Source organism: Lichenostomus cassidix, chromosome 3, assembly GCF_008360975.1.
Source record: "Lichenostomus cassidix isolate B80296 chromosome 3, HeHo_3.0, whole genome shotgun sequence".
NCBI lineage: Eukaryota > Metazoa > Chordata > Aves > Passeriformes > Meliphagidae > Lichenostomus > Lichenostomus cassidix.
Genome location: NC_139483.1, coordinates 98,067,574 through 98,211,752, shown reverse-complemented (window position 1 = coordinate 98,211,752; position 144,179 = coordinate 98,067,574). Strand labels below are relative to the sequence as shown.

General features: G+C 44.7%; 2 protein-coding genes and 1 long non-coding RNA gene across 6 annotated transcripts; 2 read left to right on the top strand and 1 right to left on the bottom strand.

Moving 5' to 3' along the window:
• Window positions 1-38,975: 38,975 nt before the first annotated feature.
• Window positions 38,976-49,523, top strand: ODC1 (ornithine decarboxylase 1). 2 transcript variants are annotated; one of them, XM_085056851.1, is made up of 11 exons: window positions 38,976-39,253; window positions 42,218-42,363; window positions 42,531-42,704; window positions 42,870-43,042; window positions 43,339-43,473; window positions 43,627-43,708; window positions 44,040-44,123; window positions 45,379-45,541; window positions 45,625-45,737; window positions 46,016-46,230; window positions 49,046-49,523. In XM_085056851.1, the coding sequence occupies exons 2-11, from the start codon at window positions 42,262-42,264 to the stop codon at window positions 49,185-49,187; spliced, it is 1,383 nt and encodes a 460-aa protein (XP_084912977.1). In that variant the 5' UTR covers window positions 38,976-39,253; window positions 42,218-42,261; the 3' UTR covers window positions 49,188-49,523. The 2 variants fall into 2 exon arrangements, with proteins under 2 accessions (XP_084912977.1, XP_084912976.1); XM_085056850.1 differs by having other exon boundaries at window positions 42,215-42,363.
• An 18,376-nt stretch (window positions 49,524-67,899) lies between these two features.
• On the bottom strand, window positions 67,900-131,312 carry HPCAL1 (hippocalcin like 1). 3 transcript variants are annotated; one of them, XM_085056847.1, is made up of 5 exons: window positions 131,158-131,184; window positions 115,981-116,028; window positions 73,499-73,901; window positions 72,240-72,345; window positions 67,900-69,108 (listed from the first exon to the last, which is right to left on the bottom strand). In XM_085056847.1, the coding sequence occupies exons 3-5, from the start codon at window positions 73,874-73,876 to the stop codon at window positions 69,011-69,013; spliced, it is 582 nt and encodes a 193-aa protein (XP_084912973.1). In that variant the 5' UTR covers window positions 73,877-73,901; window positions 115,981-116,028; window positions 131,158-131,184; the 3' UTR covers window positions 67,900-69,010. The 3 variants fall into 3 exon arrangements, with proteins under 3 accessions (XP_084912973.1, XP_084912974.1, XP_084912975.1); XM_085056848.1 differs by lacking the exon at window positions 131,158-131,184 and adding an exon at window positions 129,579-129,598 and having other exon boundaries at window positions 115,981-116,027; XM_085056849.1 differs by lacking the exon at window positions 115,981-116,028 and having other exon boundaries at window positions 131,156-131,312.
• A 242-nt stretch (window positions 131,313-131,554) lies between these two features.
• On the top strand, window positions 131,555-136,740 carry LOC146440279 (uncharacterized). The gene is made up of 3 exons (XR_014851107.1): window positions 131,555-133,030; window positions 134,704-134,846; window positions 134,989-136,740. It is a non-coding gene; the product is annotated as an uncharacterized LOC146440279 (long non-coding RNA).
• The last annotated feature ends 7,439 nt before the right edge of the window (window positions 136,741-144,179 follow it).

The following is a 144,179-nucleotide window of genomic DNA, read 5'->3' as shown; positions in this document are numbered from 1 at the left end:
TGAATGTCTGAATGCTTCTAGAAATGCCTTCCCCTCAGCCTTGTGAAGTGGGGCAATACCTGCAGAGGTGAGGTGAGGACAGATTCATGGAAGACTGTGAGACACCAAGGGTCTGTGGCTGCAGCTGCTGGGGGCCAGGGCCCCTGGGGTGCTCCAGGACACCTCCCTGTCCTCCCATCCAGGCATGTGGACTATGGGGCAGGTGGTGAAACTTGGCATAGACAGTTGTGATGGTGCACAGGGAATTTCCATGGTGAGTGCTTTTATGCTGTCTAGTCCAGATGCTAGATGAAAATATCGTCAGAACAGTAGAGGATCAGGACTTTGCTAGGATGTGGTCTGAACTGACATTGCCCTATTCAGTGAATTTTCCTCACATTTGTGCAGCTTTTGTTTCTCATCCTGTGCACTAATCCACTGAAGGTGATTAGGATTTTATTTTGCTTTTTGGGCTGCCTAATTAATGAGTTATCCTCTCAAAGTCTGCCAAAAAGAGCTATAACTTTTCCTTTAAAAAAAGCTACAGCAGCTGAGCCCTGATGTGCTCTTAGTTATGTTATCTGAATGCAATGTGAAACCTGCAGCAGAAATATGGGACAGCACAAGGCACTGGGGCCTCACTGACAGCTCTGCATCAGTCTGAGAAAACAAATTGGTCCTTTTCTCAGCCTGTAGAAAAAAAACCCAAAAAATAAACAACAACACAAAAACCAAACCAAAACAGAAAAAACCCAAACCAAACCAAAACAAAAACCAAAAACCCACCGAAAAATCCCAAACAAAAGAACCCACGGAGCTAATTTTGGTGGGTTGATCCTGTCAGATGCTGCACACACATTTTAATGCATGGTGCACCTCTACTGACAGAAATATGAAACTGATATTGATGAGAATGTTGGTTTGTTGGTAAATCTCTGAGCAGCACCTGGCTCTGTGCTGTGGCCAGCACCCTCTCCACTTGCATGCACATACAGAACTTGCATAACTCCACAGTGAAAGCAAATGCTATTATTAGTTTATAAAGCAAGTTTTGTTGAATTTGGCAGACAACATTCATGGGTAAATTCCCCCAAATTAATTAAAACGTTTAGAGAGATGGTGGAGATAGCAGCACTGCTCATCTAATAGATAGTTTTAACAGGTTCACAAATGCTTTTATGTAATTAATTAATGCTTGGCTACCTCAGGTGAAATGATCTGGGCATGCATGTTTCCTTAAATCAGAGCAAAGGTAGAGGGGAAAATTCATGCTCTGTTTAAGCAGCTTTCATCAAATTTGGTCTGAAGCCCATTGTGGGCTTTAATTTTTCTCTGGAAGACAAAAGTGATCTGAACAGATTGTATGAGCAGAAGATAGAAAATGCATGAAATAATAAATAATGCTGAGGTACTTGCCGGCATTGAGTGCCAGAATTTTCTTCTTGCCCAGTTTAGCTCTTCTTTTATAGATGCAGAGTAAAACCAGGCTCAAACTCAGCCAGCTGGTCTGGTGCTGACCCTGTCACTGGGATGGTGGCATTGTGGTGGCATTGTGGTGGCATTGTGGTGGCATTGTGGTGGCATTGTGAGACTTGAGCTGCTTAGCATTGGCCACTTCCTGCAAGAGAAAGCATGGCATGTTTTGGTGCATGGGCCACCACCATCAGTTTGGTGAGCGAGCTGCCCAGATTTAATAGGATATATCAAAAATGCTCCTGCCAAACAAGGACAGCTAATGGCGTTAACATGACTGTGCTCAGAAACACTGCAAAAAAATAACATGGCTATGTGTATTTGCTGTGGCTCAAATATAGCTTCTTTGCCACCTACCCAAATTCCTGGGCTTGGGACTTCTGGACTCAGATCTGGACTTAGCCCTACATCTGTTTTGTGCATGGGGACACAGGACACAGGCACATGCAAAGTGTGAAACACTGGAAGGAGACAAAGACCTCTTAGAAAAGAAAACCCACAGCTTAATCTGAAGATTTTATGAAATTACTGTATAATTCCAGTATGACTGGGCATATGGCTGAGGAAAATAACCTTTTTTTGTCAGATCCCATATGTGTTGAGAGTGCTAACTGCTGATCACTGTACCATATCAGTATATACTTTCTTTTTATTAATGCTCACCATGGTGTATTGCCCCTGCTCTAACAGGAAGAAAGCTGAATTTTAGTTCTTGACTGCATTATCAGAATAATGCTTTGATGAATGGCTGTTTGTATTCCCTGGGCAAAATCAGGCAGAATTAATGACCACAGTATAAAACAACCAATATGACCTCAGATGAAGGTGAGTGGAGAACCTTCCCTTCATTTTTCTCTGCAATGAGGGCATATCTGGTCTGAGTCATCAAGAGAATCAACCTGGAGACCTACCATCCCATTTTCCTCTCCTTGCTTTGCAAAACAGCATCACTCTTTAAAAATCTTCCTTATATAAAGCATACCTGTGTAAGCTATGCTGCTTTCAGGGAGATACTCAGCTGGCTCAGACTCACCTCTATCCCTTCATGGGGAGACCAGCTGGGCACAGCTCAGAAACAGACCCAGCTTACTGGGTCTGTGTTTTCCAATTCAGTGTAATCAGTCTCTGTGTATAGCCCAGTGTATTTCAGTCCTTTGATGATGAGGCTGTTTCTCATTTGTTCATCTTCTAACCTTATGAGACTTGCAGCCCAGGCTGCATGTGGCCCAGCTTAAATATATAAATATACATATACATATACATATACATATACATATACATATACATATACCTCTTTCCTGCTCCCTGAATGCCAGGGACATGATATAGCCTTATGGCCAGGATATTCTTCTATTCTCTGAGTGCAAGAAAAGAGCTCATACTCACACAGCCTGGTGACACTGGAAGCCAGGTCTCACTGGAAGTAGGTAGTGTGCTAGCATAGGGATATTTCCCAGAAGTGGATAAAGCAGGTTAAGATGCACTCTGGACTGATTTTAATGCTCTTGTATGGGTAGGCTTCCCCTGAACACACCTGCCAAATCAGACCCATTAAAAGTTTCAGATTTCTAGTGCCTAATCTTGTCTGTACCCAACAATTTTTCACCTCTGTCCAGATCAGGATATTTTTGAGGATCATCTTCAGGTGATCTGCATTTTATCCTGAGCAGCTCATTACAAAAGTTAAAGGGACCACTGCCAGGAGGCTGATGGCACTTGCCCTGGGTTGAAGTAGCTGAAACACATCTCATTCTCGTATCCCTAGTCACCTAGGGATATCTCATCCAGTTCTGCTATTGAATGGATGCTAAATGAGAAAGCCAGCAATGTTGCTTCCTGCATCACATTTGGTATTTTCTTTTCCATGACTCTGATGCCTAACGGACGAACTCCCACCCTGGAAAAACGGCTTGTGAACTAGATATCCTGCACAGCTGTATGTGAGAGTACTTCCTATTTATTGTTTAAAGAAAATCTCTGGAGTAAATTGTGGAAGAAAAACATGGGTAGAAATGTGGATTAGGTTACTCCCTTTTAAAAGACACAACACTTCAAAGACTGTGAAGCAAAATGCTCACATTCTTCCTTTATTTTTGCTTTGCTTCCTTTGACCAAATCCTTTTCTAGGATTACTTAAATCCTCAGAAGATTTTATCTCTGCTTGCACTGGTACAGTTCTGAAGTAACTTCACTGGCCCCAACAGAGTTGTTCCAGATCTAGGGCTGTGCAGGAGAGAGAAGTCCAGTACCTGTTCTCAGTAACTGAATTTGAGCTCTGCTATAAGACCTTGCAGATCTGTGTCTGAATCAGGGCCCTGAAGCATTCAACACTGTTTCCCCTGTTCCCTTCTCTGATGGAAAGAGCATCCTGGCCAAATGGGATGTATGATGTGAGTCACATTTATGACTTCAGTTACTCCATGGATTTCTTGCCTGTCTCTTACCATTCTTTGCTTTGCCTCTTTCTTAATTTTCCTTACATTCTTTTCGATCTTTTATTCTCTCTCTATTTATTTATCCAGGTTAGTGTATTTGTACATTCATAAATATGTGCACAGATGTAGGTACACTTTTTCTGGCCTCTCATGTCTTACAAGTTAATCTCATTCTAGCCAAATATGTATGCATGTATTTGAATACATAATCATATAACCATATAAATAAATACTTTCCTGACACCATTCTTGCAATGGGAACTGGATTTCTGAAATGTTCTGGCCTCGCCTGATTTGCATGTTAAAGCTTCAGTCAAGAAAGAAGCAAACACCATCTCATTGTGAATAAACTGAATCCAGCCTTTTATTTGTCTGAATATGCTTCTCTCATCCATCCGTGCTCACTGTAAACAGGCATCATCAACAGGCACAAAATCTGCTGCTGACCTTCTCTTCTGTGGGGTCTAGCACTCCATTCAGCCAGGTTTGGTTTCCTTCCCAAGGAGAATGGATCTCTGTAGCAGAGCTGAGAAGTTCACATGATGGAGAAATTTGGAGAAACAGAGGTCTGACTATCAGGCTCAGGGATAGTATACAGTCATAATGGCAAAAATCAATAGGATTATTGATTTTTGATGGTTGGGAATCTCTTGCACCATAGTTACAGTTTACATGGTAATGACCAGGCCTGATGTGCCTTCTACTCGAACCCCACCAGTGTGGCCATATGGGGAGGGATGCAAATCACATCATCTTTTTATAGAAGGACATTAACATTAAGGACACTTTGAAAAAATATATATATTCCTCAACCATGGTTTTAATCTTAAAGTTTGACAGTGAAAAACTCAGCCTCAGAACAGCCTGTGCTTCCTGAATGGGTTAAGAGAAGAGTCTGTGCTACTTCTGGATGCTCTTCTCTGTGGCATCAATTGAATTTGGCCCAAAATTATGGTAGTCTGCAATTAGTGGAGGAAGCACATCTTTAGATTTTTTTCTCTAGAGAAATCTATGGGCCTGTCGTTCAGATAGCAAAATCATCCATGGGCAAGGGGGGGTCTGTACAAAAGGCTGTATGGAAACCTCATGTGGAAAACCAAGGCCATCCTGAACACGGGGAGGCAACCATTTCACTCTCTTCACTGAAATCCTTCCAGAAGAGAGACAAACTGTGGCCGTGTCCTGGAGGAAGACCTTACTTTTGTTCTTTCTTGTTGTGTTTCTTCATATAAACATATCCAAGACTGAAAGTATTTGGCTGTTCTTCCTGTCTGGAAACATAACAGGAGTCATGATGATTAGGTAAGTTAGCTGTGGGGTGATGCATCTCACTGTCTTAACCACCTGGAAATTAGGTGTCTTAGCTCCATGAATTCTTCTGGCTGTATGAGCCAAGGAGGAAAAAAATTGCATCTTTGCTGGGCAGTTCAGCCCCTGCCTTAAGCACCTGTCTTAGGACAGAATGACTTACCCTCTGGAGGTGTTTGTCTCTCTGCCTTACCTGCAGAGGGAATGTATACAACCAGCTCAGACTGAATGTATGGTTTTTAGAAGGGTGAAGTGAGCTGTCCCTGTGTGTCTAATCTCCTAGTCTGTGCTCCCACAGTTCTATTGCTGTGAATGCTGCTGCTTCACAACTTCAGCTGCCACAGTCATCCTTTCTGTGTCCAAAAGACTGCTGAAGTGAAATGTCCCATCTAACAAGGACACACTTTGCAGGCAGATTTTCCATACCTGTTATTTTGCGCAGACTAGTACACCTCTCTCATTTTTAGCATGAGTACTTTATGCAAGGAGTCTGAAAGCCTACCAGACAAGGGTAAAGGCTCACCCTGAGTTGTGTCCTAGCAGCTCTCTGTCAAAACATCCCCATATGTAGTTTTATCAGCTGTTTCAGGGCTGCTGGTTTATATCTAACATTGTTATGTTTTGGGACGAAGATACAGTGGCGCCTCCCAGACAAGTATTTTTATGCTGCTGAAAACAGAACTCCTTCTTTCCTTCCCTAAAAAACAGCTCCAGTAGAAGTCTCTTTAAAAAGTAGAGAATTTGCTCTCTACTTCTGGTTAATGCTTGATTTACATTGTTGTTACTGGGCCTTGTAAAATAGAGCTGCTCCTATCACAACATTTCTAGATACAAAAACAGTCAAAACCAGCCATTTGAAAGCCCTCTGCTCTGTAACCCAATATTATTTAGCTATGGCTTTGATCTCACGCCTGGAAAAAATCTTTTCCTTGAAACACTGAAAGTTTTCACAATTCTAATAATGCATCAAAGCTGATACAGTGTGTAGTTCAGCCCATCTCCAGTGTTAGTTCACTTCATCAGCCCAAATAAATATCTTTTCCCCCTTCTTTCAGCTTTAATTTTGTGTTTTCTTTGCAGCAGTTCTGGGGAGCAGAGTTGCTGATGGTCGGGGAAGCAGGAGGGTGAGAGTGCTGGGTAACTCCAGGCACAGCACAGCCAGATGCTTCCTCCCACAGGACTGCCAATGCCCTGAGCACCTCGAGACGTCTCGTGAGCACAGACTGCTGCTCCTGCCAAATTGCATGATGGTTTTGGGGATGGAGGCGAATATCCATTGAGTATTTACTTGATGCTATCAAACTCATTTGTCTCCTAACCAAAGTCAGAGTCCCTAGAGGTGAAATTCAGTGCATCAATCCACTGCTCCATCTTTTGAAACGAACATCATTAACATGCCTTACACATGAACAAATGTGGCTTTGTTCCATTACTTCATTAATGCATTATTTAGGGTGATAGATTTGAAAGCCAGAAGGCACCTTCATGATGACCTAGTCTGATCTCATGAGTACCACAAACTAGTAATCCAGGCAGTAACCTGTGGTTGATCTGTATCATGTATTTTAGAAAAATAGCCAGTTTCCCATGGCAGTTTGGACTGATCTCCCTAGATGTGCTGATTTCCAGCAAGTGGTTTGCCAAAGGGAGAGCAGAGAACACAATAGCAAAGCTGATGTTTGTTGTGCAAATCTGGAAGAGGAGTTTCACCCTAGGAAGCCAGACAACCCCGAATACAAACAAAGATGGAAACAGCACCATTCTGTAGATCTGAATTTAGATCTAACCTTTGGCTGAGGGCCTATTTCCCCTTTTAAATTGAAGTGGAAAGCAGTCTGCTAAAGGAAAAGAATTTGCTAGTTGGATACTGTGGGTGAATTCTTAAAAAATACAGCATTTTGGACTTCCTATGGAGAGAAAGATTTGTTATTCTGGAGGAAAATAAATATCCTGAGGAATATTTGTAATTTTATGTTTTCCTTTTCAATTGAGAAATCTGTTCTTGGGTTTGAGTGTACAGTCAAAAAAAAGGCTGAACTCTGAAAATGCATTTATTTCCGTGAGCTGAAGTCCATGAACCTATCTATGCTTCTTTGCTAGCTGGCTTTGTGAGCTGCTGGAAATACAGAAATTTTTTGAAGAAGACTAGGTAAGACTGAAGGAGTCAGTGCCCATACCTGGAAACAGGAGGTGGCTGCTCCTGCAAGGCTCTGCTGTCCCCACGAGATATAACAGAAGATCAGACAACCAGCATGTTACCCTTGGAGCTGGACAGAAGAGCACACAGTCCACCTGGTCCCTGATCTGACTTTGCAAGCCTGCCTGGGGGAGGAAAGAGATGAGCTGACTGCAACACAAGTGGGTTTTGCCAAGTTAAACAGCTGGGTTAGGGACAGAGCAGAAGCATCCCATGAAAGGATGCTTTGTTTAATAATTATTTGAGAGCAATGCAGTGATCATTTACTTCAGCAGAATTCCAGGCAAGATGTTGCTAAAGTGCTGCGGAAAAGTAAGTGCTGGAGCAAAAGGCAGGGGCAGGCAGGGGAGGCTGTGATGAAGTTCTGGGAAGATTATTGATTTATTGAATGAAGGTCAAAACTACTCAGCAAAAAGGCAGGAAATCTTAGCACAAATAGGCTCAATGTGGAAACAAGGAACTTTAACATTGAGCAGGAAGAAACAGTGCACACAAGTGTAAATGAAGCATTCAGAAAAGCTAAATAAGGAAGGTCAAGGCTTTCCATGACACACATCAATTGGTACAGTGCAGCAATAAGCAAACACTTCTCAACAGGCATGACTGGTGCTTTTGGCCCTTGCATGATGGAGGAGAGGCACAAATGGAATGACGCATGATGAATTAGTTCAAGTGCCAAAGGAGTTCCTGGGCTAAATCTACTCAAAGAACAATTTCTTTGGGCAAAGTCTGACCTCTACCCTTGGAGCTGGCTGGTGTCACCATAGCATGGCTTCCCTCTCTTAGCTTCCAAACCACAGTGGCCACATTCTAACTACCTGTGGCAAATGATCTCTCCCCTATGCAAACTCTCAGCCTGTGCCTAAGAAGCTCTTGGGCAAGCACTAGCTAGCCTGGGTCAAAATCCGGCTAGGGATCGTGTTAATGATTTTGTCCAGTTATTAGTGTGGGCCTAAGGGACAAAGAAATCCAGTATAAGCCCTCTGCCTGCAGCATGCTCATTTGAGGTATCACCAAAGTCGCTTCCCTTCTATGCAATTGATGTTTTCTCATTTCCCAGTGTGACTGTGTCACTTGGAAACCAGGATGAATCCACGCATCCACTCAAAATCCAGCCAGAAGAACACAAGTGCATTCCCTCAGTGCTTGAAAATATCAGAAGTTGCAAGTGCCAAAATCCTCTCATAGTGTCCTTTCTACCACTTGGTGGCTCTCAGTTTTCCAAGCTGTGACTTTCCCAAAGTGAAGGTGAATGGCTCAAGAGGGTGGTGTGCAAGGGCAGCACCATTGGGCTGGGGTTATGCTGGAGCGAACAGACTGTTGCAGTGTTTTGGCACATGGCTCCTCACTCACATCTTCCCTGTTCTCCAAAACAGAGACAGACAGTGTTAAAACCTCTGTGGCTGCTCCCCGCAGCAAGTTCTTGAGACAGGAGCTCAAAGCTCCTGCTGTCTCCCTGGAGTGTTCAGACTTCTGCTCCACCCTACCCTGCCTTCCTCTCGGCTGTCTGGTTATGAGTGCAGCTTTCCTGGCCACAGACCTGTCTGTGTATATGCAATCATTCATTTGTTTGTGTGCATTCATGAAAAGGCAACACAGAAACCAGTACTGGCACATGCAGCTCATGCTGGCTTTGGAGAAAAGCTGTGTGCATTTGTTTGCTTGTGTTTTTCATTATGCAGCTGAAGTTGTACTGGTGAGGCTGAGATGAGTATGGAGCAGTTTGCCTGGAGATCCTTGGTGCAAGACAAGAAGGAACAAAGCTCTAGAGAAAAATGTCTTTGCAATGCTTTTTACTAGAGTTAGTAAAGCATTTGTTAAAATGCTGCTTTGTTGATCACCAAGTGACTCATAGCAGTGTAACAACTACCTCTGGCCACCAAAGCTGAGAGCTGCCTAATCACGAGTGAATGCTCAGGTGAAGAGTTGACATGCTCACATGCATGGGACATCTCCTTACAAGCACTCAGTGCTTTCCAAGATTCACTCTTGTGGAGCTTGAGACAATTGACCCATTGGGATGGGTGTCTCCATCCCCCATAAACTTGTCTCTCAGTCACTTAGGAACTGCAAATTTTAAAACCCTGCATTGGACCCCACTCTGGGCTCTACAGAGGCCTGTGGTAATGGATTCCACCATGCAATTAGTCAATGGCTAATAACATGCTTTTGTTTCGTCCAAACCTGCTGCACAATGATTTCTCCAGCTGGCCCTTTGTTCTCACCTTTTGATAATACTTGCTCAATATTTTCTTTAAATACATCTCCTTCACAGGATCATCCTTTTAGAAATTTCACTGTTTGCCAATACCATTTACCCTTTCCTCATGGCAAAGCTGTTCCATACTTGTGTTCATGCTTGTTATCTTCCTGGAAAAGCTTCATGGACCTGCCCAATCTCTTCATGACTGGTGACCAGAACTGCATGCAGATCACACACCAAGGTCACATTTCAGAGAGCCATGACTCCAAGTTATGTTTTCTCCATGGTAAAGCAGAGCCTCTTGCTGCTTGCATAAACTTAGACCTGATTTTCCTATGTGTGCCACTTTCCATGAGTTGACACTGAATTTTGCTGGCCAGCCTATTGTTCAACCTCTTGACACTGCAAAGTTCTTTGGTTTTTCTTTGTCAGGAGCTTTATGTTGACTGGCCTCAGTTCCTCTCTCTGAAAATGTTATCACTGCACTGTCCAAAATATTGCATTAAAATTATCATGTGTTTGATGATTTTTCATAAATCTCAGCCCAGTGCCTGAGGAGAAACTGCCTGGGACCTCTTGGTGTTGGTCCAGGGCTTGGGGCAGGTGGGAGTACCAGGGTTCCTGGTGCCAGTGGGAGTCTGTTCACCAGCCAGAGATGCTGCAGCATCCCCAGGGAAGTTGTCCTTATTCGTACCAGTCCAGACAGAATGAGTTCCACATTGTGGAGGTGCTCCTCCTTGTGAAGCTGTTTGGAGAACAGTTGGTGGGGCAACCCCTGCATCTGTGGTTCTGAGCATCATCAGTGGTCTTCCCACAGTGGCCACGTGCCTGACATGGCTGCACAGCAGGACACAGACCAAGGCAGTGACATGCATCTCATGGGTGAGAACACAAAGGGAAAGGTGCCATGGCAGTGCTCTGCCAAAGAGTGAAGTAAGAGTCTGGGTAAGCAGGGAACAGAGCCAGGAGTCAGCTGTGGGATTGTCCCTCAGTATGAGGAGTGTGACCATTCTGTTTGCTCCTCTAGCACTGAGTGATTGTCCATAGCTGGGCATGCCTTCTAATTTGTATGGTTTTTCTAATGTTCCTGTGTGGATAGCAGTGCTGGAAAAGTACAGAAAAGACCACAGGGCTGATCAAAGGTAAGGAATGGCTCCTGTCCAGGGAGTGGAATAGACTGGGAAGAGAGATGGCTGGAGGAGGATGCGATACAAATTCACAAAGTCATGACTATTAGGAAATATAGGGAATCACTGCATCTTCCAGTAACAGAATCAGGGGATGCCAAATGAAACTCCCTGATGGCAAGGTCAGTGCAAAAGAAAGGAGGCAGTTGTGCTCCCAGGGAGGAGGTGAAGGTGTGGGACCCAGTGCTGCCAGGGGTGGTAGGTGCTCAATGTTTACACGAGCTTGAATTCATGGAAGAATTATCCATTGATAGTTATTAAATATGAAACCGCAACCTCTGCTCCAGGATATCCATGAAGGGTGGAAGAACATCCTGGAGCAGCAATATTATAAGCTTGTCCTTTTATACTCTTTGCTGGCATCTCTTTTTTGCCAGGAAGGGAAAAGATCCTGAGATAGGTGGATCCTTGATCTGGCACACATGGGCATTCATAGGAATGCAGGTGTGTTCTTCAGATGAACACAAAAGAGGGGGTTCTCGGCAAAATTTGGACAATTTTGATCCCACTAATTGTACAAACTCAGTGAAACAAGGTTATGATTAAGGCAACTCCACAAGACTTCAGTGCCCAAGTCCTTTCGCTGTCCTTGGCCCAAAATGGCTGCTAACTTGCCCATGTGTAAGTCAGATCCAGAAAAGAGGAGCAACATTTCTGTGTGAAAGAAAGGCAGTGCAGACAGAAAAGCTAGTTGAGTCTGTCTAATATAGCCAGATGTGTTGGGTGGCTTGGCTGTTGGTGTCCCCTGTTCAGTGTTCAAGCTGATCCAGCTGTATGAAGTCATTCAACTTGGCAAATTTTGAAGTGCTGAGCTGTGTCAGTAGTCAAATCATAGCCTTGTACTCCAAAAATGTGTATATGAGGGCTGCTGCAACAGAGCTGGGTGCTCAATGCCAGGTGGAGCAGCATTTTTTTCACAGTGGAGTTTTGTTTGGAAAGAAATGCTGGATGAGATGACAGTTTTTGGGACTGCTGAGGTACTTCATGTGCTTGAAACCAAGTGGATGCAGCTATATGAAAGAATCAAGGTCATCCTTGAGATGTGGGCCACCCAGCCTCAGAGCTTGGCTCAGCCACACAAGAATCATTTCCTCAGCCTGCCAAAGCATGAAGCAGGGTTTAGCCTATGCTCGTGTATGTCATGGTGTTCATCTGATAACACTGCCTGATGATTAATCTTTACTATTAATTGCACATTAATATAGTTCACTGCAGCATATTGAAAGCCTCAGTGAAACAAAGGAGTTTTATGGCTCGTAATAGAACAGGTAGAAGAAAGAAACTTATTTTAAACTTGTGTGATGAAACGTGTTGAAGCCATATGTCACTTGAAGTGTGCTATCCAGCCATCCCTCTCTCCCTTCCCTTTTGACACCCCACGTGCAGCATTTCTTGTTACTACGCTGGCAACCGTGGATGTGGAGAGATTGGGGTTATCTTGGGTAGTCTTCTGCTGTAAGAAGGAGACTGAATATCTGCAACTAGCCTCCTCTGCAACCTTGGGCTGTATTTCTGTTGGGAGCGCAATATTGTGGAGCTGCCGTGGGTGGGATGCTGTCCTGGTTGTAGGCAGATAAGGGAGCATGCTGAGCTCCCCAAAGGGCTGTGAGGCTGCTCTGAGGGTGTGTGTCTCAACCCTCTCATGGCTCTTTAGGAGCTTCTCCAGCAGACTAAGACATGATTCAGTCATTTCCTCTTGAGCTATCCCAGTGGCAGGCACTTCTTCACTTTGGGTGTGAAGATAGGATGGCCTCTGCTCTTCCGAGGTTGCACCTATTTCACTTACAAATGAAACAGTGAAACAATGAATGGGACAAAGTGCAGTTCCTTCCTGCAGGTAACCAGCCTGTGCCAAGGGTGCATCTTCCAGAACTCTTGAACCAACATGTCATTGATAAAAAGGGATGGACCCAGGGTGGACAAGGTCTGTGAAGAAATCAGCCATGGCACTCTGGTGCTCAAAGTGGAGAATCACAGCAAGCTAACACAAGAATGACAAGAGCATGTGAATGTCAACAAATATGAATCACCTGGGGAGCAGGGGGTTGGGGGGGGGAAGGGTAAGAATGCCCAAAGGTAACCTCTGACTAATTAGCATGGTAAAAACCACATTCTTGGGAGGGGGCCTTATGTCAGACTGCCCTAGTCACTAATCAGAGCATGTGCAGAAATTCAGAGGTTAAGTTGACCAATGAACAAGTTTTGTGCAACTTTGTTGTAAGTTCTATAAAAGCCCATAAGCTCTCAAAAAAAGCAGCTTTGCAAACTATCACCTAGCACTCTTTTCTGCTCAGTATGGCATCAAAGGCTAGAAGGTGGATCTTGGCTCCATGAGATCATTGGGTCTGGCTCTCTGGGCAAGGACATGAACCCCAGCTGAGGGACAACAGTGCAATGGCTGGATGGCAATCATTCCAGCTGGTGGATAAAAATACAGTAAGGCAAACTTAAAGTTTGTCAGGACAGCCCAGTGGAACTGAGCAGGTTCTGCTCTGCTTCTTAGCTTTCTTAACCCATTTGGCCCCAAATGTTGTAAATCCTGCACACTCCTTGGCTCTGAGTTATTTGTGGAAAGAAGAAAGGAAATCAGATGGAAAAATAGGAAATCTAAAGCACAGCTCTAGAAGCAGAGAGAAGTTAACCCATACTTGTTTGCATATAGTCAAGTGATGGGTGCCAGGAGGGATGCAGGCAAAATCCACTCACATTTCTGGCAGTAACTGTGTCTGTAGCACTGCACGGGGGCTTTTATTCTATCAGGTGGGGGATGCTCTCAAGGGTTCTCATCTGACAGAGCACTAATCTGGGAGATGCTGACTGCCACAGGAAAATAGAGTTCATGAGCAACAGGGTGCTAAACAGGGCAAGAAGAGGACACCTGAGAATTTGAAGTTGACCTGAGGCCATGGCTTCTTACGTGGCTGGCCACCACCACACTGTCCTTGTCCCTATGGAGTTGCCTAGTGCATGGGGCTGGGGCTGACCCTGTACCTTGCTCCTGGCTGGGGGACAGACCTCCTGACAGACTTCCATAGGGATTCCCCACAGTCCCTGCACTACAGAGCCAACAGCCCATGTGCTGCTCTGACACTGGAATGGGGCAGAGGAGCTGAATCTCCCCTAAAACTAATGTGACAGGAGTGAGAAGGGCAAGGTCTCCTTCTGGGATTCCCCACATTATCCTCTAATGAAATAACTGAATTTTACTTAGCAGAAGCCACCACAACATCCAGATGAGAATGTGGACAGTCTTCTGAAAGGTGGGACTGCAGATGCTGCAAGGCAATGCAATTCATTCTGGTAACTCTGCAGATCCACTATGAATTTAAGGAGAGGTTCTCAAGGCTAAGTGACATTTTATTGAGATGGACATTTCTTAAGTTGCTGTGAAACACTTATAAGAAACATGTATGAAAGTCATGTGAGAACAGGAAAGGCCTTAGGTGGGTTTGTCCTAACCTTAAAAGAAGAGCAAATGGAAGTGTTGAGAGAAGTTCCTGTTGTGAAAAGTATAGATCTGTTGAATGATAGGGCTCATGTTAGAAGATGGAGTCTCTGGAACAGGGCATTATTAGAAACTTTGGTCCTGCTGTTAAAGAAGTCATTCACTTAGCCAGGGGATCCTGCATATCAAATATATTTTTGCTGTGGTATCTGCTGTTTAAGCACATTGCTGTCAAATACAGGCTTTGGCATGAAACCATGCAATACAATTATCCCCATTCCAACAAAGTGGTGGAAAACTTATGAAACTCAGAGGAAACAGCTGTGGAAAGACAAGGAGAAGAGATCAGAAGGCAGGCAAATGGAGAATAAACATGGGAATGTTCAAGAGTCAGGAAATGGAAGTTGTCCTTTTGGAAGGAAACACAAGTATGTAATATATTACCTAAACTGTCTGTAATAACCTTCATCACATGGTGAAAGAGCTGGAGAACTGATGGGAATATAGAAATTCAGTTGTGTGGAAATACAGGGTATGTTTCAGAGAGATGTATCTTGAGGAGTGCAACGTAGGTCTGGGAATTCAGGTCAGGGTTACCTTCATCACAGAGGGACAAAGTGTAGGAAGCTGCTCTCTTAACACTTATTTCTCATTTGTGAGCACTTGCTATGAGTAGTAATGAGTGTTTTACCTTCATGGTAAAAAGCCCCAAGCTGTCCCAGTGAAGGACCTTCTTTCAGTTCTTATCTACTGATGTTTTTCACAACTAAAGCTGGGAACAACGGTGAGTGGCCTGCCAGAAGCCAAGAGTAAGCTCACTGTGCAGAGAGCCAAGACAAAAGAAGCTCCAGGAGAGCTGGGATCTGTGGGATTGCCACTTCTCTGTGGGGAGAAAGCTGTCTTTTTCGGTGGTACAGAACAATTGCCACAAGCAGCTGTGGGAAGCCTTGGCTGGGTGAGGTTATCCCAGAGGACACATGGGAAATAGCTAGCATCTCCCCTAAAGCCAGAACAGAGAGCCCTGAGCTGGCTGCTCTGCCCAAAAAGGTTCAGCCACAGTGGACTGTGACAGCTGAGCCCCAGGGCATGGCACAGCCAGAACGAGAGGCCTTCTGGTACTTTGTAACAGTGTGCTCATGTCTCGCTGGAGTCACTCTCTAGTAGAGCTCAGCAAAGGCACAAACAGCACACACTCTATGGTCTCTCCTGTCTGGAGGAGATGTGTGAGGTACATCAACCTCTAACAGAGGTCACTCCATATGTAAACTGCTGGGGAATAAACTCAAGAAAAAATGCTTGAAAGGATAATATTTTTCATAGAAGAGGCTGGGGATTTCTTTCAGAATTCAGTCTCCAAAAGAAAGGAAGAGGCTTTCAGCTCTTCTGGTTTAGATGCCGAGTCTCTCTAGAGTATGGCATAATTAATTTAACTGTTCTGCCCCTTCTTCCCTGCTGTGAAAAATAGACAGTGAATTCTTAATGCCAGGCAACTTTATTTAGAGTGTAGATTATTTACACAGGTCATAAATGCAATGTCAGGACTAACCATGACTGTGGAATGACCTTTCTCCCAGTGTGAGCACCAGCTCTAAATAATTAATACTTCTGAGACTTCTCTAAGCCCCCAAATTCACGTGGGTCCAGGGAAATAGGAATGCTAATTGTAGAATCATCAGCAGCTTTGCTGGACAAAGCACTGAACCCCTCTTCTTCAGCTCCTCCATCTCTAAAACTGGGATGTCTGTCGGTTTTACAGTCACGTAGTGAAGACTGATTTATTGTTTAATTTGTGTAAAGAATTAAGTAAGTGCTAAGTATTATTATTATCAAGCCAGAAGGGTGAGTCAATGACCCGTTTCCTATCTAAGCTTGCCTTCAAGGTTTGATGTTTCTGGCAGATTACAGGAACTGAATATCTGCCATAGGTTGTATTCATATAGGGATGCAAATAAAGCACTTTTTGTGAGCATTGTGTTGCTTCTTGCCTTGTGATTACAGAATAAAGGTGCATAGACTAAAACTGCTTTGGGATGCACAGCATCTCCACAGGCTTTGCCATGCTGGGAATCACAGCAGTAGGTTCCTACAGACACATGAAGAGATGGGTGCATGGGGCATAGAGAGGAGAGGATGTTTGGTTCTGCTCTCCTGCAGACTTCCTGGATGTCTTTTGCAGGTCAGCTGGGAAAATCCTCACAGACCACTCTGGAGAAGCTCAAATGTCACCCATCTGCTTTGGCTGTTTGGGTAAGACCATGTGTCATTTAGGCCATGCAGAACTGTTGACACCTTATTCCTTTCCCATGACATCAAACAGGGAGCTCACCTAGCTTTGCTGTGTAGTCACTGTGTACAATGATAGTGTCAAGACCATTTTTGCTAAATATTCACTGAGAAGCATCATTGTTCTGATATCAGTCATTAATTTTGCTGAAACTTATGGGATGTATGCCAACTCCCATTCTCTCCTGAATTGATCCCAAAGAGCAAAGTCAAAGTTTGCACTAATTACTCAACAATTCCCTGGCCTTTCCCTGTTTTCCTTTGTCCCCTACATCCATGTTCATTCCAGTGGAAGTACTTCTGATGGCATAACATTGTCCCCATTAAAAACAATGGGATCTCTGCCACTGCCTTAGGAATTAATATCCTAAAAGTAATACTGAAGAAGGAGTTTATCTAGATTAAGGTAGATTGTGACATTCAAAGCAAAATAGCATCTTTCCAGAAGGAAAATGTGCTGTTGGAGCCCTTTTATCCAGAGGCAACTGGAAAAGAATGTTTAATTCAGTTTTACTGTTTGGGAGTAGGACCTCACAGAAGCTTCTTCTCAGATACTGTTGGGATATTATTTCACAACTAAAAAATACTTCGCATTTGTTAGTGAAATAAATCTTAAGGAATTTTTTCAATTTTTTTTCAGTTGTGAGTGTCTAAAATGAAGTCCTGAAGCCATTTCCTAGTTATTTAGATTAGCTAAAAAATATATTTCTGAATACTGACCTTTTGTAACATTCTGCTGAGGTTGGGTTGCTGGTTTTGAAACTATCATTAATTATCCATTGCACCTTTTGGCTCTACCAAAAGTAGTACCTGTGCAAATCTGGCCCGCAATTCCCAAGGACAAGAGGTAAGTGGAAACTGAGAGAACACCTGCAGCTTCTGTAAGAACTCTTCCTGCATCCTTGGTGCTGTGAGCTCTTCATTCCATCAATATAACCACATTCTTTTTGGAAAAATATGAAATCAGGTGTTTCAGAACTGATTTTTTGCTCCATTTCTTTTCAAGTCTAATTGTAAGCAGTCAATCAAGTACTAAATTCTGAGTCAACTATCAGTCCTTGTCAAGGGGATCAGCACTGGCACATGATCTTGCCTGATCCTGTTTCCTCACACTCACCTGTTCCTCGTGCTTGCTTTAGCCACTCCCTTGGCTTTGTGTCTCACTGCTGACTTGGCACCACGCTTCATCTCGCCTTGTTTCCTAGAACAGCCTCCCACTCTTGCCTGTCAAGTGCCCACCATCCCCCATCAGAAATACCTTTATTGCAAAGGAAGCTCCTTTGCGATATTCCCTCAGTGTCTCGGGGTGTGATCCTTGCCTTGGTGAGATGGTATCTGCCTCAGTGAACTGCTGTATGTCTGTGCACCGAAGTCAGCAGAAGGTCAGCAGGGCTGATGCCTGCTAACTTTTGTTGTCAGTGGGTCTGTAATGGGTTTGCACTCCCGTAGGCCTGGTGCTGACAGTCTAATTAAAAGCGGCAATTTGCCATAGTGTTCTGGGATTTCCACTGATGTTGTTGCTCTGTTATTCCTGTTTGAAAATCTGTTGAATTCTGGTGTTGTCTCTTTCCTGCTAGGATAACCCTAAATTAGGATGTTCCCACCATTACATAGAAGACACATTTATGTCCCAAAAATGCTTTTTGCATAGTATAATGGAGCTTTACATACCATTTTCTTGTATTAAATATGTTATCATAACCATTAGGATGAGTAATAAAAAAATAAAGGGGACAACCATTTAATTTGGTAAAAATTGATGGCAATTACTGAGGCACTTTTAGAAGCAACCCTAAAAAAACAGAAAACAATGAAGTTGGCTAGATACAGAACTTGCTATCTGCGTATTATGCTTAAACAAGTAAAACTGTCTAGATGCTGCTTGATAAAGTCAGTGGAAAAGAAGATCTTTTGGATCCATGGACACTTGCAGACAAGGACAGAATTGGGACAATAATCTGAAGATGTGATTTTCATCTTCATCACCTTGCTTCTATGGTCCATTTCTAAATGTACCTCAAATGTTGTCTGAAGAGATCTTTGACACAAGATAGATTTTTCTGTATGTGGTGGTGTTGCATATATGCTCCTTGTCCAGATCCATCTCTTTGTCAAGAACATGTGAATAATAAAGGTAAGAAAGAGAAAGATACCAGGCAGTAAAGGAGGAAAGGAGTTGAAAAAAACATAGCTAACACCAGCATAACAGAGAAAGAAATGGTGGAGACAGACAGTGATCTGCAGATAGAAGGAAGAACAAAAGATTTCAAAAACCTAAGACTTATGTGTGCAGGCAAAAGAAAGGTCTCTACAAATGGGCACTGCTGACCAAGGAGAATTTATATTCTGATTGTCCTGCGGTTTGTAGAAAGCAGCAGAGTATCCTGGCTTGCCACATAAATTGTTCTGGGACTCAATTTCACCTGTTTTAACAGGTGGTCAGAGTAAATCACAGACCTGTCAAGCGTATTGCCAGAGTAGATGAGATACATGGTGTTAGGATTTAGCAGTAAGCCTGCAAAGCATGGAAGAAAGCATGGATCAGCAAGGAAAATGGTGTTTGGACAACTGCCAGAACCCGGCCAACTTCAGCCTTGTAAAATTGATTGCAACAAATGGCAGACTTCTTTGGTCTATAAATAAAAGGAGAAAGAGGAAGAGGAAGTGGTTTCTACTTTGCAGTGAAAAGCAACAGAGATGAAAGATAATATAGGTTTGGCTCCAAAACAAAATGAGTACTTCACTTGAGCTTGTCATTGGGACACCAGGATAAAACCTGTGGGCAAAGACACCTTGTCCAATGAGACAATTTCTATGTAAGTGAAAACTACAGCAGTTGTGGTGGAAGCAAAAGCCAAAGGATTCACTGTGTACACACCAAAGGGAGCTGATTGTGTTTTCTGGCAATATTAAAGGGCTTCTAGGTAGGTGAAATTGCAGTTACAGTGAGGAGTCAGTCTACCAAATCCAGCTTGGTATGTTCTGGCTGGAGGGTTGCAGTCATAGTGCTTATTTTGAAGGATGGATGAAAAGCCATCTGGGCACCTTGTGTCATTAGTCTGACACAGAAGTACATTTTTGAAAAAGTGTTACTGAAAAGCTAATTAAAGTCATGTAGGTATATGGAAATGAAGAAATGCTGTAAAGATTTAGCTAAATATAAAGACCGTAGAATTAACACATTTCTAAACAAATGATACCTTAGCAAACTGCTACAGTTCTAGTCTACTTCGACTTCAATGAGGTCTTTGTTACTGTTCCAAATAAGATAACTACACTAGGGTGAAAAAGAACTGGTTAAAAGAGGATGGCAGCTAGGTATGTCCAATGGGGAGCTGATGGACTGGAGGGAGAAGTCCCTCTACAAAGGATGAGAATTCAGATGCGAAAAACTTAATATCCTTATCAATGACTGCAGCAGGAATGGCAAAAATCCAGAGTGTATTAGTAAAACACAATCATGGCCATCATAGATGCAGAAAAGGGCATGCCTAAGACCAAGTTTAGTTTGCAAATTTGCAAATGCAATAAAAAAGCACTTTAGCCATTAGCCCTCTAGCCATTTCTGCAAGCTGGTTAGATACCTCTCCCATTTCTAAAGGGTCTCTGTCTCGAGTGACAAAGGAACAAGTGATTCTTCAGGAGGTAAATCCACTTACTCTGTCTTGGCTGTGTTGGCTTTTCCACATTACTCAGACAAAAAGCAATGTAAACATTTATTTTGGCCTGAGTATGGCACTTGTAGAGCAGATCTGATGAACAGCATGATGTCAGTTTTAATTTTCTGATCTCAGCCTGGGTGTAAAGATAAGAGTTGGATAAACAGCTCTTGAGCAGCTCTGTCACTCTTTGCAGCGAGATGATGAAAATCAAGGAAAGTGGAAAGAAATGGAGATGAAAATTGCAGTCTGACCACCCCTGAGATGACTTGACCATGGGAATGGTCACTGTGGGGTGGGTAGAAGAGGAGTTTAAGGCAAGGCTGCAGCAGGCTTAGCTTGGGAGGTAGCAGCAGAAGGGGAGTAGACTTCAGAGAAGTTGCACACAAATGGCTGTGGTCCTCCTGAGTTTGTATCAAGGTACTCATGAACTGAGCCAGCAGCAAGGGACAGGTGAGCCCTGTGGCTCTCTTGGCTGGGACCATCACTGTGCCTTCCTGTGCCAGGGCCAGAGCAGCCAAACCCTGAGACTTCATCCACAGGGATAGAGTTCAGTTTTACCTTGACTGATGGAAAGCCTCAGATTAGCTCCAGTCCAGAGAAATCTCTGCTGATTGTGTCATTATCATGATTAATGTTGCAATCAGGGACATTTTCAAACTCAGACCTGTTTAACACCACTGCCAATGCCAAGCAGACTTGTTTAAGGATGGGTCAGAGGAGCACAGCACAGAACACCCTGTATCAGTAAAAGGCACAGCCTGAAGCACAGCAGTGCCTGGGCAGAGCTCAGCCAGAAACCAGGGAGGGTGGCAAAACACAGCTGGTTCGAAGTGCCCAGAGCTCAGAGGTGGACAGAAAGGCCTTGCAGAGAGGGAGGCAGAGCCTCTTGGGCCACAGAGCTTGGGGGAATCAGCACTCATAATCTTCCTCTCTGCTGTGCTCAAGGAGAAGACGCTTTATGAACATTTTAGAAATCCATTAGAATTGCACCAAGTACTTTTCAAGTCCTTGTCCCACCATGCTCCCTACTCCTGTATACAGGAGCAATTTGCTCTGTTTCTTGACGTCATCCTGCAACAATGAAGTGTTACATTTTTTAACCTCTGCAGGCACTGTGCAGCAGATAAACTGAGCAGCACCAGCGAAGCTGGCAAGCTGTGCACTTAGCAGCCTTATAAAGGCATGTCAAAGAATGAGTCATTGCCGAGCCTGCAAGAGACAAAAAGATTGATTACAGAAGAGCTGAGAAATAGATTTGATGATGACTCACAATATTCCACCCTTTTTGCATTCACAGACCTGCCAGCTGATTCATACCTGCATTCTGCCTTGCTTCTCCTCCCTGTCAAGGTGATCCATCAAACAAGGGTCCATCAATTAAAATTTCCATTTGAAAGAGGGAGGTGTGTGAGGGAGCACCCATCTCTTTCTTCATTCATACCTGGTAAGCCCCTTTTTCTATCTGTTAGCCTGCTGCAATGCTCATAATTGTTGGGAAAGGAGGTAATGTAGAGCCCATACATAGGACACCATGAAACCGAATGATGGAGGTAGTAATGATTCCTTGTTGAATGTTGAGTTTTTATAAAGTGAGATTTACTATGTTCCCTAACTTCACCATTATTCTGATGTCTGGAGATTTCTGGAGGAGTTTATCGATGGTGGGTCACTGCTTCTGAAATCAGGTGGGACATAAGGAATCACCAGCAGAAAGCAAAAAAAGCTCAAGCAGATGTCATTGCTTGCAACTTGACAAACAGTTCAAAACACTACTGAAAATCCCACTCTGTGCTTTTAATACTTTCCAGGGCACCTAGAACTCAGGATAGATATATTCTAAGGGGGGAAAAAAACAAATCGAATTTCTTTTCTGTTGCAAGGTGTAGCCATTTTGGTCTTTTGCCTACTTGCCTGAAGAGTGCCAGAAAAATGGGTGAAATAGAATTATCTTAGAGAAGGGTAAATACATGTCTAGAGCAAGAACCAGTCAAACACATGCAGCTCTTGTCTAGGGTGAAGCTCTAAAAAGCTGGAGGACTTCAGGAGTGTTCATTCAAGAGGTCTCACTGACTTCACCGGTTTGCTTGGGTTTACATTTACAGGTAGTGTCATCTGCTAGAATCTTTCCAGCACACCTGACTTAGCTTCCCATAGCTCAGCTGGGTGCTCACTGCCAAATACATCACCAGTAACACAACTGGGGTGTCTGTCTAGGAGACAAGTGCTTTTCTTGGACACTACAAGTGTGCAATCACCTTTCCTGCCCCATGATTCTCTGAAGAGGCACCATGGAGTGGACCCTGGCAGAAAATGCTGCTCTGGCCTCTTATCCACCACAGACCTGCTCATGTTGTTGCAAACAGCATTTTTAGCAGAGTTAGTGCTGTGTCAAAACTCAGTAACAAGAGAATGCCCATCTCTTGGGGACATCTCAATGGATGACAAGAGAATGGTCATCTCAAGGGACACTTGGTGTGCGAAGTCCTTTGACCAGGTCAAAACCTCCTCCTGGTCCATTTGCCAGTCCCAGTGTGGGGCAAAGGGCCACTCACTGACCCTGCACACAGGAAGAAATTTCATCCTGTATTTCAACCTTTATTACTTAATACCTCAATTGTACTTAACGATGTGTTTTATTTTATAAGCCATTTTAGTTTATGACTGTTCTCTTGGCTGGATTAATCTCTTATTAGTGCATCATGTTTGAAAGGCTTTTGTTTTCCCCCGTTAACCAGTTTAATGGGCTCGGCGAGACACTGCTGGGTGTGTGCTGTGCAGTCTGCCTGCGCGGCGCGGGTGCAGCCAGCAGCCTGCACGCACCCCTGGGTGCCTCGGGGGCCAGCTGGGGCTCATTTCCTGCCAGCAAATGGACCCTGTGCCACTGCACAGCCTGCACTCTGTAGGACCCAGCAGCAAGGCTACAGGCGTGCAGGAGGGGCTGCGGGAGCTGGCATCATTTAGTTTGGAGGAAAGAAGGCTCAGAGGGGACCTTATTCTCTCTAGAATTACCTGAAAGGAGGTTGTAGCCAGGTGAGGGTCGGTCTTCTTTTACAGGTAATAAGTGATAAGGCAAAAGGAAATGGCCTGAAGTTGTGCAAGGGGAGATTTAGATTGGATATTACGAAAAATTTCTCCATGGAAAGGGTGGCCAAGCTTTAGAACTGGCTACCCAGGGAAGTGGTGGAATCACCATCCCTGCAGGTATTATTTAAAAGTTGCACAGATGTGGTGCCCAGGGACATGGTTTAGTGGAGAACCTGGCAGGGCTGGGTTAATGGTTGGACTTGGTGATCTGAGAGGTCTTTTCCAACCTTAATGATTCCATCATTCTATGCACTTGTTCCTAATACTTGTCACAGCCAGAGTGTCCTGTCCCTGTGCATCCTGTCCGTTCACTGGCAGGGATGCCAGCCTAGGGTGGGATAGTGTGTTCTGCATGTAGGGAAAAAGCTTAGTTCCCCCACAGCCCTGAGCAGAGTTAGGCACAAGGGGGAAGCAAGGATCCTGTGCATGCTCAGGTAGCATTTAGTCAGGCTACAGCCAAAGTGGGAGGCAAATCCAGACTCCAGATGTGATCCTGCCTTATACATGCAAATAAATACATAAACAAATATTAAAAATATATTTATAGCCTGTGGTGAGTTAAACCTTACCACATTACCCCTGCTGAAATCATACAAGAAGCAGAATTAAGAAGTGGTAGGATTTCAACTTATTGTGTTTGCCTTTACCTACAGACATCTGTGTATGAAGATAGATCATACTGTGGTTTTTTTAATATGGAATATGAAAAATAAGTATGAAGAAATGTCTAATTTACACAATAAGGGCTCAAAATAATAGAAACAGTGTGATTACTTAACTTGCCATGAGATCAGCTTTGCCGTTAGTCTTTTCAGAGAATTATAAGGCTGGAGGAACCCCAGAAGATCACCTAGTCCCTTTCCATTGCTCCTGCCCAGCAGAATGATTTGTTGGGGCTGACAACATACATACACAGAAACTTCTTTTCTTTTCCACCTAAATAATAAGACTATGAATGAAAAGCTTATAATGAATACACTTTTATATTCACTTTAAGCACATGTGTGAATAGAGGAGGGTGAAACCAGACATCTGCCAAGGGATAATTCATATATCTGCAAACATGGGAGTCCACAAAAGTGCTGACAGGCACAGAACACAGTGCAGCAGCATGAGCTCATTTCAAGACAGGCATTTCCCCTTGCTGAGTGCATAGCTCCCAACGGTAGGTGCAATTTGAATTGGGCACAGCCCTCCAAGCAATACCACACAGAACCAGATCCTAATCTCCCCTGCACTTTAAGGGTCCTGATCCTGCAGATGTCTGAGTGAGAAACAGAATTCCCCAATGGCAAGGTCCCCCTACCTTTGTTCTTGACTGTCTGGTTCCATGAGTGGAGAAGGTGAGAGTGGATGTTTTAGTATGGTTTTCAGAATGTCTGGTGGTGAAGTGCTTGATTGCCAAATCTTTGGAATATTTCATTCCATAGAGCAGTGGGCTGCCTCTTTCCAAGTCCTGCTATGGCTGGAGGTGGGCCAGATACATAAATTCAAACATAGATTAGGTTAAGGCAAACAAGCACTTCACCACCAGACATTCTGACTCAGTGATTAAGCCAGGGGATAAATCAAAGGTTTTGTCTTAGATTTGAGGACAATGATTTTCATGAGAGCTTTTCTTGCAAAATTTAACCTCAAAACTCTTTCTGATACATTCAGACAGTGAGTACCAAAGATCAGTGAGTATTACTGAGCCTTTTATATGAATATTAAATTTCATATTTAGTTCATCCAGTGGTCTCCCTCTGCCTTCTATTTCCTGGAAGTTTCTGCCAAATAGTCTTTGGGAAAGAAGATTTTTATTCCATTTTATTATTAAATGGGGATATGTCATATCCACATTTTGTAGTGCTTTCTCTCCAGCCACAGAAGGGGTGGCCATGTACAACATTCAGCCTCATTAGTGGATCCAGTTGCAATGGATCTCAAGGTTACATCATGGTTCACTTTACCACTTAAATCAGCCTGGCTAAGCTTGCTCTGAAAAATGAGGGAGTGAAGATAGCCAATAAAAACTCTTAGAAAAGGAATGAAAAGTGAAACCATATTATTAGTAGCCATGGACCAATAACAGAATCACAGAATGGTTTGGGTTGGAAGAAAACTTTAAAGGTCATCGAATCCAATCCCTTTGCAATGAGGAGGAGATTAACTAGATCAGGTTGCTCAGAGCCCCATCCAACTTGACCTTGAATGTTTCCAGGGATCAGACACCAACCACCTCTCTGGGAAACCTGTGCCAGGGTTTTACCACATTTAATACACAGACTGACTTTTTTTGCTCTCACAGGGATCTGCAGAGGTACTGGGCACAGAGTCAAAAAGGGGTTTGATGAACTCACGGTGAGAGGTCCATAGATGGATACTAAAATGGCTGGATGGGGTTACAGGCCTGAATGTGGCAGTTGACCAGGAAGGTGACCATGCTCATATGCTCTCCTTAAGTAGCATCTCCTACTGCTGTCCTCAGACCCTGGCTACTGCCTGTGTGAATCACTGCTCTGACGTTTCAGGTCCTTTCTTATGTCCTTTCACACCATCTGTCAGTGTCTGCTTGGTGTGCACTTAGGAAGTGTACACTTGGGAAGGAGACACAAGGCAAAGCACACCCCAGGCTAACTGCTCCTGAGAAACCTCTGCAATGCCCAGCAAAGGCAGATGGCAAAATATCACACCTGGAGTAGAGAATGAGCATCCCTTACAGATGAGCTCAGCTCTCATGGCCAGCTCCTGCAGGAGGGTCAACTTCAGGAAAGTCAGCGGTCTTACCAGTGTAATACTGGTGCCATCCACAGAGATCACAGAGATCAACAACTCCATATTCCATATTCAAAAATACCTGTTTCTAGAATAGCTTAACTTGTGTATTTTCTCTAAAGCCTGAAAAAGTTCTGCATACATTCAATTCAGCAGAGTTTTGATTTTAGCAAGATTTGCAAGAGATGCCTGCTAATGTTTTTTCTTTCTTCTTTTTTTTTTCTGTATAAAATGCATAGGAAAAGAAATAAGCCAAATGATCACTGCCAAATACCACAACTAAGCATACTTTGACAATCACTCATGTCATTATCTTTATTATGGCAACATTTCATGGGGATTATAAAATGTCATAGAAACGTCATTGCTCCCTCTGTCCAAAGATATATAACAATAATAATAATCTTGTACAAGTTTAATTTTTTCATCTGTGGATGTCAGAAGATCTTTAAAAAGGTCATCATCATTATCTTCCCTTTATGGCAGGGAAAAAAAGACAAAGGCCAAGCTGTTCCTTCTAGCTTTAGGCGTCTAGGATCCTTCTGTCGTCAGTGAAGGAAGAGAGAAAGATAGGCATATGCAAGCAGATTTGAGCTGCTTTTTTGAAGGAACAAGTCCTCTCTGTGACTCCCTCCTACCCAGGAGTCACCTGGTGCCTTGCTGTCAGAAAACTGAAGTCTGGGGGTGAATTAGAGCTTGATCATTTGTGCCAGGAGTCTACTTGTTCAACAATAGAGAATGAAACAGAGCCCAGCTCCTGATTCCCACCTTCATTCTGTGTGTCTTCTCCTTCTTTCTGAAATAATAATGGCAGTGTCCTTCCAGCATTACCCTTGCTACAACGTGCTGGCTTTGGCTGGGGTAGAGTTAATTTCCTTTGCAGTGGCTGGTATGGGGCTGTGTTTTGGATTTGTGCTGAAGACAGGGTTGATAATACAGAGATGTTTTTGTTTTTGCTGAGCAGGGCTCACACAGAGCCAAGGCCTTTTCTGCTTTTCGTACTGCTAGGCTGGTGAGGGGCCTGGGGGTGCATGGGAGGTTGGGAGGAGACACAGCCAAGACAGGTGACCCAAACTGACCAAAGCCATATTCCATACCATGTGACATCATGTATATGTATATATAGAAAAGGAATGAAGGCTCAGTATATAAAGTGAGGAGAAGAAGGAGGAAAGGGGAGATCTTTGAAGTATTGGTGTTTGTCTTCCCAAGTCACTGTTATGTGTGATGTGGCCCTGCTCTACTGGAGATAGCTGAACACCTGCCTGACCTTGGGAAGTGGTGATTTAATTCTTGGTTGTTTTGCTTGTGTGAATAGCTTTTGGTTTCCCTACTAAATTGCCTTTATCTCAACCCATGAGTTTTCCAGCTTTTTCCTTTCTGATTCCCTCCCCAGTCCTGACGCTGGGGGAGTAAGCAAGGGGCTGCGTGGGGCTTGGCTGCTGTTGGGGGTTAAACCACAACACACAGGTCCTTGTGTAGACAAGATTTAATGCTGGGTTTGTGGCAGAGCAATTTTTGTCTGCCCATACCTGATGGTATAGTAGATAAATCACTGAAAGAAATGTGCACTCAACATACTCTGCAGCCCTGCTTTCCTAAACATGCAATCTGTGTGAAATACTTAATCTGAGAAACCTGATCTTCCTGCTGCTGTTACATCTGGCTATGGCTCTGTGGGGGATCCAAGGTGGAAGCAGAGCTAACCAGCGTGCTCCTGTTGCAGGTCCTCAGCAGCCAGAGTCATGACAAGAAATTCACCCAGCTGATAGCCTGCTCTGCTTCTACCAAGGACACAGCAAATCAGCTGCTGGTTGTGAATCATCATGAAATGTGACTGCTTTTGGCCATGGAAATGTCCTTGCATTAATGTCTTCCCTTGTGAAAGTAATCCTAACATCACCACTGTTTCCATAACTGCCTTTTATTTCTTTCACAGTGGAGGGTGTCAGCATTATTGCCATTGATTTCATCCACAGCACAGGCTGATCTGTTGGTTTACCCTGTGTGTTTCTGGTATGGTTTTCCTTCCTGCACCTTCATTACACTGTAATTCTCCTGGGAAGATTTGTCACAGGTATCTTTTAAATACTGTATCTTCCACACAGGAAATGTTTAAGAAACATGATACTTACAATAGAGAAAATAGTGGAGTAATTCATGTAAATCCACACACACATACTAGTATTAGTGTCTGTGTTAATACAAATGTTAATGTCAGCAGGTGTAAAATGCACAAAGGATTCTTCACAACCCAGCTGCAGAGAGGTGCTGTGTATTGAAGCTGCTGTGCATTTATGTATCCTGAAGGGCATCTAACCTAATGAGGTGCCCCCAAAGTTGGGATTTGGGTTGTGAAACCCACTTGCCTTGCAGTCAGCAGTCCTGTCTGCCTGGTTTCTGCACTGGGTAACCCTACAGACAGGTAAATTTACTGAGCACATCCGTGATTGTTCTGGCAGCTGTCTGGATGTCCATAACCAGTTTGGGGAGCTCTCACTTTTCGATGGTGCTGAGTCCATCTGTGCAGGGGACCCGAACCCAAGATGAATTAATTTTGGAGACTCCTCAGAAGGCAAATCATTAGTGACAGCGCAGTGTTCTCCTGCACACCAGCCAAGTGGAGCAGAAGTTGTGAAGGAGGACTTTGATGCTGTGCTGGGAGGGATTATTGCTATTGCTATCTCACCTGGAAACACCCAGGTGCTGAATGAGGTGAGTCCTTGTACAACCAAACGTGAGAGCAGGGAAAGCAGGAAGGAGGAAAGCAGGAAGGAGAAAACCTGACTCTGGCCTGGTGGTCACGGCATCCATCTGATCGTCTGGGGACAGGGAAAACTAAACCTCCAACAAAATACTCTAACACCATAGCTCGGCCCACTTTGAGCAGGAGGTTGGATTGGGAAGAAAACTCTCAAAATGCTCTCAGGTTAAAGAAAACACTAACAGTAAATCCAAGGCTTTACTATACCACAGTAATCAGCTTTATTTGTTGTCACCCATGGAAAGACTCAAGAAAATAACAGCAGCTAGATAACTGCAGTATGGTTTACTTGTACAGAGCAAGCTGCTTATACTGATCAATCCTCTCATACTTTATGCTTCAGTAGGTTAATACTCATGAATTTAAACTCAAGGCATTTCTCCTCCATGCCACTCTGTGTCTGAGACTCTATTCAGAGGGCTTATTAACAACAGCATGCAGTGAAGGCCACTGCCCAGGGCCAGATGTGTGCAGCTTTGCAGAGGACTGCAATACTGACCAGAAGGACCACTAGAGAATAACCTACATGTTTCATTTTTGTCCTGGTTTTCATCTGCTCCATGCCCTTTTGTATGAAGTAGCACATGCATATGAAAAATTAAACAACTGTTGAAGGATATTTGAAATTCATTAAGATTCAATGTTTGGTTTATGTTCTCATCCTGTTGAAACTCAGAAGGTTGTCTGAAAAGCAAGATACAATTTGACATGGGTAAGAGCAGAGGAATCAATGTCTTAATTCCTCAGAATACGAAATACTTTGGTTTTTTAGTGGAGTGCAGTTCTGTTCTCTCTTGATAACAGCACTGTAACAAGGCTGATAACAACAGGCCACATTCTGTACCTGTTGCACATCTATGAATGCAATGAAAACAAAGGCCAAATGTTACCTATCTATGCAAGGACAAGGTCATTTGATCACAGAAGAAAACTTGCCAAGAATTTGGCCAAATGTGTGGCCTGATAACAGCCAAGTCCTGGCATTGGACTACGAACTGCTGCAAAGCAAACGCCACTGGTCTATTGTGTTTAGTCATAAATAGTTTTTATCTCTGCACCTCCGGAGCTCTTTTTAATATCAATTGGTTGATCTGTACAATCTTCCAGTGGTGAAAGGGAGGCAGTGCTGGTCCAGGGTGACCCAGGCTGACCCTGGCCTGGTGCCCGGGCTCTGCTCTGGCAGCAGAGACTGCTGCTGGCTTTGCTGAGGGCTGCCTGCATGGCCTCTGTGGTGTTCCAGGTCTGCTTGGGCCATGGGTCCCACCTGTCTGCAAAAGGCAGACTGCACTTTCATTTCCATCTCTCTTCTCCGTTCTTGGATGGCTTTTGCAAAGAGGGTTCTTCCTCTTGTCTATATCTAAAGGATTATACTAGGAGGACAGTTTGCCTGGCTTCCCATTTTGAGTAAAATCCCATTTTTGAATAACAAATTACCACTGGATCTCCCTGATGGCTCTACATCAGATGTTCTGAACATTACAGGTACTATCTGCTGTACATTCCAACCACATACCCTTGAAAAATGTTCTAACAACCAGCTCATCACAGATTTTACAAAACCTTTCTGAATTATTTTCAAACTTTGCTTTATTTTACTTAAGTGCAGCTTGAGAAGAGTCGCCAAAACTCAGGACCTGTGGAGCCAGGCAGTTGTGCACGGCAGGACAACACATGGGATCCCAGCCGAGGGCTGCAGCACAGCGTGGGTACGAGTGAGTGACAGGGAACGTCTGAGTCACTCCTGCACGCCTGGAGGCGAGGGGAAAGGTGCTGCCCCCATCGCCTCCGTGGGGACTGGGTGCTGAGTGGAGCCCCAGAGCAAGCGTGGAGCACCCCGGCTGCGGAAGCATCCCTGGAGGCTGTACCACCCTACAAACCCCTGAGTCATAATCCCCTGTCCTCCTCCTTCCCCCGGGGAGTGGCAGCAATTTGCTATCCGTGTAAGCCTGCCAGAGCAAACCCTAATCAGAAGCCAAGGGACAAGCCTCCACCCTACTGTCCACCTACACCTCACCCTCCTGTTTTGGAAGGAAGGGAACAGGAAAGACTTTGGCTCTCTCCTCCACACCTGGGCCCCAGGTCTGAGTTGTCAGAGGTGGTTTTTCCCAGGATGGTTTTCTTCCTTCTGTTTTGGTTGTTTGGGGGTTTTTTTGCGTGCAGAGGAAGAATTTGTTCTTGTTCTCCATCCGCGTGTATGGTATACTGCCAGACACTGCATCTCACACTTGTTTTGGCACCTTCTCCTTAAAAGTAATATTCCATCTACAACACCAGACCATCACTGGGTCTGCTCATCCAGTCTTTTCCCAAAGGTTTTACAGAATAGATCTCCAAAGGAGGTGATACATGGCTCCCAGTGATTTCCTCTTAATAGCTGAGGCTGAGTCCAGCTCCTGGAAAAGGATTCTTCCATTTAAAGAGTCAGGTCACTTACTGAACTCGTCTAGTTCACCACTTTCATAAATAATAGAGTAGATAATGAATAATTATTTATCACCTTGGAATGTCGATTCCGGCAAGTTATGGAGAAGCATGTGCCTGTCCCAAATTCTGCATTTGCCTCCCCTCTGGACTAATGGAGTATGTGCATTAGTTCATTCAGAGATGTATTTCTGGTCTCTCCATTTAACCTACTTATCTTAAACTATCTTATCCTATTTGCCCCATAATTTCTAAAAAGATCCTACCCCAGGACAAGATCATTCTTGTGAAATTTTTGTGTGTATTGGTTTAGTTTTGGCAAAGTTAGGAGGTAGTTAAAATAAGGCTTATAATGGAAAGCTAGCTGCTAGCGACTCTCCATAATACATGTCTACCTTGCAGGAGAGTTGTGAGGATTAATTAATTTGTGTTTGTTAAGCACTTTGAGATCCTAAGATTAAAGGTTCTATAGAAATGCAAATTGTTATTATAATGATAAATTCTTTATATGAGCTCATATGTTTTGCCTTAGAGGCACAGTCTCACCCTGAGTTGCGTAGTTATACACGTAAATCTTCAAACATTATGATGAAAATGTACCTCTGAAGGCCTGATCCTTCCTTCTGCTCTACCACTTCATGCACAGAGCTGCCCTTGACTTCAGGCAGGTCACATCCATGGGACAATTGTAGGATTCAATTTGTTTAGGAAAAGAAAAGACCATTGTGTGCCTCCGGGCTTCACATTGAGAAACATAACTTTGTGTCTAGCTCCATAAAACCTCTACTGCTGTCAGCAGTTATTCCATTTTATTAATGAAAGGATTGAAGAGATGACAAAATTTGGATCTGAATTTTGACCCTCCCAAAACTCAGGTTTTCACAGGTTTGTTTAACCTGCTAGAGAACAAGGGAGGTAAAAGCCCACTGCTTTTTATCCAGTGGATATAGGATCCCATCAGCATGGCCAAATGTCATTCCTGACGCATAAGATGTGCCTGTTTGGCCCTTCCCCTGTCTGCTTTGGCAAGCAAATGTTTTCAGGCACAAGTTACCCAAGGACAACCGTTTGCAGGGAGCAAGGCCACAGCTGCACAAGTTTGGCAGACCCAAGCTTGGCAGACCCATGTCCCCCTCCCAAAGACAGCTCTCTGCTTTTCTTTGCCCCTTGTACAGGCTTGGAGCAGCGCGCTGCCCATCCCCTGCCTGCAAGGGTGTTTGACCATCCTGGTCAATGTCCTTGTCTGAAGCACTGATCCAACACAGGAGCTGTGCAGCAGACAGGAAGCAGGTTCTTGGGAGAAGTGGTCACATGTCTTCCATCACAACATGCCTCTGTGCCTCCTTGCTACATCTCTGGCACACAGATACCTCTACTCCCACCTTGAAAGGACTGGGTCAGAAAAATGTTATGAGGTTTGTTTGCATCACCAATGGGGTTATCTGAATGCAGAACACAGTGCCAGAAACACCAGATGGAAAGGAAGTCTCCTGCCCAACCTTACACCCAAAGTAGGACTATCAGCTGGCACCAGACCAGGTCACCCATGGCTTTTTCTTGCTTAAGACTGAAAACCTCCAAGGATGGCCACCACACCTCTGTCTCAGGGTTGCACTACTCTCCTGGAGAAGAAGTTTCTCCTGACACCCAACTAGAACTGCCAATGGCACAACTTATGGCCATTGCACCTCTCTATAATGTCTGACAATACTGAGAATTTTGCACCATCTTTGTAGCTACCCTTCATATAATCACCTCTTAAACTGCTCTTCACCAGATTAAACTAATCCCAAATTCAACTCCAGTCAAAATCCAAAATGTGAGGCTTTCAACATGAGCTGTTACTTCATGGCTGCTTGATATGGGTAGCGTGTAGGTAAGATTACAACTTATACTTTCCCTGAATATGAACTAAAAGTAAGGAACTCTACTGCTTCAAAATCTTGTATCACTTGTGGTGTAGTCTCAAAAATTTCTGTTGAAAGCCTTTCCAGGAGTGGAAGATATGATATAGATATGTATCTATACATACCTATATCATTCCCCTGACAAGGAAACCTTCAAAAGTTCTTAGTCTGGGAAGCTGTCTGCTACATGACCTATACCTAGAATTAGCACAGAAGAGAATGAATACTTGTCATGTTTCACATATCCAGAATTCATAACCTTCTAAATTTTACACTTGTCTCTTTTTTCCCCCGAATGTTCTGATCCCTGCCATAGGCTTGATGCGCTATTCAATATATTCATTTCTACCATTTGCATCATCAATTCCTCCTACCAAAGGTGATAACCAAAGACTAATATTGCCACAAACCTCAGGAAACCATGCTGACTTCTGATGGGCTTCTTAAATGTTCCACTCCCTAAGAGAAAAAGATGTCCTACATGTTATTGACACTCATCTATCTGAAGACAGCAAAAGTCAGAGGAAGGCTGTGAGGAAAACTAAGGCACTAAACTTTCCAGCTGTCCTTACTTTTACTGCACATCCTTAGTGTGCACACACGGCTCTGCACTGGGACATACATTATCCAGAAGACAAACCTCTGTGAACAAATGTCAGTATGAGCAGCATGCACACATGAAGTCCAGCAGGGCTGGGGTCTGCTCACCAGTAATTCCACGGGCCACCATTTTTCCCTGTCTCTTCACACCATGCAGAGAATTTCCCACCAGCAACTGTGAGTTTGTGGGAGCAGTCCGTAATCTCACTGTGTTTGCACATCTGAAGATTTGATCCATGGGAGAGATCTTAGGATTTAAATCTGCAAAGTGTTAATTTCTGCAAATTGTGGCATATTTGAGGTCCTGCTGCTGCTCTCATGACATAGCATTCTCCTTTCTGAGTGGCCATTGCAGTATGTGCCAGCAAAGACCCATGCAGGTGTTGGATCTAGCACTGACACTGTCAGTGGTCATCATTTGATTGTGATACTTGATGGGCATACAAGCACCAAATGCTTCCTCACTCAAAACTGCTCAAACTTTCAGGCTGCTTCTGGAGTAAATCAAGGTCTTGACCAGGGTAGGCTCAGAAGCTGGCTGTGAATTATGTGTGATAGCAACGCCCCATGGCTCCAGCAATGTCTTCACTGTGCATAAGACAGTCCTTTACACGAGAGAGAGAGATGTAGTGTACGGGCTGAGCACTACAGTGCTGTGCCAACAGGACTGGACATTGCCTCGCCACTTGCTGGCTGCACACAGGATCTGTGTGTCACTTCCATGGCTCGCTTTCCGCTGATCCCAGAGATCAGCAGGCTGACCTCTGCTTTTCAAACTAATGTTCAACAGCTTGCAAGAACTCTTCACTTTCTTCCTGAGTCTCACAGAATTTTGAAATTGTCTTTGTTGAGAGCAAGAGGAGAAGTCTATTAAAATACAAAGTGTTTAAACTCTGCTATACCATCATATATTGCCTACAGAATTCATGTATTAACTATAACAATGCTAGAGTAAAATCTCATTATTTGGCTCACTTCTGGTGGGTGCTGAGCTCGTCCAGAGGATGATGATACTCAAATGTCTTGATGAATCAAGTATATTTAACATGCTTACGAGAGCACCGACTTTTAATTTTTATTTTCTATCTATCTATCTATATCTATCTATCCATCTCAAATTTTTAACTGTGAAGGATTAGACAAGGCTCAGACACAAAACTGGTGCTGTAATGTCAGAGTTATGTGCTTCACCTCATGGCATGTGAGGTTTTGAACTCATTTTTAACCATACTGGGCTATTAAACCCAAAAAAGGCAAGTCAGAAAACAGATCCATAAGCATTTCTGCAGTTGAGCTGCAAAGCAAAGCTTTCCAGTCACTTCACAAGAATTTTGGTCACTCTATCTCCTTAGGGTTAGCCACTGCAAGGAGTTAGTCTAGTTTGTTGCTCTGACTCAAGGATGCAACATCATATTTGTAGCACTGAGTGGCAAGAAACTGTATTCAAATGCCTAGAAAATGTGTCATAAAAGACGACAAAAACATATCCTAGAAACATTGTTTTATCTTATGGTCTTTGTTGGATGACAGGGACAATTTGAAGGTTTTCTTTTCTCTGAGCAATGGTCAATGAACTGAAAGGCAATAAAGAGCTGCTGCCCCAGGAGAGCTGGAGATGCCCTATGAGACTCCCCTATGCACATATTCTGCATCCTACAGCCCACAGAGGACCCCCAGCTCACATGGACCCACAGCTCAGCACACCCCTATCTGGAATTTATCCTCTGCAATCCTTGGTAAGTCACTGAATTACTCTGAGTCACTTCATCCATTTACCAGCCTCTGTGAGCTGTCACAAGGCTTAATTTCTTAAGAAGCAGAAAGTCCCTGGATAGACTCAGAGGGAAGGAAAGCAGTTGAGAAATGCCAGGCATTACCTTGTGGTTTCTTCCAGCTACTGTGGTGGTCCTGGCCAGCTCAGCTCTCTCCCATTGGACATCTCTCCCTACCTGGCCAAAGCTGAAGTATGGGGCTTGGCTCCAACTCCTCCCAAATTCAGGGGTTCATAAAAATGAAGCCAGGAGACCCATCATTCAGTAGGGCGAGGGACCACAAGGCTGCTGCTGCTGTACTGCAAGATGTAGGAGACACTGACAGCTATGGGGAAGTCAGACTGTCCTCCCCATCCCCTGTCCCTCCACAGCAGCAAGGGCCCTGCTTGGAGAGAAAGTGAGGAGCGAAAACATCAGGAAGATATGGCCACAGTCTCCTACCAACAAATGCTTTTCCAGTGCCCTCTTCTGGAAAACATTTTTGGCCCAAGTAACTGCTTCATATAAGGTAGTTTGAGACTGGTGGTGACTTGCCAAGAGCTTCAGGAGCATCCCCCAGCTCTTCACATTCAGGATCTGCTCTGCCCCATGACTGGTGGACCTGTGCAGCTGCTCATGCCCTACAGATCAGCTTGGCCAGACCCTCAGGGCACTAGCCAGGAAACAAGAAGCAAAGGACATGCCTCCTTTTTTGTATCCAATATGCCTGAAATCTGTCCCTGACTGTCTTCTGGTATGGGGACCCAGGGGTCCTGAACTGGAGCACCTCCTGCAAACATTGTGCTCCTCAAAAGCAGCTTTTGTCACCACCAGCTCTCAAGGATCCTCCAGAGACAAGAATTGAGAGGAGGGTGAAATATTTTGGTAATCCCATCCTTTTGAAGTGCTGATACAACATTGCTATTAAGCATCTGCAAACAGCTAACAAATGCATCAGTTCCCCAGGTAATTGTATCCTGTGGTTGTTCTTGTCACCTTTTTCCCTTGGAGCAGTCCAGCCTTTGCTCTCCAGCCTTGAGTACAGTTCCATGTTGTCTCACAGTAGAGCAGTGCCTACCCCACTGGCCCCTGCCCTCCTGCCCCAGCCAAGGGCAGTCAACCTGGACACTGCTGGGGATAGAGCTGCAGGCTCTTCTCCAGCCCCAGCCAGAGGGGAGAAAGTGAAGAGTGAACAACAGCTTTTACCAGGGATGTTTTGGAGTGCTAAGGCCAGGTGATGGCCATCGCCTCTATCCGGACCACAACCCTTGCTTTTGAGCCAGCTCAGTGGGCAGCTGGCTCCTGCAGTGGTGGCACAGCCCTTTCCTCTCTGTCTGCTTTTCCAATGCCTAATTCCAGCACAGACTATTCTGTGATTCTGTGATCCCTGTTTGTTCAGAGTCAGCAGAAGAAAAATTAAATTAAATTACATCTGCTGCCCATGGAGCCAAATCTAGAGGCTTGTGAGGCCCATTATTTGCCCTGTTAACTGGCAGGGGAGGTGATGTGAAATTCCTCAGGGATTTGAATGAGTTATCTCAGCAAGACAATGCTTGTGCAGTGACAGGGAGTGCAGGTAGTGTCCTGAGGACCGCCTGATGTGGATGCTACACATTGGGATGGTTTTCCCCACTGCCTATTTGCTGTTATTTGGAAAACCTGTAATTCAAGCCTGGATGTATGATGACATACACATACACCCTACATATATATATATATATTTAGAATATTTTAGGATATTTTGTTCCTTCTTTCAATTAATTATTTTAACCAAAACCAGCAGCTCTGTCCCCTGACATTTCTTTTGGCTGTGTTCTGTGGCTAGCACAGGTTTTTCCCACGAGAATTCTTCTTGTGTTTTATAAATAAAGATAAAGTTTGGATGTTATTGGAACAGTGTCCCAGAACTTGGATAGTGCAGGCCTGGCCAATCAGGCCTGGGGGAAGGCTTCTGACTGACCAGTCTGGGTGACTTTTGAAAACTCTATACATATGATGAAATCAAAACAATAAAGGTCATTCCTTCTTGCCACTGAGAACTGGTGCCTTCATTACTCTGCTAGCTGCTCAACAGCGACATCATTCCAATTCACCTTTTATTTATTATCTGCTTGATCTCAGTGTTTTCCTTTATTTCAATCCTTCAAGGGATCCTTTTGCAGCTGCAGCCTGGCCCCCTCCACCCCCAAACCAGCTCCAGAATCTGAGGGCTGTGGGGTGGACCATTCCACTGATTCCATTGATCTGCTTCTGCCTGAAATACAGTGGGTTTTCCAGCTGAGCTTGGTGGGAGAGGTGGGAGGATGGCACCTCTGAGGCCAGCGAGCACAGCCTTTTGCTTTGGGTACCTCCACGAGAGCATCCCACACCCCACAGCAGCCAGCATTTCGCATCACTGTTCCTCATGCAGGGCTGAGGCGTTTCTCCATGTTGCAGTGAGTGCTCACTGACTAGCTCAGCAGGAGGGCAGGGGCTGCCCACATAGGTACCTTCAGCCATTAAAATAGCCTTTGCGGACTTGGAGATTGGGAGCAGGAGCACCCTGAGGTATGTCCTGCAGCATGGACTGCAGAAAAGTTCCTTGTCTCTCTTGTAAATGCTCCAGAAGCGGCAGGGTGTAAAAATCCTCTTTCAGCATGGCAAGGGCAGCTCCATCCTCCCACAGACACTGACAGGGCAGGGACTCAGTCTGTAGAGGATTGTGTCTACCATGGGGTGAGGCTCGAACTTTTTAAAGAGAGGGGGAGAGGGGTGGAAAGTGTCTGTCCTGGCAAGGGCAGAAAGCACAGTCTTCCCAGGGCTAAACAAAAAATGGGTTGGAAGGATCAATTGATACCTTCTTACACCTTCCACCAAAGCCCATTTTTAAATCAAGCCAGCAATACAAAATAACCTTACAGTGGAAACATCTACCAGTGTCAGAGCAAGAGCGGGTGGAAAAAGAGTGGTCAGTGTTACGGGAGGTGTTTTGGATAACACCCTCGGAGGTCAGGGATGGAGGCAGCGGCAGCACCGCTGCGGACAGCAGCCAGCGTGACACGCCGAGCGAAGGCACTGCGAGAGCGGCGCGAACTGGATGGCTGCCAGCGGGACAATCGCTTCCAGAGGGTCACCCCACCGACACTCCGGCTGCCCTGGCTCAGAGGTGCCTTCCTCCAGCATCTGCCAAAGGCATCGCTCGCAGCCGCAGCCCTCCGGTCTCCCGCGGCCGCCTTTTCACGCTAAGGCGGCGGTACCGAACCGGGGCTACCGAATCGGCGGCGGAGGCGGCGCGGGCCGTGCACCTGCTGGCAGCGGGCAGGGCTGGGGTCGCGCACATCACCCCGCAGGCGGGTCCCGTCCTGGGCGGCTCCACGGGGGAAGGGCCCGGGGGGCACAGCCCGCGCAGACGCTCGGCACGGCTCGGCACGGCCGGGGCCCGGCAGGGGCAGGGGCAGGGCACGGCAGGCCGGGCCGGGCGGGGAGGGCGGGGGGCGCGCGGCGCGCTGCGCATGTCCGGCCGTACGTCACAATAGCGGCGGTGGGAGCGCGCCCGGTCCCAGCCGATCGCGGCTGGTTTGAGCTGGTGCGTTGCCACAGCGACGCCGCGGCGCTATAAATAGGAGCGCGGCGGCCGTGGCGAAGCTTTGTCAGCCGCGGCGCCCCGCTCGCCCCGCTCCTCCTCAGCCGGCCCGGCGCTCTCGCCCGGCTCCGCGCACCGCGCCCGGCTCGCAGGAGGAGGGGGAGGCGGCTCGGAGCGAGGGGATCGGCCGCCGCCGAGGCTTGACAGCAGCTCCGCCACCGCTGCCCGAGGCGAGGTGAGGCGGGCGGCGGGCTGTGCCGGGGAGCGGAGCGGGCGGGCAGCGGGGCCGCAGCGGAAGCGGCCGGTGCGGAGCCACGTGTCTGCGGGGCCGCTGCCAAGCGGCGCGGGCCGGGCTGGGCGCCGGTGCTGCCGCTGGGCACGGGGAATCCCCGGCCCCGGCGGGGAGGCGGGAGGCTCCGGGCGGCTGCGAACGGGCCAGACCGGCTCGCCTGGGGAATGTTGGCGGCGCGTTCCGTCAGCGGGGGAAGGCATGGCCCCGCCGTGGCCGCCGGGCTGTTTCCGGGGTGGGGAGAGGCAGGTGCGTGGCAGGAACACGGCAGGAACAGGGCTCGGGGCGCCCGGGCTCGCCCTTGTGCCGAGCGGCGCGGGGCGCTGCCCCCCTGCGCGTCCGGTGGGCACCAGCCTGGGCCGGGAGCGAATCCGAGAATCACAGAGTAGTTTAGGCTGGAAGGGACCTTAAAGACCATCTACTTCCAACTCTGTCTGCGGCAGGGACACCTTCCACTGGCTCGGGCTCCTCAGAGCCCCATCCAGCCTGGCCTTGAACACCCCGAGGGCTGGGAGGGAGCCCTTCTCCCGCGGAGCGCTGCTCCCCGGGCTCTCGGGGTGCGGGCCCAGCCGCAGAGTGGTGTGAGCTGTAAGAAAGGTGCACCCCGGGGCTGACAGCCGCCTCCTCGGGAAGCCGCAGTGTCAGGCTGGGCGTGCAGAGCCCCGCTGCCGAGCCGGGCAGCACAGCCCCAGCCCGGCCGGTGCTGGCTCCGCTGCGGGACCGTGTGGCTTGGCGGGAGCAGCGCCGTCGGTGGGCGCAGGGCAGCTGGCCCCGTCCCGCTGCGTGCCCGCCGCAGCGCTCCGCACACTCCGGAGGCAGGGGCGCCTCGGGCACCTTTTCTAGACGCAGCTTGGCTGTTTGAGTACAGAGCCTGCAGGCATGACTCAGCTTTGTCTAAATACTGCTGCTGAATAAGGGAATATTCTGGAGAACAAATTCTAAATGAGCATAAATTGCCTTTCTTCTGGGGAGCTGCAGACGCTTTGCACACAGTCCAAATGGAAACATACTTTGGGAGGCTACAGTTTGAACCTACATGATCGTGTTCTGTCTATATTCTGTGTAATTACACTGTAGGTAAAATTGTGCAATGAGGTGGAGAGGGAAAGCTTGCAAGAACTTCTTAACAGAATCTGTTGTGGCCAATAAAAGTAATTTCCCTTTTATATGTTAATAGGACAAGTGCTTTTCATGCAGTGCTCTGCAGAGGGGAGGTTAAACTGAATTCTTCCTGATGGTATTTACTTCTCTTAACCACAGCTGAAGTCTCTGAACTGCTTTCTGCAAAGTTGCAAGTCTATGATGAGATGCAACTTCTCCTTAGTATCAAGCACCATCCTGAGAAGCATTTAATTTGCTGTTTCTTGTGGTCCTTTCAAAGAGGCTTTTAAGAGAAGACTTTAATCCAGCTTGTGGGAGAATTACCACTGCACGTGAATGAGAGCAGGGGGAGAATGAGGTTCAGTGGATTGTTGGGTTTATTGGAATCCAAGATTAATCTAGTTTGAATCTCAAATTTGATTTGTCTCTCATAAGTGAGAAATGATCAAAAAAATGCAAAGTAGCTCTTGTTGCCCTATGTTTCTGAAGGTTGAAATGAAGTATAATTGCTGATGTTTCAAAGTTACTCACTAAATAAAATTCAGTGAATTTTGTTATACACATATGTGGAATGAATGATTCAGTTGGTCTTACAACCTTGTTAATCTGTAACAGCTATAAAACATCCTTTTTCAGTTGTTTTATAGTCAGATTTTTGAAAATAGATGAAACAGGAAAATAACTTAAAATTAATAAATAATTCAGAGTTTGCATTATTTTCAGTCCTAGTCTGCATGAGTAGTTTGAGCGTAAAAAATGGGGAGAGAAGGAAGAGGGCTGGACCCTGTTACATGAAACTGTATCTTCCCTAAGAGTCACTTGCAGTGCTGAGGTCTTTAAAAGGTAGCACACACTCTGCTTAACAGCTTGATGGAGAATGCTGTCAGTCTGTATTTGGGCCACCCAGTAAAAGGATGGCCCATGGATTTCTGCCTGGATGGCAGAGGAGTGTGCTTTTGCTCTTTCGTTCTTGTTCCCAAGGGTCTTTCTACTTGGCAGGTAGATTTCTGTTAGCAATGAAGATTTGTAATGGACTGCTGTAAAATCCTGTTCTAAAGTGCTAATTGGGATCATTGTTTAGACTTTGTCTGCAGGTCAGAGTTACAAACCAGTCTCTAAGTGTGTATCTGCTGCTCATGACAGCTGAGGTTTTCATGTAGCTTGACGGTCATGAGTAGAACAAGGAAGCTCTAACTACCAACAGAGCAACTTCAAGGAAAGCCCTGTTCTCATGTCTGCTTTATGCATAGTCTGAACTGTAGTGAGAATCCAGATATTTACCTGGCTTGGACCTAATGAGAGTTGTTAATACTCAGAAGTCAGTAACATTCTTGGATTCTGTTGGTAATAACAAGTAAACTTTCTTCTGAAACTGGTGGGCTAAAATGGTGCTTAAGAGTTGTTAAAAAAAAAAGGTGGTAAGTAGACGCTAGCCATAATATTAATAGCTCTGATGTGGAGGTAAAGACAGCAGAAACTTCCAGAGTGCCAGATTAATAATATCTGACAGTATTTATTTGATTGGTCTTTTCTTTAAATAGATTCAGAACATCATACAGTTGCTGAATAGAGAACTTGCCTTCCAGCTAGCAAGATTATTTTGGCCTGCCTTCTTGGTTCTGATTACATCTGTTCTGTCATCATGCAAGTGTCTAATTTATGCAGCTATAAGTGGTCACTGTAGGAGTTGTATAATTCTAAATGGTATGAGCACAATGTAGTGGCCATCTATGTGAATCCAAGTGAAGCACTGAATGTAAACTATATGAATTCAAATGAAGTAATTAACTTTTTTTTTTTTTTCAGTGGTTCATACCCAAGTCCTCTCACGTAAACCTGAAATCTTGGAAGTCATGAGTAACTTCACCAAAGAAGAATTTGAGTTGACCTTCCTTGATGAAGGCTTTACTGCCAAGGATATCCTTGACCAAAAAATAAATGAAGTGTCATCTTCTGTAAGTATGATGGGAAAACCACTACATTTTATGATGCTACAAACTTATAAACTAATAGAACGAGTTGTCCTTGCAAATGATCTGCAGGGTAGCCTCCCTCAAACGCTGACCTCTAGGTTTATCCTGTTATCTGTTGTTTGTAATGTTAAGATGTGTGTTTGCTCTAGGATGATAAAGATGCCTTCTATGTTGCTGACCTCGGGGACATTGTGAAGAAGCATGTGCGGTGGCATAAGGCCCTTCCTCGGGTGACCCCCTTCTATGCCGTAAAATGTAACGACAGCAAAGCTGTTGTGAAGACACTTGCTGTTCTTGGGGCAGGATTTGATTGTGCCAGTAAGGTGAGATCTTGACTGTCCTTTCATCTGTTACATTAGTATCTGTTCAGCCTTACAAGACATGTTTATATAAAATGAAGTATAACCGAGTGGTGTTGCTTTTGTTCTGATTGCATTAATCATCCATCTAGAAATATCTTTTACTAGTGTAATCTGTTCTTTCTTTAGACGGAAATACAGCTGGTACAAAGCATTGGTGTACCTCCTGAGCGAATAATATATGCAAATCCCTGCAAACAAGTATCTCAAATCAAACATGCTGCCAGCAGTGGTGTACAGATGATGACATTTGATAGTGAAGTAGAACTAATGAAAGTTGCAAGAGCCCATCCAAAAGCCAAGTAAGTAATGCTAATTGTTTTATAATTCTTCTTTGAGTTCCCAAGATACAGAAATATCTGCTTTATCTGAAACTTGTTCTTCATTAGTTTAAGATAATCTGCAAAATTGCGAGATAATAAACATACTTTAAACCATAAACCAGTGAAATCTAATCTTTTAGAGTTTACTGGTGGTTTAGGAAGAGATACACAGAGCAGCTCGTATCTTTAAGCTCAGTCTTATTCTGAGGTCATACCTGCCTGATGATGATGTCCATTGTACTGAAACTTAATTCCTCATTTTTTGCTATTTCTAGGTTAGTCTTGCGCATTACCACTGACGACTCCAAAGCAGTCTGTCGTCTGAGTGTTAAATTTGGAGCTACACTTAAGACTAGCAGGCTTCTTCTGGAGCGTGCAAAAGAACTTGACCTTGCCATTGTTGGAGTTAGGTGAGCTGACAGTATCAAAACACAGTCATATTAAATAAGTTTTCTTTAAATGGTGTCCCTGACAGTAGAAATACCTTTGCATGTGGTGACATGAGTACATACAAAACTTGACTTATTTGCCAAATAGTAACTGATAATTTGTTCTTTTTGTAGTTTCCATGTTGGAAGTGGATGTACAGACCCAGAGACCTTTGTTCAAGCCATTTCTGATGCCCGCTGTGTGTTTGATATGGGAGTAAGTCTAGTTCTACTTTCTCTGTAACTGCTCCTCAACTGTTGTGGCAAAACTGAATGAAGCATACAACTTTGATGGGGTTGAAAGCTAGCTAAGTCACTGACTTCATGTTGTTGGAATTTTTGAGGTCCTGGTAGCTTACTTTGAACAGTCTGGCAAAACTCTTCTACACATGCACTAAAATTGGCAGCTCAAACTCAAATGACTTACTTGAACACAATGAGTTAGCTCTGTTCCAAGTGTTAATGAAATGACTTCACGTTACTTTTTAAGATAAAATGATAAATTATAAACTGCTTTCTTGACAGTGTTGCTCTTAATCTCATTTTAGGCTGAACTTGGCTTCAATATGTATTTGCTTGATATTGGTGGTGGCTTCCCTGGCTCTGAAGATGTCAAGCTTAAATTTGAAGAGGTATAGTTTTGCTAAGAACTTCTCATGTTGTGGAGTCTGAGTGTTGATCTGGATTAAATAAAATCTTTTTTCTGTTTGTATGTGGACACCTTTGCAAAAATGTGTCTGGTCAGAAATGTAATTAAGAGAAAAATAGGAGTTAATCGGAAAACTAGAAATTAGATTAACTCATTAGGTACATAGCTAAATGACTGCATAAACATGCAGAAGTCTCAAATAAGTAAAGCATGTTTTAATTACAGGCTTGATTCTTACTGGCATAAGACTTCCTCCAGTTGATGCTGTATTTCAGACTAAATAGATTGGCACTGCTCCCAAATAGGGTGAAAAGGTAGTCCTGAACCCATAGTGTCCTTATGGGTGGCAGCAAATTAGGTCAGTGTCCAGTTTGATTTAGAATTAGTTTTTGGATAATTTTTAAATTGTTCAGTGTTCTAGTCTGCTTTCACTCAGAAATAGCTCTGTTTTTAGAAGAGACAAGGGATATTAATAGGACTTCCACTTAAAACAGGGCTGTCAGAGCACCTTGCCTTCTAACCAGGTGGTGTTAAATGTTGTTACATATTAACACAAGGGGACAGTAAGTTACATAAAAAGTTTTCTCATAATAATGTGAGCTAACACTGTAGCACTTCTGGTACTTCCTAATGAAGTGTGGTTTCTCATAGTGCAGTATGGGCATAGGTGAGGCATCAGGAGCAGTTGATATCATTGGGCTCCATGGCATGAAACAGTCGTGCTGTGGTTGGAGGCAGCTTGACGATAACTTCAGAACTCGGAAAAAAGTGTTTGTGAAGGCAACTGAATTTCAAGTGTGATAGTAAAGCCCTCTGTATTCTTAGGATCCCATGAGATTGCATGTTTAGGATTCATTAAGCTGGGGAATAGTGCATGAGTAGCAGCACTACAAGTGGAGTACAAATCAAATGTGAAGTGTGGGGAGTTGGAGGGCATTAATGTTGGTTTAATGAGTCTGGGAGGAATGATTTCCTTCTGGCTCAACTATGACCTTCTTTTGTCACTTAAACTTTAAGCTGCAAGTGATGTCTGCTTTTGTTTCTTTGTGTAAATTTAATTGCAAACAAGACTTAGACAATAAAGCAAAAGCAGTTGATAGAAATTACAAGAGATATTAGTAGATGTTACATTTCCCCAGTATATAATTTTGAACTTGAGGGTTTTGCTTCTTCCCAGACTTTTAAAATAGCACCTGAGTAGCTGCTGAAATTAATACTGGCATCTGATTTTTCCCTAGATCACAAGTGTAATCAACCCAGCACTGGATAAATACTTTCCTTCAGATTCTGGAATAAAAATTATTGCAGAGCCGGGAAGATACTATGTTGCATCAGCATTCACACTGGCAGTCAACATCATTGCAAAGAAAATTGTATTAAAGGAGCAAACAGGTTCAGATGGTATGTAAATCTAGACCTAGTCTTAGCTCTAACTGTGTGTTTCTTTCCAAGCATTTTCTCACTGGTGTCTCAACTTCTTCCAGATGAAGATGACGCAAATGACAAAACTCTTATGTATTATGTGAATGATGGAGTCTATGGATCATTCAACTGCATCTTGTATGACCATGCACATGTTAAACCAGTCCTGCAAAAGGTATGCCCATTCAGAAGTCCCTTATACTAGTCATGTATGATGGATGTAGGAGAATCCTTGTCGCAGCAGTCATGCCTCAATTCACTGCACCCTTCATGTTGCCAGTGTTTGGCATTGAACTTACAAGGCATGCAGTGGAATTAACTCAAAGCCAGAGATGGAGAAGCTGCAAGCAGCTCTTCTTCCTCTTCAGAGGCAGAAAGTTACACTAACTACGGTATTACTTCTGGAAGCTCTGTTATGATAGTTCAATAATTATACTCCACTCTCTTATTTAGCGGCCTAAGCCAGATGACAGCTGCTACTCCTGCAGCATTTGGGGACCAACCTGTGATGGCTTAGACCGGATTGTTGAGCGTTTCAATATGCCAGAGCTGCAAGTTGGTGACTGGATCCTGTTTGAAAACATGGGTGCCTATACTGTTGCAGCAGCTTCTACTTTCAATGGATTCCAGAGGCCAGCAATACACTATGTGATGTCAAGACCAGCATGGTTAGTAATCAGTATTTTGATCAATCAGTACTTTTGAGATCACTAATGAACAGCTCATATCTGTTGGCTATCCCTTAACAAGCAGGGCCGTAGTTTTGGTGCCACAGCTCTTGTAAAACCTCCTGGTGTGGAAGAAGGCAATGCTTCTGCAGGTTTTTGCTGTGTGCTTAGAGCAATGCTGATGCTACTAATTACTCTTCTCTGTTTTACACACTTACAGGAGAGGTGCTTTTAAAGGGGTAATGTTAGGAGTCTTCATTAATCTGTGCTTCTAGCTAGTGTTTTCACTTTTGCACAACATACAGAATCATTATGAATTCTTTACTTTTAGCTTCTTTGACTAGTAATCAGAGACCTGTCAATCACAGTTCTAATATGTTGTCTTCTAAATTAGTAGCTTACTAAATCCTGACTGCAGGATGCAGGGGCATTCAAGAGTGTTGCTTCACAGTATGATCTGTATGTTTGTTTGAGAGCTATTCCTTGGTTTAGGTTGCGCTCTGGCTCAGTGCTCAGTGCAGAGTGCTAGATCTCCATGGGAAGTTATTAAACAGGTAAGCAAAGAAAGCAGGACTACCTTTTAAGTGCAAGGATGCTCTGAAATTGCAACTCTAAACAGCAGTTTAAAGTAACCTGGGTGCTATTCAGTGCAACACAGGTTAATGGATTGTACCTTCTATAAAAGTGAGGTTTCCTGTAAGAGGAAGCCCTTTCCTCTGTGCTGGCATCTGCCTACTGAGCTGGCAGAGGGCTTTGGGGCAGAAGTATTACCCTAAAGCATGATTAGCTCTGCTATTGGGTTGTTTTCAAATTCATTGAAAATCTTTAAGTTCAGGGATGGAATGGAATTTCTGCCATAAGAGGAAGCTTCCTCCATTCTTTCACTAACCCTGTTGGTATAAGCAAGGCTTGTGTTTCTCCCCCTTAGTGAAACCTCCTGTCGATTGAAACATTTCTCAAACCACATGAAGTTCTTAGACTTCCCTTAAGACTCCAAAACTGTGTCTAATTGAACTAAAAATGCCTCCGACTGAGAATAATTAGCTTTTTCACTGTAGCACTGGGTTTCTGTTAAATTTTAAGATTTGGTCTGAGGCATGCTGAGCTTAATTATGCAGACATAACTGTCATCCAAGGCCACAGCACAGCCCTTTTTCAGCCCTATGTGTGTTTCCTGTTTTGGCAAGAGAATTGTGATATAAGCTGGCCCTTAACTGAGAGGGATGCATCGATGAGATTATGGTGCAGATCTTTCTAGGACAGGCAAAAGTCTTGGAATGTCATCTACATACTATAAAGGTGTACAACTAAATTTGTGACTAGAAACTGTGAAAGAAAAAGGACAAGATGATTACACGTGTCTAAGTAAAAGCTAGCAATACATGAGAATCCATTTAGTGGCACAACTGTTTGCCTTGCATGCCTAATGTAGAAGGTAACACCAAGCTGAGTGTTGCTGTTGACACACCGGAGGGATGGGGTGCCATCCACAGGGATGAGGTGCTATCCAGAGGGACAGGATGCCATCCAGAGGGACCTGGACAGGCTTGAAGTGGAGCCATGGGAATCTCATGAGGTTTAACGTGACCAAGTGCAAGGTGCTGCACCTGAGTAAGGGCAAACCCCGTATCAATCTAGGCTGGGGGTGAATATATCCAGAACAGCTTGGGGGTGCTGAAGGATGAGAGGCTGGATGTGACCCAGCCATGTGCCCTTGCAGCCCAGAAAGCCAAATGTGTCCTGGGCTGCATCCAAAGCAGCGTGGGCAGCAGGGGAGGGAGGGGATTCTGCCCCTCTGCTCTGCTCTGGTCAGACCCCACCTGTAGTGCTGCATCAGCTCTGGGGTCCCAGCACAGGAAGGACATGGACCTGTTGGAGCTGGTCCAGAGGAGGCCACTTAGTTGATCAGAGGGATGGAGCACCTCTGCTATGAGGAAAGGCTGAGAGAACTGGGATTGTTCAGCCTGGAGAAGAGAAGGCTTTGGGGTAACCTAATTCTGGCCTTCCAGTACCTGAGGGGGACTCGCAGGAAAGATGGGGCAAGACTTTTTACAAAAGCATGTAGTGACAGGATAAGGAGTAATGGCTTCAGACTGAAAGAGATGTCCCATCCCTGGAAGTGTTCAAGACCTGGTTGGATGTGTCTCTGAGCAACCTGGTCTAGTTGAAGGTGTCCCTGCCCATGTCGGGGAGGGTTGGAACTAAAGCTTCAAGGTCCCTTTCCAACCCAAACCATTATATGAATCTATGAATTAAGTCCAAAAACGTAGTCAACTGAAGTTCTTCTGAGGTTGTGTTTTAGTACAACTCCTGTCTGAGTATAGAATGAGTTGCATGGTTCTCATTGGTCAGTTACTTTATATTCCTGGTCTGTCATTTATACTTTTTCTTGACTGAAGCTACCCAGGAATGTGAGGGTGTGGGATAAGTGATAGTCATTAGGAATTTTCACATCTGAAGTACTGAACTATTGAGCACTAAGACAGTAAATCTGTATAACATGAGGTATACAGATGAAGCTACAAGTATATAGGTGCATCTTTACAGACCTTAATCCTACACAGAAATGGTAAAACCAGCTTGGTGTTGGCACTTACCCTAAAGCCTAGCCAACCACAAGTGACCTGCATGGATTCTGCTTTTATTATTTTTATTTTTTTCCCCCATGATAATGTCTGGATTGCAGATGATGCATAAAGAGTTCATTTCACACGCAATGATAGTAAAAAAAAATGTACCTTGCTTACATTATTAGGTAGATTGCAGTGCAACAGTTTTTTTACTTACCTTTTTTTTCTTTTTGTTTTCCTTCTAGGCAACTAATGCAGCAGATCAAGGAGCAAGGGTTCCTAGCTGAAGTGGAGGAGCAGGATGTTACTAGTCTGCCACTCTCTTGTGCCTGGGAAAGCGGAATTGAATATCCAGCAACTTGTGCTTCAGCTAGTATTAATGTATAGGTAGTATTTAGTAACTAAGTGCGAGGTTAGTCACTGAATTTAGGGCATTTGGGGGACCGTTAACTTAATTCTTGGTAGAATTTTTAAGTGTTTTTTTTAAAGTTTAGGTTTGGCATAAATGCAAGAAAAACGACTAGGAGATGGGTCACAATTATCTGTGTTCCTATGGAAACTATTTGAATATTGTTTTATATGGATTTTTATTCACTTTTCATGTATGCTACTAAAGACTGACCCTCAACTGTCAAACAAGTATTTGTAGCTTGTGTATGGCAGAACGGGCTAAGCTTAGTGCTTTGTGACCTACCTGTTTTAAAATAAAGTATATTGAAATAACTGGTCCTGTGTTTGCTTAATCTGTAGAAAATTAATGTGTCATGGATGGCTCTTAGAGCATATATGAGACCAGATGCTGCAAGCCCAGAACTTACTAATAAATGCTATTTCTCCTACTCTTGCCTCCCAGCTGAAGTGAAGGAAACGCTCAATGGGCAGGGAAATGGAATTGTCTTTTTTCATACGTGATTAGAAAAAGGCTGTCAAGAAAGCTAATGCTGTGTAAATTTACATTTGTTTTTCATTACTGAATGTGGGCTTAACAAGTTGTATTATTGCAAGTCCAGTGCAGTGCTGGTTTGCTGCAAGTTAGACTATAAGTGCTGTGTCCGGGACTGATGGCTGTCATTAATGAGAGAATACAGCCCAGGCTCCATGACCGCCACTGACACACTGCTTGTTATGTGTGTGACAATTAAAATATGTTATGGAAAAACCCAGGAAGCTGAAACTAGGTGGCTGACAGGCTCTCTGACCTGTGTTGCCCAGGGCTTTAGTATAAATAGATAAGAAATGGGACTTGACATCATTTGATGTGCAATACAATTAGAAGCTTTTATTTAGTGTTATGAAAAGACATGCTATCATTCTGACTTTGGATTAAATGTGATAGATGTTACTGACTCATAAATACTAGGAGCTAATACAGGGGGTGTTGGCAATAAAAAAGTCTGCTTGTTTAAGCAGAGCCTTCTGACTTATGTTTAACCTGACAACAGTTTGCTGCCACTTGTTGCACTAAAATTGGAAAATGTTTCTGACAAACTAATTGGTCCTAGAGCTGGATTTGATCTGTTTGCCAGAAGGTCCTGGACTGCAGGCAGGCCATAGAAAATGCCTGATGTGTACAGAGAAAAATCTTAATGTATCAAGTAAATATGTAAAGCTTAAGCTAAAATTTAAAGGTTTGCCCAAAGGTTGGCATTGGTGATAGAAGCAGTGGCTCTAGTGAGATGAGAAATAAAGGTGTTTTCTTACAAGCAGCTCTGAAAGGCAATGTTTAACCTCCATTCTGTGCTTTCAGCAGAAACTCTCCATTAGCTGAGCTAGTAGGGTAAACAAGAGTGATGGTACCTCATTCCTGAGTCTCTTGAAGCATCCCAAGTGACCTTTCTTATTTGCTTTATTCCCAGCTTCAAGCTTGTGACTGAAATAGCCCTTGCCTTTATTGTTATGCGTACAGCAAACCTCAGTATGTTCACATAGTGGAACCATAGCCTTACTCTCGTAGAAACTCCCTGCATTCAAACCAGCATTTCCTTTAGATTCTCCAAATACATCTGGATACTTTGTGATTCTTAAATGAAAGCAGAACTAGTGAATGGTAACCAAATGTTTATATTGTAACAATTCCACATGTAAATCTTGCTCTGTCAGAGCTAAGTGCATTTGAACAGGTATGCAGAATAAATACTCTCAGAAAACTGCAGTTTTCTAAAGGAGATGTAGCTACTTTTTCAAAGTGCTTGTTTTGAAGGCTGGCTGTTTGAGTGAGAAGAGAATTCAGCTGGAGACCTTATGTGATACCTGCACTAGCACCTAGTGTCCTGCTGAGGAAATGGCACAGTCTGGCTTCCTTTACTCACAGCCAGTGGACACCATCTCCAGCAGGTAGTTTGAAGGCAATCACTTACGGAAACTAATTAATGAGCTTTACTGAGAGGAAGGTGGCAGGCTGCCAATTAATTTCTTCATCTGCATTGAACTTGATTGGTTGTTTTAGCTAATTCACTGGGGTTTGTCTCAAAAATCCAAAATTTACATCTCTACTGGAGGCCACGACTGTAGAAACATGCTAACCAGCATTTTGATCAACACGATGCTCCCAAAAGAGATGTAGCTGACTGTAATTCTTTACCTTTCGTATGTCATAGTCTTGGCTGATGCTCTGTAAGCAATGTCTAACGACTGTGTCAGGTGTTTAAAAACTGCTAATCTGAAGGGTCTTCTGTGTAAAAAAACCCCAATGGATTTTGCCAAGGGACTTTCTGGGAGTAATGAATGTTTACAGTAGTGCTGATGTGTCTTTAAACAAAACACATCTGCATTGATTATGCTGAACAGATGCTCTGGGCTTTGGGATGTTTCATCTCAGAGCTGCCCAGCTTCTGCCTTCCAGTCTTAATTGTCCATTTCCACTTTATTAATTGATTTTATAATACCCCAAGTGCCAGGATTTTATTGTAGGGTGACTGTGGGGATTCCCTACAATCCTCACGAGGAAAATATGTTTACTACTGGAAGCTGGAGTGAGGACCATGTAGGATGGCAAAGATGTAATAAAGTAAGGAGTGAGCTCATATGGTTTAGTTTGACCTCCCCTTGATAGCCTTTTGGGACATTAAAGCCTTTGCTCTATTTTGCTGTGTTTATTGATCAAATCCAGTTGTTCTAACTGCACATCTTAATTATTCCTCCCTGGGGCAAGCTTGTCTGATACAGGAAGAAGGGAGGAGCTGCATGCCAGAAAAATTGAGATCAGCTGCATCTGTCTGATGTAATTAGCTCAACAAATAGCAAAGTTGGAGCCAAGAATAGCCTATGTCTTTCAGTTTGCTCCTTGCTAGCCTTGCTCTGTGTGGTGCTCTGTGTGGTCTGTCTCACTGTGGGCTTTGCTGGCACATTAGCAGGGGCTGTGGCATCCCTGCTCCAAATGTCCCTGGTGCTCACTTCACTCACTGGCACTGGTGGTGATGGTGATATTGATTCTCTTGGGATCACACTTGTAAAAACAAAGTAATATCTGAGGCAAATACCAAGACATCTGTCTGAGATGGCTTTTCATCACCCCATTTCTCTTTTCTGAACAGTGAAGCCACTTGAGATCTAAAACAGGTCTAGCTGAGACCTTATGTTTAGTCCCCATGTGGCCATGCACAGCCTGTCCTGGAGTTTGGCTGACGTTATTTGGTGCAAAGGTAGTTTCTTATACCAAAAAAGCTGAGAAGCACTGGTCCTCTGAACGTACATCAGATGGAAAATCAAAGGTGGGAATGTTATAAGGAGAGATTGGAGAATACTGAAGCAGAGTGAGAGGAAGTAAGGGGCAAGGGGGGAAGTTGCTGATGGCAGTGTACCATGGGGCAGATATCCCTTGTCTTACTGCATGACCATTTAACTCATGTTTTAATTTTTAAGCTGCTGACTTCTAGACTACCACATAGGTCTTGTGGACAAAGTGTCAGTGCACAATTGCCCATGGAAGGGTCAATTCTGCCACCTCACTTTCACCATCAGAGAAACCCAGAGCTGGGGGCAGTGCTGAACAGGGACCCATGACTCCACCTGTAGGAGCAGGAACAAGCCTGGAGCTAGAGGGGGCTTTTCTGCCACAGACCTCCTCCCCAGAAACTACTATCCTTTAAATAGGTGTTTTATAGCTAAACACAGCATCAATTTGCAGTAAGATTGGACAGCTTGCTTTCCAGATCAAAACCAACCCTCCTCCACAAAAACAAAAAAAAAAAAGTAAAATCATTATCCACAAGTATTGCAAGAGGAACTTAGATGAATATTATTTGACAAAAAGTAAAATATCTTCAATAATTGCAATAATTATTATTAGTAGTTTTCATTTTCTCTTGAAAGAAGCACTGACCAGTACCAAGAGAAGTGAGAGTAACTTGCTTTGGAGAAGTGTCCCTGGTTTTGATATGCATCACCTGATTTTCTTTACAGTTTGAAGGTAATTGGTATTCTCCATGGCCATGGCCTGGTTTCAGTACTCATGTCACAAACGCCTCCAATTCAAATTTGTCTTTAGGTCACTAAAACACTGTTATTTGAGCACCCCGAAAATACACTGAGAGTAGGGAGCATATATGGGGCTGGGACTCAAGTTTTGAGAAGCTTTGCTCTTGCTCTTCAGTTAGTTTTGTAGTTCTCAGTACAGGAGGTGTTTAGAGCAACCAAACCACTTTTGGAAAGCTGATGATGAGCACCCAGAGGGGCACAGCCACCAAGATGATGTTGACCTTTGCACGGTGACTCAGGGCGAAGGTGAGTGTTTTGGGCATGAACTACCCTGGCTCCTTGATTCCCCCTTGATTTCGGCATTGAGAAGCCACAAGCATTACAGGGAAATCACTGGCAAATGAAGGAACACACTGCAGTCTTGTGTGTCCATGCAGTCCTGCAAGTATTGCTACAGTCCAATAAATATTAGACCTTTATTTGCATGTGTTTTTTGATGCTTACACTGCAGCAAAAATTCTCCTCCATCTGTTAAGTCTTTGCCTGAAGACAAAAGAATTAGCAGGCTGAATCCAACCCTTCTTTTTCTCACTCATTTTAGGAATCTGGTCCCAGTCTTACCCACAGTGTTCCCACAAAAAAGAAATGCCTTCCAGTTATTGTCTCTTCAGTTCTTGCTCTCCGAGTGCTTTGCAAAGGACTAATTGGTTCACCCTGCTTTTGTGGTACAGAGCCAACTGCCCTGTTCCAGTCCAGAAAGCAGCCAGAAAACAGCAAGGCTGTGCAGGAATCCAGGGAGGGGGAGAAAGGTAGACACACTTTCAGACCAGAGATGTGTAAACCAGTGCTCCCAGCTGGGTCACTACCAATACTTTATCACTGCTACGGATGTGGAGGGTCAGAGTACCTTGAGAACTCAGCAAGCACTGCACAGGAGCTGAGAAAAGGCAACTGTAGCATCTCAGTACAAAGAATTCCCAAAGTACTTCACAGGTATTATTTAATCTACCCTTAGACGTCAGTTCCCTACTCTGTGAGAACAGGATTTGGACATTCAGTCAGCTTAAGTATCACCCTTTTATATTTGTCTACTAAGCTCACTAGCTGGAAAGAGCAAGATATTGGCAATCGTGCAAAGCACAGGGTTGCAATGCTTGAACAGGAAAAACATGGATGCAGTTTTCAGTAAGAACAGAAGTGCTGCTGCCCTTACTGTGAGGATAAGAAGAAAATCATCTATTGCATTGTTAGATCAAAAAAAATCCTGCTTAAGAAGTCTGTTTACTTACTGTTAACTACAGTTCATCAGTAGCAACAGCATTTCACTGTAACAGTTCAATAAGTATTTCTCAGCAATGATTGTCCCACTTTTCTGCAGTCAAAACATACATTAAACAATTAAAGCATCTGGCTGAAGTGAAAAGGAAAAGAAAATTCAACTCACCAGAGACTGCTGATTTGGGAATGGGGAGATGATGGGGGAGAGAATTTCCTCCTGCACCCCACCAGGATGATGGGGGAGAGAATTTCCTCCTGCACCCCACCAGGATGATGGGGGAGAGAATTTCCTCCTGCACCCCACCAGGATGATGGGAGAGAGAATTTCCGCCTGCACCCCACCAGAATGGCTCCCTAACTCCGCAGGAGTCAGGTGCTATGGCACTCACCTGCTTCTGCCATCTGGATTTCACTCTCCAGTGAGTTATTTGGGCAGCCTGGTCTAGTGGAACACGTCCCTTCCAGGGGCAGGGTGTTGGAACTAGTTGGTCTTTGGGGGTCCCTTCCAACCCAAGCCATTTTGTGATTCTATGATTGATTCTTTCCTCTGACCTGGGCCAAGGGAGATCCTCCCAGAGATAAGGATGTGGTGACTAATTAGCGTCGCAAGAGCCCACAAGATGGAGCTCAGCTCAAAAAAAATGCATCCAAGAAACCGTGTTGGTCAGAGCCAGGGAAGGAGGAAAGGAGTGAAACGGAACGATTTCAAATGAATCCCACACTCCTGTTGTTAGATCACAGCATGTGCAAGAGGTTATTAGAGTGAATAAATGCAAATAAGAAAATACAAGGAAAAAGAATGTACAAAGTAATAATTGAGCTATTGCACAGCTCAAAAACCCCCAAACAAACAAAGCTCTCAGCCCATCCGTTCACAGAGATGGGAAACACAGGATTTGAGGGTTTTAATAGATGGAAAACTTCAAAAAGAACTGGGGTTTTAAAAATTATTTATTAAGGCTGTTACCTCAAATGTCCCGTCAGCTTCCAGTTTCCTGCTTGGAGCCCAGTCTGAGGCTTGGCTGTTTCAGTAGCTATTTCTGTGATGTTTTTTATTCTCTCTTGCTCCCGGGGTTAATTTAGGTTTGCTGTTGTCAGGGTTTTGTTTGGGGGGTTTTTTAGAGTAAGTGCATGGAACTGATTTATGCCATCTTTTGCAGAGCAGCTTTGCAGGATTGCTGATGTCAAGTGCCAGTGGACACAAGCTGAAATCAGGGAGTCAGCCTGGATGCAAGGAGAAACTTGCTTCATGGGGACAGCCAGGTGGGGTTGGCCAGGCTCCATCTCCAGAGGCTTTTGAGACCAGACAGGTCAAGGTCTTGAGCAGCTGTGAGTTCATCTTGCAACTGATCCTGCTTGTGGCAGGACCCTGAGCTAGAGACCTCCTGAAGTCCCTCCCAGTCCTGGTGTGTTTGTCCTCACCCTGCTCTCTAGTGGGTCTGGCAGTGCCGTGGGGCTGAGCCCTGCAGCACAGTCCCCCTAATTCAGCAATGGGATTTGCCAACACTACCAGCTCCTTGGCTGCCTTCCCATCTATGGGGCTTTGCTTGGTGAGCAGTGCTTGTGCCCCAGTGCCAAAATGGATCTAAACTGGGCAGCAGCATCTGAGGAGCTGCTGAAGGGAGAGAAATCACTCCTGCCTCAAAAATTGAAAAAGTAGTGGGGAAAAACTGGTAAGGGATGCTAAACCAAAGCCACAGTGTGGCTGTTGGAACAAAGGGAAGAGGCTCATCTTGCTCCATGGGGTGAAGAAGATTCCACACCCAGGAGCCCTGCACCTCATAAGGTGGCCTCTCACCTTCCTGAAGCAGTTTTCCTGTGTCCCCAGCTGAACGTGCTGATCGCTGTTTGCTTCTCCTCCGGGGAGAGCTACAGACATTGTAGAAAATGGCTTCAAAAGCAGAGCCCCATTTGCAGCCTCAGGTTTAGGACACTGGTGGTGTCCTTAGGATGGGGTGGGGGGAGAGTGGCTGGATCCAATAACCATGCCAGCACCAGGGCACGAGGGGTGTCCTCCCCCAGGAGAGGTGAATCTCAGGAGGAAGGATGAATCAGGAGGAGGAAGAATGTGGTGCAGCAAGTGTGGCCCCACAGAGCCTGTGGGGAGCAGGGAGAGTGACTGCCATACCTGTGACCACCGAACTGCCACATGCCCCAGCCCTGCAGCAGCTGTGGCAGCAGGCTTGGAAAGGGTGGGCTAAACGAAGAGACCTTAAGAGATACCTTCTTGGTGGCTCAGAAGAAGGAGCTGCAGAAAAGCAGTAATTTATACAGAACACAGCCAAAGGAGGTGTCGTGGGTGAGGGCTGAGCAGCAGCAGGCATGGCTAGATGGCAGCAGCAGCCTGTGCTAGGACCTTGCTTCCCCTGCACCCTGCTGCATCCATCCCCAAATTGGGAGTCTGTCCACTGCCACCTGCTCCTCAGCAGCCCAAGGCCCTCAGCTCCAGCACCTTCCTGAGGCTGTGGTTACTGCCCACACTACATTTTCAGGAGGAGAGAGGAAATTTCTTTACTGCCAGTGAATAAATTGACTGGCACTCAGGCAAGCTAAGAGGGAAGCAGAGCTTGCCGGCAAAACATAATTTTTTCAATCTTTGGCTTTAGAGCTTGAGGAAAGAGGTCAGAGCAGAGAGGCCCAGTATACCCTGCCCAGGGTGCATTCCCTCCAGGTGGGCTGCCAGCAGCTCCCAGCACCCTCCTGCCCAGTGCTATCAAGTCCAGCGGTTTGTGGGACACAAGAGAGACTCCCTGAAGTGTCTGCAGCTGATGAGAGATAAGGACAGGCTGGTAGAGTGAGGATTCCATAAAAATACCTGCAAGAGCTGAGCCCAGCTGTGTCCAACTCCTTGCACTCCTGCCCATGCCCTCTTTCCAAGACCCAACAAGCATCCCATGGCTCAAGTCTTATGGTGCCTATTGCATGTGGGAAGTGGACATCACCCTAGGACTAGACAGCTTAATCTGGGTGTTCCCTTGGATGCATCCCAGAATATGTCCTGGGAGAGGCCCTCAGTTTCTCCCACAGCTGTTGTCTCCTGGAGAAAACCACACTGCTTGAGCAGAGGATTCCTGTGGGACTGCAGCAAGGCAAAGCACAGCTCTGTCCCCAGTAATGCCCAGGGACACTCTGGGCAGCCATCCTCTGCCATCCTGTCAGACCTTCTGTGCTTCCTGAGAGGCTGTGCACAGGCAGAAAGGGGAAAAGACAAAGTGAAAAGGGGAAAAGCTACCACCCTGGTCAAGTTATTTATTGCTGTGAGTGTTAAGTGCTGAATTGCTGGTGCCTAATGAGAGGTTTTTCCTGTCCGGAGCAATACCATGCAATAAAGTACAATTTATCTTTGGGAGAGATGGATGCAGCCAAGCCAGCACCAGACTTAGGACAAAAGAGCATTGATGTCACTTTCAGGAGTCCAGCAGCAGATGTTTAACATCGTCTCCAGCCTCAGGCCAAAGGTACAAGCCTGGTGCACAAATTACCAAGGCAGATTCGCTGGCCTGCATTAGCTGCAGGGTCAAGAGTGGCTGATCAAAATGTTCCCTGCCCGCATTAGGCAGCTGGGAAGCCACTTGCCACTGCTCTGCACGGGTATGGCAGACACTGTACGTGATTTAGCCAGGTACCAGCTGCCATGTAGAGAGTTTAAAGTTTAAATTGTCAAGCAAGGAGCTAAGGGCACAGAAACATAGGCACTCAGGCTGCACAGGGGGAACATGCTGTGCCAGAGCAGAGGTGGCAGGTTCTGGAGGCCAGTGTAACCCCACGTGATGTGTGTGATGCCCAGGCAATCCTTTTACCCAGGTCAGTAAAATCCTAAACTGTAACAGTCCCCAAAAGCTTCTTTGTCTTGTAAGGTGAGCACTCAGACCTTTACCAAAAGTGATCCTAATGCCTTTTAAATTTGGACCTCAAAGTGTATGAATGGTTAGAACTACTATTTTTTTAGACTCTTTTTTTACTTTTAGTTAATATTAGGTAACTTAACTAAGCTTTAGTTAATGGGTAGCTTTGCTTCCTCAAAATCAATATGGAGAAAAACTTCTGCAATATTTTGCCTAATCTCTGATGATGCTAAACAATCCTGTATCACCAATAAACATCTATCTTTAAATTTATTGATCTACTCATCCATTCCTTTTCAGACCATTTAAGAATGTGTTGCATCTTCATTCCTGTAGAGATCACAGATTTATCAGGCACAATTTCCATTTGTAAAAGCTCATTTTATCTCTTCCCTTTATACATCACATTTATCTTAGCATCTGCAATGTCTGTACTTTGCTATAGTTTCTACCAATTTTTTTCTGGTTCAGACATGAGGCTTTACTGATTTGGAGTTCCTTAGACCATGCCCTGGAGTCATTAAAAATGACCCAGCTAAATAATTCAGTATTGTGTTTGCTGGAGGCTGATTTAAGGATCTCATCCTTTTGTTCTTTGGGTGCACTCAGGTGGCTACCACCTGATCCTAGCAATTTCTTTCTGTTCATTTTAGCAGGCAGTTGGAAAGCCTTTCCTGTGGTATTTCAGGTGGCAGCAGCTCCTCAGCCTGGGTCGCTGTCACCTGTAGTGGTGGTTGCAAATTCTGATTAAGGAAAAGAAATTAAATAGCTTGGCTTCTCACTCCCATGCTGGTGGCATAACCAGTAAAATGTTACTATTCTGGGATGAGAAAAAAAAAGCTTGCTGCTTTAAGATACATGGATAAAGGTAAAAACATGCCTAGGTCAAATAAAATCACTTCAGCTCTTCTCATCTGTATGAAAGCTCAACTTACTCAGGTACTCATTGCTCCATCCTCTCTTCCAGAACACAAGAGGGGATGTCTCTGGGCTCCAGCTCGTTGGAAATCATTAATTGGTCATCCAAAATGGTCAGTCAGCCTGGTAAGGCTCTGGTCAAGTCTCTGAAGTACCAACAGTCCTCTCAACCCCATCAGCAGAGCAAGTGAATTTTGAGTTTTGTTTCCAGAGGCAAGCCCACCACTTAACACCTCCAAACATCACTCTTTTCCACATTTAAAATAATTTCCCTCTATTTTTAAGGAAAAGGCATGAGGTGGAGGCAAGCTGGAGGGTAAATCTCACTGCTGTTCAATGATGCAGGTAGCTACATACCAGCAGTGGGATAGACTCTCTCACCCTTCAGGGCCTGTTTCCAACTACCTTTTGATTAAGCATTGAAATCACTGAGTTTCAGAGGGTGCTGGGCCATCCAGAAAAATCTACCCACTGTGGCCATGAGCTTCTGGTGCAGGTGAAGAGAGGATGAAGGCAGGGATGACTACAGTGTTCTGGTAGCCCCCTCCCTTCCCTTCCCCCAGCACTCAGAAATTCCTCTTCTGTATCATTGTCATGCACAACATGGAAATGTGCCATTTTTCCTATTTGTGCCCTTCTCCTTAATACACCCACAGCAGAGAAGCCAACAGATCCAAGCTTGGCAGCCGCTTCTCAAAAACCCACTAGAAATTAAACCCATTTCCCAGAAGCGTTTCTCTTATTTAAGGTGCTAATTTGTCCTTATTGCCACAAGGTGTGGAAATTACTAGTGATTGAACAGTGATTTAAATCACATTACTGAGGAGGGAACCAACTTTAGCAGTCTAGGCTTCAGAAAAAGCCTTTAAGACAGAGCTGTGCTGATGGAGGTGAAAATTTTGAAGTGACTCAGGCTTCAGGACAGAGGTGGGAATTGCTCATTCCAGGGAAGAATAAGGCAAACCCAGAGGCAGGAGACTTAGCTTTATCCTTAGGAAAGTGCTTGTGAGTATAAAGCAGTGCAGTAAGAAACCACACTACCAGTGCCATCACACTACCAGTGCCATCAGCTTCGTGCACTGCTGGTGGCACTAGCCAAGAGGTGGACATTGGCAAGAAAGTCCCCTTGCCACCAGTGCCTGCTTCCTGCCCACAAGTTCAGCTGCAAGGAGGCTTGCTGAGATTTGTGGGACACCCAAACCAAGCAAGCATGGGCTGCTGGAGGAGTTACCGTCAATTGGTGCTGGCTCAAGCGTGAAAGGGAAGTTTAAAAATGCATGGCACATAAGAGCACTGAAACTTGTAGCTGGGTGGATGAAGCCTAACAAAGGCAGCTGGCACGGAAGAAACTAAAACTAAAAAAATGATGGTGTAAATGATAAAAACAGCACAAACCTTGCTGGTAGAATCACAGAGTATCCTGAGTTGGAAGGGACCAGAAAGGATCCTTGAGTCCAACTCCCAGTCTAGAACAGGGCCATCCCCAAGAGTCACACCATGTGCTCAAGAGCACTGTTCAAATGCTTCTTGAACTCTGTCAGGCTTGGTGCTGTGAGCTTTGTTTTGAGAATCAGCTACCAGAGTATGGAAATTCATTATAATTATTCTTCACAGACCCCTTTGTCCCTTTCTCCATATCCTAGGTGATGCCAAATTCCACTGAAATATACAGGGGAGTGCAAATCAGAAGTGCCTTGAGAGTAACTTTGCCACACAATTGCTAGAACGGAGCAGAGAAAGAGAGGACTTGGGTCCCTTCCTGCATCCTTGCCATCCATCCCATGCATGTTTGCACTCATGCTGCTGGGCAGGGATGTTTTGTTCTTTTCAAGCATCCTGTCCAGTGTGGATGCTGTGAACTGTGCAGAGAAGGTGAACATGGGGGGCTGCAAAGTCACCCAAAATGGAAAATGAGGGTTTTTTTCAAGCAAGTTGCTTTGCTTTGAAGGAAAAAAAAATAAACTCCTGGCTCCTTTTTTGTGTTGCCATAGCAACTGATGAGGCCCTGGTCTCTAGTGTGCAGAGAGCATAACCTGGGTACCATGTGGCGGGCACAGGAGGGGTCACATGGAGGTGCAGCCAGGGTGGTCAGCATCTCCCTCACAGGCATCCCAGGAAAGCATCACACTTGTAGAAAAAAAGGGAAAGACCTTTTTTTGTTGGTTTTTTTGGGTTTTTTTCCCCCATAGTTTCTAGCAGCAGCATTGGCAGCTATTAAAGGTCTGAGCAGACTTGGTGAGTTTCATCAGCTGAGCAGTCCTGCAGGTTTCACCAATGTGGCCCATGATGCCTTGGTCCCAAAAGATGTTGGGATCCTCATGGGAGAGCTGGAGCCCCACAGAGGTCTGCTTGAGGCACCCTGCTTTATGCTACAGCTGTCAGCAGGTGCCACAGTGGACTGGTGGTGACATGGCAGAAGTGTGGCTGATAGCACCAGCAGCTCAATGAGAAGTGGATGTGGACTTCCCTGCCAAGTAGCTCAGAAGGGTTCAAGAGCTGCTTTTAAGTTGACTTAAGCCATTCCTGCTTAGAAGTGAAGTTTTTTCCTACACATGATTATCTTTAGCCCCCAGCTCTCCCCAGGTGGGGCACAGCAGGGCTACAAAAGCCACTTTCCCCAAATACCACATTTCTCCAGTATGGTCAGGGTATCTGGCAGCAGCATCTCCCTTGGGCATCACTGCACATGATGCTGGTGAGACAGAGGATGGCACAGTGTGGGGTAAACCCTGGCACCTGAAACCCATTTCAAGCAGCAGCAGCATCCCTAGTGTGCAGGCAGCCCTGCTCCTCAGTGTCACCACACACATGCAATGGCAATACCTGTGTCCTTTAGCAGGCAGCAAACCTGCTTGTCGTGAGCCTCACATGTGTTACTAATTCATAAGGAAAGCAGCCAAGGAATAACCACGGCTGTGCAACACTAACATCTAAATTAGCGGAGTTTATTTTATTTTCTCCAAGGAAAACATCTGAAATGTTTGTGTTTCGTTCCTGATCATTAATGGCATATTAAGGCACAGTCGGTGCACTCACCTTTTCCCTGAGGAACCAGCTGCCAGCATTGCGCCTGCTGCCCGTGGCATCCGCTCAGCAGTGGAATTTGCCCTGAAAAGGGTCCAGGAAAATATTAAGAACAAGAATAAAGAGGAAAATCACATTATTCAGTCATTGCTGCAGCCCCAGGAGCAGGGTGTTTGCTCTCACCAGCTGGGTCTGGTGGGAGGAGGAAAAGTTTCCTCTGCCACCCCCATTTTACCACTGCACCTTTGCACTAGAGGGGGATGGCAATGGTCCCACACAGGAACCCAGAGAGAGCTGGAGATGGGAAGCTTGCTGCTCCTGTCAGCTGCAGCAAATGAGGGCTCGGTGTCCCCAAGAGGATGACGCTCCCCAGCTCCACGCTGTGATGCTCAGCACATAGCATTTCCCCTGGCTCCTCCCAGAACACTTAAAAAAACACAAAAACATTTTGCTCTCAAACAACCCAAACTTCAGGCAGAGGATTATCTGTACCAGTTCCTTTTCTCCCTAACCCAGCTCTGTTTCTCCATAGGAGGGGATGAGCCAATATCCTGACTTAGCTGGCACTCTCCACTGAGCCTGGGCATCTCAGTGTTTCTTCAAACAAGCCTGATTTCTCTTATTGCCCATTATTCATGTTTGGTTTAAGACCTGGGTGAGGAATGCCCCAGCCCTGCTCCACAGATGTTCAGCACAGAGTCTCATGGCCACGTGCAGGAAGTGTGGGATGGGCTGTCCCTGCAGCCACTGCCATGGCAAAGATGCAGTAGAAAATTTCAAAGATGTGATACAACAGTTCTCAGAAGCCACAAAGGGTCCTACAGAGATGAAAAGGAGATTCTGCCTGCCAGATACCTCCTTTGGAGTTCATGACCTCTGGTGCAGCCTCAGCACAGTCCTGATTACAACCCAAACCCCATGTGGGAGGAACAAGGTGTTTCTTCTTGCACATACCCACAATGGAGACACCAGTGAGACATGGCAGTTTGCATCTTCTTCTCGTGGAAGTCATGGAAAGATTAGAGGTGCTTTAGTACATAGAAGAAATACATAGCTGCTCTTGTCAGTGAGGACATGTGGGAGCAGAACCATGCACACCCACAGCATAGTCACAGAATTATGCAATCATTTAGGTTGGAAAAGACCTATAAGACCATAGAGTCCATTCAACCATGGCCACATCTACATGTCTTTAAAATACCTCCAGGAATGATGACTTGATCACTTCCCTGGACAGCCTGTTCCAATGCTTGGTTACCTTTTCAGTGAAGAAATTTCTCCTAATACTCAATCTAAGCTTCCCCTGGGTCAACTTGAGGCCATTTCCTCTCACACTGTCACTTGTTACTCATCCCCACCCAATAAGCAACAAGGTCTCATTTCAGGCTATATTTCTCCAGATGTTGCTGAAGAAAATCTGGATTCAATCCTGTCTCAATGTATATATAGCCACATTAGGCTTCAAGGATGATACTTATTTCACTTGGAAACTAAAAAGCAACATGCAAACAGTGACTGAAAAAATGTCTATGTCCTGACCAGGGGAAAACAATGAAAGTTTGCATTGTGGGTGACTTTGACATGATTGGATCCTTAGGCAGGAGCTGTCCCTGCTCCTGCTCTCCACTGCAGTACAACCCCATTCCCAGTGCTGGGAAAGAGCAGGCATGGCCAAGTGACAGGGAAAAACAGCCTCGCTTGCTTACACCTCATTTCCTGCAGAACAGCCTGGGTGACATTGCAGAGGCAAATTTCAACCAGGATATAATTTGTCATATTTGTTGTTAAGTATCTGTGACCAACTTGGATTTAAGAGTGTGACCTGCCTTCTGCACTAAACTCCCATACTGCTGCATGGCACAGTTTATGCAATGGAAAAAGAAAGCTAAGGCAAAGGAAGCTGCCAAGGGCAAAAGAGTTGCACTGTTTTGGAAAGGTAAAAAAATGCTGGGTTGGGAGCCCTGGGAGCACAGCTTTGAGCTGGCAGTGCCCAGAGGTTTAGTGATGCAGCTCCCAGAGCCAGGTACAAGGTAGAGAAGACACCAAAGATGTGCTCAAATCTACAGTCCCACAGGCAGGGAGGGTTTGAGGGAGCTGAGTGTGACCCATGGTGTCAGTCCTGACCCACCCAAGCCACAGCAGCAACAAACACCAAGGTGTGCAAATGTGCGCGGAGAGGAGCAAGGAGGGGATCCTGCTTCTCACCTTCATGTGAGAGACACCTCCAGTGACAGCCCAATCAATATGGTTTTCTTCGTGATAAATTGTTCCTATATAAGGAAGAGCCAGCTTGCTCTTAAAATAACCCACCCAACTGGTGGTTGTGACCTTGCCTGTCTGTCCCACACGACACCAGGCAGCTGCCTTGAGAGCTCCTTGCCTCCTTCTGGCAGTGGTTTCTGACTCGTGTGACATGGCTGAAAGCCTGGGATTAACCCAACCCTCTGGTGATGCACTGGTTGCCCTTCAGCCACAGTGAACATAGAGTTCAGAAGTGTGTCTGCATCCAAACCATGACACTGGATACAGGTGAGCATCAGGCAAGGTCTGCTTGCAGGCACTGTGCTCCCAGCGACGCAGACACGTCTCCAAAGCTTCTGCACAGAGAGATGCTCTGCTCTCCCCTCCCACCCTTTTCCTTCTTTTCAATAAAGCATCTCTCCTCCCGAAAGAGATAACAGCAATTATCAGGTTCATCAGCACTGTATGTGCCACGGTGCAGCCCAGGGAGCTCAAAACGCCAGTCTGCCCACTGGACCATTAAAGTCAATGGCTGTTCCTAACCTTTAAATATGAATAGAGGGTGTCCTGCATAATGGATCGAGGACTATCCATGGAGACCATCTGCCCCATGCTTGCTGAAATGCTCACGTTGTTCTTCACAGGAGTTTATTACTCAGAGACTAATGCTAAAAATACATTGCAAAGGGCCTGATTTAAAAACAAAGGGCCAATACAAACTTGGCAAGGGAGACACACTAAACCCAACACAAGCACCTCTGTCACCCTGGTTGGAGTTAGGCTGCAACCAGACAGACTTAAACTTAATTTGAAAGGCAATGACATAATTTTGAATTAGCTTAACAAGACCTGCAATTCATACAGAAAAGCCTGAATTTATGTAGTAATTAGCCAGAGCTTTCAGAGTGCTAGATATCTCCATGGCGAGAAAATAATCACATAGGTTATTAAAGTGAAGTAAAAATTGACACAGTGGTGAGATTTTTTTGTGCTAAACTACTTTTGCTAAGTTAGACTCCATTTTTTATTAAAAATACAATTCACCAAAACACTGAAGTCACTTTGAAGTCTTCTATTAATCACTTGGACTGCATTTCCCCAGTGATTACCCCTCTATACAACAGTACCTCTACCCAACAAGCAGTAAAAGTCTCTTAGCTTTTCTGATTTCTCCATCAGTTTTGAACTCTGCCTGTATCAACACTCAAATGACACCCTGGAGAAGGAGCCTGGAAATTGCTCTCCCCTCCGAGTCCTCATAACCAGTCAGGAAAGCAGAGACATCCGAGGAGGAGCTGTTCAAGCACAGCCAAGATGATCAAAGTTACCCAGTGATTGTGGATGCACAACCTCAGCCTCTGAAGCAGGCCTGATTTTAGGAGAGCTGCTTGACAGCAGCAGATAAAACCCTTTCCAGTATTTAGCTGGCCTTTTAATTAAAAGGTTCTCCATATCAGAAGCCACCTTTGAAAAGCTCAGCCTGGTTGGGCTTCAGAGCATTTCTCATTTTCCCCAGGATGCCAAGCATGACCACCTTTCCTGGGCATCTTCCTTCACTTCTTCCTGAAAGACAAGCTGGGACCATCTTACATAATTTGTGCCAGTCCCAGTCTGAAATGAAATCATCCTACCCTGAAAAGAAGAAACTCTTTTAAAGCTATGAAAACAGTGAGGGATAACCTAAAAAACCCCAAATCTGGGATTGGAAAGTTTAAAGAGGCACAGGGAAAGACAGAAGAAATTGGGTCTGATGAAGCAGGACACAATCCCAGCATCTGCACAGGACTGTGCAGGGGCTTGTCAGACTGTGGCAGGCAACAAGCTCCATCATAGATGCCTTGGCCCATTTCAGTGAAAAAATTGCAACATCAATGAAATGGGAACTTTCTGACCTCTAAAATTCAGATTCTTTCACTTTCTTTCTGCAAAAATAAGGTCAAAATAAGCTTCCATAAGATTTCTTTTTTCCCACATGAGAAGAGTTTGAGCTTTGTTAAACAGCTACTTAAACTTGCTATTCACTACAGACAGCAGTGGAAACCAGAAGAAGTGAGATGCCAGGAAAAGGCAGTAATAGTTCCACTTAGAGGAGCAAGTGAATGACAACAGAAGAATGACTGCATTTGTGAATGCTACAGCAAAACAGTTTTTACATCTTTGGTACCCAAGATATCAAGACACGCTTGACTGAAAATATGCCTGACTCATTTTAAGATTGCACAAACAAGATTCAAATGTTGTGGTCCACCTCAGATTTACCATCCCGGAACAAGGTCAGAGACATTTTTCCACACTCTCCTCAACACAGAAATGATAAAACCCACGGTGGCCAATTCACATCTTAACAACGGTTTTTGGTCCCAGCCCATGCAAGAAGAGTCATTAGCATAGAAACATCTGCAGCATCTTTAACACCACAGCATCTTCTGGCAGACACACTGACAGCAGGAACACAAACAGACTGGAGGGAGACAGGCTATCAGCAACCATGGAATTACATTCTTTTCAATAGGGTTTTTAAAATTTTTAGGTTTTTTTTTTTTTTTTTTTTTTTTTTTTTTTTTTTTTTTTTTTTTGCTGGGCTCACCCTGGGGAAGCAGGCAGGCTTCTGATTAACATCCCTTTCAGGGCTGCCTCATCAGCAGGGTGTTGTGGTTGAAAGGACTGTTGGTTTAATTGCTCAAATTTGAATTTCCAGGGGTAAAAACACAAACACACTCTTTTGCTTGGCAGCACTGACACAAGTTTGTATTGTAGACCAAGTCTGACTAAATGTATTTCCATTTCAATATTGCAATCATTTCTCTCTCTTTCTTTCAGTATTAAAGTATTATCACATAACCACTACTGGAACATTCTACACAGCAAAAATCCCTTCATTACATGCCCAACATTTACTTCAGGCCATATAATTTGTTGATACTTTATTTTGCAGAGAGGGCAGGCTGATGAAGCTACTTGCAGATCTGACGAATGTGGAGAAAACTGCTTTACCAATGTCACACATTAGTCCAACAGCAAGTACCTGGTACCTGACGGGAGTTTGATTTTGTGAAGCTGTGGTCACGGTAGCCCAGCCAGCAGGGCCAGCAGCTTTTCCTTCTTTGCCTGGAGCTGCTCTGCATCCAGCAGAAATAGAACTGTCACCTTCCTGCCGTTTCCACCCCAGACTCAGCTGGGATGGAGCTGAATCCCACAGGCACCCACAAACACTAACACCACTGTGTTAACGCAGCCACAGCAGCAGGCTCCCAAAATCCATGTGTACTTACAAGGCTCAAACAAGACTGGGAGATGTTGGGCAGGGAGCCATTCTTGCCCTTCCCCAAGTACCTGATGCTAGGAACTTGGTGCATGGCTTAGACCAAGACAGGCAGTGACAAGAAAAGTAGTCTTTTATTTCAATTAATATTTCTTGGCATTAGGCAGATATTAAATAACACTGGAATGCACAAGACTATTAACATATCGACAGCAAAAGGGAGGAGGTGTAGCCAAGTCGAGAACAGCAGTGCCAGTCACGTCACCTCGGGGCACTCAAAAGCCATTTAATGCAGCAACCACCAGAAAGTAGGACTCCACTGAGTAATACAAAATGAGGATGAACTCCTTTCAGGTCTTTTGTTAATACAGTAATGCTGGAATGACTGACAGTAAAAATGAACAAATATTTGCATTCAGGAATTAAACAGAGTGAAATATCCACAAACTGCTAGTCATGCATTTCTTTTGGAACAGCAATTTGCTAATGCATAAATACCACAAAAAAACAATCTCCAAGATTTGAATAAATCACAGACAACTAGAAGAAACAAAGCTTGAATTCTATTTTATGCCTTAAATAGATGACCTAAATATTTAAAATTTTACTTCACCATATATATATAATTTATATATATATTAAAAGAAAGTAAAGACCATTAGATAAGTGCAAGCAATTTTCCTCAAAAAGAAAATTGGAACCATGCCCAGGAAAGCTGCTTTTTTTTTTTTCCTTTTATCTTTTTCTTTTTTTTTTTTTTTTAACTTTCTACTCCATTCAGTCCACTTTTTTTTTAATTTATTTTCCCCAACATAGTAATTTCTGAAGCAAAATAAATTATCTACCATCTGCTATTTTGGGTAAAAGTCCTACCTAGCATCTTCTCGGGAACTACGGGAACATCACCTTTCTTACGGACTAAGTGAAGTGGTATCTCACCAGCCATGGAACTCTCTCGTAGCTGCATGTAAACATACCTTTCGATTAATGTTTAAAATGTGCAGAGTGAATCGTAACATTACGGGGAACAGAAACGGAGCTGCCGCAGGAGAACTGCACTGGTGTTAGTGGGGGGAGCGAGGGCTGGTTCGCTCGGACACACACACACACAATCTGGCAACGGGATCTTATCCGCGAAGTGTGAGGGATGGTTGAGAAGGCATCCGTTTGCGAGCAAAGCTTGAAGGACACAAGCCGAGATTCTCTGAGCACACTGTCCGCTTTCATCAGAATTGACTTGCGCTACTGGGGTCGCACTGTAACAACCGCACGATGGAGGGATCGCTCTTGGCACCTTTGATGAACTCTTCCAGCGACAGTTTACCTGACAGGGAGGAAAACCAACATGGAAATCATTTTTTAAAAGTCAGTTGTTGCTGCCACCATAGTTGTAGCAAAGAACCCCTCCTCACCGAGGCAGCATAACATCTATTTAATCTATCGCAAAGGCATTGAGGGGAATTTAGTGCAATGCACAGCAGCTAAATCCTACTCAAGCCTTTAAGCCCAAAAGCATTTTTCTTCTGCAAAACAATCCAGCATAATAATTGCTATTTTTTAATTTAAAAAGACAGTCCCAAAACTAAAAACAACTGTTTTAATATGTTTTGGCATCTTTTTGCTCAGAACCAGACCATACAAATAACATGACACATGACAGACAAGTTATGGTACCTGATCCCATGTATACTTTGGAATGACGCTTGTATTACTACATTTTAAACCTAAATATTATAAATATCTCCACTTTGGCCTGTTGTTTCTTGTGACACATAGGGCTGAGCAGTGATGGCTTCTCTTGCACCTACAGGATTGGTCGGGGGTCTGAGCAACCTGATCTAGCTCAAGATGTCCCTGCTCACTGCGGGGGTTGGGCTAGATGACCTTTGAAGGCCCCTTCCAACCCAATCTGTTCCATGATTCCATGATTCTGCAAGCCACTTGCTGGGTGTACAGGAACAGGACGGGTTTTGTTTTTTCTTTCTTCTCAAGGAAACCCAGCCCTGGGGGAACCACCTCCTGCTATGTGTTGCTCCTGGGCACTTCTGATTTATACATCTTCAGTTTAGGCTGGAGCTACTGACTTGGATGGAGCCTGTAACAGTCTGAGGGTCTGAAAAGTGATCTCTGGAGGAGCAACTACCCCAGCATCCCCTGGCTCCAACAGTCCCGTGGAACGGCATGGCACAGCATGGTACAGCAAGGAGGAAATATTCCATCTGGTCTTTCAGACCACATCCTGGGGTGACCCAACCCCGTGGCAGGCTTTTCCCAAGCTCAGGACCACTCCCCTGCACAAATATCATCAGGAGCCCATGAGCAGCCTCTGCCTTGCCTGCTAGCACCAATACACTGCTGCTCCAGCGCTCTCAACCATGGCAGAAATAGGATGTGGCAATGAAAAATGTAACATTTTCCCTGTGAAATGGAGGAGACAAGTATTTGCTTTATCCCTGACATCATGTCTAGTGATCTCCCATTAAGCTCGTGCATTCAGCACAACCTACCCTACCCTACCCTACTCTCACACAACATCTCAGGGCCACTCTTACCCACCCCAAACTGCTATGCTCGAGACAGAACCCTTGCACTTGGGAGGTGCTTGCTGCCACTTTTGGCCACATGCACCCAAAGGGAGAGAGGCACCAGCTCACTGAGCCAGTTTTCACCAACCCCAGGATGCTACCAGCCTGCTGTGGTCAGCACCCAAAACAGGCTGAACAGGGAGGAACACCTCTCTTAAGTAAAAAGCAATAGGGCGAGAGGAAATGGCCTCAAGTTACAGCAAGAAAAGTTTAGACTGGATACCAGGAAAAATTTCTTCACCAAAACAATTGTCAAGCATTGGAACAGACTGCCCAGGGCATTTAAGAGACATGCAGATGTGGCACTTAGGGACATGGTTGAGTGGTGGCTTTGGCCATTTTGGGTTAACAGTTGGACTCAATGATCTTAGAGTTTTTTTCCAACCTAAATGATTCTATGATTACATGAATGAGCAAGCCTTCCTCTTGAAGAAATTACTGAAGCTCAAAAACCTCTGGCACACTAATTTCTGGCTTTCAAGCTAATGTTCCCAAACCAAGTGTTTTTAATTACAAAGAGGTCTCCTAACTGTCAGGATATTTAATAGTTTGCCTCCCTCCTTGTATTACTTAACAGCAAAGACCAAATCAAAACCTATTTGCAATGCCCAACAGTCAGATGGAGAAGAAGAAACATTTCCAGCCACTACACACATGCATGCAGATGTTATTCCTTGCCACTGCAGAGCTTGCAGGGCTGGTATTTTACTGGGAATGGGATGATTTTATTTCAGCAACAAAGTGCAACAGATGGAGGATGTATATATATAGCAGATTTTGTGACCACTACTCTGTTACACATCTGCACGCACTGCTACTTTCCACAGACCAAAAACATTTTAATCATGTTATTTTAGGGCCTTCCACATGTCAATCGAGGGGATGAAGTGCTAGTTTTGATGAAGTCAAAGGTAAAATACTTGAGGACTTCAGCAAGGCCAGGAATTTGTCCTAGAGGGCTGCAACAGCAGGCACCAAAACACAGCCATAAAATTCGCTTCAATGAAAACCTTTCTGTACATAACCTGGTATTTTTTCAGCTCTCCATATCTCAGTGCTAGAATTAAATCTTTGCTACCACCAAGCACATCAATAGGACACAGCTCCTGATTTTGATGTGGGCAGACTCTGACAGGGTAATTCCCAGGGAAATACTCCGCCTCAGCTGGGAATAGAGGAAACCTCATCAGGCTGATGAGCAGAGGAAATTGATCATTTTTTGCCTGTATTTTTTAAGCCCAAGGAAATGAGCCAGCTGAGGTGGAGGGGTTGTGATGGGTATACTGTCAAACAATTTATCAGGGAGATCCACAGCTGGCTTGGGAGCTGCTACATCCCCCTCATGCTCATAGTGCAACAGAGGTGTGTGACCATAAATGTATGTATACATGCTATAAACATGAACAGAAAATAAGTATTATGGACCCAGGGGAATTTTTGCTTTCAGGTGCCCAACCAATTCCTGACCTTTGTTACTGGTGACAAGCCCAGGAGTGCAACCCTAGCAAGGGCAACGGGACCAAAACCTTGTGCCAAGTTTGTGCTATGGCCAGAGAAAATAACCCAAAGACAATGGACTTGAGAGTTTCAGAGGAGCCTTTGCAGAAGGGGATTCACTCATGAAATGTTAGGGAAGGACTGCTCCCTTCCTAGCCCCCAAGCAGGAAAAGTCACCCTCTGTTCACTGCCCACTTATTTATTCAATTTGGCATGGACCAGAGATGCTCAACGAGGCCAGGGAGAGACCAGAGGCACCACTGGAGACATCCCTGCCCTCTCTCCCCTCTCCCCCAATTCTGCCATCTACTAAGGCTGGGCTGGAAAACCTCTATTTCTAGAGCCTAGAAAGGGGTGCCAGTGGCAATCCTACCATCATTGTTTGTGTCCATCTGTCTGAAGATCTTGTCTGTTCGCTTCTCAGGAGTGGATTCATCCTCTGGCATTTTCATTACAGATGAAACCATTTTGTAAATTGCCTGAGTATTAAAAAAAAAAAAAAAAAAAAAAAAAAAAAAAAAAAAGACATAAGAATAACACAACCCAAATGATAAAGCATGGGACAGAGAAAAAGAATTTAAGCCTGTAGCAATAAAAAAAGGCAGCTGACCCTGGCAGGCAGCTGCAGGACTTAATAAACCAAAACGAATGGGAATTTCTGACTGCAGCTTTTTTATTTTTCTTTCCTGTATTTATTCGCACTTCAAAAGAAGTGCTGGGTAAGTTTAACTGAAAGTCAGGATCTAGATTAATGTATGAGCAGGAGTGAGCTAAAATACAGGAGGCAGTGGTGTGCAATTCTCTCTTCTGCAGCTGGGCTAAGGCACTGCCTCTGGCTGCCTCTCACCATCCATCCAGTAACATGTATGCATGTGGGGTGTTACATGGATTATGGTGAATATCAATATATAGCAATAGGGATTGGGTTTTTTTGTGAATGGGTAAGAAAACACATTTTTAGACTTACAAGAACATGAATAATGATCAGACTTCTTTAGTGTGCCTGCAGTCCTAGTTTGCCACCAAAATTATCCCACCTCAACCAAAAACTGTGTTGGGGCACTGGCTGGTGCATGACTCCCTGGCACTGCACAGGACACACATCTCAGCTGCACAGTGGGTGACAAGCAGCCACTGACGAGGCCAAACCCCCACCAGCACGTGGGTAGGGGCACAAGGGACTCTGCCCTGCACGCCCCCACTGCAGCCTGTCCTTCACATATCCTCTGCCTTCGGGGGACAAAGACAAGCTACAGCCTTTCATCCAGAGTCCACATTGACTCAGATTTGAAGATTCAAAGCATTAGTTTTGAGATTAATCAGGCCAATAGAATTTGCATTTAGGGTTTTTTGATCCCATGAACATCACATTAAAAAGCCCCCAGGAAGAGCTGCAGAATTTTGGCTGCAGGCCAACTGCACAAGTGCCTTGTTCATGTCTCAGGCCCTTTTCTCATCTGCACCTTGTAGGTCCCACCATGAGTCCCTTTGGTTTGGGGACCATGGGCTCAGGAACCTCCTGGGGACACAAGTGACCCAGCTCAGCACATCCTTCATCTCCAGCTCCAGCTGTCTCATGGTGAAGAGTTTACAGCAACACAAGTAAGATGTACAACAGAGACGATGCCTCACCTGCACTATTTCTAGCATTTCCCCACGGCTGATGTACCCATTGCCATCCAGGTCGTACATACTAAACGCCCACTTCAGCTTCTGTTCCAGCTTGCCCCGGGAGGTGACGCTCAGGGCGATGATGAATTCCCTAAAGTCAATCGTCCCATCGCCGTTGGTGTCAAAAGTGCGGAAGACGTGCTCCGCAAACTTCGACGCGTCGCCGTAGGGAAAAAAATTTGCATATATTTTTTTAAACTCTTCTACAGTCAAATGGCCCGTGGGGCAATCTTTTAGGAAGCCCTTGTACCACTCCTGCAGCTCATGGTCTGTGAACTCGGTGTTCTCACGCAGGTCCTGGAGCACCTCGGGGCGCAGCTTGCTGTTCTGCTTCCCCATCCTCTTCTGGGTCCGGGTTCAGCAGCTGCAAGGCAAGAGAAAATCTGCCTGAGCTCCAGCCCCACTAGGCAGAGAGGCGCTGGGGAGAGGTAGAGCCTTGTGAGAAACACAGAGCCCCTGGGGCAAGGGAGGAAAGAGGAGAAAAAGGATGCTATAAATCACCAGGAAAAGATCTCATTTAATCTGGCCTCCTTTCTTCTCCTCTAGGCTCTCCCAGTGGCTAATATGCTGTGGAAGGGAAGGTGGTTTGGGAGGAACTATCTGGGAAATATCGTTATTATTAATCCTTATTATATGAGAAATAACAAAGCTCAGTATTTTATTTCTCTGCCACAATCCCACTCCTCCATTACGTGGCTTGTGATGCCCAACTCTGGATTCCTACACAGGCTGATCTGCTGCGATGATCGAGTGGGAGTGGGCAGGGAGAGCTGCAGTGATGAAAAGAAAAATTCATCTATTCAAAAGTGAAAGCAAATGCGGCTGAACAAGGAGCAGGAAGGGCAGGTGGCTCTGTGCCAGTCATGTTTGTATTGTCCAGATGCTCTTCGAAACCCTTTAGCTTACACAGCTTCTCCTCCCTCCCTGCATCCCTTGCCCCACAGCAACCTCCCAGTGCAGTGGGGCTTGGTCGGTGCTGCTTGTGGCACCCCAGGGGTCACAGGAGGGTGCAGCAGGGGTAAGCTCAGCACAGCCCATGCTCAACAGCAGCACCCCAAAAGACCTCTCCCTCTTTTTCTCAACTGTGGAGGCAGCATGAGCAGATGGATCACTGCAACAGCAGCCCTGGCACGAGCGATTTCATCCTTTCCAGCCCTCCCAGACAATCAGAGAATAGGGTTTTTTAAAGCAAAATATTTGGCAAAGCAACTCTTTTCAGGTTTACTGGGGTTTATACTTTTAGAAAAGCTTATTCAGGAGGTTCCATATTCCCCAACATTGGCTAAAGGGCATTTAAATTCAGGATTTCATCAGGATGTCAGGAGAGGGCTGGATCTGTCCTCTCCCTTGACAATGCCCGTGCTGTGCCACACAAGGCAAGACTGCCCAGCAACAGAAGAGCTCCTTCAGCAAGATGAAAGATGGTCAATCTGCACTCAGGCAACAACAGAAAAAAACCAAAACCTCGAAAATCTCTGGCTTTTACCCCTTGCAGTCTGTCATGGCTACCCAGCAATATCGAACTGTGCTGCCAAGCTAGAGGTTGAGCTGTATGTCCTTCCCTAAATTCAATAAGTTTTTTCAAAAGTGTGCACAAAGTCACATCCAAACCCCTGTGACTGATTTGCATAAATGATATTTCTCTGCACAGCCTGTTGTGCCTGTTGGGTTCACTCAGACCCAGTGCAGAGGACAGGTTAGTAACAAGGCAACACTGCAGACTACCTGGAAATTGCAAGAGCTGAGCAGGAAAGCATGCAGAGACCAGGAAAAATATGGGCTAAGCACTTCCCAGAGAGTAAAAATTCCAGGCATGCATAAGAACCCTAAAAAATTTAAAACGTTAAAGGTCAGCAAAAAATAAGTTGCTCTAGAGCAGAATGTAAGCTTGTTTTATTTGTATTCCACTTAGTCTCTGCATTGCCTCAGCAATGTAAAAAATCCACATCCTGCTCTGTGGCTTTAATATTCGAAGACAACACCCAGCCAGCTGCTCGTTAGTTCAATGCATTTGGCTTAACAGAAAACTGTGTTATCATTAGCACTTCTGTTTTCCAGAAAAGCTGCCAATATTTCAACTCCAAAGCTTTATTTTTGTCCAGTATATTGCAGAGTTTGCTCGACATACCTGACATATCTCTGCTTGCTCCCAACATGCAGGGATGCTACAGCTCCTGGTCTTGCCAGCATCACCCCTAGGAGAGCACCAGGCTGCCCTCCAGTTAAACCACTAACTCTCAGCTACTGCCACTGCCTTTCCATCTTTGAATCCTCTCTGCTCCAGATAGTCATCCTTGCAGTGCCAAGGGCAGAAAACACAATATTCTACTCTGCTGAAGTCAATTTGCAGAAAAGAGCAGCTTGGAGCAAATAATGGATCTGATGTGGTCCTTTTTTTTAAACAGCAGAAATTTTAACAGTGTGTTTCTGTCCTTGGGTGAGGAGGTGCCTTCAGTTCCATCCTTCAGTGAGCCCCTTCACTTCATGATTCCCAGGTGCTTTGTAAGAACCAGTGCCTCAGTCCAAAAGCAGTCCCTGCCTCACCAACCACTGCCTCAGAATTCCCTGGGAGAGGGGAAGGAGGAACAGTAGAGCCCACTTAATGCAGGCACTGGGCTTTAAGCAGAAATTATCTCAGCTTTATTGATGTGCAGGGTTAAGGATTGCAAAACTTTCAACTGGTAGTTAAAAGAGCTTTGAAAAGGTTTAATGACATTTCTCCCTGCTCCTATAATACCATTATTATTCCTGTTCCCTTAAAAATAGAGACCCCTAGGCAACAGAGAGGTAAGGTGATAATTCTGCTGACTAGATATCACTACTTCTAGTGGTAGATACATCCTGTTATTTGAAGAGATGCTCATTAACTATCAGCTTCAAAAGCTTTATACTCAAGCAATCTTTGCAATCGAAAGATTACAGGCTGTTTCAACCCTTCCTCCTCTTTCACATCTCTTTATAACAGAAAATGTGCAATGCTCTCAACACAACCTTTTTCTTGCATATGAGCTTTCTGAAAGGCTCCATAAAGTATTCAGCCCAAATGCAATCCTGCAGTTGTAACCAATTTGACGCGAATAATTAAATAACCAACATTAACATTAATTTATTAAAGCCCATCTAAAAAAACCACCTTTGATGTAAATTGTATTGCAGGTAGCTCCTTCAAAATGAAATGCCTAAATATCTCATTAATCATGACAGCAACCCCTGCTGCTGGGATCCAACTGACATTTCATTCGATTGCTATAAAATGCTTTCATCAAATCACTTTCCAGAGGCTCAGCGGCTGATTTAGCCACAAGACCACTCAGAGCATGGCTGCTAATGGAAATCACAGGGAGCAGGGCTGGGATGCTCTGGTCAGTCCTGTGATTAGGGCTGTGTTTTGTTGCTTGGGTTTTTTTGTGTTTTTTGTTTTCTGTTTTTAACGAGCCTTTACCAGCTCAATCACTCACTGCAGTGGGTGTAGAAGGCAAGGCAGGAGAGACATCCTTGCACCCAACATTGCCTTGGGCAGTCAGCACAGACTTAAATCCAGCACAGCGTGCCTTTCCCTCATTTCCCATCACACCAGGGTGAAATCCAGGGAAGCAATGCCACACACACTGCAGCAAGGTCTGTCGCTGCTTACCTTGATAAGCAAAAGCCCTCAGAGCATCTGGCACTGTCATAGCAGTAAGAAAAACAGTCACAGGAATGCCCTTGAGGTGGAAAAAGGAAAAGCTTGGTAGTCTAAATGCAGACCTGAGGACTTAGCAAGTCAATCACTGCCTATGAAAGAGATGCTCAGCCATACAAGGCTTAAACAGGGGGAATGCAGATGCACTTGTTTTCCAGTTTCACACCAAAATTTTTGTTAAAATTATGTCGTGTTGCTACCTGCCTGCAATTCTAGCCAGGCTCAAAATCAAGCTGTCAGAGGACTCCCACCTGAATGTAACCTCTGTCCTTCCAGGCTTACAAAAAATCAGCAATAATGTCATAGCAAAAGCCTAGTGGTGAGCAAAAAGGTCTTTTACTGAGGGCAAGACACACACTGGTGTCCTGGTTTCAGCTAGGACAGTCTTCATTTTCTTTCTAGTAGCTGGCACAGTGCTGTATTTAGGATTTAATGAGAATAATGCTGATAACACAGTGAAGTTTTAGTTGTTGCTGAGCAGTGCTCACCCCGAGACCAAGACTTTTCAGTTTCCCATACTGCACCAGTGAGGAGGTACACAACAATTTTGGAGGGAGCACAGCCAGGACAGGGGACCTGAACTGAACAAAGGATACTCCATACTATCATGGTCAGAATATAAACTGGGGGGAGGTGGCTGGGAATGGGGGCTGATCACAGCTCAGGGATGTGCTGGGCACTGGTCAGCAGGTGGTGAGCAATTGTACTGTGCATCACCTTTTTCCCTTGGGTGTTATATCTCTCTCTGTTCATTACCTCCCTTTTCATTACAATTATTATCCACATTATTATAATACTATTTTATTTTATTAGAGTTATTAAACTGTTCTTATCTCAACCCACAGATTTTACCTTTCCCCCCTCATTTCTCCTCCTCATCCCACTGGGAGCTGGGGTTAAATCACAACACAGAGTTATGCAGCACTGGGGTAAGTGTGGCAAAGTCTGAAACAGCTAAAGTAGCAATTCTGTGTTTTTACCAACAGATGGACTGGCTGTCAGCATCCACGCACTGAAGTATTTGAAATACTTGTAACAAACCTCAGCACATCCCACTTTCACAAGAACTCTTGTCAACCACCAGTTCCAGCCGGTAGAAGTGTGCTTTGACCATGTCACCCAGAAAGCTGGAGACCAAAACAGCATTTTACTGCAAAGCTTGTGAAAGCAAAACCCCCTTGAAACGAGCTCATGATGGGATCCTCTTAGTGAATCAGTTACGGCTGCAAAAGGAGGAACAGCTCCTAGAGATGTATTTCCTTGTGCAAACCCCCCTGGATACTAATTTAGTGCTAATAAAAAGAGGAAAATTGATGAAATGCCTGTCTATAGGACAGAGGTGCTCTCCAGCTGAGAAAGAGTGCACAGAGAAACAGAACAGATACTCTTCATATTATCTGAGCAATCTGCTTTGCAGGGGGGAAGTGTAGCACCATTTCTCTTGTAGTGCTCACTTATAAAGCAGAATAAGTGTGTCAAATCTGTTACAGTCATGAAGCTGCAGCACAGTGCCTCCAGGACTGCAGGAGCCCAGAGAAAATGAACAGCATAAGCCAGGCAGCAAACACTGCTCTGGGTTGGTCTGAAATGCAAGAACCACTTCAACAGCAGTGGAAGATTTTTTTTTTTTATTAAAAGACCTAAAGCATCAGATCTGTCACCGAGGCTCTATTTTTAAAAGTTTAATTCTTGTATTAAAACAAAACAAAACAAAACAAAACAACCAGAAAGCAAACGAAAACCCAAACAAAATCCCCACAAACAAATAAAAACCAACCAACCAACCAACCAACCAAAACGCCACAAAGAACCTCCCACAGGTAGTCCAATGTAAGCCTCAGCCACTAAAGATCTGCATTGCCACACCTGAGGAACACACCCTCGAGAATACATTCTGTGCACTGGTACCACAAGCTCACACCAACTCAGCCAACACACAGATGTATTTAAAAGCCTGCAGCTCCCATGGGCTGAGCTGCAAGAGGGAGATGGGCTCCCCAACACCCCAGCTAGTGACAAATGTTTAGGTAAAACAGATCATGTAGCAACAGGCTTCAAAACAGGATTATAACAACATCCTCTGGACCATGTTTTGCCGAGGGCTGGTCAGCGGTTCTGACCTGAGCTGGGGGGGGAAATGCGCAGTTACATGGGCTGGGACAGATAATGAACCACTGAGCGAAGAGCAGATTTTGTTACATGTTTTAATGTCCGTATCCTAAGCAACGAGCGTTGCAACACAGAAGGCACAGGATATACAAATACGTTGCTATAGATATCTGGTCCTGCCTGGTAAACTCATGTGAACTTCTTTCCTGCCCTGCGGCAAAAGCTGACACCCACATAGCAGCCACTGCAGCACCTGTCTCGCTTTCCCAGGCTGCAGACACGGGGCCAAAAGTAACACCTTTTGATAAAGTCTGAACTGAAAAGAAGGGCGTATCTGCACCTCTTGAAAAGCTAATAATAGAAGCAGTGAAATATAAGAAAAACATTAATCAATAATGGCGCGAAAAATTCAAACCCTGCAGGGTTTGAGATGCGAAAGGCTGGCGTGAAGAGGTGCTGAAGCTGCTTCTGCTGCTGCCTTCGGGGAAATAGAAAGAGAAATGAAACCTGACAAGTGAAAGGACCACTCTACATACATAAATAGTCTTTTTAAATTTTTCACTTTCAGTGACTAATTATGCTTTATTTATGTAAGACACATTGCTTATTTGCAATTTACTTTCAAGTTCAATTCATTTCGGAAGTTTATTAAAAACAGCAGGTGAAGGGGAAGGACCACCCCATGTACCATCTAGTACATTTCAGTTTCAGGAAACTCAGTAGCAATTCACGTATGCCCATTGAATGTCCTTCCAAAATGTGGAATGAATTGGCAAAGAGACCTCAAGCCACCTTACTGTGTAAGTTTATCCACAAACACGTACTCAGGAACAGTGTGGTCTTGAAAACCTGATTCCATATCTGAGATGAAAACCCATTATAAATAACCCCCCACCTTGCCAAAGAAAGATATAATTACAAACACTCCAACCCTGCAAATGGCCATGTGAGAGGAATATTTCCAGGTTGGCAGTAATGTACTTCATAAAGTCAGCTTCAAAAGCTGAAACATAAGAAATTCACTTACAGGTGTCTGGATTGCTCCCATCTACTGAAGTCACTTTATTCAGGATTATATTCCTGTTTTACAGGGAAAAATCGGTTAGTCACTGACATCAAGCATCAGTACATGAACCTGAAAACCATTTTATATTCAGATTATAAGTGTGTGGTGAAGAGACATTTGCAGATCACGGTGGCAGGACCTTTCCAGGAGCTGGAGTTACAGCGAGGAGCCAGGGGATGCTGAGATCTGCTGCATCCATTGCTATCTGCTGTGCCCACCAGCACTGACCCCATCAGCAGGAGGTGAGAGTTTGCCATGGAGGACACGGCTACAAACTAATGAAAAGGAACAAAAGAAACACAAACGACCCCCAAACATTCATGAATTGCTGCTAACAAGTAAGAAATGAGACCCATGTTGGGACCAGAAAAGTGGCAGTTCCCTGGGGAGCTCTCCATGATGTTCTCCAGCGCAGGGAGGAGAGCTCATTACTGTAAAGGGCAAATATTCCCAATGCAGTAAGAAAAGCACAGAAATATTTCAAGTATATTAGGAAATTGGGTTAATTTGGGTGGGAGCAGATTGGGCAGTAATGCAGCTTGTGATTGCAGACAGGAAAAGAAAATCATGAGTGGATTTTCCTCATCTCCTCCCTTTGTCCTTTTTTTTAAACAAAACCAAGGGAGAAGCAGCTAGTGCTATTTTTTTCAGATGCTGTGCAAAGTTGGCAAGGCTTAAAAAAATTACAGTTTGTTTACACAATACTGTAGATCAAGGAAAACATGTCTGCACAATGTCTTAGTGCACAAGGTCTTTTTCTGAGAAGGCTGGGTTGCATGAGGAAAAACTCACGTCATGTTCACTGAATACACTGTTGTGATACAAAATGTTTAATAAAAATTAGTGAGTGCTGGCCTGTAGGATAGGGGAAGGTGCCTGATGGGAACTGGGAAATCAGAGTGAACATTTTTAGGAAAAGGGAAGACAAAGGGAAGAAAAGAATAGCTCAAGGCACTATGTTTTTGATATAATTAAAACCACAGAAATAGCACAGTTGGGCTGCTTTGTCACCAGATTTTAAGAGTTTCCTATGATGCATTTATTTAATTGATGAAGGTAAATCACAGAAAAATTGTCTTCAGAATAACCACAGCCCGGGGAGAAAGGAACCCAGATTCAATTTCAGAAGAATTAGCCAAACTCTGGCACTAACAAGAGCCAGGCAATGGCACCTGAGCAAATTCTGCAGCATCAGAGTCACTCCCGTGCAGAAGATGGAGAGTTTGGGGACAATGACACTTGCTAACCAGACAATGACAGATGATAATCAGCCCTCAGGCATGGTCTGCAAAACCATCCTCACTGCTAATGATGCCTAAATAAAAAACAAAGAAAAGATCTGATATCCTTCCCTTCCCCAGCTGCAGGTATGTGCTAAGATATGGGGCTTGGAGGAATCAAGGGGATTTCAGGGTAGCTAATTTGAAACAAAGCAGGGAAGAGTTGGGTTTGCTTTCAGAGTGAAACGAAACTGTTTTACTTAATTAAAAAAGCATTCTTTAGTAGGCATATCCTTAGTGAAAAGATGCTGCAAAATGTGGCTTTGGAGATATGCCAACTAGCTACCTTTAACAAAAACTCAACATTAACTAAAACTACTAAAATACACTGGGAAAAAAAAATCAACCAAAAGAGAAAGGTTGTCACCAACATGTTCAACCTCCAAATACACAGCTATTGCTAGCAATTTCTACTACTAATACAAGGGGTTTTTTTGTTCCAAAAATACTAAATCTAATACAAATGTATCCATTTATTTTATTAATCTAGCTTTCTAAAGTACCTTTTTTAAAATTTGATCATCACTTCAAAAGCCACTAGTTAAATTCCTTGTGAAAATACACTCCACTAAATTAAAATTTTTCTCAAAAAGGTGTTCTATTTCCCCTTCAGTGGTAAACACCAATAACAGTAATCAAATTGTTTCACACCTTTATTTTCCAGTTTGTTGAATGGAAAAAAACACTGAAGTTTTAAATCTAATAGCAAACCTAGAGTTTAAGTGTTCTGGATTTTTCCTTACAGAGATGTAAAAACCCTGTGCAATAAAAACTGAGAGTGAAATAACTACATGAGAACAGCATTCCACCCATAATGAAGGAACCTGGTTCTGCAAGATGCAGCAATTTGAGGAGCAGAAGACCAAATCTTCTGCTGGTAAGCATCAGCCCAAGTTCTGCAATAGCTAAGGATATTACTCGAGTTGGTGCATGTGGCTGTACCAATCTTCAGGGGTTTTTCTAAAATTCATTTCTAGAATCAAGGAGCCAAAATTGCAGTGACTACTATCCTGTGCAGGAAAGCCACGGCTCCAGGACACACCCTGGACAAATGCATCACTCCAGGAACACAATGCAAGGTTTGTGTTCAGGTTATTATCAGGGCAGCCTTCGTGCCTTGAGAACACAACGGCAACCACCTTGTGTTGAATTACAGCAATACTTATGCTGGGATGTGGACACCCCTCTGGGCAATGTCCTGCTGTCCTCCCTGGGTGCCAAGGACTGCCCATGCCAAGGAATACCTGGACTGGTGGCTCCCCACAGGAAACCACCTGCGAGGGCACTGTGGGCGTTTGCCCAAGGCAGTGCCTTGAGGGTGTGACCAAAGGATCGCTGGCATGAGCAGAGCATTGGTGTTCCTGCTAGGTGGATCCTGAACACAATGGGCCATTTCTACCTGCAGTGATATGACAGACCATGTCTCTGGCCATGCGTGATGCTCAGGGATACACTAATACCTTCTCTCACTTCAGCTTCCATCATTAAAAATGGGAGAATTATCTCCAGAAAACAGCAGACCATATGATTTTGTGATCAGTCTCTCTAAAATCCATACAAAAATGGGCACCAGCCCTTCACTGAGCTGTCAGAGACAGCACTGACTGGACTCTCCCAGCAGCTGAGACCAAGGCAAGAGGAGGCTGGTGCAGCAGCATGACAGAACACCTCCAGTCCCAGCTCACACATTCAGTAGTGGCAACTTCCATCAATCCTGAAGACTCAAGAATTTGATTTGCTCTTAAGTGCATTCACTATAAATTATGCAGAAGATGTCTGTCTCCAAGAAAGGGAGTGCCCCATATCAGAGGAGAAAGAAGAGACAGTGGTATTCTTAGGGGCACCACAAACAGCCCTATGAAAACCCTTTCTCTCTTCTGGCATTTCTGTGTAGCATTTAACACTTCAATGCAAATCGTCTTGAAGTAAGCCATGCAATCTGCACTCAAGACATCACTTTTCTCATTAACCTCCACCACAGGGCTCCATCCCCAGCAATACCCACACCAAATGTGCTTTTCCAAGCACTGCGGGTGAGAGGAGCTGAGCCCCTGTTAGCGGGCTGGGTAAGAAGCAAATGGAAAATCAAATCACACTGAATTTTATATCTAAGTGATGCCAGTAGTGGCCAAATGGGTGTATTTTCCTCCCTAACTAGGTATAGCAACAGGAAGGAGATGTGATGGTTTTGAAGCAGGAAGCATCCCAACAGGCGTGGGATGAGAAGAGCTGACCTCCACCTGAGACCACATGTGGGGCACATCCTGTCCCACCGCCTTGTGCCGCATCGGTGAAGGTCTCGATTGCAAAACAGGAAATGCGCCTTCTCTCAACAGTCATGTTGAAGATGGACATTCTTGGTCATGTGAGAAGTGGATGAGGGAGAAAATCTGCTCCTGATACCCCTTAAAATCGCTTTCTCAGATGGAAGAATCTTCATGAACTTCATTTTAGCAAATGGGAAAAAGAGCACCTAATCCGTAAGGTTTTAACATATCAGGGCATGGACAGATAAGCTTTCCCGGGTATGGCCACACCAGGATACTGACCTCAGCCACTTTGTAACCTCTTAATTTATCAGTCTGGTCTCTGAAAAGACCCTAAGCTACACCTGGTATCAATTACTAGTCTGCTCCACTTCTAACAGGGAAAAAAAAAATCCTACTAAACCAAATTCTGCTTCTTTTGCAAACCAAGATCTACACTAGATTCACACCAGGCTGGCTTTTTTTTTTTTTTTTAATATTTCCTTTCCCCAAGGATAACATTATCTATTTTCCTGGAAATTTTCAGCAACTTTTCTGCAGGAGGAGAAGGTATCCTGTGCGAGAAACCATGTCAACAAGATCTTTCCGTAAATGCAGCATTTGCGTAAGATCAACACAATAATTTATCATTTATTTTTTCCTCTTGAAAGGAACAGGAAAAAAATGTTTAAAGGCTGCAGCAGTGGTTAAAAGGAGGACTCTGATGGTGGAGGATAGTGCAGGAATTGAAAGTTTCTGAAGTGATGCCTTCTCCTGGGACGTGCACACATCACCTTTCAACACACAGCAGCAAGGCTGCTTCCCTTTGCCTTCAAGCCTGCTAACAGCTCTTTGTTGGCACTACATTTGTTGAAAAGGGAAGGCCAGCAAATGTACCACCCTTAGGGGCAGAGGACTCAGCTCCACAACTGATACAGATGTTTGGAGTCACACTGGCATTGGGGAGGAGGTTCCTGCCAGAGGAAGATGATATTTTATCTGCTCAGCTGAAGGCAATCTGGACCATGGAAGAACCAGGTAAATCCTCCGGCTGACACTCTGCCCTGAGTGTCATTCAGACTCTTCTTTCTTCCCTCTGCAAACACAGACATGGTCCTGCTGCTGGACTCCTCTGAGATAAATGCAGCAGAACAGAATTAATCCTGTATTTCCCCCCCCCTGCTCTGAAAAGAGTAGGCAATAGTACCTTGAAAGCATTCACATTCTTGTGGTTAACACTATTTTTTTAGCTTCTTGAGCCTCTATTACAGAGATCATGACTTGTCAGACCTACTTTGAGACCTCCTTTAAGTTTCACTATTAAAACTGAGCAGCAAGAATCAGACTCCCAAAGGAAGATCAACCCTTGTACTTCCTCTGCAACACTGACATTTCCAGCTGCAGGAGGGACAGTGGGGCAGGGTAGACAGACAGGCATTTATACATCCTACAGCCCAGGGCAGAGCATTTTGGTGCCGAAACTCTGTGTTTTGGAAAAGGAGAGGAGCTGCAGCTAAGGACGACCCTGGTGAACAATAGCACACAGCCCTGGTGTGCTGGGGTTTGGAGTGACTCCAAGCAGGGTGGGACTGTAAGAAAGTGGACAAAAGCTTTGGATAGAGATCTACAGGGAGGAAGCGCTTCCTACTTCCTCCACAGAAAGGACCAGGGCTTTAAATAAACCTCCTCCGAAGCTCTGCTGAAGACCAAAAGGGCGTGTTGCTGGAAGAAAGTCCTGTCTGTCTGGCACCCAGCTGAAGGCTGATGGGGCTCTCCCAGGGAATGGGGCTGCTCCACTGCCATTCCAACATGCTGGTGGGAAGTGGGGGAGGGCTGGGCTGCCCACAGTCCCATTGTGACTGGCATCATCTAGACAAAAAAGACTCTAAAACCTCAATACAGGGCTCTCAACTCTGCCACCAAAGGTGCAGAGCCAGACTTGCCTCTCAAGCACATCTTTTGATGAAAAAGGTAAATCAAAGTGTACATTTACAGTTTGCAATGCCATTTCAACATTGTGCTATCTCTCAGAGCTACTTACCTTTTAGCCCTTTCTTGTATGGACTACAGGGCTGCAGCAGCACCCTAATTCTCATGGACAGAGACATTCCACCTGCTCCATACCCCTCAAGCTCCTTTCCTCCCTCCCCACCTCTGCAGCCACATGGGACCTTCCCCCCTTGCCTCCCTCCTGCCTCTCACATGGTCCCACACACAGACCATGAACACTGGAGCCAGGGTTGGGCTATAGGCTGGGCAGCAGTACTGATGAGCAAACTGGCATGGACAAAAAACCACCCTCCTCCTAACAAATACCAATGGAATATTTACTTTGCTTGGATGTAACAGAAGCAGACCCTAAACACAGTAATAGTTGCAAAGCATTGAGATCTTTGCTTTGTACTGTACCACATAAATTGTCTTATCTGTCCATTTTAGTGTACATATTCATTTACAATAACCCTCATCTTCCCTGTTGTCCAAACTGAGCATCAGCCCACAGCAGGAAGCCTCTGTTGTTTTTCAACCCATCCTCAGTCTGCTAGAACACCCATTGCCTACAACCCAATAAAAGAACTCTTCTGCTGTGCCAAAATTGCTCAAATTTACAACTCTGGTATTTTCAACGGGCTGGAAGATTTAATAACAGAAAATAAGGGAGAGAAGGAAGGAAACCACGGGTTTGGAAAATATCAGCCTGGACAGATTAAGATAAAATGTGGAAAAAATATACTACAAATTTTATTCTCAAAACAAAAAGAAAGCTGTGGTCAGGTCAGAAAGAACTGAGTTGTGCGCACATTTCTGGTATAGTAAGAAATGGTATTGCTTTGAAATGGGATTGAATAAGCAAACTTCACATTCCCGTAGGAAAAAATTATTTCACTAATGGCTTTGCACAAAGCAATTACCCACCAGTTTGGAACAGACATCTGTGATATTGACCTGCTGAGACAGCCATTGAAATTGCACTTGATCAAACTTGGGAGGGAAAGTTATCAACTCCTGTCCTGCTTTACAAAGGAGCAAAAGAGTCAAAACTATTTCTCTTAACAATTATCTGCCAGGTTCTGGCTTCACTGTACAGCAAAATGCCCTCAGTAAAAGTACTGTTCTTATAAAATCCCTGGATTTTCTCTAATTCACACCATGGCAAGCTGATGAGCACTCAGCTGAGGAGGTGACCCTCTTGGGCTGAAATTAGGCGAGGTGGAGTAAGAAGCAGCTCATGCCAACACCAAATTTGCAGCCAAGAGTGAGGGGGAAGACCTGCTCAAGTGCCAGCCCTGGAGAGGTGGCATATCCATCACTGGCATGCACTGAAGCAAAGATGCTGAGTGCCCCTGCTCTTGCAAATTCAACTTGGCTATTATGGGTCATTTCCCTATTTATTGTTGTTTCCAAGCTTCCGTTACTCAGCTTTGTCCTAATGGCTTCTGTACAAAGCTATGGCAGACTGGATGTATCTTAATATACTTGTACTTTATTGCAGTCAATATTCATTATTTTCAATATTACTGAAGATGAGCTGCTCCTCTTGGAAAAACTATGTTCAGGCCCTGATATGGCAGATGCAGTGCTACTTTCTTCCTGAGCTTTATCCCAAAAGCCAGGTAGGCTTTGCTCCCACCACCCCAGTAAAGGTCTCATTCTTCTACTGGCTCAAAATCATCTTCTAACTTGAGTTCAAATGTATTCAATGCTGGTGACCACATTTGCTCTGGTCCCGACTCCGTCATCTCTGGAACTTCCCCTCTGCTAGACACGTGGACAGAGCCATGATTCCCACACCAGCCTTGGCTCTCCTGGTTTAGCTGACCAGGTGGTTCTTGGCTACTCTCAGACACACAGTGTCCTTTCCCGTGTCACAGAAATCCTCCCCTGCACTTAGGGCAGTGACAGCCTCCTGACCCCTGGCACTGCACGCACCATCTCAACACCAAGTTTCCTTATCTGCACTGGGAACTCTTCCAAGAAGGGGATTTGCCTTTTGACCTTAGTGCCTTAGGTCAATCTGTGTTCAGCTCTGCCTGGACTCTCCTCCACGCTTCCAGTGAGCAGCTTCTCCCCTGTTCAGGGACAGACTTGCCCTGTGTTTCATGCCTTTTCTGTGCCATTCTCACGGCCACCCTGCTCTCTCAGAACGACATCCTGATCTTCTTCCATGTTGCAGGCAAATGGCAGGGTCATGGCACCAGATATGTGACCCCCAAATGCCGAGCTTCAAAATCCATCTGCTGAGAAGGTCTAATGGGTAAGATGTAAAGCTCAGAGGAAAACTAATGTCAATAAGTAAGTGACCCAGCATATTACTGGACCATCTCCACATGTAAAACCTAGTAGTGAAAGTCATACAAGGATTTTTCCACTTTTTTCTCCAGCTCTTAGTGTCAGGTGACTGAGGAGAACCACTTCTACCACTCATCCAGTGCATGAACAGGGAATAATAGCCTATTTGTTTTATAAACAAAATGGCAGGGTTGCACAAAACCAACCAACCAACCAACCAAATGTAACCACACCCTCAACTAGGGGAGACCACAATCACTCTATTTGCTATTCAACAGGATCTGTGTACTGCACACATATATTTCTATTTTATTTAAAAGAAAGTTGCTTTTTTCCCTCATAAAGGGTGAGATTCAGATCTGCCACATCAGAGGAACAGCTGAAACAAACAGAAAGGTCATTAGTCAGTTTGCCCTGAAAATACAGTAAAAAAATTCCCCTTTACTAAGCAGTGAAAATGGTGACTGAAAATACCCCTGAATGCTACAAGCAGGTTGTAGCCCACCTGGAGTGTGAGGAGGCTCAAGATCTGCTATAGGGGAAGCAGAAGCAGTTCAGCAAATGTGTTCATGCACACTTAAAGACACATGGTGCTTGTAGTCAATGAGAGATTTGCCGCTGAAAAAGCCACTTTTTTTCCCTTTAAAAAAATTTACATCAAGAGAAATGTGTCTTTGCTGCTCTAATCCATGGGTGGGCCCACAGGGATCTAGCTCCAAGCAGCACTTGCACCAGAGCAACACAACATGACCTTCTGCAAACGAGAAAGTGCCTCTGGATGGATCACTGTGCAAGCAAATGGATGGGGAGAAGCTGTGCAAAAATAGTCCAAGTTAGCCAAAACTTTGGGCTATGCCATAATGGTGTTTGGATGTACAGTGGGTCATGCAGGCTGCTTTGGCCAGAGCACAGGTCTGCTCAGCCAGGCACTCGCTCTGATGGCCCAGCACTGCTGGGATGTGAATCGTGGCAAATGTCTCAGCATGCCACTGAATAAAATTTGTGTATGCATAAAACCCTCCATAGTGACCTTTCCTATGGAAAGCAACTGGTTCTCCACCAACACTGCTCTTTCCAGCAGGGAGGAAGCTACAGCAGCACATTCCTCGAGGCTGCACCATGAACCCACAGGGGCTTCTGGGATTCTGCCTCAGGCAGAGCTCCTCAAAAACAGAGCACCACTCTCTACCTACAAATAACCCCACTAAAACACATCCAATTTCTTGATGCTGCTGTGTCTGCCAGCATTTCTGAGCCTGCAGCTTTCCAGGAGAAATCCATGGCATGCACACACTCCAGCCCAAACTGCATTTGACAGGAGTAACCTAGTTTCAAGCATCCATACAAGCAGTGGGAGCTCCCATTTTCTCACTAAGAGCACTTCTTAGGCTAGTATGGGTTAAAGTTAACCAGCAGCAAAGCCTGCTTCTCTGGCTCTGCAAGGGGGATCACACCTGCCAGTGGCTGCCCCAACACAAAAGCAGGATGCTGGAGGGCTGCTGCTGCGAAGCAGAGACGTGGCAGCTGAGATCTTGCTTCTGCCATGCCAGGCACCATGTACAGGGCCAAAAAGAGTCTGTTGCTGTGCCAAAAAATGGGTAATTTAAGCTGAAAGGCAGCTGATGGGACTTCCCTGCTTTGCCAGGCAGCTGGCTGCAGAAACACATTTTGCTGCGGTAAACATCACCCCTACACTGATGAGGTGGAGAGTCCTTTCAAGTCAGTCCTTAGTAGGTCTAAAGATGGGCTAGAGATAAAGTGGAGCTGCCTGATAAATGGCAATGCTTGGCAAGCCAGAAAAAATAAAAAAAGCTTCCTTTCTTTCAAAAGGTTATGGTCCTTTTTCCTACTGGTGCCTCCCAGTCCATTAAATATCATCAAATTTACTCTGACTGAAAATAGTAGAGGTCTCATGTCTTTAACTTGAAGAACATTTTTTCCACTCAGACAGAGGAATTTTGCTTACCTTCATCAAGCAGTAGTGCCAACAGTTGTTAAAGCACAGTATAAACATTAGCCTTTACCAGTAAACAAACGCAAATTTTGGCACCAGATCACACTGAAATAATCACATAATCACAGAATGTTTTGAGTCAGAAGGGACCTTTAAAGATCATCCAGTTCAACCCCCTGCCATGGTCAGGGACACCTTACACCAGATCAGGTTGCTCAAAGCTCCATGCAGCCTGGCCTTGAACACTTGGAGAGATGGGGCATCCACAACTCTGGGCAGCCTGATCCAAGTTCTTACCACTCTCACAGTAAATTTCTTCCTTATGTCAAATCTAAATTTACCCTCTTTCAGTCTGAAACCATTTCCCCTTGTCCTGTCACTTACAGGCCTCTGCAAAGACCTTTCTCCATCTTTTTTGTAAGCCCCTTGATATTGAAAAACTGCAATGAGGTCTCCTTGGAGCCTTCTACGGGCTGAAAAACTCCAGCTCTCTCAGCCTTTCCTCATAGGAGAGGAGCACCATCCCCCTGACCATTTTCATGACCCTCCTCTGGACTCGCTCCAACAGGTCCATGCCCTTTCCTGTGCTGAAGGCTCCCGAGCTAGACACCATGCTCCAGGTGAGGTCTCACCAGAGCAGAGGGTCAGGAACACCTCCCTCCTACATGTCAACACCTCGCATGGAAAAGCCCAGCTGGGGAATACCAACGTGGATTGAGCAATCCCGCACGAGGGATAAGAATGTATGCACAGCTACACTGGACCACAATAGGCAGAAACTTCATTTCCATGTTTTTTTATGTGTACTTAACATACTGAAACCCTAAGTGCCAAACTGAAGGTTCAGTGACAACTCATGCTAAACAAATTAGCTACTCAGATCATTGAAACACTCGAGAGCTGCTTCACTTCCTTCTGTTTATGCTCTACTAATCTCTACACTTCACTCAGTCTGATAAATCAATTTAAAAAAATCCATTTCACTTTCAGTTTCTGACCAGAGAAAGCATCATGAGTTGACAAGCTACCAGGATTTTTTTTTCTTTAATGAGAAATGTTATTCTCCTCCACATATTTTCAGTAAATAATCCCAGTGAGTTTAGGCATGAAGCAGATCTGCAAAACTAAACAGGCAAGAATGTAAACTTGGTGCCTCTGCCTCAAAACACTTCCAGCCTCATCTAAGGAGTAGTTTGGCTGGGAAGCTATTTATTGGAACAAAGAGGCCGAGTGATGCAGGAGTGCTGAAGGCACAGCAAGGAGGGCAGGGAGTGTAATGCCTAAGCCAGTTATGTAAGCAGGGAAGCACGGGGTGAAAGGACGGGAGGACTCTGCGGGACGCGTGGCAGCCAGCCTCGCAAAGCTCATAAGGAGCTTTGGCAGGACATGGCTGTCCCGCCGCTGGGGCAGGTGACAGAAGCCAGGCTCCAGCATCCCGGCGGCAGGACCAGCCCGGCACCCTGAGCCGCAGCACAGTGCCTTGCTGCTGGGCTCTGTGCTCACCGGGCACCAATGTGGAGCCTGCGGGATGCTGGGGAAAACAACAGAAAGGCTTTGGTGTTTTCTCTGCCATCTATTTCAGGTTTTAATGCTGGTTTTGCTTTTTTCCCCCCTGGATTCACTGCCGAAGTGCCACAGACAATGAGAACTATTGAGCATTTACTACAGCGTGAGATTAGTTTGGGTTTCAGTTTCTGCTGAGCCAGCTCATTTCCTTCCACATTCTTACACGAACAGATGCTAAAATATAAAAGGGCAGTCAGCATCATAAAGGCAGAAAAAGGAAAATCCTTCATACAGCAGCATGAAGTTAAAAATACTTTTTCACAGCTTTAGCCAGAGCCATTCAATAGCTTGCTCTGCCATCTAATTACATTACATTAAAGAGGCAAGAGACTATTATTTTTCCTTAAGTACAAAAAAGCCACAAACACATACACACCTCAAAATATCAAAAACCCAACCAGCTAACAACAAAATCGGCCAAACTAGCCAGATTAAAAGAAGTGTTCAAAGAGCTAAACAGAAAAATTAGTTTTATCCCCTCCCACCATGCATGACTGCAGGGCTGCCTTCTGACACCAAATTCAATTGCTGCAGCAATTAGTCACAAAATTCAAGGTGAGTTGAAACTGCCAGATACACCAAGAAGCATCCCTCTGCTAGAGCAAATTCTCCCCCCACAGAGGCAAAGCAAGCAGATGGACAGGCTACAGTTCATAAAAAGCCATAAGCCATCCCTGGGCTGCAACAGCAGCAAGGATGAGGCGATGGCAGCCCTCACTAAACAAACACCCAGCCCTCGTGCCACCACTCCAGTCAATGCAGGAGCATCTCTTCCCTGGGTGCTTTGGTGCTCAGTGGCCACAGCCCAGAGCATCCCCACGGGGCCATGCAACAGAGACAGAGCCAGCAGGGCTTGGACTTTATTTAGGGAAAAAGTTGGTGGAAAGATTGCCCAGTTGCACCACACCAGCCACGTTTCTCTTTTGATGAAGTTGCATCCATCAACTTAATTCTTGCTCAGAAAAGTTCCAAATATGGCAAGAGGCTTCCCCATGCAGCTCTGACATTTAGATGCTTTGCCAGCTAGATGGGCAACCTGCAACCCCTCCAGGCTCTTTTTAAAGTACCTTTTACATACAGATGTATATCCATTATGCTCTAATGCTTTTAAAATGCTTCTCATTAGCCATGTCAGGTATGCAACCAACTTCTCAGCAAGCCCATATCTTCCTGGTGCCACTCCACCTGCCCACAGCTGAACCTGCAAGCACCATCTCCTCCAAGCGGGGGAAAAATACATTAATACAGGGCAGAAAACTGTGATCACAGAGGAACAAAGCCACCGATTCCCCCATCAGGTTGCTTCAGTGCTCAGTGCAAATTTTTCCAGGAGGTTTCTCAACCTCTGAGAACTACCAAGCTGTAAAGTATAAATATGCAATGTAAATACAGAGACATTGGTAGGACTAATGACACAAAATCAGTGATAAAATTTAGGAGGATTTTCAGACAAATCTTTCCAAATCATTACCTTCTGGATTTAAGACAAGTGAGGTTGGTTCATGGAGGTTCAAACAAGGTGGAGTAAAATGAATTTAGTTCACATGGAGAACATTATTGCCCCTGCTGGCAGCTTTGGGCCAGAAACAGGCTCCACAACACCTTACTGACCACAGCCTCAGGGAATTTCAACCCTGCCTGTAAAGAGCAGAGAAAACAATACAACTTCCTATTGCTTTTGTCAACTTATACATAAACACGTTAGTATCATGAACATTTTCATCACCTGCATATTGCCTACACAGCATCATTAGGTTTTCTTCCAAAACAAACAAGCCACAAAATGTAGTATCCTTCATGCAAAAATAAACTCCTGGGGCAACTCCTGACAAACACAGCTGCACCATCCCTTCAGCCAGGAGATGCCTTTCTCCCTTCCCTGCAGCTCTCCCAGAACTGGCTCAGCAAACCACCCCAGCACCCATTGCTCCTCCCTGCCTGGAGAGCAAAGCCTTCTGCAGCTGGCACAGCTGGTGTCACACAGTGTCCTGGTGGCTCTCAGGCCCAGTTTTAGCTCCAGTTACCACCCTAATGCCCCACTGGAACATTGGCACAAGAGGCTGCCATTACATTATACATTTTTGATGGCTTCACCACTTCTCTGCTTGCTCACCCATTTCACCCAGACCTCTAAGCCATTCCAGACCTCTAAACTAACTCTCTGGGACTTAGGGTTTAAAGCCACCCCCTTCCCTCACTGCCAAAACGCACACTTGGGAATGATGGAGGACCTAAACATTCACCCCATAACAAATATTTATGGGTGTAGATGAACTTTGTGCAGCCACCCCGAGCAGGACAGACACCAACTGAAGGCAATGTCACCTCCTGGCACCCAGAGAAGGTACAGCCCCACATCACCAGCCCCACTCCCCACTGGCTGCCCTCCAGCCACCCCCTCACCTCATCCCTCCACACGTCCTGGGCTCATGCAGGGGGGTCTCCCAGCTGGCCTGGCCACCCCATCCCTTCGCCTGCTCCTTCGCAGCCCTGGGTGAACCAGGAAGCAGAGGCGAACCAGCAGTTTATTTTTAACTTCTTTTTTTCTCCCTTAAATAAAAAGCAAAACCACATGCATAAACCACATGTTCATGCTCACTCCACCCAGTGATGGGTTTTACATTTTGCATCCTTCCAACACTCAAAAATTCCTGAGCAGTGATGTAGAGCAGACATCACCCCACAGATTTCCATTATGCCCCTCAGTATCCCTGTTTCTACACTGGCAAAATAAGAGTCTCTCAAACACTGAAGTAACTCTCTCCATGAAGCATGCAAAGCCTGAAGAGAGTGGCTCTGCTCTTAGCTTGTCTCCCCCTTTCCCTCCTTCCCAAAACCATCCAGGACATCCAGGAGCACTGGCAGAAGTTGCAGCTTACACTTCCAAAGATTCACTGCAGACTCTTTGGAGAATGAAGAGCTAGTGTGGGACTGTGAGTCCCTTCCCACGAGTTCAACCACAGCTTTGAATCTCTACTAACCGAAGTTAGCTCTTGCTTCTCTTCTGCAGCTCCTCAGACATCATTGTAACATCTTTGAGTGTTTCAGATAAACAAGTAACAGGATCTCAAGCAACACCCTAAATTTTAGTTTCAGAGGTGCAGGCAGGTGGAAAGAGTTAAAGAGTTTCCCAGCAGCTGATAGTTTTGCAGTCCACAGGTTGAATTTTTGGAGTGAGGAGGAGACCACCCATTCACCATGGGAAATTCTGGTACAGAGCTTCCCTCAAAGTTAAAATAAAAAGTTGAAAGATCCTCTGTTTTTTTCCAAAATGTCTATTGAAACATCACCTTCTTTAAAAGGAAGGGGGCCACTAGGTCAGCACAGCTTGAGCAGCAAGACTTCTGAATCAGAGACAAAAACCTTCAAGGAGCAAATACATTAAAACAAAGACCCAGTTTGTGCCCACAGTCTGATGTGGCTACACATTCAGGCTCTAATGGCAAAATTACCTGCTTTCAACTTCTGTTCAAAGAGAAACTCCATGCCAGCAGAGTGCCACTTAGACTGGAACATTATTAATACAGAAATGCCTGCTTCAGAGTGCCGAAAACACTAATTAATCACAGCACTGGCTTTATGTGTGATCACTTGCAAATGCCACGCCAGCTCTGCTCCACCCTGACATTGCTGTCAATGCCTCATCCCAGGCAGTAAAATGCCCTCACTACTTGCTGGATACCATACTGCTTTGACAGCACGTGTAAGCCATCAGTTTTGATGAAAGCAAACCTGAGAGATAAAACAAGGCACCGTAAATCATAAGAAGGCATCTGCCTCAAATTTAGACTTACTGACTTTTACTTCCAAGACAAGAAGAATTTGGTGAGTTTGCACAGCAGCTCGAGGATGGACTGGAGAGCTTCAAGCATGACAAGTCTTGAAGACATAACCTTTGCTCCACAACCTCAACAATAATGAGATGAATATGAAAAGGTGGAAGCTAAGACAGCTGGGTCACTACAACCACTGTGTGCTCCTCTGCACTAGGATAAAAGGTAGATTCAATGCAGCCTTGCAGATAACTTAATTAATTCAAAAATCTTTTGGAAAAGCTGGCAAACATTTTTGTATATTTTGGGAAGCAGAGCTGAAGCTGAACGTCTTTTCCCAGTCCAACCTAACAAACACATGGTAAGTCGTTGGCTTTAGGACAGCAGATTATGTTGGCTAACAACCATCCCTTGCTTCACTCTTGCCTCTTGGCTCATCTCAACCAGCCAAACTGGGTTTTCAAAACACGTCATTGTTGGCTGTTGCAGGTGTCATTAGCCACTCTGTCCGTGCTTTATCCAAGTATTTACAGTGCCCAACCAGCACCCTCTGAAAATGCACCAAGGTGCCTGGTGCCAAATTTAATTATCCCCTTGCTTAAGACCTGCAGGTTATTTTACACAGTGCAATGGGGAGGTGTGTTTGCTGGGTGAAGGAAAACCCTTATATTGTGCCCCATTTCCTGAAGGAGACTTGAATTTAAACCTACTTAACTAACCAACCACACGCTGCAAGGAGCAGTGTGCTTATTGCTAGGAAGCTTTGCAGAAGCACCAGTCAGCTACAATTTCCTTGCTCTGCAGGAGCAGCATATTCCTCCTTCCCACTGCCTGAGGCTCTGCCTCACTTCTTTGCCAACGGGGTGGATTTGATACTGCAGTGACACCAGCCTCCTGCTCCCTTCCCACACAAGACAACCCATAACAAGGCAACTCCCTCTTGTCTCACCACAGGGGTGGACACAGGCACCGCACAGAGCAGCACCAGAGGCTGAAACAGGCTACCAGCCCCCTCAAGGAATGCTGGCACAGAGCCCCCATGCCAAACACTGTCAAGTTCCCAAAGGAGAAGCATTTAAGTGTCAAGACCTCTCCTTCCCAGCCTCCAAAGAATCCTACAGATTTCTCCAGCAGCCCAGATGACTGTGTTTATTGCTGCATCCTTCACTTTATAGGTCAACATATACCAGAGGGCCAGCAATTCCCAGCTAATCAGATTTTTGTGCAGACTGACAAATAGCTCCCAATACGAATATAAAAACCCAGTAAAATCAAGGGTCTCTCTAATCAACTCACTCGATGCAATGCAGTAAGCATGCAGAAAGCTCATGCACTATGTTAACACATTGGATTGCACTTTGTGGCAGGATCTCAGGGGGCTGGCAGCAGAGCAGGGACCCTAGCCCAGGACAGCTGCTGAAAGGAACAGGTTCTTGTTTATCTTTGTTCTTTGTGCTTCACTCAGTGCTATGTTATTTTGAAACTAATTCATGGCAATTCCTTGACATGCCATCAGTGCTCTTGCCAAATACCAAAGCTTAAAACCAGAGTGTGAACGCACACTCACAAAGGAGGCTCTTTCTCTGCTGCTGGATTATCCCAGCCCGGAAACTTCTTATAGGTGAGTCCTTCCTATGTCCCCAGGCAGACCCAAAAAACCCCATGAACTAACATTGCTGACGGGGTGCATAAATCATCTTTCCCATGAAGACCAAGCACCTCACCTTGTAACAGACCCTGCAGCTCTGCCACATTGTGTCCCTCCAAACTCTTGCATTTTACCCCACAAAGCGCACTCATCACTGAGAAGAGCTTCAGCAATTTAATGACATCACTGACATATATATGGCAACCCTCCTCTTCCCACAGCAAGGCTCATGGTGACAGCAGGGCACTGCATGCCCCAGGAGCCAAATGGCTGAACCCAGTGAGAAAGGAGAGGGCAAGATGTGCACAGAGGCAGGTGGAAAATCATGACCTCCTCCTCCACAATGGCCCTCAGCTGGTCTTAGAAGATGACCAGGATTTCCAGCTAAAACACTGGTGCTCTCAGAGGTCTGGCAGCGAGCTGCTGAGCAGGTAAAGGTGGTGAATCTGTCAAAGTCCCTGATTAGGTGTGAAAGAAAAGTCCTGTGCACACAATACTCTTACTGAAGCTATAAATAGTCCCTCTGCACCAAGTTGTGCATGCTGTATTGACACTCCTGACTTAATAGGATTTCCTAGGTAGCCCAAACCAGCTTGGGCTGCAGCAGGGCAGCCTTGCTGAGCCATTTTCACAGCACACGCATACCACTGTGACTGGGGGGAGCACAGGGGATAATCCTGTGTTTTCAGTGCCCTGGTCACACTAAGGCAGGAAAAGACTCTGAGAAACTCCTAGAGGGTCGTAATGAGTTTGGATGCACAGCATAATAGGGACAAAACTTCCAGGATGACTTTTCTATGCAACAAGCTTATCTCCCAGCTACATTTCAGAACTTATTAAAAACGTATTAAAAATACAATTTATTTTTTTTTTATATTCATCCTTTTTTTACAGTCATAGTAAAAAATAAAAAACAGTGCTCTAATAAAATATATAATATAATTTTTATGCCAAATAATGTAAAACATTATTTTCCTACTCAAGTATATAATGTCAGTGCAGTTCCTGTAAGTAAATTAAACCAGTTCTCCCACTAATGACTTTTTATTGTCTTCAAACAAATATGTAAGACAAGAATTTAAACATCTCTTATACTACTTTATTCTTCCTAAAGAAATCCCACCCTGTTTGGGTTACTGTCTTACCTGAGAGCCTGACCTGAGAACTGTTAACCAAATAATCTTTTACTGTAACATTTCCACTACATCACTTTTGCCTTTGTGGTGCTTAACAGCCTGCCAGTGGTGCTGGGAATCATGTCCAAGTTTTGCCCTGACCCTTCAAGCCTGTACCCATCCATGCCCAAAATGTGCAAGTACCAAGGGCCTAAGTAGCTGACTGCATAGCCAGCTACCCCACTTTGCTCCAAAGTTGCAAGGGTTGGGCACCACTTGGCTGAAAACATCACCCCAGCACCTTGGGGCCTGAGTCCCAGACCAGGATGTTTCACAGATGAAGAACAAAAAGGTGTTTTCTGGTACCTTATGTCATTCCCATCATCACTGCTTCACAGGCAACTTTCCTCAGCAAGGAATGGTGTAGGACAAATGTCTATTGCATATTCCCTGCCAATCCCAGATTCCTTCAGCTGCTCCATCACCACAAGCAACACAGGAATCATTCAGGGCCATTGTGCATGTCCATCCACGTGCTAAGTATTGCACAGTGCTGACCTGACCTGCTCAAGACGAGCTCTCAGTTGTGCCTGTCACTCTGGGCATGCTATGCATCCAGGATTTAGGGATGCAACTCTCTGTGCAGTACTTCTGTGTTTTTCTGGAATGACATTTGGCTGTTCGGAGCACTGGGAATTTGTAACACAAGAAGAAGAAATAATAAAGTTGACCTCAAGCTGGTTCAATGCACTCATTCTGAAACTAAAGTAGCTAGAACATGGTGCATCATTTTTTCCTACCACAGTGTTAGCTGTTATGAAAAATGCAGCAGTGAAGAAAAGGGCTCACTCATGAGCTAGCATTACCTGTCTACACCTCATCTGCTCCTTCAGAATGCTCTATAGGCCACAGCAATGATGCACTTAGTGCTTGCATGGCTATCTAAGAACGCCAGGCAGAAGTGATTGCAAAGAGACATGTAGTTCAAAATTTCATTAAAGAAATGGCTATAATATAATCACAAGCCACTCAATGCACTGGAGGCTGAATGTTGCTAAGGAAAATTATGAACCTCCTCCTGTAAATATCCTTATCTATCCACAACAGAGAAAGAGCCAATAGTGTAGCAACATCTACATTCAGCACATGCACTAGAACAGAATAAAGTGATCATTAAATAGTTTAAAACAAAGAAGACAGCAAAATGTAATGAACCTCAACAAACCAAGTGGAACAGGGCTAAGAGGCTCTACCAGCTATGTCCTGCACCTCTTAGGAAGCCTTTTGTAGGAGATGGAAATACAATCAGCTCCCCAAGAGCTTCCACACTGGAGGGATGATGGACAGGTGGCTCCTTTTGCAAAACCCATTTTCTTTATTCTGCACAAGGAAAAAAAAAAGCAGAGGGGGAGATAGGGAAAATGCTTGAATGTTAAAATAGGCAAATTACTGAGCTAGAAAATCTAGATTAAATTAAGCATTCCTGCAAATGTGTAATAGAGAAAACGAATGGCTCCCATCTGGAAGCTCAGCAAATTAACTTGGATCCTGGTTAAGACAACAGCACCAGAGCCTGCTTCCAGAAATGTAAATATCCAGTGTGCATTTGCAATCCAATCACAGGCTAAAAATACAAGACAACTCAGAGTGGAAATCTGATTTTGTGTCTACCCTCTTAATGGGAAATAAAACAATAATTCTTTAGCCACAGCAATCTGGACTCATTTTTCCTACTTGGAAAGATGCTGCAAGATATCTTTGCACCAGTAAAGTCCTTCTGCTGCGTCTGATTGCAAGGCCACAGCTCGTGTTGGATGCCTGACTCTTCTCCATTGTATTCCACTTTGCCATTTTTCCATCCTGTGTCCCCTGGCTGCTCCACCGTACTGTCCTCAGCTCTCTGTTTATTTACATCACTTCATTCGCTTCTTCTTATAAAGAGTATTGTAGTTCCTTTTCCCCCCAGAGGTTTATCTCAGGCCTTCCAGTAAGAGAAGGGCTCTTGCTCTCAGTGTGTAGATGGAGAACTCAACCACAGGCATGAACCAGGCTCAGGACTAAATTTAGCCCAGAAGAGGATAGTCCTTCTGCCAGTAGACCACGAAGGCAATTTGGAGCAGGAGCCTATTTTAGATGCTCTCTGGTGGTGTCTACCTCCCTCTAGGCTGTAGAGGGAGCCTGGGGAGACCAGGCTTAGACTCTGAGCATCATCCCTGAGGACCTTTGATGCTACAAAAGGGAGGAAAAGCTATTACAAGTTAATGTCATCCATATGGTTCAAAAGCTGACACTGGAAGGAAAGTTTTAGGGTATTCCACCACCGGAAAAAAGGACATTTCTCTGTGTCTGAGACACGTTCTTCTGTGATCATAGCAGGCATAGCCAGGAGTTTTTAACTACAGAAAAAGTCACCTATAGATACAGTATAATCAAGAAAATCAGTTAATTCCCACATCTGGTTTTAAAAAATTGATACGGGGATTAGTAAATGTGGACAAAAAAAGTGCATAATATCCAAACTTAGGAGAGCAAAGAGTGTACAAACATTAATAGCAGCAGTCAGATAGGATGTTAGATAATTAGCCAGAAATGCACAGATGATGAGCAAGAAACAAGAGCATGGATTAACATATTGATACCAGGAGAAAGGACACTGCAAGAGAAAAATCAGTGAGCAGAATAAGAAATTCCAAAGGGCAGCAGTGGTATGGGGTCAACACTGCATGGAAGAAGGAGGGACAACAGCACAAGTTATCCTACACCCTACAGAGTCTTCAGGGCAGTGCAGTGCAGATTGCAAGGTCCACAGCAAGGCAGAAGTGCCAACAGGGCTTATCTTACTGTAGGACGGCAACTTCCCAAAATACTCAACTGAAGAACCCACTATTAACGTAAAGAGCTGACCACAGCTATTCCTGGAAGCAGAAGACAGCAATTGTAATCCTCCAGCTGCTGAACTAGAAAATGGCAATTCCAAATTAGACACTGTAAATAGCAGTAAGTGCTCAATGAGAGCAACTCTGGAGGCGACTGTAATCATGGAGAGGTGATTTAGGGAAACACAAAAACTCATCTTTTCAATTTCCCATAAGCTTTGAGGAATCCAAGGAACTAGGTATGGAAGTTAACTAGACTGAAGTGCTCAAGAACACACTTGTAAGAAGATTAGAATATCTGTATGGCAAAGATGAAAAAAAAATAATTGGTACTGATCAACTCCAAACAAAGTAGTGGAGATATCTAGGCAATGAGTCCCAGTCTAGCTGGAGGAAAAGAAAATATCACTAAAAAAGGGATTTTTAGGAACTAAGTAGAGTGTATGTGAGGAATGGAAAGGAAGGGCTGTGCATCAAAGACAGCTGTGTCAGAGGTCAGGAAACAAAGGGGTAAAGAGAAACTGCCAAAGTCAAACTGAATTAGATCATGCAAATAGAAATAAAGAACAAAGATCAAAATGTTCTTCAATGAAACAAGTTTTTTTTAAAAGATAAAGGAAAGTGGAAACTTACAGCACTTGGCTGACGTATCTTAAAAGCACAAGAAGGGAGAGGAGCTTTTGCTGTAACTGTATCAGGATGGGGAACAGTAGATGGAAAAAATAAACCCATGACACTTACAAAAAAACCCTTCAAATTATTAAACAGCCCATGATCAAATTGAACCTGAAAGTGTGGCAGTTTCTAGTTGGAGGGAGGTGAACAGCCACTCTGCAGGGCAAGCACCCAAGAGGGAACCAATTTGTTTGGGCTGAAGTGTACTCCCTCCTCGCTGTAACAACATTTACTACCAACACAGCCTCATGAAATCTGCTATTTTGAAACATGCTGACCACAACCAGCTCACAGAGAAACCTAAACAACAGGATGATGAGGTAGAATCTCACAATGTGTGCAGAAAAATATCTTAAAAATAAGATTAAATGAGATCAATTGCCACCTGTAGCCTCATCCCACAGCACCCAGAGGCAAGGATGCTCTTGGTGCTCCCCTTGCATCCCTCTTCCTGACCTCAGCAGAGGTCTCCCACACTTGGAGGTTGAGAGGAGGGGAGACTACTTATCTATAGGCACTGGTTATTTGAGTAATTTTTGAAGAGGCACCACAGCTACCCCACCAAAACAGTAACACTCTATTACTGGCTTGGAGCAGTCTGTCTCATGTTTACTTACTAAAATTTGGGAGCAAATGCATTAAGACCAAAACCAAGCTTTGCTCTGAATAATCTTAACATAGCACAGATATCTCCCTGGAGTTCACTCCCAAACTTCTGCATCCTGAGCAAACACAAACTACATAATTTATAAGCCCTGCAGGAATAGTTTCTTCCACTATATGGAATTAAGAAAGGTGGTTCATGTACCTGAGAAAGCTGGGACTGTAAAAGTGGGCAGTAGGAGCCACTGTCAAATTTTCTCATTCTCCAATGAAAGCGTCGCTGTCTGAGCATAGAGTTGCCTTTGAGAGAGAAGAAAATATTTCCAAGTGCAGACAAAATGTGCAGTAGCTTCATCAAGTCGTGGTCAACCATGCACACAGCAACTGGCTTTTTTGCCTGATGTTTACTGAGAGTTAAACTCAAAACCTCTGCAACAACAGAGTTGGCACCATGCAAGCCAGAGAAGCAAACCTATTATTGTCCAGAATTGTTATTACATTGTATTATTAACCAAAACACCTTAAGGAAAAGGTTAAGAAGCTGTGAGTAACCCCATGACTTATGCCCAGCTCCACTGCTGCTCATCAGCTCCAAGCTTGCTCAACAGCACATACAACCAAATGTATCATTGCTATTCAGAGTAATGAGGAACAGCTTAACCTCTAACCTTAGGTCACATTTGAGGACACCTCTTTAAACAGAAAGACAATTAAAACCAGAACTAGCACACAGGCAGGTCCACAGAATCAGCAGGTGTTGGACGTTTCCTCTGAGTCAGTTGTCTCTATGCAGCATTGTACATAGTGTTATGATTTGTAGCTGTAAAAATGTTAAAAATTTACAAGTTTATAGAATGCATGAAGAACCAATCTGGAATCTTTTTTGTGGTCTTGCATTTTCTCTTGGAAACTACTGGATTTACAGTCTTTAGTCACCTCCCTAAATTCAGCTGCAGATTCAACTCCTTATAAGCATGGGAAGTTCTCTCTCCACACTACATAGCCAAAAGCAGAGACCTTCTGAGAAGAAAGCCAGAATATAAGCAAGTATTCCTATTACAAAGACTGCTCCAGACAATGAGATGATCAATGAGTATTTTCACATGCTCTGCACCTGATGCCACTAACATAAAGCAAAACACTAGTGACCTCCCATCGACAAAATCTTTCAAGTACCATTGTGTATCCAGATTAAACATGCGCTTAAGTGCACAAATAAATCCAACCAACCCCAAGATAATTTAAGCACATGCCTCAAATGAAATACAAGACTGGATGTTCTGGCTGAGGGCAGACTTCAGAGCCTTTCTTTACACACTTTTCAGTAGAAGAGAGAAGCACAGTGCTGAAGCAAAGGAGGAGACTGAAAAAGAACCAGTCCACATATCACAATTTATTTTACTGTCAGTGTCTTATCTTTAAATCAGACTTGCAGGGAAAGAACAGCAGGGAAGAGGCTCAGAAATTGTTTCAAAGACACTACTGCACTGGCTGTCTGGTAGTAGATTAATCATTTAGTGTCAACCTAGCAATAACTATAATTGTTTTGGAAGACATTCATATTGCAAAATTATAAGTGCATATAGTAACAGTGAGTCAAGTAAAATCTAACCCTTCTTCATTTTACATTTGCTTTAGACACGGTTTCTCCAGTACAGAAAGAACCAACTTAAAGGAAAAACCCCCATCATGTGGATTGAAGTTTATTGATTACCCAGACACTAATTCCAGCCCAGCTATTTGAGAGCTCTCCAAGGGGAAAGGAACAGATAGTATTTACAGAAACTGTTTCTAATGAGAAAACCTGAAGGCAAGGAAGGTGAACCTGAGAGCAATGAGTACCAATTTTATAGAATATAAACAACTGTTTGCCCTTGTAATTGCATTTGTCCTTCTAACTACAGTCCCTATGCTGTGCCTTCCTCCAGAAACACCCACTGCTCGGCAAGGGTGGCCAAAACTGGATTACATCACTGTAACTATGATAAGCATGTAATGACTTGAATAATCTCACTTTTTTCAGGGAAAGCCTTAAGTTTATCAGTTTTTTAAAAATGCCAATAAAATGCAGTAAAATGCCAGTAAAACCAATATCACAGAGGGACTACCCCCTTTTGCCCAGTGATTTGAACAGCACAGTATTGAATAGAGCTCTATGATGAAGTACGATTTTATTTCTAAAACAAAACCTAATGTACCAAGCAGCTAAGTTCACTTCAGAGAGGGCACCATGACCAAGGAAATTACTTTTCTTAAAAAAGAAAAAAAAGAGAAAAAGAGAAAAGAGAACAAGAAAGAGAACGAGAAAGAGAAAAAGAGAAAAAGAGAAAAAGAGAAAAAGAGAAAAAGAGAAAAAGAAGAGAAAAAGAAGAGAAAAAGAAGAGAAAAAGAAGAGAAAAAGAAGAGAAAAAGAGAAAAAGAGAAAAAAAGAGAAAAAGAGAAAAAAAGAAAAAAGATAAAAAAAAAGAGAAAAAGAGAAAAAGAGAAAAAGAAAACAAAAAAGAAAACAAAAAAGAAATAAGGCTAATTCTTCCAAGTCTTCTCCTGACAAGCCAATTTTGTTGAAGGTAGTGATGAAGTCTCCTTTGTTGGCTAAAGACCTAAGCCAGTAGGACCTTCACATGGTTTTCTGCAGGCAGAAGACACTCGCTCCTCCAAAGCTAATCCCTGTTACACTCCTGTGTCATAGCTACAGGGTGCCAAGGGTGCTGAAGCCCCAACACTTGGGGTAAGCAAGGAACCCTGACCACGCAGCTCTCACAGCTTCTAACAGCCCTGGGCTCAGCAGGCACTGGATTTGCCTTCATCAAATATGAAGTACCTGCAGCTTCTCCATCATTGGAGAAAGGGAGCTACAAGAGAAATTAATGAGAAGAAACCAACTACAGTCTAAAGAATGCTCTGAAACTGAGCTACAGCTGAGCTTGCATGAGAAGAGATTTTGGGTTTCATGGACAAGCAGCAATGACAGGAGAGGAATTAAGTAAACAGACATTTGCCAAATATAACTTTCAAAAACAGTTTGTCAGAAAATGGCAACTTTGGTGGAGTGAAGCAATAGGATGGAACGGACATTCTCACAGCATCACATTTTTATTTAGAGAAGATGACCAAGAAAAAAATAAATACATTTTGCAGATGGTCTGTCTCCGAGTGGCCCCGATAAAAGCTGCTGCACCCTGACTCTGGGCCAGCCACATTCCATTCCCAACTGCACAGCCTGCAGAAGCATTAGCAGTAATTAAGAAAAGCCAACTGTAGTGATAAGCCAGATGTCTATAAAAGAAATACATGCTGCAATGATATATTTATTTTTTCTCCTACGTTTTGGTGGACTAACGTGGTACACTCCTTAGAAAGACATTTTTCAAGTGCTTCACAGTTATTCCTCCAGCACTGACTCACTGAATCCCAGATGGAACTCTTGGCATCACTCATCCCAGCAGGTCTCCAGGACAGCACCAAAGACTTAATGTGGGGTTACCATGAAGATACTGCTCTTTCAAATTGCCACACAGGTGTCTGAAGGCACACTTCCTGGGAATTGGCTGCAATCTCACAAAAAACATTGCGAACCACTGATCTAGTCGAATACCTTTTCATTCAAATAATTTCTCCAAGAATTTTGGCACCCAGCCACCATCCATTTGGCCTATACCACCTGTTTTCAAAAGTTAGCCAGAAACTGTTTTCTTCAAACAGTGGTGTTCTGCTACTACTAAGCAGGCAAAGGGTGCACAGTTTTTGCTGTGGTAGAGGTAGATAGGGGAATTTGATCATTTTGTGTCATCTGCCTCTTTGTACCATATATAACTCAGTGCTCACTTGTGCAGCTCACTGGAAGATTAGTTGGCTCGTTCAGACAGGCCAGGGTAGACTCTTAAGACGTTTAAGTGATTTGGGGCACGATGATCATCTGTCTCCTCCCTGCCCACAATTATCTGTTCCACGGCCCCTGTCTGTGCTGGGGTTGAGCATGCTGGGGAAGTGAGCAAAGCAGAGGAGCTGAGCTCCTTCCACCATGACCAGAAGCATCTCTTCTCCCTCAGCTTTCAGTGGTTTTAAGAAGTTGTCACTAAGGGAGCACCAATCCCATCAATGATCCAGGATCCTGCTCATTCCACCTAAAGCTCAGTGTTTCAAATGGCAGGGAAATTAAACAACAAAGCTTTGCAGTAAGCTAATAAATCATTGTGTATCTATGCTCAGATGGTTGTAAGGAGCATGACAAACTTGAAACAGCCTGCAAATTTCTAAAATTAAACAGTTCTTGGTGTTACAGAGGTCGGCCATCTGTTCAAATGTTCATGTTTTAGTAATATAACTCACTCTTCTCTCCTAACTCAAGCATATTCCCTAGGAAAAAGAGAATGTGACTCCCTAGGAAGAGGGGAATATGGCTGAAGTCACCACAGCTAGACAGCCCTCCTCTTCCATGAAGAACTACCCACAGAAAGCACTTTTGTGGTTGGGACAGACTATGGAGGCAAACAAGAAAGGTGGTGGAAAGAGTAGTAAAATATCCAGGTCTCACAGGAGAGCCAAAGCCTGCAGAGAGCCAAGACTGCTGGTGATGTTCACAAGAGAACTTGTCAGGTTCTGAAAGCTGTGCTCAACATCACTGACTTGTCAGGAAACTTCTGGACCTCTGGCCCACCCTCCATCCCATCCTTCCTAACCTCTGCTCAGTCTTGCAGGGCTCCTAGAAACATTAGCTTTAAACTGCCATCCCATGACAGTGAAAAAGTAAAATATGACCGCTCTCAACAGATTTCACATGCATTTCTAGTGGAACTGCTTGCTTTATAAATTTGAAATTATCTGGAGTTATTCAGCAAGCAAGGCCAGTCCCAGGCTGAAGATGGGTTTAGAGAGAATGAAGTGGGTTTCAAGTTGTGTATGGTATGAAGAGACAGGACACAAAACAACCAAATTCTGTTATCTGACACCCTTTCACAGTCTGGGTTATTCTGTCCTCTTCTCTATTCCTGGTAATAAAAGGAGGAACAAAAAAACCCCATGAGTTCTGATAAAGGTGAAGAACAAGTGGGACAGGGAGACAGAAGCCAAACAAGCTCTTTCAGGAAGAAACCAAGCCTGGGCAGGGGAATAGCAAAAGTTAAAATGATGCGAAAGTGGTTGACTGAGAAAAGGTTGGTCTTCTGCAACCATCAACCTGCTTAAAATGTGTCTTCCAGGAAACTGGCCAATGCATTTCAGATATGGGTAGCGACTGTCTGTCAGGACCTCTGGCGTGAAGGAAAAAGCAAAACATGCATCATTAGACCTTCAGCTTTAGGCTGGGAATGATGTCCTCAAAGGAGACAAGACAACACACTGCTTTATTGTGTACAATTTTAAACCAGCAGGAGTTGGAACAGGTTTTGATGAAGACATTTGGATAAAATTCTGTGTAACAGAGACATTGTGCAGAACTACCTATTGGGTTAAACACTAAGCTGAGTTTAGATGGAGAAAAGTGTCTCCATACTAATTTGTAAACCCATCTTGGAATAGGTGTGAGTCCTTGGGATTGCACATGGCTTAATTCAGTGGAATAACAGTGAATGAATTACTGAAAACATTGCCATTCATTATATTCTAACACCTCCAGTTTAAAGCCTAGTAAACACTTTACAGCTTGACCTCTGGGAAGAATGTAAAAGCAGTACTACAGCACCAAACCAAAATATTTTCCTGTGTTTTTTTAAAGTCAATAGGACCTGTATTTGAAGAATGGTAGCCTCAGGGAATCTGTTTCACTGCAAAACCATTTAGGCAGCTGTCATTAGTTTAAAAGCCCATTTTTGTCTAACGACTGCTGTCTCACATGCTCCCAATGCCATGCATCATAACTGTCATCCCTAAACCTTAGATTTATGAAAGCATACAACAGCAGCATTATACTCAGGGGTCTGCTGATATTCCCATTATTAAACCACTTCTTACAAGTTTTGGCTTGTGTTTAGGCGTAACAAATCCTGTGTTCTGCATGGGCGCTGCTCCATTCCCCCAGGATGCCTGGGTGTCCAGGCAGAGACAACATCATCCCCGAGTGGGGCATCTTGCAGAGCTTGGGAGAAGGATGCTTGAGATGCAATGAGAAATAAAATAAAACTTTTACATTTATTTAGATATCCTTTATCATCAAGGGAAGGATTCAGAAGGGATGGAAAGCATGGTAAGGTGCACTCTCCTACTAAGTCACACCTTATCCAGGGTGCAGAGAAAACATGGCTGCAGGGGAACACTACCACAAAGTTGTTAATCATCTGGAAACAACTGAAGAATGAGATAACTTGCAAAACCAAACTCCTTTTCCTAGAGTCCCAGCCTATGATCTTTAAAACACACTGATTCAGGAGGACACTCCGAAGTAATTTCCCAGGTACTGCACAAAATACATAACTTAGTACCTGCCTGCTGTGAAATGCCTTTTGCACCTGCTGTCTTCTATCAGTCCTCCACTCAGCTGCCACTTTGCAGGTAAATTCATCTCCCACTATCTTTGTAGTGGAGAACAGGGACCATTTAATCTTCTTACCTCACTCTGTGACTGAAGAGCAGAGTCTATGAACAGTACTTGGTCAAACTTAAATAACCAACCAAACCCCAAGCAAAACTAAAGAAAAAAAGCTCTTTTTTTCAGATTCAAAACAGTTAGAAAACACATGAAGACTCAGGGAAGATATTCTTGGCATATTCTGAAACCAATGAGTCCAAGATTTTACATTCTGAAGTTTCTATTTTCAGACACTTATATTAACATACCTATCTACTGTGCTCTTTGTTACAGTGTTAAAGTATTTCATCATCATTTAGAGAGAAGATATTTTTACCTAGAAAAGAAGGATTTAAAAACAACCTGCCTTAGTGATTCCAGTATAAATTATCAGAACTAGATAATTAACTATTCTGACAAATAGTAATAGTAAATAATAAGCAATGAGACATGAAATACACCCATAAGGATATATGTCTTAATACTGATGTGCCATAAAATAATTTTTGGATGGTAAATCCCTTAAATGAAATTTTCTCCCCAAATTACGAAAAGTAACATTTTTTCCTAAATTATTTTTCCCATGGCATTTCACTGAATAAAATGACAAATTATATTCCCTTTGAAATTCAATGAAAGCCAAATATGATTTTTTGGTAGAATGAAAAATTCTGTAGTTTAATCCACTTCATCTTTACCATAACAGATTTACTACATTCCATTTACTGATAAAATCAATATTGAGACAATTAATTCTTGGGCTTTAGTGTGTAAGATAGCCAGCCAGTTAACAAGCACCTAGCAAAGAAAATCTCTCCCACAACTCCCACACCAAAGCAGGAACACAGCTACAGCTGGGATCTACAGCCCAGTCTTCTTCCAGCTCTCCAATCCTGTCTGCACGTGAATAGAATGGAGCAGTTTAGTTGGAAAAAGACCTAGAGCAACCATATAGTCCAATTTTTAATTAACATAATTTTTTCTCTTCCTTCTAGCATGGCTATTCTCAGACCCAGTGTGCATCCCATGTCAAAATTATCTACGTATTTTATTACAGCAAAATTGGCAGTTTATGTTCCTCTACCCGAAATGGTACAATAGAGATCAGACTTCACCAGCTGATTTCCATACCTAATACAACAGCTTGTGGTAAGCAGGAAACAGGACTGTGCAAGAGCTTGGCTGTGGAGCTGCACTGGCAAACCCACAGCATCTTCTCACCCCTTCATGCTGTGCTGCCCACACCAAACTGTGGAGCATCCAGCCACGACTACTAGGGTTTTTTTCTGTGTAAGGTAGTAGTCAAGCAGTTATTGAATGTTATTCTGCATTCCTGAGAATTAAGGAGAAGGCTGTAAAAATCCCCATTATTAAATGCTTCCTTCATTTCAAATGAAGGCTTGATGGGGATGGAAATGCTCATTTTGTCTCTCTGTATGTTCATACTCACACAACTGCAGACCACATTCAAGACAACCATGGCTGCTGCTTGTGGTGGCATTCCCACCAGGATCCTGCTGCCTTTGAGTGCCATGAGCCAATTAGAGCAATTAAGCTGTTCATCAGCCAGGCTGTCCTGGGAGACAAAGCCCAGAGGGATACCCACATTCAGCCTCTGCCTCCATCACCTGTCCTTCCAAATGCCAATGAAGGTCAGAAAGATTCTTAGAAATCCCTCCTCAGGAGATAGTGCTGCATTCCCTGCCCTGGAGCAGCCCCCATCCCAGTGAATCCTGGAGGTGGGAAGCTTAGGGATGGCAATGTCCTTTCTACCGAGTTCCCCAAAAAGGGAGCTGCATCCAAGCAGCTCACAGGAAACATTCCCTGGGCTACTGTAACTCTCCTATGCAATTGCTAAATCACCAAAGCAATGTTGTGAAGTAGTTTTTGCACCCACCATCTTTGCAAACCATGCTGACTTTTTAGTGGTAACTCCACTCAGACCCATTGCAAAGGAACTTATTTCGATCAACTTCATATTTGTCCCAATTGAGGAAAATCATACCTCATCTCATTGCACTCCCTTTTCAAGAAAGGCCATGATTTTTCCCCCTCCCCTCTGGAAACAATAGCTGGCAGTCTATCCAACCTGCAGGGATCCAACTGGATAGACACGCTGTCTGTAGATATTTCTGACTGCATCCCTTAGCCAACCTCAGCCCTAGGATGCAGTCAGAAAGTAAGGATGCATTACCAAGGTACCAAGCTGCTACAGGGTAACGAGAAGGAGCTGAGCAAGGTAAGGATCCATGCCAAATTACCATTTTTTTTTAATTAAGATTGGTGGGGCCTAATATAAAAGCCAGCAATGTGGAGGGACAGAACTGCTGGTCATGGGAGGTCTCATTTGCTCGAATTAGATGGCTCCTCAAGGGCTCAGGTGGGTGAAACCCACAGCATTCCCTTGGTGACTGCCCAGCTAATTCCACTGAGCATCCCCACACCTTGCTTCCTCTCACACCAAAGCCCCCCACCTATACCAAAGCTTCTCCCAGCAAGTACCAAGTCCCCGACACCATAAGCCAAAGCACCCTCTTATTTTATTCCAAGCCTGACTAATATGATGGATGTCACAAGAAAATTAAAAACTTAGCAACTCATTGTAGAGAAAAGGGGAAAAAAAAAGTTTTGAGTTCATGACTAATCTTTGCAGCTCTTGCCATGGACAGGATTTGTACAGCCATGTTGATTTTTTATAAAAATAGTAAATCGTATTACACCCATGCTGCAAGACCAAAGATTCACAACGATACCTTAATACAGCTTAAATAAAAATAGCACTACCTGAGTCAATCTGAGCATGATAATGCTTTGTAATCCCACACTCTTAGGGGATGAACAGTTGTATAGCAGTGAATCAACACGAGATACTTGCATTAGGAGACACTTCTTTTTCATGCTATATAGCAGCATCTCTACAAAATGGAGAAGGCAGGTGGTGCTTGGGGGAGCACAGTGCACAATGGGGAAAAAAGGGCAATTATAGAGCCCCTCTATCTTCCAGCTTGGAAATCTTGGCTAATAGTTAACTTTTAAAAAAGGAAAGCCTGCTTTTAAACTTTCCCCATGACAGTAAAGAATTAAGGAAAAGTTTGAATTTTAGAAGTTTTTGAAAAGTGAACAATCCCAAAGCTTGTGTGCACTCACGCAGAAGATTCATTCACTAAAACAAACACAGATGAGCAGCAGTGTTGCACATTCATTTTGGGACTTTTTTCTTAACATCCTTGAATGAGCAAACAATGTATATGGAAAGCAAACATACAATACAACATAGGAAAGTCTCAACACAGAAAACGTCAGTAAAACCTATTTATAAAAAAAATATAAAAGACAAAGACTCAAATAACATTTTTAAAGGTGGTTAAGGAAAAAAGTGGAAGCTCTGATTAAGGACACATTAAACCATAATGAATTATTTTCAATTACTTTGTTACATAAGCTACTCACAAAAGGTACTTCATTTGCTATTGTGCTCCCCATTTGTTATTTTTTAAGACACATTTTCCATTTAATTGCACTTCCGTCTCCCCTCCCTGCACCCACGGTATAGTTTTATGTATGGCAGGCATTTGGCCCTGGCAGCTCCCTCCAGACACCAGGGAAAGGTAACAGGAAAAGTTAACAGAACCGCTCCCTTTCCCCAAGAGGACTTGATTTTGAATTCTGAAACAAGGCAGATTCTCAAGGCTGTAATGCCGATGATGCCCAGGGGAAGAAGAAAACAGCCTCAAATTCCCACTTATCTTGCCTGCTCCCTTCTCCTCCTCCAGTGCTCAGCCTGGCCCTGCTGATGGCTTTTTTCCTTCCTGCAGAGCCTGAATGTTCACAGGAAGGGTGATCCCATGGGACCCTGGATATGGAGACACAGGTGGGCTACAGAGAAGGCAGGGAAATGCTGACAAGGGCAGTAGAGATGGAGCTGTGCTAGAAGGCACCAGGACTCAAGGATGAGGAGATCCTGGTGAGTGGGTCTGTTCTAGTGATGGAGAAGATCCCAGAGCCAGGTCAAAGGGAGATGCCCATGGCTTTGCTCTGTGCACAGAACACACAGCCTATTTCCAACAAATATCCCAACACTAATGGCAAGAACATTCCCTGATTTCTACGTCTTGCCACAGGTGATCCTGAGATATGTTCAGAAGCTCAACACTCCAGGACTTCTTGCAACCTCCCATTCAAGGGGACCCTCCTTCCCACAAACATAAAGGTTACAGAGATTTCAACTCAGCTTTCAGTTTAAAAATGGAATGTTTCTCAAAGCCAGTTTGGTAGGACAGATCTGTCAGTCTGGCTGCAAAAGGTTTCACTTTCATGTTGCATCAAACACACCAGCTCTGGACCAGAAAAGCGAGGAGCCCTGTTCCAGCCTCAGAGCCCCATGTCTATGCAAGCCACAGGCAGTTTCTGAAATGATGTTCACACCATTTCATGTCCCATCCTCTGCCTTCCTTGGCCACGGGTCACAGACACATATGTGCTCCTCCACAACAGCACAGAGGATACAGCAATGCCAGCACCACAGCCTCCCTGCATTGCACCCAGGACAGAGACAGCCCTCCCAGCTCCAAGAGCCCTGCTCACATCCCAGCTCCAACCTCCCAGCACAGTCAGCCCAGCAGCACCCTGAAACACAGAGGCACAAGGCCCCTGACACTGCTGTCCATGCAGGTGTCCTGCCAGGGTGGCCCTGACACGAGTACATGTCCCACTGTGTGTCTGCCTCCCTCCTCTCCCCTGCCCAGAGCTGCTTATGTGCTTACAGGCAGAAACACAGGTAAGCAGCTTGCTGCATCAGAGTCTGTGGTATCCTAGCAGGAGAGCACCCAAACGCCTACTCCCCAGTTCCCTGGCCAGCACCCTCACTGCCAGATGTGCTCAGCTGGGGTAAAATTCAAGCTACTTTCAGGCATGTTCATACACATTTTTGTTTCATACTTTATCCTGAAGCCATCCACATGCCACTGGCCACACATTGCATTTTGGAAAATGCCTATCAGGCTCAGCACTGGTCTGCTTTCCAATCTGTCTCTAACTACATGTTAAACATGAACTGACACAGCCAGAGCACGGTAAGGCTCCATACAGGAGCTGTTACACTCTGGAGATGTACTTTCACCTGGTGTAGATCACATAAATTCCCAAACTGAAACAATGGATTCACCTGAACTTGAAAAGGCAAGGAGGAATACAGACCATTAAAGCATCAAAAAATGTGATGTACAAACACCTGACTACTCTAATCTCTGCTAGCAAAAGTGCATCAGGAGCCCAAGCTACCCCAAAAGGCTGCAGGAGCTTCATGATTTTGAAAGCACTACCCAAAGGGACTACCCAGGAGAAAGACATATTAACTATGGCAAACAGCCTCGAGTATCAAGTGGTTTTTTACTCACACCCTGTCCGGGTGTTACCTGAAACAAGAAGACAAGAAAATCCAATTTTAAGTACAATTTAAAGAGACAGCTCAAAATTACCTGGATTTTACACACATGGTATTACTGTCATCCATCTCATACTCCCCTCTGTCCTCAGAGGAAGAGTTTTGTTTCATTTTTCAGCCTCTCAAAAACAGATCCACTGAATATTCAGGTCCCAGTACAGAAATCAGAAGTACAAACTAAGCAGGTTTACAACACAGATCCCATCGTAGCTGCAGGGCTGGGGAAGAGGAGGGGTTCATAAGCCACTGCTCACAAGAGCATTTTGGTGAAAGGCACATGAGATTCACAATCTGGCCTTGTAAAACTCGAATTTTAGGAACATAAGCGTCAATAGAGGGAATAAGGATAACACAGCTTGCTAAGCTTTGTTTTCATTGATGAAAGATGTAGTTGATAACATACACATTTAAGGGGCATTAAGTAAGCCCCTTATAAACACAAAATAACCATTTTTCTAGCCCAAATGAACACATTTTAGGTTGACATGCCAAACTCCATCATCCTCCCCTGCCCTGAGAAATTACCAGTGCAGATGGGTACATTTAAGCTGTATGGACACTGCATATCAACCTGGGACCATGTGTATCTAAAGGCATCTGATGTATGGGAAATACACAGATTTGAAAGACAGAGAATGTATGGGAAATACACAGATTTGAAAGACAGAGAAGTCCATTAGAGGTTTGGGGCATTCCGCCATAGTTCATTAGTCAGTCTGAACACACAAGAGCTCTAATAGCTTGTATCCTGTGCACTAGGGAAATGCAATGAAAGAATGAACTTCCTGAGGAATTAATGGGCAATTATATAATTTGCTTAATCTCATGGGAAAGAAATCTAGAATTGAAAGAGGAAACAGCATATGTATTTCTCTAGAAACAACAAAAACAAACAGCAAAGGGTGTCACAGAGCAGAGTCCCAGCTAGCACTGTTGGAGAGGTCACCTCCAGCAGAGGAAAAGAAATTGCACTGATTTACCTCAGTGTAAGTGGTGGCTTTGCACCTGCAATTGCACTTCATTGGCAGTTCTCAGAGATCTCATCCTCCTGCAGCCCTTGGCTGATTTAATGTTTCACTTACTCACAAATAAGAACCTAATGAAGTGCATATAAATGAAATATGTGGAAGTCTCGAGTGCAGGCAGAACAAAATCAGTCACATGTGGCAGAGATTAGCATGAGTTATGCAGCTTATTTAACTCTCTGGAAGTTGCATTCCTTTAGATTAACACCTTAGGACAGAACAGAAAGAAAAAACCCTTAAGGTTGCTCTCTGACACAGAAAACACCACCCCAGTGGAATGTGTAGGCTTGTAGTAAAAAGTACATTGTAATTCGTACAGATTTTCCCTAAAGTCGAGTACTTTTTAAAATGTACAGTCAGGAAATTCTTTTTAGTGCAAAGGTAAAGTTTAACATTTTGATGCCAAACTCCTGCTCAAAGATTAGCCCTGCCAGCTTTAAAATTAAAGCATTCCATTAACTCAGCAAATGCAAACTTCTGCACCCAATGCAGAACAAAAAACAGTGCTTGCATTTTCTATTTTTAATTTAGTTTTTCTATTACTAATTTAAAGAGTGACTCGAAAGGAGCAGGATCTGTGAAGTACTCACCACCTATCTTGGAATCTCTTCAGAGAAAGTCCACGGGGCTCAATTACCTGGAAGAGAAGACACAAACCAAACATGCTTTACATTTCAGCTTTTCTCTAAGTGACAATATTCACACTCTTGGCCTCTCCTCTTAAAGCTACCTTTCCCAACTGAAAAAGAAAACAGAATCATTCTAAACATGCAAAAACTCTGCTGCAGTTCTTACCCTACACTGAGAAACAGCTTTTTTGTGTATTTGCATTTTATTATTTGTCCTGAAATAAGAAACATTTCCATGTTGAAAAATACACACATTTGTCTTGAATTCAGACAGCAAATTCTTCTGGTGATCAATAATCTGTTGAAATCACTTTTTTTACTTTAAATATTTTTTGTAAAAACTCCTATTTCAAAATAAACACATATCAAGTTCAGATTCAGAAGGTTTGCTTGGCTCACATCACAGAATATTACTACCCCAATATGTAAAAACTGAAACAAAACAAAATAAAAAATGAGAGAGCCAGTTCCAGGTTTTCTGCAGCCACTAAGCATTGCTCTGAAAGGTTAGAAATAACTTTTCTTTCATTGAGCATGTTTCTCGAAGAAAAAGAGTATAATAATTCACAGCCCATCAGCATTTGTCGCCTGTGAATGCTGAGGGTTTATCAGCCCTTAAGGAGTCACAGACAAGAGCACTAGGAGCAAGTTCACCTCCTCCTGTGATTGCTAATCTCTCACAATCTGTGGATTAGAAAATCGAAAGCAAGTGACTTGCTCTGATTCCCACTCTCTCACTGAGCTGACCATGATTTTCCTCCACCACCAAGGCCAAGCTCAGCTGGGAAGAATTCATCTCCTCCAGCCCAACACATCAACTTCTTTCCTGCCAGATACCTGGCTGACCCAGTAACCCTGTAACTTCAGCAAACAAAATCCCACCGTGTTTAGCTCCCAGGTGCCCCAAGCCCACACCTAACACACACAGTTGGTCTGCCCAATGCCAAACCCCAACCACGGACATCCCAGACATTACCAAAGCCTTCCAACAGCCTCCTTTGACACTTCACCATCCCTGCAAGCAGGAGTTCCTTCCTTTTGTGATACCACTCATATTCATTTCCACTGGCCCTAACCCCTACAGACATGGGGTGTCATATTTCTCCTCTTACAGCAAGCTGCTGTTTGCTGACACTGCAAACTCTTGTGCCAATCCTTCACCTTCTCTCCAGACCAAACACACTTATTCCTTCCCATCTTTCCTCTTGAGCCCTGTTTTTTAGATCCTTGCTGGCCTTTTTCATATTCTTTACATCTTCCCTCAGGTGCAGTGCCCCATGCAGGCTTTAGTACTCCAGCAATGCCAAAGCACCAGGAGATCCCAACCCTGGACACGAAGTCCATCCTGTTCATGGAAGCATGTGTCTGCTGCTATTGGGGCAGGATAAGGCTGGAAAAGCAGTGTATGACCCACCACAACCCCACAAGAACTTTCAGAGGTGGCCCTCCAACCACCCCTGAGTATTCTGTACAGCCAACCCATTCACCAGAAATAACTGCAAGGCCACAGTAAAGCCTTTTGGTGAGAATGGTGGACCCTCCAAGGTCATCTTCTGGTTCTGTCCAAAGCTGCTTGAAAATCTAATAACTTCTTCCCCCCAAGTACTTGTAACATCCCTTAGTTTGAGGTGCAACTTGTTGAGTCTGAACCAGCATTTTATCAAACGCATCACTTACAATGATCCACAGGGTCCACTTTCGGAAATCCTTACCCAACACTGCTTCTGAGCTTGATCCCACATGGAAGCTAAGTATGGATCATGGTCAGCACACCCACCTTGCACCATCCATATGTTTCATCAAAATTTCTTTTCCTTATTTTTTTCTATGAATATCAAAACAGTGCCAAAAACCTCACTAGGATTGCAGTAAACCATACCATCCACTCTTTTTCTGTCTGCAGGACCTGTTACCCTGCTCCAGAGGGTGATTAGGATGTCTGACATTATTTATTCCCAACTAACCCATGCTGTTACTCATAAGCACCCAGAAGATAACGAGGTGGGAAATAACTTATTAACTTCCAGAAAAACTCTGTAATAAAAATCAGAGGGACTGTAATGCAATTCTATCTCCTCCTTTTAAAAAATTTAGCACTATATTTTTTGCTTTCTGATTGTTATGGTAACCTCACAAGTTCTCCACAGGTAAACATCAAGAAGAAATGGAAAAGAAGTCAAGTCAAGCAGCCAGCTGAAATGCAGTGTCTTCTACAAATCACAAAAACAAAATAAGTGTCACAGAAGTAAGGTCAGGGTATCCTGCCCTGGGTCACCAGTCATCCCCTGAAGGTGCCCTTTCCCCTGATGACAGGTGAGTGATGCTGGTTGAACAGCTTTTACTGAAGACCAACCTTCCCACATACATCTTCCCATCATCTGGAGGGCAGTTTCAAACAAACTTCCCTAAGGCCTAAAGAACCTGGAAGGAAAAACAAAGAGAAAGAGAAACTCCTTTAAGCATGCGCCCCGTTAACGACTGTTCTTATTTTATCCTGGTAGCTTCCCTCATCAGTGCAAATTTAAACGACATCAGTCTTCTGCTCCCAGGAAGTCAATTCCAAGACACCATGAAATTTTCTATTACTCTTGAGATCACTGGGCAGGCACTCATAAATGCTGTAACCTGGCAGCAACATAAGCATTTAAGCAAATCATTGTAGATTCAACATCTTTTCATGACAAAAACTTAGTGTCCTCATCTTAGAGAGAGATGGATGTTATCTCTTCAAGCTGCAAAACAAATGAACCCCAATGGAAAGACCAGGTAAGGACTGAACTTGGTCGATGGCAAAATAGGAAACAAAACCCACAAACTCTTTTGATTTCTATTCTGTGTTGCTGCTACAAAATGTTGTGCCTTCTCCATCCAACAAACCAAATAATGCAATATTATTTGGCCTTATTTATATGCTCAAAGTAAATGGAATTTCACAGTCCAGATGCTAGATTTTGGCATCCCAAAAGACTTTCAGGGATGTCTGAAATCATACAAAACCTTTGCTCCAACCTGCAAAGTAGGTAGAGTAGAGGGCAACTGGACAGCAAACATTCATTTCTGTGTTTACAGTCCATGCAGTATTCAAATTCATTGACAATTAAAAGTATGCTATAAATGAATTAGCAGAAGAAATTCATGGCAGAAATTCAATTACAAAGCAGAATTAAAGGAAGACATGTCAGAAACTTTTGAAGGCTGGGCAGGAAGAGGTGAGTGTAGTCTACTATTTTCAGAACTGCTAGCAAAAAGCTTAAGAAGACTGCTCCAAATAATCATGTGTAAAGATTCTTGATCTCCCTTACAAAAGAGCTTCATTGAGAGACCAGAGATACCGAGGTGGCAAATTATTTTTTCAGACCACACTTGTCAGATCTATCTGACAGGGGTAAAACTCCCTCTGAGTGGTCATTCATCATCCACCCCTGCCTGCTCCATGGGCACTGCAGCTCTGCCATGTCCTGCAGAATCCTCAGACAGGCCTTGGCTTGCACCAAAGACACCTTTACATTTCTTTTGTCTTGTTTTTCAAAGTGATTTTAACCCCATTCCTTTTCTATGAGTCATATACATTACGTTTTAAACAGATTTCTTTCTACTTGATGGAGAAGCCTCAAGTGTTGTGGACACTTTTCTTCCTTTAATGGTCACTATTTCACCCTGCCCTGTTCTAGCCTCCATTTGCTCCCCTTTGGCTGATACTATCCTTCATCAATCTCAATGCCAATTACCAATAAGGCCCTCCCACAACTCTGAGGTTCAGCTTTCATAACTGCATTAAGACAAATCAATACTGTTATTAACATTGCCATGTTTGTGGATGGTGTGACCTGCCTGCAAATGCCACATGCAGGAGTGGAGATACTCCCAGAACTACATCAAGTCTTTGCATTCCCTTATTTGCAATTTCTTTTTCAACTAGACTGTGCTATTTTATAAATACGGGGAGGGGTTTTTCCTCTCTTTTTCTTGTAAATACAAACTGATGAGGGCTTGTAGGACACACAGTTTTGCCATCCACTTCATGTGTGGGTAGCAATTCCCCATGGACAGCCAAGAACTAATTGTCCTGTCACTTGCTTTGCAGTTGGGCTCCATGATCATTGTAGGACCTTTACAACTCAACTGTTCTATTCTACTCTAACTTTTTTCCATTCCCCCCAGGCAGCTCACTCATCACCCAGCCCTTCCTGACCTCCAGGGTGCTACAGCTAGAGAATTAGACACTGGCTAATGTAAAAGCTAATTTAAGTGATTTAAATGTTCTCCTCAATACCTACTGTGGCTGCAGTGCAGAAACACCTTGGACTGCGAGCCACACCCGAGAGGCTGGTACTGCTGAGAGACATTGATGTTGTGTCCACAGCATCAACTGCTGCCCCTCCTTTTTCTGCCTCAGATTCCTCCAGTGGCACCTCTCCCATTACCATTTCACCTAAGCAATATGCTTGCAACACCCCCACTAACTACAATAATAGCAATAATGCCAGAGCATGAAGGAAACACCAAGCACTGACAGTATCAGGAAACAGCAACAGGGAGGAGTTCAAAACATTCCTCGGAGGCTATGTATGCTTATTTGGAACACCTTCTACACCTATTGACTGAACAGCTTCAACAGGCTCCCAGGCTGCTTTGATTTCACATGCTGTAAAGTAGCCTGCATTTTTAGAAGGTGTCCAGCTCCTGCCAGCTCTCTGCCTCCAGGGTTTCCCTTCTGCAGTTTACTTAGACAACCTTCCAACATAAATTTTTGCAACCTGAAGCCTGTTGCTGCATCACCGGTACTTAAAATCTGTTCACAAAGCCGCCCTGACACTGCTCGGTGAATTTAACCTGTAATGGTGAAGTGAAATGCAAAGCCAAGTCCACCCCTCAGCAGGGAAGAAAGAACAAAGAATTGTGCATGTAGAATCATAGAATAGTTGGAAGGCACCTTTAAAGGTGATACAGTCCAACACCCCTGCAATGAGCAAGGACATCTACTAGATCAGGTCGCACAGAGCCCACTCCAACCTGACCTTGAATGCTCCCAGGGAAGGAGCATCTCTCACCTCTCTGAGCAACCTGCAGCAGTGTTTCACCACTCTCATAGTACAAAACTTCTTCCTTACATCTAGTCTAAATCCTTCAGTTTAAAACCATTACCCCATGTTGTACCATTCAAAAAAAACGCACAACAAAACAATCCAACTCCACAAAAAGCCCAGCTTAAAACAAATGAGAGTGGATCTGCTGGGTGCTGCGGGGATGGTGGTATAATCTCTGTCCTGTTTTCCTTTGGTTTCCCTTGGCACTCAGTCTATCTCAACGAGTCCTTGACAGCACAAGGTATTCATCTAGGAGCTTAAATTAAAAACTCTCCAAGTGAGTAAGAGACCAACGTCTTTGTCTGGAAGGCTGTGACTTACGCTCCTGCCCAAGCAGGAACATCATGCCTTAGCTGTGAGACATCAGAGCTGGGCTCACAGAAGCCACAGAAATCCTACCAAATGAACCTATCTATCCCCTTAGATTTTTCCTGTGGGATTTTAGAAAGTGATGCCCTATACATGTTCACTGTGTATCTGCTGTGCTGGAGGTCTCCTTACAGCACAGAAACATTTGGAGTACACTCCAAAAAGGTAGGCCCTACATCAGTAGCTTAGGTCTGCACTAACTGTTGTTCCACACCTCCAAAAAACCCATTCTGAGCATTCCCAAAGGTTTATTTATTGAATGCAGTTGCAACGTGGTAGTTAAACTATTGACAGCCTGAAGCCTTCTGTACAAGAATCTTATCTCTGACTGATGCTATCATAACAAGCAGTTATCCCTGCCAGATTCAGGGAAACAACAGAGAAATCAACAAAGCCAGAAGAAGCTTGTGCAAAGGAGAAACCTGCAAGCTGACCAGGCTTCTCATGAAATACATCACGGGCTACAACACCACAGATTCTTCTCACTGGAGGCAGAAGCAATTCCCCCAGCCCAGAGTTCCAGATTGCATTTCTGCATTATATATCAGTTTTGACTCCTGTCCCTCCTGACTTCCCTTACTGAATTGCAGGGATGTTTTTTTTTCATAAAAGGCTATTGACAGATGCCACATACTGCCTGGTCTGACTTGCACACAAGCAATCAGCCTACAGCTAAACAGGGTACAGGCAGTTGAGGACAGAAGAGTGCCAGTTATTTACTCTATTTCCTCTTGAACTTTTTTCCAATACAATTAACTAAATTGTGCAATTACACATTCACTGGCCAGGAAGTTTCTCTCTTCCTCCTTTTAGTCTCCTTTTCAGTTGTGTTTCCCTGCTTCACAGGATGCTCTAAACTAAACATTATATTCAAGTTACACAATAAAGATTTGGGAGGGATAGAATGAATGAGGAAGGTCACAGGAAAGGAGGTATCTGCTAAAATAAGATTTGCTAAGCAGCTACACAGGACCGAGTGTCAACTGCCTTTTATTAAAGGAGACTGCAATTTGCATTAGTTAAGCTAACAGATGGAGGGACATAAGAGAGCAATAGCTGAAATAGTTCAAAAAGTTTACACTGACTGAATGAAGCCTGAATTAAATCAAACCTCAAATTATAGTGATATAAGCTGTTATGGCAGAGCCAAGGTGCCTCACATAACCTTAATCCTCTCTGCATATTGAGTTTCTTTTATGCTACATAAAACCACACTCCATCTACAGAATATGCATCTGCATTTAAATTAAGTTTATCACAAACTAGTGCTCCTGGGCAGATCACTTACTCATTTTAAAAAATCTACACTCATCTTTATAAGGGGAAAACCACCTTGGAAGAGAAGCAAAACTAGATGCACCAGTGCCCTGTTAACGTCCAGAGAGTTGGAAAAGCAACATTAAGTGCAAAACTTTCTACATACATCCATCACAGCTTCAGAGGCTGTAAAATATCAACCTCAGATGACAAAGGTTTTTGTAAGCTGAGGGGTCTTCCCTGCCCCACCAGGACAGGCAGCCCTCCAGCAGCCCACGCTTGCTTTGGCACAAGATGTCCCAGCCCAAGCAGGGCATGAGCAGATGGGTTCAGCCAGCAGCAGGGCTGTCTGGGACACAGATGGGCAAACCCCTCCTCAGGAGCCACAGGGACACTGAGGTGACAATGCTGGAAGTCCCCTTGTCTTTGTACTTGGTGGGAGCCACGACCTGCAAGAAGCCAAGCACCTGGAGAAGTCTGACCACCCTGACATCTTTGTGACCTGTTACTGCTCCTACTCCAGGTAGGGAGTTTTCCCTCTCCTTTCACCCACTTCTGACTAACAATTAAAAAATCCATCTAAATGGAGGCTGATATCATGAGCAGGAGCCTGGCATCTCCATGGCTTGACATGGGCAGCAGGGTGAGACAGGGGAGAAGAGGACACAAGCAGTGACAAATGGGCACCCTGCAAGCCCCCTGGCACACCAGACACAGGCTGCAGCCAGAGACACAGCACCTGGCACAGGGATGTCATGGTGACAGACAGAGATGGCAGTGGAGGCCAGCCTTGAGGAGCTCAGCCTGTGGCACCACTCAGCCCCAGCACCTGCACATCTCAGGCCTGGCTGCCTTTGAGCACTGGGCACGACATGGGGAATGAGCTCTCAGGGAAAGCAGCAGGCACGGCATTAAACCCCTCATGGTGCTCACACGCCACTGACAGCTCATCTTTCTAAGGCTACTCCACCACAAGGCATGCTTCCCAAAAACCCCTGAGCAGCCATTAATATTCAATAGTCACCCGGCCTTTTGCATGCGTACAGCTCAAGAATATCAAAATGACCACCAAAATGCCTTTGCAATGCTTTCCTGGAACTGAGCCAGCAATGCAGAGCATTTCTGTTAGAAACATGTCTCCCCACCAAGCATAAAAAGCCATCAAACTCATTAGTGATGCATACAAGACCTCAGCACCAGCAATGGGCATCAAGAATCTGAAAACAAAGCTTGGCACCAAGTTTCAGCTAATTCAAAATGTCCCAACACAAATGGGACTAACCAATACCTGTCTGTGAAGCTCCTGGTGCCCAGAAGGTGATAGCTCAGCCAAATGCTGAGGAACATCATCTTTGAATGTGTCCTGCAACAATTCAGCGCTCTGGAAATGGCCAGCAAGTGCACTTTCATTTCCAAACTGTGCCTTCTGAATTACACCCATAAAAACAAGCACTCAGTAAATTCAGCTGTTTCTGGTGCTATCAGTTCAGAACAGCTTGCCTCACTCAAGGGACAGGACTTCTAGAAAGCTACAGCACACACCATGCAAACTGCCTGCCAACCGCCCCCAGCAGGTGCCACGAAAGAGAGTCGAACACCAGGAGAGAAGAGAAATCACAGTTGGTGTGACTGAGCAGATCAGATCTGGCAAACCCCATGTACACCAAGACATTTTGTCGGAATAGAGACAGAGAGATCCCCTCCTGTGACAGGCTCAGCAACTGCAGCCATCCTCCACTCTGGACAGTCCAGCAGCACCTCAGCAGGCATCAGTGATGGAATTTTCCCCTGCAAAGATTCCTTTTTTCTTTGTGACTGGTAGGGAGACATTGCTGGAGTCACAGATTATTCCTCCTGAAACTGCAAGCTGCTTTGGAGGGCTGCTTCATCTGAACAGGATGAGACAAATTTTTTGCTCCCTTGTAAATCCCACAGAGCTCAGGAGGCTTCCTGTGGTAACAAACCTGGCTGGGAAAGTCAAGCCTGAAGGTTCAGGGAATCCTTTAAGGAGATAGGAGAGGAAGGCTGGAGAATGAATTAAAATTGAAGCGTGATCTTTTCCTATCTCTGGAGACAAACACAGCTCTTTGTAACAGAGCTTTAGGGCCAGATTTAGGAATGAATGCCATTTTAAGAAGCGTGACAGGAGCAGAGCAGAAAGTTGTGGCTGCAGTCTACAGACCTGAATCTCATTTACTTTCAGACCATTACCCCAGCTCCAATTACCCTCAGCTGGAATGAAATCTAATTTCCATTTAAAAAAAAATTATCTTTTAATGCATCTTCTGACAACTCTAGAAGAAACCCTGACTGGTCCTGGCAGAGCTGCTGTTCCTGGGACGTGCCTGGCCTGGAGGAGTGCTGCACCTCAGGCTCACACTGTGTTCTCCAGTGGGCACCTGCAGTGACCAAACTCTTGACACCCAGAGAAGTGGCTTCAGCCATCACTGGGGGTGCAGCACCCAGTGAACCATCCCCAGCCGATGAGTAGAGAAAACACCTGAAATGAAAAGGTCTCCCACAATTGATTTCAGCTGCTTTGCTTCACATCAAACCTAAACCAAGGGAAATAATTTGCCATGGGATTTGGGGGAATCAGGCTTCTTACACTAGCAGTGGTCTTGGTCTGCCATCCTCCACCTGGATGCAACCATCCAGGCTTCACTGCACAAAGCCACTAGAGAGGCTGGACACAAGCATGTGCTCATTCCCATTTAAATGGTTCTGACTTTCAGAAACACATGTGATTCTATGACTGTCAAGTATCTCTGTTTCCAACCCACGTTTTATTTGGCATAAGTGCCTCCTTTAATAAACTCCTTATACACAGGAGCACCCATTTTCTGGAAAGTTTCCCAGAATCCCTCTGAAGCAAAGCTGCCATACATGAGCTTGAGCAATAAAACTGAGCCCAGCAAAAATCATGGTATCTAACCACAGAGGGCCTCACATGCTCACCCCACTTTCTTCCCCCTCCTCTTTACAGTAACTCCAGCTCTGTCGGTACAAGAGCCTTAGCAGCGTGGACACCAAGGAGGGGAGATCAGAGTGGTGACACAAGACACAGGGGTATTGACTGTTGAAAAAGAATCTTGAATTGGACACTAGAAGGAAGAGCAGAAACCCAGTCTTGTTACAGGACGGTGCTTTGATCGCTCTGCAGAGGATGATGAAAGGCATCTGCCTGTGACCCCACCAGCCAAGCAGCTCCTGCCAGGCCCCTGTTCCTAAGCCTAGGTTTCAGACTGCTGCCTTCCCTTCAGCTCTGGTGGGGGAGACACCAGGTTTTCAAGCATCTTCTAAGATATTGAACAGATGTTGCTTCTAGACCTTTTCCTAAGCACTGCAAAGTACACTTGCTTTTATTTTTTGAACACACATTTCATAATTAAAATTGGTGCTACTGGTTATGCATCCACCACATCTTCCCATGTAACTCCCACTCTCCTCTCACACACAAGCAGCTTTCATCCAGCAGCCCCAAAGTGCTCTACAAAGAAAAGTCTGCTTCTCCCCAGATAGGTTTTAAGAAAGAAAAAGTGATTGTGTTTGGAGAAACAAAATTTGCCTGCAAGAAAAAAAGAGAAAAAGGAAAGGATGCCCTGCAAATGCTAACTGGCTTTGACGGTGGCTTTCTGCATTGTGACCAAACCAGCAAGCTTTCTCCCCTCACACAGTGGGCGAGCTGCCAAGAACAGAGCATCCTGCGTACAATGCCCTTTTGAAAGACAAAAAGAAACCTGAAAAAAATTCCTGCTACCTCCGAGCAAGGAAAAGCTCCTTTCTGCACAGACAGGCCAGGCTGTGCGGAGCAGAGGTGAATGAGAAGCGCGGCAGGCTGGCTTGCAGCACGCCCACACGCTGGCTCCCAGCCCCCTGAAGGCATTTCTTTTCCTCCCTCCTCCCACCGCCACCCCCGAGTATTCTAAAATGACTTTGCATGAGCCACGTGCCAACTTCCAAGCACCAGCACCATGTATTTCCTTATTCCTTGCCCAGGCTACACCATCCATCACGTTTGTATTTTCAAGAGATGACAAGAATCTGGGGTTTGCACACAAGGGACACACAAGTGTTCGTGCTCCCACTGCCAGACAATTCGTGTGAAATGCTCCTTGCACTTCCATTGCTGGGAAGTACGTTCCCGACGCTGGTATGCTGCATGGTTGGGGAATCAAAAACAAACCCCTTTGCCACTCTGACTAGTCCACCGGTTAATTCATTACGATAAACCCATTGTCCAAAACAAAAACATTATTTAATTGCTAAACCAGCTGCCCAAGTTTAGCTGTTGCTCTTGGCAAACACATCAGGATTTCAGTACGCCTCCTTTTCAGCAAGTATCTATGTAGGTGCAAGCCATGCCTTCCACTCTCGGAGTGTCCCTGTCACCCAATCCAGTGTTTCCAGCCCAAGTGGATATTTAAAGGGATACCATCAGCTCAAACACCTCTCTGAATACATTAAGATTACAGCAACTGAAATACTAGCAAGCATCCTTCCCCCCACCCTGTTGTTAAAAGTGAAATTATCCAGCTGCACTCTCCCCCATCAGGCAGCCTGATTTCTTTTTCAAACAGAGGGCAGAAAAAGAAAATAAGGTTTAAACATATTTGAAGGAATCACCAAAAAAAACTGGCAGAAGGTCTCAAAGGCTGATGCCTGAACTGAGTGTAACTACAGCTATGCCTAAGTCCTCTTGCTTTTTTTTCAAGTAGGCTGTGCCACCCGAGACAGGCAGCTCAATCACTGGGAAATACATTGCATGCAAGGGAAGAAAAAGGCTGGCCAGGTTGTAGCTGGCATCTTTTGAATGGAATGCTGCTTGGCATGGGTTTCCAAGTATCTCAGCTAACCTGGAGCATCAGGGAGAATTCCTAAAACTACTTGATGCTTTCTTTGATTTTAAAAAGATACACACCTACAGGACAAGAAAAACTGAAACAGCCCAAGTACCATTGCCATTTCTTTCACACTGGTTACTCACAGGTATCTACAAACCCACTGTACAAATGATAGGCAGCATTTCTTAATAATATGAAAGGTATCTTTCATGCAGTGCAATCCAGAAGAATAGCAATATTTCTTAGATTAAAAGACTGATCTGCCCTGCCCCCTTAGCTCCTGCCTTCTATTTCCAGCACAATCAGAGCAGGAGAATGCATAATTCATCCTGCAGTCAACCCTGTGGGTCTCCCAATCATTAAGCAACATAACACCAAACTTCCAGAAAGGTCACATTTCCAGGATGTTCAGCTGAAAATTCTCTCCTATCCACTGAAAGACCCTGAGAGGTAAGGGAGCTCCTCATGGAGTATTCGAACCAACTGTTCAAGGATTCACGATTACTTTGCTATCAGAGCATGACAACAGGCAGAGGATATTTTTCTGGGGAAGTCAAGAAATGCAGAAATCAATGGGTTAATTAGCAGGTTAGCAAAACAAAACCGACTTGTGAAAGCTTTCATACAGCAAAAGACTGATGAAGTGAAGATAACTGTTAGCATTTGTTATACTCTCAGGCTGGTAGAGGATTATTGGAACAATGGAAATTTCAGGCACTGATTCAAAACAATTTCTGTTCATTAAAGCTAAACTTCCACAATTTTGCATGAGCAAATCCTTTCACTATCCATGGGTAGGATCCCACACAATACAGTAACACAGTTAACACAAGATAAGATAAACCTCTTGCCAAAAGATATTTAACTTCAGTCCAAGTTAAGCTCAATGAAGATGCAGATGTTGGACACAAACATGTTTCTAATACAGACAGTGAATAAAGAAACTGATCCCACATATAGACATTATGGAAAGCATCCTGGGAACATGAGGGAAAACACATTAAAAAAAAATCTGTGTTTCTTCCATTAACTAGAAAACACATCGCATTTTTTCCTACATCTGACCTAAAAGTTATGCTTGAAGGAAATTCCAGCAGTTCTTTGGAAATGTGTGAGATCCTCTTCCCATGAGTATCAGTGCATCTTGCACATGCACACGGTGCAACATCATTGCTTACAGTTTCACGTCACTAAAAGCAAGTAAAAAGAAATTATATAGAATTTTAATTCACACTGCTCCCTTGGTCTACCAGCATTCTTGTCTCACCCATGTCAAAGTACAAAGTAATCAACACTCAACAGAATGTTGCCTTGTGTGTAAAAAAAAAAAAAAAAAAAAAAAAAAAATCAAGTTGCATGCGTATTTTCAATTGCAACATTTCTAAACCCAGTTCACATGCCTTATTTTTTTTTTGTGGAGTCATAATCCAAGTTTAATGTTGCTTAGGCTACAAATTAATCTGTATCTCCAGCTCCCAACAACTGGCCCATGCTAGTGCCATGCCCATGAGCTCGGGTGGTAGAAGGGGGGCACCACAGTGCCAGCTGCGACACGACGCGAGCAAAGCATCGCCTGCACCGACAGTGACAGCCTCAGCTGAGAACTAGAGAGGTTTGTCTACACAAGTTCCTGCCGGTGCAAGCAGCTAGCTGCAAGAGCAAACCCTGCTCCAGCACCGTTTCCATTCCCCAAACGGACTAAGCTATGCCAACAAAAGCACTTTTTTTGCCAGCAGAGCTGACTCCTCAGTAGAGCTCCTGACAGTGTTGCGACAGCCACTCTATAGTGGCACCCGCTTTTTTCCTCACGGTTTTCTACCCTTCCACCTCTACACAGAGAAAGGCAAGAAACAAAGAAATGCAGAGAACAGGTGTCAGGACGAGGTGATGCATGTCCTGCTGGCTGGCTGGCACCACCTCACCTAATCTAAGGAAAATGTGAGGAGATGATCTGCCTTCTTCCCCAAGCCCCACCACACTACATGAAATCAAACACACTCACCTCTAAGATCCTTTCACCTGAATCAAAGGGTTCCCAATCCAAGCACCTGAGAAGAGCTGAGGGGTCAGGAGTGAGGCAGATATTTGGCCCTGGAATAAGCAGTGCCCTGTGCAGGCTCCTCCTGGCTCTGCTCCCCAGCCAAAAGTACCCAACTCTGCTGGTGGACCCCATGCAAGACTGCATATCATGCCAGTGATATCAGTGACTGCTGAAATAGTCCCCCAGTCTTTGCTCAAATTTCACCTCAGGCAAGAAGAGCTTTTGAACCTGAAACTACGACACATGGCTCCCATTAAGAAAAACGGGAAATATTTTGGGGAGGGAGTGATTGTTTCCTCCTCTCTTCCTTCCACAGAGCAAATTTGATCTTCCTACCAGATTTTCACTTGCGAATGGGATTACAGGACAATGTTCAGCTCCAGTGCCTGCCTACAAGTATTCCTGTGAAAAAGCTCGGGATTTTGTCACATAAGGTATAAATCACCCAGCTATGAGCAGGAGACACTGACCTACTGAGGAGCCAGCTGTTTTTCTCAGCAAACCTTTCATTCCCGACAATGCATTATATGACCTTTTCCCAAACCGAGCAGGAACTTATTTACATGGAAACTTACTAGTAAACACACTTGCCTTGTTTTATTTCTTATTTCTTGTAATTCTCCATGCTCCAGCAGCCACTGTGTGCTGGAGCCATGTGCTCCAGCAGGTCCCCCAGCAGCCTGATGCAAACCACGGCTGGCAGATGTCTTTGCCACAACCTCACAAGAATGAGGTGTCCCCCCTTGCCTAGCTTTCAGGAAACTGGGGTGACCTTGGCCACAGCCATCCGGCCTCCAGCACGGCCCCAGACATCTCCCAGGCGAGGAGACAGCCAAAAAAGCCAACTCACCAGAGGCAAACGCCAGCATTTTTAGAGGCCATTTGGAAAGGTTGGCAATAGGAAGTCCGGGTGTAGGAGTTGACTCAAAGCGCCCTGCAACATTCATGCGGCGGGAACTTCTCCGGGTAAACCATTAACCACCATAAAGCAGAGCTGCGAAACGCCCCTCACCATCGGGGAGGCTCTCACACAGCCGAGCACACACGCGGGCTGCACTGGGACACGCACACGCAGATGTACAGATATCCACACACGTACAGACATGCAAAGACACGAATACACACACGCGGGTTGGGTTTTTTAAGGGCAGGGGAAACGCCGGCAATTCCCTCTGCTCGGGGCGAGGAGAGAGCTGACACCGCAGCCCCGCGGCGGCAGAAGGGGGAATCCGCTCGCATCCCCCGGACGCGAAGAGGGCATCGGATCGGCTTCCGAAGGGAGCAACCGCCCCGCTCCGCTCCGCGCCCCGCGGGGATGCAAGAGATGCGCGGAGCGCCCCGCGCCCGCAATCCAGAGGGGATATTTTGAGCTCTCGCTCCCCAAAAATACCCCGCCAAAAGCCAGAAATGTCCCCCCTTCCTCCAGCTTCGCTCTCCGACAGTCCCCGCTGCAGGAGAGAGCGCGCGGACCTCCCGCAGCCCCACCGAAGTTTCCGCGCCGCTCCGCGGGCGGCGGCGGAGCAGCCCCGGCTCCTTACCCGGCTGGCGGAGCGGGGTCCCGGGGCGGCCTGGAAGCGACGGCGGCGGCTGCGCGGGAGCGCGGCGGCTTCCTGGGAGCTACAACTCCGCGGCGGCGCCCGGGCGAGCCGCGCGCCTGCGGAGCGGCGGCGAGCGGGGAGGAAAAGAGGAAATGAGCGGGAGGCGCATTGGAGGGAGGGAGGGGGAGGAAGGAGCCGTCGCCGAGGGACCAGGGAGAGCGAGGGACAGAGCGCAACTTCCCCGGCGGGGCAGCGGGCGCGCCGGGGGGCGGAGCGCTCCGTACCGCCGCTCCGCGGCCGCTCCGCAGCGTGCGCAGCGCCGAGCCCCGCGCAGGGGCCGCCCGCCGCCGCCGCTCCCGCCTCGCCGGACACTTGGTATCGCCCTGCCCGGCCCCGCCAGGGCCGCCGCCGCGGGCAGGAAGTGCGGGGCCGCGGGGGGCAGCGCGGAGAGGTGGCTCCGCGGGGCTGCGCGCCCGCGGGGGCTGCTCCCGCTTCCGCCGGCACTCGCTGCCGGCCCCACCGGCACTGCGGGCGCGGGCATGAGCAGCGGGACGGGAAAAGTTCTGATTTTTGATGTTGGGGCATTTTTCCCTTTTCATTTCTTTGGTTGGTTGGTTTTGGTTTTGTGTGTGTTTTTTTACCATCAAAACAACTAAGGGAACAACGGACAGGGACCTCTTCCGCGGCATCAGCTCGCCCCGGGCCCTGCGCGCATCCCCCAGCGCGGCTGGAGGTGTCCAGTGCTGGGTGCGCGGGCACGGAGGGAGGACGGAGGCGGTGACCGCTTGGAGTGGGCGCTGGAAGCGAGCACAGCCGCCTCCCAGCACATGGACCCCACACCTGCCTCTGATCAGGGCAATGGGAAAAGCCTCCTGCCACCCGCAGTGCCCCCATCCCGTGTCGGCAGTGGTCCCCAGCGGGGCGGAGAGCGGCACAGGTGAACTTGGTGCCGTGGGCTCAGCCTGTGCTCGGGTGCCGTCCCACTCGCTGGAGACAGACGCCCACCCTTCGCTTACTGTTCTGTGCACGACATGAACTTGCAGAGTCTCTTTGCGTACCCCATCACAAAATGGAGGGGATTTAGGATTGATACTAATCTGCTTCCTGAGGGAGGTGATTGAAAGCATTGCTCAGAAATACGGCACGTAGCAGAGAGAAGTGAATCTTCCTCTTAGGATATTCCTCCCCACCTGCACTCTCCCAGCTCCTGCCCTGCATATTTTCAAGTCAAAAATATATGGAGAATTTAATGTAGTTGTCACTGTGCCTTATCGGTAGCTTTCACTCTGCCTCCCCTTATAGGAGACTCCATGAGCACATTCAGTGCTGTCGTGAGATAAGAACTGAATAGAGCTGAAATCAAGGCCGCACCAGAAAAAAGATACTAAAAGATTTAAGCAACAAAGCTGGGGGGGGGGGTGGGGGGGTGGAAACAAACAGGAGAATTTCAGCGCCACCAAAGCAGCAGTTTTTCAAAGCTTATCTTTGCATTAAGTCCGACAGATTTTCATAGTGACAGACAAAATTAAAAAAAAAAATACAAAGGAACCAAACCTCTCGCATGTACTCCAAAGCTGGAATACCTTGAAACTGGATACATTGATGCAAAGAGAAGAAAATGTTACAGAGATTAAAACGTTGCTTAACAATAACCACTTTCTCCAAGGCCCTTCAAAAATAGTTGAACCATTCCGTCAGCTTAAAAAGAAAATAATAAAAATGTCAGCCCAAGGGAAAAAAACAAACTTGGAAACTAAAGAACCTGAACTGCTTAAACTAGAAGCAACTCAGCTAGGAACATATTATGGAAAATATGCAACCACCATCGCTGCCAACTTCACCTGCTTGAAGCTGGGTTCTCCTCGCAGGAGATTTGTGAGTAATCCCCTTGGTTTCCCAGCAAGCCCTTCCCTGTGCAAGCACTGCCCACGTAAGCGCGGCTGGACGCGGGACGGGGCTGTGGCTCCTGCCGTGCCTCTCCAGCTGCCCTGCCAGGGAGGGTGGTGGCACAGGTGACGACACCACCCCGCCCAGGAATAGGTGGCAACACCACCCCGCGCCAGGAATAGGTGGCAACAGAACAAGTACCTACTTGAGGCCTCCTCCAAGATTTACAGGCCTCAGGGCTCATGTTGGGCGAGAGAGTTTATGGCACTCAACGCTGCTTTCATTTTTAAGGTGGTTTTCACCTGGTAGTCCCAACAGCAGCAGGTTTCCCTCTGTGTGTCACTGCCCTGCGTCCTGTGGTGGACAGGTTTTGAGATGAGGACTGCAGCCATTTCTGAGGCTGCAGTGGCTCCTCTCCAGGCTGCCCAGGTCCACTGGGATTTGGCATGAGTGCTTTGTTCTGTTTGGGGTGATCCTCAGATGGGTCTCTTCGTGCTGCTCTGCACCCTGCTCAGCAGAGCTCTGAAGGTGTCTGTCAGGAACTGCCTGTGTTGGGAGGCTCAGGGACATTCTACGGTCAGTGGGTACTTGAGAAGTGCCTGTGGCTTCTGCTCTCTTTGAGCTCTCTAGTATTCTGTGTATTATCCCACAAGAAACTGCATAAACACTGAAAATAATTCCATATTCAACAATTATTGGGGAACACACAATAGGATCCAAAATGAGGTCTTGCTATCATTTATATCCAACTTCTTTCTTCAAGAATTGCTCCTTTCCAGCAAATAAGATGGCTCAATTCAGATGGACAGCCAGCCAGAGGAATACCACCAAGATGTCAGAGTTAGTGTCCTAATGCTAGCTAATGAGCAATTCCTGGTTTGCAGAAAACCTTGGGCAAATAAAGAAAAATGGCCTTAGAAAACTGAGAACTGCTCACAAACAATCTGAGATGAAAAAAGGCTGCAGAATCATTCCTGCAATGAGTTTGTGCAGGCTGCTGCTTCCCTCCCAGAAAGGCAATGGAGCTGGTGAAAGGTCTAGAAAGCATGTCTTGTGAGGAGGGAGCTGAGGGAGCTGGGGCTGTTTAGCCCAGAGAAAAGGAGGCTCACAAGGAATCTTATCACTTCCTGCAGCTACCTGAAAGGAGATTGTAGCCAGCTGGGGGTCAATCTCTTCTCCAGGATAACAAGTGGTAGGGCAGGAGGAAATGGCCTGCAGTTGAACTAGGGAAGGTTTAGTTTGGATATTAGGCAAAATTTCTTCATGGTAAGCATTGCCAAGCATTGGAATGGGCTGCCCTTGGTGGAGTGGTGAAGTCACCATCCCTGGAGGTATTTAAGAGACACATAGATGTGGCACTTAGGGACATGGTTTAGTGGTGGGCTTGGCACTGTTAGGTTAATTGTGAGACTTGAGGATCTTAGAGGTCTTTTATAACCTAAAAGATTCTCTGATTCTATGGAGGCATTTGTGAAATTTGTCCCACTGGGTGTATCTGTCTTACTTGAAGTTCTTCTTTTGATGGTCTGTGTTTGTTAAACCTATCTGTAATAATCCCATGATGAGCTAGCATGGGCCTTTGCAAACTTAAATCCACAACTGCTCTGGCATCTCACCTTTTGTTTGATTTTTTCTTTCTGCTTTTCATTCTTTTTCCACAGTCAGGAGTGAGAAACAAAGAAGGATTAAATAAGATTCATCTGCATCATTCCAACTATGCTGAATTTGAAGATAATGTGTGAAATTCCTTTTGCTTCCTGGGGTTTAATCATCAAGGGATTAGATGGAAACGAAGGTATTTGAGGTGTGTGGTTTTTTAAATTTCTTCCGTAATAATGTGAGCTTCATAAGGCTATTTCTAATCTTGAATTACTATCTGCCTTCCTGTAGTTTGCCATGATTAACTGGAGGAAAAGATTAAAGTGATATTTACCTTTTTTGAGCAGTTTATCAACTTGACCTGGCCAGCCCAGCACCAAAAAGCAAAAGAAGAAACTGCTCACAAGGATTAAGGATTCAGGCCTCTCTTTCCCCATTGGTCTTCTGGTATCTGCCACAATTGTCAGGATGGAAAGCACTGGTGTTGTCCTTGAAGGTGACCAATTACTCCAGATGTGTCCAGCCCAAGTGCCTGGCAAGGAAGATTGTGGTGGGTCAGGCTGGCCCTGATCTGCCTCTCCCAGAAGAGCCAGGACTTGCCTTCTCTGCAAACAGTGACAGCAAAAACATGTCTCCTGGCTTTGAGCTGGGGACATGGTCATCCTGGTCATCCCCACACTGTTGTCCTGGAGGCACATGGCACTTCCCCAGGGGAAGCTGCTGGCCAGCAGTTTTGCCTGGGAAGGAGCTCCTGCCTGGTGGGGTCATTTGCAGAAAAACCTGGCAGGAGAGGTTGGAGGAGCACCCCTGAGACCCCCTCCATCACAGAGCTTCCTCACAATGTACATTTGGTGAAGAAGAAAGCAACATTTCAAAGGACAACATAATTTTTTTTTTTTAAATCCTCTTTTGATCTTGTTTTTGGAAATGCCTCAATGAGGATTACTTTAGAGAAATTCAAATGGGAACAGTAACAGAGAAATGAGACAGTGCGATTCACCTGTGATAGAACCAAGCTGGTTGGCAGGTGCTTGGGTAAGGAAATCTTTTATCAGAACTATTTTCTTTGATACATTTTGAATTCCAGTGATAAATCTCTGGATACTCATCTATAAAGCCTCCTGTTTTTGCCACCAGATGAATCTTTGCCTGCATCAGTTTAACCCCTCTTTGTGCCCCTTTGCATTTCCTGGTCAGAATAACCAGGCAAACATAACTTGGGAAATGCCAGCTGCATCCATGGTTCTTGCCTTCCATATGGGCAAGAGCATCACCTGAACAGGCAGACCTAACATTTAATGTACTCGTGAAACAAATATCTGAAGTGGTTTTGCCAGTCATCTGGATCACAGAGACTGAAAGTGAAAAAGAGCAGGTAGAATTTTACAATGCATTTTCCTGCCAAAGTAAGATTGTTCCCTGCAGTATTTTCTAGTGTACTTCCCTGGCTTGTTTTAGAAGACATTGTAGGATGGGGAGAGCCAGGAGGAGGGAATCTGCTAGTTACCTCCAAAGGCTCCTTGTCTAGTTTGAATAATATAACATGGAGCAAGGGAAAATGACTGTTCAGAGACTGTAGCTACAACACAATATTTAATGTAATTTTTGCATGTTTTTTCATCTCCAACCTACTTGCTATGCCTGCCACTGTGCCAGTAACATCAGCTTGATGAAAAAAGAAAGTAACAAAAATCGTGTCAACAGTCCACCTTTGCATGATTTCTTTCTCTTAGCAGGAGATTGTCTTGGGTGCTTTCTTCCCCTGCGAGGAAAAATAAATGGTAATGGCTGCAATGATTGGCAGCAAGCCTGAGAACAGCAGATGTGAGTCTCCACAGCTGGGCAAATACAAAAATGCACTTTCTACCTACATTTGTATTAAGGTTGCCCCAGGGATACCCCAGTGCCTACGGGAGCCTTAGTATTTGAACAGCCAAAGCCATCAGGCACATTTACATATATGAGAACACTTGGTATCCTTTTCAAAGTCAAAAAGGGCAACAATTAAAGCAACACAAAGGAAAATTGGCTGCGTGGTTTTTCTCTCCCATAATAGAAAGACTGAGGGTGGAAATATTAAAAAAATTAGGCTTGACAGAGGAGAAGAATTTATGAATTAAACTGACACATTTTCATTTAATTTACTGTTGTCTACCCGTTTATTAAATGGAAACCTAAAAAGGACCTGATTTTGCCTCCCAGGCTGCAGTTGCTATGTCAGACACTAAAGTTAGGTGTTTTAGATAAGATTCTTATATTGAAGTTTCTTACGCAAATAGAGAAAGACTTCGCTAAAAAAGGAAAATTTAAAAGCCTCATTTCTCTCTATGGTGATTTGCTGTAGTTTTTCACTCTGGGATTTGCCACAATGTTTGCTGGGATTCATCATCAAACAAAATTTGGGGCCAAGGGCATTTTAGCTGTATCTATTAGCAAAAAAAAAAAAAAAAAAAAAAAAGGCATTTTCTACACTCCATAGTCTGCACATGATTATTATTTCCAGTTGCATCTACCAAAAGCCTTGTTGTCCCACAGGGTCACTGCACAAGGATATCCACCATCAGGGCAGAGCAGCAGGGCCTTGGGTGTATGCCCATGATCCCAAGGCATTCCCACCTGGGCTTGGCATTCCCACCCAGGCTATTTCCTCATGCTGTGAAATTTCAAAACACAAAATGACATGTCTAATTTGTCTGAGCAGAAAATAACAGAGGGCCCTTGAAATGGATGAGTTCCCACAGAGAGAAGTAGCCATTGAAAAGCTTATTTCTGTGAGATGTAACAGAGTGAACTCTGGTTTTGTGGTTCAACATGGCAAATTTATGCTGAGAAAGGGGAAATGGAGTAGGAAGACTCAAGTGTTTCTGTGCTGCAGAAAGTATCAATGCTGCTATTTGTTTCTACTCTGAAACACAACAGGACAATGCAGAAGTCAGAAAATAAGTATGAAAAAAATACTGGTGTGTCTAAATGGAAATCAGTTTTTGCCTTGCAAAGCTTTTGTAATGCCAAGCATTTTTGTTCAATCAGGGCAATGAAAAATAATATACTAAGCCTGGTATTTCCCCACAGCAACTTCCAGTTTTGCTGAGACCACTTTTTTTTCACATGGCTGAACAAAAGAGAAAGATAAAGAAATCCGACTGTGCTTTCTGGGATGTCGGAGCCAACAAGATGCTACTGTAGTGCTCTTCCAGCCTGCATGCTCTGGGATGCCTTCCAGAGCCCTGCAAAAGCCAGGACATTCCACACACTGGCATCAGGGTGCTGCTTCCCCAGCACCCTGGGGTTAAGGGACTTTGCACTGTGTTTGCACTTCTCATAAAGGGCTCAAACCTTGCTGCTGGGACACCATGTCCTCACGCTGCTCCCACCTCTGTGAAACCACCCCAAAATACTTATTATTGAAATTAATTTCCATACTTTAGGTGGTCTGATAGAAAGATGGGGACAGACTTTTTAGCAGGGCCTGTTGTAGTGAGACTTGGGGTAATGGTTTTAAATTAAAAGAGGGCATATGCCCTCAGAAGGCATTTGAACATTTTTTCAGAAGGAAAAAATGTTTTACAGTGGGGATGGTGAGACACTGGCACACTCACCAGAGATGTGGTGGATGCCTTATCCCTGGAAACTTTCAAGGGCAGGTTGCATGGGGGTCTGAGCAACCTGATCTAGTTGAAGGCATCCCTGTTTATTGCAGGGGGTTTGACTAGATGACTTTTAAAGGTCCCTTCCAACCCAAATCAATCTGTGGTTCTGTGAAAACAGAGTGCCTCATAAAGTGGCATTTCCCATGGGATTGAGGTCTCCTGCTCAGTACCTGAAGGCACAGCCATGTGGATCATTTAGTGCAATTTGGAAGAAGTCAGTTTAATTTTGGCACTGGCAGTGCAGCACTCTTGTATTGCCCCTGTTGGTAATTAAGAGAAAGCAAATCACAGGGGAGGACACTAAAAGTATTAATTAACAACACTTTCAATGAGAAAAAAAAGTTAGTAATTTTGGAAAGGTTGCTTTATGCCTGAAGAAAATACTTAAATAGGATAATCACACTGTTGGACATTTGACAAATGCACACAAATAAGTAAATGGGGGTATTGATTACACATTTAGATAATCACCAGATCCTCCATGCTCTTGCAGGCATGCCCCAGTTCTCCTGGCTCAAACTTTAACTTCATGTAGTGAAAAACACACTCAATTCCAAGCATGCAGACAACCATGTTCACTCACTGGCCTGAAAAACCTGTGTGTGTTTCCCTTCAACTGGAGTGCCCAACACAGGATCCCACAAAGCCACAATGGCCTGTTTGTGGCAGGCACAGAGGGGAGAAGATCCCCCAGCTGGGGCTGCTCACCCACCAGAGATGTGACAGCCAAGTGTGGAGGACTCCTGCTGGAATGGCAGGACTTCTCCCCAGGGCAGGCTGCTTTCTAGCCTTGCCAAGCATCCTGCACTACCTTTGCCACAGCACTACTAAAACATGCACTTTTTTTATAAAACCGACAGAGAGAGAGGCAGCAAGTTTGCAACTAAAGAGACTCACAGTTTTCACGGGTGTTTGATCACCTTTTATCACAGCACAAACCATGAGGCAATTTGCTTCAAGCAGAGGATATTTTCCCCTCCCCAAGTAGACAATAATCCAATAAAAGAGCCCACTAGCAGGATCCTGGACAATGTGTGACACTGTGTTGTTATCTGCATCTCATTGGTGTTCTGGCAATGTAAGGCTACGCTCAGCTGGTCCTGACAGCATTCAAAGGCACAGCTTATTGGAGCCACAGCAGCTCCTCTGAGCTCAGATTGCCATGCAAATACCACCAGATTTTTTATATTATCATGATACCAGGTGTCCTGTTTTATATAAAATGATATCCAGGCAAGTAAGAGAAATTAAATTATTTACTCCATGCTGGTGGTATCTGAGCAACATTTATTCTGTCTGACAGAGGTTTTAGAGACAACCTTTTAGGCTGACAGAGATTGATGAATAATAAAGAGCACCCAATGAGTTCCTAAATGAGATGTATGCCTAAAAATCCTGGACTGGGTCACCTTTCATGTAAGAGTTTAAGCACTGATTAATTAATGTACAATTTGGCTTCAATCATGCAAAGAGCATGTTTCTGCCCTTCTACACATGAACTCCCAAGAATGATACAACTGCTGCATTGCTTTGGGCTCCTATCAAGAGCAAGCAGCCTTTAATGGCACACGAAATTTAATTTTTGGTAACAAAAAGATGGGTCAACAAATTACACTGGCAGGGGCGTAAAGAAAAAGTAGGGACTCTGGAGCTTTTGAGGTCTTCCACTGTCTTTCCTGGCCTCTACTACTAAATGTTTTTCTTTCATACTGACAGTGCATTTTTTCCATTGGAAAAAAGGCTGCTTCTTTTGAGTCATCACTGCAGGAAATCTCCTGTTCTAGTGGGGTTCTCTCTGCCAGGCATCGGTGGCCACAGGCAGCCACCCCTTCCTCAGGGCAGGTCCTATCTCTCAGTGGTGGCATTGAAATAAAAGCACAGACATCCTATTAATAGCTAAAGTGCAGACCATTCCAGATGTGGAATTTGGTTTCTGAAATTACAGCTCCAACCAAGCCAGTCCTGAACCAGTAAAATTCAGTTGTGTTTCCTCTGACTCATAACTGTTTTTTCAGAGAGGTTTTTAGCAAAATTTCTTCAGCGATTCCTCTGTTGTTGCCTGACTCATACTGAAACACCAAAATCATTATTAAAGTGAAATCATAGCAAAGGGGGTTTGAATACTTGGTGTTTATCAGTTCAAAATGCGTTAAAAAACATATTTTGCTACAAAGAGTGCTTTGTCTAAAAATTAAATACTGTATTATTTACAAAAGCAAACAAAAATCTGTCATATAGGGCACAGAGGAAGTTTAGCACTTAAGAAAAAAGAAATTAAGTTTAAGGTTAATTTATTCTTCAATAAACCTTCATTTATCCTTCTGGCACATGTGTAATATTTGTGTTCAGCATCCCACCCGCTTTCAGTCTGAAACCCCATCCATGACAGCAGGAAAGAGGATGCTCAGTGTGAAGTATGAGCTGTTCAGGTGCCCCAGGATGAGCAGTGTGAAAAGTACACAAATGTGAGCAGTGATTCCTGATCATGGAAGCAGAAATACATTCAAGGATGGGGGCAGAGGTGTCCTCACAGCCCCCCTGACAGTGCAAAGGGGTGGGAGAGAGGAGTCAGGCTAGTTAGCAGGTCACAGAAAGCTCCAGTCCTGAGGAAAACTCCAAACCTGTTATGGTTTGCTTCTGTCCAAGAGTGATCTGCTGCAGTAGGGTTGGTGGTGTCGTGCAGGTGTCAGTCCACCACTCTCACCGTGGGTTTGCAGCATGGAAACAACAACCCTTTTCTTAATGGAATGCTGCACCTGCAGATTGCCCTCAGCTGCAGTGGGAGCCCCACTAACCTCCCTGGGCTTTGCAGTGCCACAAAGCTCAGAGGCCTGTGAAGGTGGACCTCAAAGGGTTTTGGTGGAAAAAATGTTGCAGCAACAATTTGTTTGCTTTTTAAATTAAAACTCAAACTGTTGCTGCAAAAGAAGGTTTGCAAAAAAAAAAAAAAAATTAAAAAAAATCCCAAGTCTGGGAGCTCATATTTACCTTCTTAGCAGCTCTGCAGACACTTAATCTGAATGTTGCTTCATCTCCTGTCTCCCTCATGTATCACCACTAATTAAAGTACAACCTCTGCACTAACCCAACGGAGGATGTGGGAGGCAGAAGAGGCTCAATCTCATTTGCTGCTGCTGCTGTATTGCCTTTGCAGAGCCAAATGCAGGGAAGGCAGGGTGCTGCTCAGAGCCTGGCAGCTGCAGCACAGACCTTTGCCTTCACTGCTCTGTGTGATGGAAATCCCCAGTGGGTGAGTGGCCTTTCCAGGGGAAAGGGTTCAGTGAAAGAAGGGGCTGTAAGTCCCAGGGAAGATGGGGTGAGCCTGGTGAGGGCAGGAACAACACCTCAGTGTGGGCACATCTCCCCACACACCGACTTTGGAGTCTGCTGAGGCCCAGCTGAGCAAGCCAGAGGAGCTGTGCCAGCAGCAATCCCATAGGTCTGTGATTTGGTGCCTCCATGCCCTCCAAATATTCCTACTAAATTCCAGCTCCAGTGAAATTCAAACAAAGCTTTGCGCTTTCTTTGGACACATCTTCCCCAGTCTGAATCCCAGAGACACTCTTCTCAGATGTCCCCAAGAGCCTGGACATCCCCAAATGCATATCCACTCGCTCTCAGCAGCAAAATGAGATTGCTGACTTCTCCCCAGCTTCTGGTTCCAGTCTAGAAGTCCTTCTCCTCCAGTCTCTACTGCAGCCCAGCTGCACTTCACCCCCATCCATCCCAGCCAAAATGTGGAGGTATTTTTGGCGGTGCTCAGCTCTGCAGCCACACTGGTGCTCACAGCCACCTCACCTGCCCCACAGTGCTACAGGTGACATCAACCTGTAACAGGTAAAGGGAGACTTTAAAGCCTACAAAAGCCAGAGAGGGAATACAGACACTTTTAGGCTCAGAGATTATTTATGCCTCAAAAGATTCAAGAAGATGGTGTCAGAGCAGGACACACTGAACTCAGCCAGCTTAACATTTGGACAAAGTCTTTCCCTTGTCCCCATCTGAAGTTCTAGAGCATGCTCTGCTCTACATGAGTGAAATGCATCTGTGTCCATAAAAGCTATGGAAAAGCACTGCTGAGAACTTCCACAGCTCTGAATAATTAATTCACAGGACTATAAAAAGCTACAAGGGAATGAAATTTAGAAAAATCTAGTTTTAGGATAATTATAGTTCAAACCAGGAGAGCACTTGGACCCAAGACAGATGCATTAGTAGGACAACTGAGCATAGTGGATCAAATTCAGACTTGGCAGAACCTCATAGTCTTGTAGGCAGCTCCTCCCAGGGTGGATTCAGCCCAGGGACAGAAAGCAGCCCCTACAGATAACTTTATGAAGTGAACAGAAACCTAAAATATCACTTCTTAGTAGTGAAGGCATACAAGAAAGGAGTACAATTGTTTCAGGTTAGCATTCATGCCCCAAGTGTAAACAGGGAGTGATATTTTCTGAAATATTTTGTTAAATGCCAGTTTTACCAGTTTACCTACTACTCTGCTTCCACTGCCATGTCTACTGTGTTACCACTGGTTCATAAAATCCCAGTTTGTTTGCAGACCATATCATGTTTAGGCTTTTTTCAAAGTCCCAGATGCTGGAATTCATGTGTTTCTTGCAGACACAGACCTTCAATTTCCTAACCAGTTATATTTCTAGTCCATACTTTTCATGGCAAGTTTGCAAACTGCCCTGAGTCACCAGCAAGCAAACACAGAAGTTTTTTTTCATTTTCCTAAGTGTTAAGCCAGTCATTACTGTGCCCAGTTAGATGTGAATCCTTGGGACTTCCCATTTAACTCACCCCTCTCAGGCAGGGATACATGGGAATTTTACAGTTTATGTGCTAACACATGTAGTCAGGCTGTACTGGGCATGTTTTAATTGAGTGCAGGAGGAGCCAGTGCTGGGTGACTGGTTTATGGCTGACACCATGCAATCCCAGTGCCCTCAGCATTTCATGGGGCCCCACAGGACTCTGCACAGGATTCCCCAGACCAGCTCTGCCTTTACTTGTTTTCTGGTAAAAGAGCATACCCACAGACAGGCAGGAGTTTATTCCCTTTTCTTAGTAATAGCAGCAGATCAGTTGAGAATTCATTTTTATGCAAGCCAGAAGTGGCAGGCTACTCACAGACCAACAAGGAGGTGATCACTACTTCAGAGGAGCTGTTTTAATGTCCGGTGTCCTGTTTGGCAAGGACCAGGCCCTTCCAGTCACACCTCCTGACTGAAGACATATGTGAATTGGCAGAGGGGTCTGTCCTGTGTCAGCTTCTGTCTCCACAAGCTCCCTGTTATGGCATTATTTATTACCAGTGTGATGTTATTGGGCACAGCCATAGCACACTATCAAACAAGGGCTCTTTTCATAGTGGTGAACTGTGGTTTTCTAGAGCATTGTTAAGAGCATTGGCATCTTCCAAAGCAAAAGGCTCTCCTAGATGCCATTGCCATTCAATGTGCAGAAGAGCAGTATGTATTAAAAGCACATATCCTCTCCTTCATTTGCAAGTGCAGGAGCTGTTTGACACGACATGAAGCAATGGGAGAGAGGAAGCAAGCATTACTCTATCAGTCAAAAGTGCATCCAGATCTGCTGTGGGGTTCCTGCTCCAAAGGGAACAAAATCAATTTCTCTGAAACTGAGCTCTTTAGAGCTCTTAAGTGGGTACAGGTAAACATCATGTGTTTCCCTTGTGTCCAAAAACAAAAGGGTCAGTTAAAGAGAAGAGCATCTGCCGAGGGTTCAGATGATGGAGAAATGGAGAGTATGCCTATTAACTTATGGATAAAGCAAAGCAAATGGGAGCTGTGGGCAGGATAAGGACAGAATGACAATTCAAAGCAATGATGACAAGATTGGGAAAGGGCCTGGGAAAAGGATGT

What these genes read in the sequence shown, in the direction of transcription:
- ODC1 (XM_085056851.1), top strand. Translation starts at nt 42,262, where the DNA reads ATGAGTAACTTCACCAAAGAAGAATTTGAGTTGACCTTCCTTGATGAA. An exon ending in AGAGCCCATCCAAAAGCCAA is followed by an intron (nt 43,043 to 43,338) that starts GTAAGTAATGCT and finishes TGCTATTTCTAG; the next exon opens with GTTAGTCTTGCGCATTACCA. An exon ending in GCTGTGTGTTTGATATGGGA is followed by an intron (nt 43,709 to 44,039) that starts GTAAGTCTAGTT and finishes ATCTCATTTTAG; the next exon opens with GCTGAACTTGGCTTCAATAT.
- HPCAL1 (XM_085056849.1), bottom strand. Translation starts at nt 73,876, where the DNA reads ATGGGGAAGCAGAACAGCAAGCTGCGCCCCGAGGTGCTCCAGGACCTG. An exon ending in AAATGCTAGAAATAGTGCAG is followed by an intron (nt 72,346 to 73,498) that starts GTGAGGCATCGT and finishes TTTAATACTCAG; the next exon opens with GCAATTTACAAAATGGTTTC. An exon ending in GATGGACACAAACAATGATG is followed by an intron (nt 69,109 to 72,239) that starts GTAGGATTGCCA and finishes CCTCCCTGTCAG; the next exon opens with GTAAACTGTCGCTGGAAGAG.